Source organism: Podarcis muralis, chromosome 3 (genome assembly GCF_964188315.1).
Source record: "Podarcis muralis chromosome 3, rPodMur119.hap1.1, whole genome shotgun sequence".
Lineage (NCBI taxonomy): Eukaryota > Metazoa > Chordata > Lepidosauria > Squamata > Lacertidae > Podarcis > Podarcis muralis.
In genome coordinates this window covers 102,540,718-102,684,896 of record NC_135657.1, presented here as the reverse complement: position 1 = coordinate 102,684,896, position 144,179 = coordinate 102,540,718, and the positions used below count along the sequence as shown (strand labels likewise).

General features: G+C 43.4%; 4 protein-coding genes and 1 long non-coding RNA gene across 7 annotated transcripts; 2 read left to right on the top strand and 3 right to left on the bottom strand.

Annotated features, from left to right (window-relative positions):
- The first annotated feature begins 53,711 nt into the window (after positions 1-53,711).
- On the top strand, positions 53,712-70,243 carry LOC114593282 (uncharacterized). Its single transcript, XM_028721657.2, is given in 24 exon segments — positions 53,712-53,866; positions 55,122-55,216; positions 55,310-55,377; positions 55,496-55,588; positions 56,550-56,677; positions 59,106-59,252; positions 59,709-59,780; positions 60,887-61,054; positions 61,150-61,246; positions 61,747-61,964; positions 62,992-63,145; positions 64,179-64,387; positions 64,902-65,019; positions 65,835-66,040; positions 67,065-67,182; positions 67,515-67,681; positions 67,772-67,872; positions 67,945-68,075; positions 68,172-68,222; positions 68,333-68,516; positions 68,601-68,721; positions 69,863-69,956; positions 70,139-70,224; positions 70,226-70,243. Coding segments are annotated over 23 exon segments (2,778 nt in total). The 5' UTR covers positions 53,712-53,866; positions 55,122-55,187.
- On the bottom strand, positions 57,843-77,688 carry TTC32 (tetratricopeptide repeat domain 32). 2 transcript variants are annotated; one of them, XM_077926406.1, is made up of 3 exons: positions 77,380-77,688; positions 76,452-76,606; positions 57,843-58,240 (listed from the first exon to the last, which is right to left on the bottom strand). In XM_077926406.1, exons 1-3 carry the CDS (start codon positions 77,517-77,519, stop codon positions 57,999-58,001), a joined length of 537 nt encoding a protein of 178 aa, XP_077782532.1. In that variant the 5' UTR covers positions 77,520-77,688; the 3' UTR covers positions 57,843-57,998. The 2 variants fall into 2 exon arrangements, with proteins under 2 accessions (XP_077782532.1, XP_028578141.2); XM_028722308.2 differs by lacking the exon at positions 57,843-58,240 and adding an exon at positions 73,062-73,780.
- A 6-nt stretch (positions 77,689-77,694) lies between these two features.
- On the top strand, positions 77,695-82,550 carry LOC144327309 (uncharacterized). 2 transcript variants are annotated; one of them, XR_013392373.1, is made up of 3 exons: positions 77,695-77,796; positions 80,624-80,859; positions 81,387-82,550. It is a non-coding gene; the product is annotated as an uncharacterized LOC144327309 (long non-coding RNA). The 2 variants fall into 2 exon arrangements; XR_013392372.1 differs by having other exon boundaries at positions 80,624-82,550.
- An 8,189-nt stretch (positions 82,551-90,739) lies between these two features.
- Positions 90,740-103,370, bottom strand: MATN3 (matrilin 3). The gene is made up of 9 exons (XM_077925343.1): positions 99,812-103,370; positions 99,260-99,267; positions 97,352-98,009; positions 97,027-97,156; positions 96,088-96,254; positions 95,321-95,450; positions 92,666-92,790; positions 92,441-92,575; positions 90,740-90,975 (listed from the first exon to the last, which is right to left on the bottom strand). The coding sequence occupies exons 1-9, from the start codon at positions 100,131-100,133 to the stop codon at positions 90,740-90,742; spliced, it is 1,911 nt and encodes a 636-aa protein (XP_077781469.1). The 5' UTR covers positions 100,134-103,370.
- A 147-nt stretch (positions 103,371-103,517) lies between these two features.
- Positions 103,518-121,742, bottom strand: LAPTM4A (lysosomal protein transmembrane 4 alpha). Its single transcript, XM_028722309.2, has 7 exons — positions 121,462-121,742; positions 110,991-111,111; positions 109,518-109,594; positions 109,305-109,427; positions 108,217-108,312; positions 106,680-106,778; positions 103,518-104,291 (listed from the first exon to the last, which is right to left on the bottom strand). Exons 1-7 carry the CDS (start codon positions 121,558-121,560, stop codon positions 104,217-104,219), a joined length of 690 nt encoding a protein of 229 aa, XP_028578142.1. The 5' UTR covers positions 121,561-121,742; the 3' UTR covers positions 103,518-104,216.
- Positions 121,743-144,179: the final 22,437 nt, after the last annotated feature.

The following is a 144,179-nucleotide window of genomic DNA, read 5'->3' as shown; positions in this document are numbered from 1 at the left end:
CTTAGCAGAGGGGTGGCATTGGGGAGTGGCACCAAAGAAAGTTGCTGGGGCCACAAAGGAAGAGACAGAGCTTGTTCTTGATATAGAAAAATAGGGTGGTTGGCTTTTGCTGCCCAACTCCCCAAAGGAATGAGTTCCCTAAGCCCATGAGATGAATGGATGGAGGCAGGATGCAGTGAAAGCAAGGCAGATCTTTATTTTTCCATTTTCTGTTCTCCTAGCAAGAAGGCAAGAGAACCCCAAACCAAGAAGAAATATCTCTTTTAAGGGTATAACACTCTCATTCTTGTTCAAGGCTTCTGGTGCTTTTTGATTTATCTGCAAGCTGTTCCTTCCTCCTGGGTTTCGTAAATTTGCTAAAACAATAGAACTAGAGCGGCTATTGTGATTGCCTGACCTTGAATGCAGTGAAGGAGATGTGATTTGTAGGAGCAGATCAGAGCTTTCCAAGCTGTGTGTCGCGACATGTTAGTGTGTCGGCTTCAGTGTGTAGATGTGTCACCAACATGAAAAGTTTGGAAAGCTTTCCAAAAGTTTGGAAAGCCCTCCAGATGTCTTGGGACTACGACTCCCATTATCCCTGACCACTGGTCCTGTTAGCTAGGAACGATGGGAGTTGTAGTCCCAAAACATCTGGAAGGCCGAGTTTGGGGATGCCTGATCTAGACGTTATGAGAAAAGCTTCTACGTCTTATTAACAGTGCCATAAGTATTCTTGTTTGCGTGCCAATGGAAATTGTTTTGAAGGGGGATGTAATCTAGGTCATCAACAGAGGTGCTGTTGCCCTCACTATTGATGGTTAAGAACGGGCTTCAAACAGAGTTTCTGAAAAGAGAAGAGATCTAATAGACAGGGTAGCCCTATATCAATTAGCATGGCTGGGGAAGACAGAAAAAGCCACAGCCAATATGAATAGATCAGCCTTCCCCAGGCTGGTGCACTCCAGATGTTATAGACTATAACTTCCATCATCCCTGATCACTGGCCATACTGTTTGGGGTTGATGGGAGTTGTAGTCCCAACAACTGGAAAGCACAAGGTTGGGGAAGGCTGAGGTAGATAATACTAGGCTAGACAGTCCCATGGCTTGAGAATACACTTATGGATAGCATGCCCTAAATCAAAATAAATCAGGATCTGGACTATGTTTATTCAATAGTACTTATTCTTCCAAGTGGACGTATCCAAAATCTAAAGTTATTTCTATACAATACTGTAACTCTATGCAACATGTGAATTCATGAATCTCTTCCAGAAATTAACATAATACCAAAGGGGATGTAGATGAGAATTAATGCTATAACAAAGGCCCATTAATCATTGCTTTCCATGAGCCAATTTAACTACAAAAGTTGATGCTGATAACATGACAGAAGTTAAACACAAAAACCTGCGAGAAGTATGTCAATAAATCCTTTGGAGGCTTTGGAGATTTTGCCCTTCATAAAATAAAAAGCTCTAGAAATTAAAAACAACAGCAAAAACGGTCTTACTTAGAGAAAACTATTTGTCAGCTTTTAGCAAGCAGAGTATTAGAAACAGAACATGAAAAAGAAAACAGGGCTTGAACCTAAGAGAACGGAACAGTGTTTGTTAGGGTCTGACGGGGATAGAAGTTGCGAAGAAAAGAAAAAGATTTTTCATTTCCAATGAAAGTCCAATGGCTGCAGATGAGAACTTATTCGCAAACTTTTGATGCTTCTTCCAAATAGACAAATTTAATAAGAAACACTTTTATCAGATGGAATCCATCCGTTCAACTCTCATCTTTAAAAGACTCCGTCAGACACAACAGAGAGTGGTAGTTTCACACTCCAGAGGATTATTATTTTTCCTGTAGAAGGGCCCAGGTTACATCTGAAAAGGTAAAGGACCCCTGGATGGTTAAATCCAGTCAAAGGCGACTATGGGGTTGTGGCGCTCATTTTGCTTTCAGGCTGAGGGAGCCGGCATTTGTCCACAGACAGCATTCCGGGCCATGTGGCCAGCATGACTAAACCGCTTCTGGTGCAACAGGACACTGTGATGGAAATCAGAGTACATGGAAATGCCGTTTACTGCAGTGATACCTATTTATCTACTTGCACTAGTGTGCTTTCGAACTGCTAGGTTGGCAGGAGCTGGGAGAGAGCAATGGGAGCTCACCCTGTTATGCAGATTCGAACTGTTGACCTTCCAATCGGCAAGCCCAAGAGGCTCAGTGGTTTAGACCACAGTGCCATGGTACCCCGGTCACAAGGAAGTGGCAAGGCAGGGCTTATGTGGGGATTGACTGAGCAACTAATCTCATCCTATTTCCGTCTCACTGGGGTTCAATCACAGATCCATTCCATTCTGTTTTGTGCAGACAAAAAGAACTGTAAGGACTTGTGAACATATTTTTATTTTTTATTTTTAAAATTTCTATACCACTTTATATTTTTAATATAAATATTTAATATTTTTTAAATATTTAATATAATTTAATATTTTTAATAAAAATCTCACAGCGGTTTAAGGTAAAGGGTAAAGGGACCCCTGACCATTAGGTCCAGTTGCAGATGACTCTGGGGTTGCAGCGCTCATCTCGCTTTATTGGCTGAGGGAGCCGGCGTACAGCTTCCGGGTCATGTGGCCAGCATGACTAAGCCACTTCTGGTGAACCAGAGCAGTGCACGGAAACACCATTTACCTTCCCGCCAGAGTGGTACCTATTTATCTGCTTGCACTTTGACGTGCTTCTGAACTGCTAGGTTGGCAGGAGCAGGGACCGAGCAACAGGAGCTCACTCTGTCATGGGGATTCGAACCGCCAACCTTCTGATTGGCAAGCCCTAGGCTCTGTGGTTTAACCCACAGCGCCACCCGCATCTGTAGGCGGCTTACAACATATTAAATCAATAAAACAATAGCCGGATGATGTTCCTCCTGCCTCATGAGGAGCCGCATGTTAAACAAAAGTGCACAAATTTCAATGCATTCATCCAAAAATACCACAGCATTTTGTAAGCGACTTTTATGCCCACTGAAACTGCATCGCAAAATCCAACGAAAGCATTATCCAACTGCGAACCGTGTTCTGATGCTCAGGATGATCCACCACTGAAATCACCTCAATTCCTCCCAAATCCCTAATTTTATTGTAACAAAGAAACAGAGATGTTCCTGGAGTCAAATAGGGCTTTGGAGTTGTTTTGGACACATTTCCATTTTGCAAGAACAATGTAAAATCTGGTGGGCTGAAAGGCTGGATACATATGCAAGAACAATAAAATAAAGTAAAATTACTAACATATCCTGAACCAAGAACCAGCCGTCTTGTCAGGAACATTAGTACACAGCGGAGAGGATACCCATAAAAGAGATCACACAGTCTTCCAGTTATTTCCCAGAGTAGAAATCATTGCCCAAGAGATGGCTGTCTCATGCCTTACTCACAACTGGCAAAAAGCCCTCATAACATATTCTTCATAGTCAAGCGATAAATTTCATGCCTCAAAACTGGCTGGTGCACTCACACAAAGAAAGTGTGTTTTCAAGAGCTGAGCTGTGCCTGAGAACTTAGGCTTTGCATCTTTTTTTCTGCTCTCTAGTACACAATGTATTGCAATATTTAAGGATCTGCATGGCTGTCCAGCTGTTTTCATTGTACAAGGATGTGGGAAGCTATAGGGAAAGCGGTAAAAAGAAGGTAACTGACCCACAATGAGAGGAACCTGCAATTGACTCCTCTTTCCAATATTCTAGGGAAGTTTGTAAAATGCATTGAACCCAAACAAAAGTTCATTTATTATTTTAAAAGATGTATAATCCACTGGCATTATGAAATATCGAAGCATGGTGCAAAAAAACAAAACTAAAGTATAAAATATACACTAAGAATAATAAAGTTAAAACAACAGTACAATAACAAAGGATGATCAGTGGACAATAATTTAAACTATCGGTCAGAAAAAGCTTGGGAAGCATAAATGCTCCTTATCCAAAGTGTTGCACATCTCCATTGTACTAATAGAACTATAGTGTTGGAAAGTACCCTGGCAGTCATCTTAGTCCTGCTCTGTGCTGAGTGCAGGATCCGCAATGCAGGATGCAACAACAACATCCCTGACAGATGACTGCCAAGCGTCTTCAACCAAAGGAGACCCCAGCACTTTGCAGCACAGACTGTTCTACTGCAAGGGGCTCCACTCTGGTGGGCAAACTTGGGCCCAGCAGCACACACAAGGGAACCAGCATATCCTTGCTGGCTGCAGCATGGTGTGGAGAGGCGTCACACAATTGAATGATGCCAGGACTAAGGTGCAAGGAGACCCATCACAGGGGAATGCGATGCTTGCGGTGGTGGTGGTGGTGGTAGCAAACAACCTTTCACAAGGCTGCACGTATGCATTCTTTTCATCTAGCTACCCTAATTTCTTAGCTGTTGTTTCCTGTAAACATTACACTCAAAGCGACGTGCCGGATAAAATCCACACAACCTAAGAAATCCAAAATAAAACCTGAAGACTTAAAAAAAATTAAAAGTCTGTTTCGGAACGTTGCTGTTCTTTGCATTTGGGAATTTAATTCACTTCATGTGCATGGTCTTAAAAATATAGCCACTCCCCATAATAACCACTTCTAGGATTGTAGCCAAAGGTCACTAGTTTCTCCAAACCACTTCCCTCACTTTAAATGTATTGGACTACTCTGGGAGGAACTATTTGAGCTGAAAATCCGTAGTTGTAAGCTCTGTACAAAATTGCACTATAGCTAATGCCATAATGGGATGTTTGTGCCAAGTCCGCTTTGGGTATGGGCTAGTTCTCCATTTGCTTAAAAGCCATCCATGCTCCTAGCTGTTATCAATTACCATTACATCAGTGATTCCTCCCCCCTCACTGCCCCCACGATAATAGTACCCCAATGTGATTTTTCCAAGAGAGAAAATAATATGTTGCAAATATCCTTTTGTTCAGCTTAATCAAGCGGTCATTAAAAACGACATCGCCGCACAAATGAAATAATGGAATGTTCCCATTCTCCCTGACACATTCGCATGGAGCCTGTCCAGTTGGCTATTCACCTTATTTTTAAGACAATGCCTATTACATGTTCAACTGAGCTCCAAGGTAAGCATCCCGACTCACTGCTAGAGTCGAAACAAAGCTTTTATTTACATTTGTCGGAACAAAGCTTGTTCTGCCATGAGGGGACCTTTATTGACTGCAGTGTTTTGTATGGTGACAACGTTGACATTCCTCCAACACCATCAAGGTGATTGTGGAGCACTGGGGTTTGCAATAACCTTTGCCCTCCTTCGCGATGGAAACCGAGATAGTGAAAGCCATGGCTGCTGGTAACCAAACAGTGCTGACCTGAATTAAATCACAGTGTGCTGCACTTCCAAACTGCTTTCACTCCCATTTTTCTCCTGTTTTAGTAGGTAGAGTTGTAAGTTCAGCCGGACATCACTTCATTAGAAACAGTTGCTACTGGCAGTTGCCATGGGGACTTCTAACGTGGTGCATAAGCAAACAGGCATGTAGAAAGGGAGAGTGGAAGGGTAGTCATCTCTAAAGCCACCTTGAGATAGTTTTGTTCCTTTTAGCATGTGGTAATAAGCTTCTTGTATTAGCATTGACCCGGGACGCAGGTGGCGCTGTGGGTTAAACCACAGAGCCTAGGACTTGCCAATCAGAACGTCAGCGGTTCAAATCCCCACAACGGGGTGAGCTCCCGTTGCTCGGTCCCAGCTCCTGCCAACCTAGCAGTTCGAAAGCATGTCAAAGTGCAAGTAGATAAATAGGTACCACTCTGGCGGGAAGGTAAACAGCGTTTCCGTGCGCTGCTCTGGTTCGCCAGAAGCGGCTTAGTCATGCTGGCCACATGACCCGGAAGCTGTACGCCGGCTCCCTCGGCCAATAAAGTGAGATGAGTGCCGCAACCCCAGAGTCAGCCACGGCTGGACCTAATGGTCAGGGGTCCCTTGATCTTTACCTATTAGCATTGAACCTTATAATATTGATTACAAACCAAAAGTACGCCATGAAATAATGCCTAGCATAACATGACTACTGTAATAATGGCCTCAGCCCTGTATACCTGAAGGCAAGTCTCTGTTAGGATATAGTTCTGTTCCACCTTAAAAGGGACAGGCATGACTGTTGTGTGTCGCATGCCTGTTTACATTTCCAGCACAGGCTTGCCGGGAACTTCCATTTGTATATTGCTTTTGCATTGCTGTTTGCTTGGAGACGAAGGGAAGCAGACATGGTTTCCTTTGTTCCTGAACTATGCTGAATAGAATGCTGTAAATACACATGTCTCTGTCTGCCACTTTCTTTGTGAGGATTTATTCACTCTGTTGATAAGAGCGTGCACAATTTCTAAACGTATCTGAGGCTTGTGTCACTGATAGATGCTGTACCGGGAACCGGTGTTCGTCCGGCTGCCGGCCGGTGGCTGGAGCCAGCTGGGGGCCTGCCAAATGCCCCCGTCTCCCTGGCAGCATCCCAACAGTCTCCACCCCCATTGTTCAGCCCAGACACTGAAAACCAGCACTGATGGCCTTCTGGCAGTTTCCTCATTGCGAGAATTGAGATTACAGGGAACCAGACAGAGGGCCTTCTCAGTAGTGGCACCCACTCTGTGGAACGCCCTCCCATCAGATGTCAAGGAGATAAACAGCTATGTGATTTTTAAAATATATCTGAAGGCAACCCTGTTCAGGGAAGTTTTTACTGTTTGCTGCTGTATTGTGTTTTTACTAATTTTTTGTTGGGAGCTGAACAAACTTGACCTTTGCCCAATGCATGGTACCACCCTCCCAGCCAGTGTTAACATGTGTAGAATCACCTCCAATGGTCTGCAGGCTTCTACCAATGCCTTTCTTCTTCATGGACTCTACAAGATTATTAGCAACAGCTGTTTTTTTCTTTCTTTCTTTGAATCTTTGTCCAGAGTGAAGAGATATCTTCCACCTGGCTCACTGCACACAGAATAATGCTTTTTTGTGTGGTGGTGCTGTGGGAGTGCTGATCTGAATTGTCTGCTTTCAGCATCTTCATGGCCATCAAAGAAGACACAGTCCATTTCACCCTTTCTGAGAAATATCATCAAATTCCTGATCCAGGGATTTCTTAACTTTTGTGACTCTCTTGACTTTATGGTCATCAGCTACAAGTCTCTTGCCTTCTCCAGTGATCAAGCCAGCATCCATAAAGGCATCAGGGATGGCAGCTATGGCACACAGGCCAACACCATGTCTGATGTTCCGCATAGCAACATTATATTTCTAATGTGCTATACTTTGTCTTTTCATTAAAAGAGGAAGACGCACCTGGTTTTCTTAATGTTAATCCATAACTTCCAACATTTCCATCTTGGGCATCAGCTACTTGTTCTTCATTTCCATCAGCAGAGAAAATTATTTCACTTTCTAGTATTGAAGCATCCCGCTTACTTCTTTGATTCTTTCATCTTCTTGCCACCTCCACTTTTTGGCTTGTCTGTTATGCTCAGGCAGATCTGGCAAGTGAATCTGATGTGGTCCAACAGAACCAGTCTTCTCTCTCTGACAAGTTCCTTCACAGCAACAACTTCCTACACATCTCTTTAGGGCATGCACAGTTAATGTGAGCTTCTTTTTTTGCAACCAGTATCTGCAGGACAGCCAAATTCAGAGCAAATTTCACACTTGCAGTTGAGGATGTCAAAAAGCTTGTCAAGTTTTGAAGAGAAAGCCTATTTGACATCTAGCTTTCCTCTACCAAGAGATATGTTTTTGGTCTGCTCCCAGCTTTCTTGGATCTTCTTCAAGATTGTGAATCTACAGTGGGACAAGAAATGAACCATTTGCTCGTTCCCAATTTTCAAGCACTTTGGGGTAAATGTCCTTTGCAAGACCGGCTGCTGGGTAGTTTCTGACATCCTTGCTACTTTGTTCACTTAGCCATAGTCCATACCTCAAAGCATCTTGCAGAGTCGGGAATTCAGAGAACAACAGCTCTCTGCCAGTTCCGATTACGTTGCTCATTTGCGTGAATGTTCCCCAGTCTTGTTCCCTGTTTAGAAGCCATTGTAGGTGAATTCCCATTGGTTAGGATGGTAGTAGTATTAACACTAACAGACAAGAAATTTGTAGCATGCTGATGAAGATTCTTCAACCTGTGAAAGGAAATACAGCTACATTAGTGAATTTTGTAATATACAATTTAATATGAAATATGTATAATATATAAACAATAAATAAAGATATTGATATGCAATATATAACTGCAAGTACCTGACAATCATTTCTAATGATTTTTATGCAATTTTACATGCATTTTTTCACAAACATTTTTTTAAATAAGACAAGTTTAAAATGATTGGAAATTCCACAAAGATGCAAAAGTTCAATATTTTTATGTAGTTATTTACCAAGCAAAGCTAAATTATATTAATTTAAGCAGAATATCATTTGAATTCCCCAAGTCATATTGCAACTTTTTAGCACCCCTCCTTTTTGGAATTGAAAGTACACCCTCATCATAGCAGCTCCCCACTGAAATCATGTTACTCCCAGTCTTAAAGGTCTCCCTTCCAGCATGTCAAGTATGCAGCTACTGGAAATGACAAGAAAATTGCCCTTTATTAAACAACTTGATTGTGTCCCTGTTAAGTTGATGCGAGTTCTGCCATTGATTTGAATTTAGGTTACAGCTTTTAATGTCATGCATGATCTGCACCCAGTCTAATGTATAAAGATGCCTTACTCTTCAGAATGGTATCAAGTATTTTCTTACACCAGTATTCACCCTTCTGTTGCTAATTTAACAGCTTGTGCTAAATTAAGGGTGTTTGTTTTTTTAATATGACAAAAGGCCTTCATTATTGGGGGATCAGTTCTCCATAATCATGAATAAAACTTTTATTCTGTGTGAATATGTGTGATGTTTCTAGACAGCAGCATTCATAATTAAAATTACTCTGCTAATCTTTATAAAAGCCACTCTCGGACTTCCCCCCATACATTGAAATTGTTCAGAATGTTGGTAGGAGGCCTGGAGCCAAGAAAAAAGGGCTCTAGACTGGTGTTTTCCAAAGTGGATGATACCACCCCCTGGGGTGCTGGAACCAAGCCAGAGGGGGAGGTTGTAGCTTCAGGTGCAACTGGTGGGGCACTGAATAAAAGTAAGGGACTAGTGGAAGTATAAAGAAAGAAGAGAAGATTAAGAAAATGTTGACAATTTTTTGTTGTGTAATGATGTTGACTGATGTAACATACAGTCGTAGAGATTTTTTTCCAAATAAACACACAAAATGCAAGTTATAACCGATAAGTAGTCAAGTTAGCTGACAGGTCTTAAGAAGGTAAATTTCCAGGGGGTACTGAGTAGTGGGGGGTTTTCTGAAAAGGGGGGGTAGGCCAAATAATTTTGGGAACCTCTGCTCTAGACCTTTCTGTAAGGTAAAAGGTAAAGGACCCCTGGACGGTTAAGTCCCGTCAAAGGTGATTATGGGGTTGTGGTGCTCATCTTGCTTTCAGGCCAAGGGAGCCGGTGTTTGTCCACAGACAGCTTTCCGGGTCATGTGGCCAGCATGACTGATGCAACGGGACACCGTGATGGAAACCAGAGCGCACAGAAATGCCATTTACCTTCCCGCCGCAGGGGTACCTATTTATCTACTTGCACTGGCATGCTTTCGAACTGCTAGGTTGGTAGGAGCTGGGACAGAGCAATGGGAGCTCGCCACCGTCACACAGATTCAAACCGCTGACCTTCCAATCAGCAAGCCCAAGAAGTTCAGTGTCCCAGACCTTTATGTAGCAACAACTTAACTAATATATATGCAGAGCTTAAGAACAGTCTTGAAAGATAATGCTGAAGGCCTCCCATTTCCCACAATGGCTACTCAAAAGTAAAGGGGAAGCCCATAACTTGAAGGCAGGAGGTCTCTCCAACTTTTCTTCCCCAGTCATTGGCATCCATCTGTTTCAAGAGACAATGGAATTCGCCTCTGGGGGTGAAGTCACACACTTATGGAAGCACAACTGTGGAACAGGCTCTCCCAAGAAGAACTCACTGCTACAACACAGTTTTTAACCTGTACATAAACAAAAATGAAGTGTGCTGAGAAATGCCTGTGCACAGGGTTCAAGCCACAGCTTTCAAGAAAGAATCTTTTCCATGCAAGGCCCTCTTCAGACATGATAACTTAATGACGTGCAAAGGGCAGAAGCAGAATTAAGTCAGAAAAGAGAGAAAGGCAAGTTCACTTTTTCACCTTTGTATTTGTGGAAGTGGTTCTCATCCATTTCTACATACAAAATGTAGTCAAAAACAGATGTGAGAAATTGAGTTTACAATGAGGCTATTGCTGGAAAGCAAGCTGCTGGTCAATTTGTTCTTGTTGACGTCTGATTAAAAGGCCCATGAAATATTTTCAAACTTAAATCACATCCAAACAAAGCGAACTGTTGATGAATGCCTATTAAGCATCATGAGATGCTCAGATACTACAATAATCGGGGCCATATAGAGATAAATAACTGCAGATATATGAGTCAAGTCCCCCAGCTGGCCTGTGTGAAAATGAATGAGAACCATATGCAGTGACACTTGGAAGAAAGCATACGGTTAAAAGGAAGTACTCTCAGATCTCATCTGATAAAGACAGGTTTGTGTTGCACTTGGCCGGCAGTGAAAGCAACTTGCACATGCCGCTTGTGTAATTAAAAGAAAATACCCATGAAAGCTAAACGCTCTTAATCAAATTTGAATCCCATTTATCTTGTATGATGTGTGAAGCCCACCATCCAAAATAAGCCTATTATGGGCAGTTTCCCATTTCTGCCCACATGCAGAACCTGTATTCAACCTGTTCTGCACAGTGTGGAAGCTGTGATCATGAAGCTGAATTTGAAGGGGTCGACACAAAGGTTATCTCTGAAGACCATCCCCCTTCGCAGTTGCTGGATTTATTCTGAGCTAAACTTTCCCCAGTCTTACTCATCCAGACATCTCTTCGGACCATCCCTAGAAAGAGACTACAAACATGATGCTTTGATCATAAACACTTCACTTAGAGTGTCCCAGCAATTCATGCAGCTTTCTTTCGATAGTGGGGTTGCATGTGAGCTTCTGTCAATTTCTTTTAGCAATGGGTCAAAGTTTAATTATTTCTGTGGCATCTAAAGTGATCATTGGTGAAAATGATCTATTAGAACGAAAGCAGCTCAAAGTTTAGCAGCAGTAATAACATAGGAAGCTACCTTAGCCCAGACTATTGGTCCATCTAACTCAGTCTTGTCTACATTGGCCTGAATTCTCCAGGGGACATTCCTAGCTCTTCTTGGAGATACTGGGGGTTGAATTTTGTATCTTCTTCGTGCAAATAGATGCTCTACCACTGAGCTACAGGCCTTCCCCTATAAGAAGGTACATAGAAGACTTAGAAGTGTGGGGAAGGATGAACTTATTATTGGGAAGAAAATTGGTAATTAAAATGAATGTATTGCTAAAAATGCTATTTTTATTTCAATCAGTACCCTTCATCAGCAATGCAGGACACTTCAAAGAATGGCAAAAGGATATTCCTAGATTTATCTGGCAGGGGAAGAAGCCAAGAATAAAATATAAATTACTGATAGATTCTAAAGACAGAGGCAGATTCTCCCTAAAAGATCTAAGACTATATTATGAGGCATCCTGTCTATGCTGGCTAAGGGAATGGATATTATTTTTAAAAAAACACTGATATGGTTGGCATGCATATTTGTGGTATGAGAAGGTTAAAGTGCATAGAGCTTTCCTAAATCACGTAGCAAGAAAATCGGTTTATGGAGTATGGGGGAAATGGATGGAAAACTCTGAGAATGGACGTGAAACAGTGAAGGCTTCATAAGCCTAAGCAATACTTTCCATATTCAGGAGCAAACAGCCATGATGTCAATCTAGTGATGCTCTCAATATGTTCAAGCCAAAAATATATCTATCCTTCCCCGGGATAAAGCACTGGAATGGGCAGGGAAGGCACCAATTTTCAGCAATACAAAGTTTCCAGTTGGTTGGTTCGCCATAATGTCACCAAGAAACCATCCTCTCCAATCTCAGAGCAGTTTTGTAGTTTAAAATAAAACGACGATGATGCACTAAATGAATGGATATGCACAACAGTGTCCACAACAAACTTTTTTAAAAAGAAAAACAATAAAAACTAACAACCCATATAAAACATGGGGCAGGGATAGAGCAAGACTGATGGCTGAGCCAACATCCAATTTGTTGGTATGCATGTCTGTCATTTCAGTAGCACAGCAACTCAGGGAGATTCCTTGAGCTTTTTTCCTATGGTATGTTTTTCTTCGCCCTTATTATTCTGTAGACAGAAATTCATGCTCATACATAATAAATTAGCAGAAATGTGAACTGTGGCCATGTTTTTCGACAAAGAGGAATGCTTTTGAATATAATGAATAGCTAGAAATAGCAGTCACTTACCATTTAGCCATAAACAACTGGATAGATTTCGAGGTACAGCTCACAATCCCTTACCGAAACAGTGTAGCTCATTTGATACTGCTTAGTGGATTGAGTAATTGCCATTTTGTTCAACTTATGCACACCCCAACACACAGGCAAAAGTATGCTAAACAATGTAAATTCAACCAGGGCAAGAATCTCAGCTGCATTGTAAAGCTGAACATTAACAGCAACTATCAAAACACTAAGTCACATTTATTGAACCCCTTCTCAAGATGTCTCGCGTTAATTTTACATTTAAGAGGGTTTGCCCAACACAGAATGTAATCTTTTACACTGGATCTGCTGCCAATGTCCTCTTACTTCAAATTCAAGCTCAGTTTGCTCTAAAAATTCTGGGTCGGTGCAAGGGAGGGGGCAAGTTTTCAATCCTCTCCCCTCTTTTTTTTTTTTTTTTTTTTTTTTTAGAAGCCACCATTCAGCAACGGAACAAGACAAAACCTGTTCAGTGAGTCACTAAAATGGAGCAGCACTCTGGACAAATCCCTGGAAAATACGCTGTTGGGAACATGCTTAAAAGGGAATGGCTAAGATGAGTTAATGTTCTACTTCTTTTCCAGCTCAAGCTGCCCAAGTGCCTGATCCTAATACCCTGAGTGTTTTGTAGAACTGACTTCCCAGCGGGTATGTTTGCTTAAATCACAACTGAATAGAAATCACGGCGAGTTACATTTGAACCAAGCAAGTTCTTTCACGAATACCTCCAACTTAATGAGATCTAATCTCAGGCCGTCAAAGGGAAAACGCATAAGCGTTTGCTCAGTTCTTTTGATAAAGTACACCTCTGGACTGAGCCAGATCCAGGGTCAAGCCATTAAGTCTAGACTTATCGTTTATCAGAGATTAAAGGTGTTTGGAAGCAAGCTGCTAAGACTGAGGCCAGCAGCAAAGCTCGATTATAAAACATATGGATCAAAATGGTTCTCAGGACCAGATTTGGACTGCTATATTGTTTCCTTGAAAGAATGTGTTGGCCTCTATGAATATGACTGGGGAGAAAAATCCCTTTGTCCAGCAAAATGTTCCCAAAAAGCTAAGCAAATGAAATATTAACTGCCAACAAGAAAGTACTGTTTGAAGAGGCTTGGGGCGGGGCGGGGGGGAAATCTGAGAAAGACAAGAAAAGACATGTTCTATAGCGCCATCCTTCAGCATAAAGCAGAAGACCAAAAATATAAGAAGATAGCAAACTATCAGATCATTGGCTCATCTAGATCAGTGTTTCCCAAACTTGGGTGTCCAGCTATTTTTGGACTACAACTGCCATCATCCATAGCTGGCAAGACCAGTGGTCGGGAATGATGGGAGTTGTAGTCCAAAAACAGCTGGAGGCCCACCTTTGAGAAACACTGGTCTATGTCAATATTGCCTACATCAGGAATAACCAACATGGTACGCCTTCCAGATGTTGTTGGACTACAATTCCCATCAGCCCCAGCTAGATGGCAAAGGGTCAGGGCTGACAGGAATTGTAGTCCCCCAACATCTGGAAGGTACCATGTTGGTACCATGCAGCCCTCGATCTGCACTGGCTACTTCTGGCTTCCCCTGGTATCTGCAAAGTTCTACCTGGAGATTGTCAGGGAATGGACCTAACATCTTTGGCATGTGTGCTCCACAACTGAGCTGCAATCCTTCCCCAAAGTATAGCCCTGAGGACTTGTCTACACAGAGACTTTCTGGTGCTCCTGGTTCAATTATATACCACACGCAGACAGAAATTTATGGAATGTTGTGGGAAAGGCAGCCTCTTCTTGGGAGTGTTAGACGTCTGTCCTGATGGATTCTGCAAACCCACGCTGGAACCATGAAGGGCTGCAAAGAGTAGGGAATGGGAGGGACAATTCCGTAGTAATGCACATCTTACAACGTTTCACACAAAAATACCAGAAACAACAAATGGGGAATCCTCATTTGAAGACATTAGGTTGCAGGAGAGACATTAGTTCTCATGATTACAAATAGTTATCACTGAAGGTATCTGACTTGCTTTCTTTCCCATATTATAGACATGGACAAGTCCAAGCAAATATGTGTAATGTTTAATGACATTCTTTTAATGTCACTGGAATAAAGCTTTTCTCATGCCTCTGTACAAGACACCTGGAGAGGGGCCTAGATCTTTTCAGCAGAGCTCCTCCCAGAAAAGACCAGAAACAAAACAAGTTCACATACACACATGCAGGCAGAGAGACAAATAAGAGGCATTTGCATTATGCTGTGTGCTGGTTCTTGACACTGGCCACAGAAAATATTAACCAGTTTCCTAACAATGTATTCAAATAGATGTGTGTGGAAGAAGCTTTGGTGTACAAATACACAACTTGCTCGTGCAATCTATTGTACAGTACTGTACAATAGCACACTAGCATGTGGTTGTTGTTGTTTAGTCGTTTAGTCGTGTCTGACTCTTCGTGACCCCATGGACCAGAGCACGCCAGGCACTCCTGTCTTCCACTACCTCCCACAGTTTGGTCAAATTCATGCTGGTAGCTGCGAGAACACTGTCCAACTATCTCATCCTCTGTCATCCCCTTCTCCTTGTACCCTCAATCTTTCCCAGCATCAGGGTCTTTTCCAGGGAGTCTTCTCTTCTCATGATGTAGCCAAAGTATTGGAGCCTCAGCTTCAGGATCTGTCCTTCCAGTGAGCACTCAGGGCTGATTTCCTTCAGAATGGAGAGGTTTGATCTTCTTGCAGTCCATGGGACTCTCAAGAGTCTCCTCCAGCACCATAATTCAAAAGCATCAATTCTTCGGCGATCAGCCATCTTTATGATTCAGTTCTCACTTCCATACATCACTTCCATACAGCATGTGGTAACTGCAGTACAGTGGTACCTCGGGTTAAGTACTTAATTCGTTCCGGAGGTCTGTTCTTAACCTGAAACGGTTCTTAACCTGAAGCACCACTTTAGCTAATGGGGCCTCCTGCTGCCACTGTGCCGCTGAAGCACGATTTCTGTTCTCATCCTGAAGCAAAGTTCTTAACCTGAAGCACTATTTCTGGGTTAGCAGAGTCTGTAACCTGAAGCGTATGTAACCTGAAGCGTATGTAACCCGAGGTACCACTGTAATTGTTGCCCCAGAATCTCCATTCTGAGAAGGTGGCATTGAGGGCACTGAGTTGTCTTCCATCACACTGATCTCGGGCTTTCAAGCAGTAGAATTTGAAGCTAAGCAAGGAAAAAGGCACACAGTTCATCAGGGACCTCCATACAGGCCATTGAGCTGCAGACCAAACTCCCAGAGAAATGCTGGCAGCTGCTATCATTGTTGTCGTTTCAAATCAGGCACAGAATGGATGACTTAAGGGAGTTTGTTCCCTATCTGTCCTTCTCCCGCCCCACTCCAGTGGAAGGTGTGATGCAAAAACAGGCTACAGTGATTGGCAGACAGCATAAAAGTCAAAAGTAATGTCCTGGATGCCTTCTGTGCCACTTGTAAGTGCTGACTGCATTTGCTCGGCATGTTTAGGCACCTGGCGGCCCCTCTCAAGCCAACCCAAATATTTCATCTAAAACTGAAATGAAATAGCAAACAGCCATCATTCACAGAAACGTTAATTTTGCCTGGGATTTCTTTGTACAGACAATCTAAAAACAAGTGATTTGAACATAGGTGCTTGCCGAGCACATTCCAGTTCCAGCAGATTCCAGGCTCTGCCGAGTGGAGTCTGGTGGAACTGTTGATGGAAACAATTTTCTGTATTAATTGGGGGCAACATGCGCCTGTTTTAGTTGGACATCCATGCAACCTTCGCTTGGGAGCAACGGATCGCTCCTCATCTGACGGAGCAGAGGCAAGCGTTCTCAGAAGTCAAACAGAACAGAACACGAGACTACCCCGGACTTAGAAAAATATACTCAGACCCTGGGCATTTCTGCATTTTGATTCCCATATCCACTCCAGCTATTCCCACAAAAGACAGCTAAGAGAGGATCTCCGACCCTTGGTGCTGGTGTGTTCTTCTTCCAATCAAATGGCTGCTGTCCAAATATTTATAGGAAATTGACTCTTAGCCCAGGCTTGGCAGCAGAGCCAAACTTCGTTGTCTGTGACAGGATTGGACAAAACCCAATCACTTAAGCATTTGATGATGGCATGTACAGACAGTGTGGTGCGCTCTTTGGAGCAGCTATGTTGAACCTTTAGCTCAGGGGTACATTTAGGCATAAGGGATGCAGGTGGTGCTGTGGGTTAAACCACAGAGCCTAGGACTTTCTGATCAGCAAGTCGGCGGTTCGAATTCCTGTGACGGGGTGAGCTCCCATTGCTCGGTCCCTGCTCCTGCCAACCTAGCAGTTCGAAAGCACGTCAAAGTACAAGTAGATAAATAGGTACCGCTCTGGCAGGAAGGTAAACGGCGTTTCCGTGTGCTGCTCTGGTTCGCAAGAAGCGGCTTAGTCATGCTGGCCACATGACCCGGAAGCTCTCCACATGACACCGGCTGGCCACATGACACCGGCTCCCTCAACCAATAAAGTGAGATGAGCGCCGCAACCCCAGAGTTGGCCACGACTGGACCTAATGTTCAGGGGTCCCTTTACCTTTACCTTACATTTAGGCATGGTTCAGCAGGAGCGTGCTGGGGTGATTGCCCTGGGTGCATTTTTCAGGGGGGGGGGGGTGAGCTGCTCACACTGCCGTCCCCGAGCCAGCCCTGTGCCACTTTGCGAGGCTGGGATCTGATCACAAAGTGGTGCAGGGCTCGCTCAGGGAGGGCGGCGTGAGAAGGATGCCACAGCCACCAAGGGGCTGGGATCGAAGGACTCATGGTTGCTGCATCCTTCTGTTGTTTGCTTGCAGGTCTGGATTTGGAACAGACCTCAATCCAAGGAAGGGATAGCATTTTTGGGCTGAGGGGTTGGTTTGAATGCCATTTTTTGGTCCACTCCAAAGCCTGGAGATTTACATCTGTAAGATTGGATTCTGTAGTAGAAGGAACTGTAGAGCTGGTTGAACCAGACTCTTTGAGAAGTTAATGATCCTAGCCAATATCTTCTTACACGACTAGAGAGCTGGCCAAAAAGCTTCCAGAATGCGGGAGGAGCCTTTTCCCTCACCTGGCTGAAAGCCATGTCATCCTAGGTGTAGGAAAACGATAGGTCAGGGGCCAGTCTGGTCTGCTCTCATCTAGAACTGGAAATTGGGAAGACACAGAGGTCTGATTTTCTCTCTGTGTGGAGTCCAAAACCATATATCACAAAGACATCACTGGCTCCCATGACCTCAATTCCAAGGAAGCCAAACCCAAGATATGTGTTGGCACTCCTGAAGTCTCTCACACGGTTTGGAGATTGAGGTGCATCTCAGAGTATGAACAATTTGTTTTTTGGTTTTTTTAAAATGATATAGTATGAACAATTTGTTGCTGTGAATAGTACATTCTTGGTGTCTACTCTGGAATTTGGCATTGACCATGACAGTTTGAATGATGCTTTTTGTCTCAACACCTGACAGCCAAGAGCAGACCCCTGCTCAGACTTGACAGGTACAAACAGAAAGGTGCAAATCCCATTGCTTAAAAGTAGATAACTGCTTGACCTGTCTAACGTTGCCATTGTTATTATGTGTGAAAAGTAGTCACAGCAAATCATCTTTTAAAATACCCGATTGTCTTCTGATATGTAATCTTGACTATGTCTGAAATGGGCCCCCTGTGTATTGATTCTGGTGTAGAGACATTTGGAAGAAGCTATTATGAAAAATCCAGCAACAGCTTAAATCGAGCACAACCTTCCTTAAGAAAATTTGGAAAAAGGAACTCCACATAGCATCAAGGAAAATGGGTGATTGTCAGCGAGAGACTTCATCTCTCTCTGCCCTCCCCTAATCTCTGGAAGGCAAGCCACAGCAAATTAATTTGCTGACAGAAAGGAAAGTGAAGCCTTTAAGATGTGGTGTTGGTGATGACTCGTAAGCATCTCCTGGATAGAAAGGACAACAGATGCTTGTGTTAGAAATGTTATTGGAGAGAAGCAGGGTCTGCTGTCAGAAATCAAGAGACATAAATACATAATCTCGGAGTGCATCAGACATCCAGATGGAAAGAATATTAAGAAATTATAAGTGATGGACTAGTGAAGGGTCATTGTAGGAAAATCAGTAAGGAAATGTGCTAGCATGGGTGGCAATCAAAAGGGGGGGCAGAGCCCCATTTAGATACAATGGTTGCAATAAATGGATCCCTGTAGTTACTTGATAGAAAGACACTTTTTCACGTACAAATAGTCATCGTAAACTGGAAATTAACCTGAGGCTACACTCCTAAGCATGGATACTAGAAAGACAACACTATCAAAATCAACAGGACTCACTTCAGAGTAATTTTGTTTAGGACAGCAGTGCTAAAGTGAAATATAACACTATTTGTTTCAGAAATCAAATTTTCTTACTTCTTTTACAGTGGTACCAGGGGTTAAGAACTTAATTCGTTCTGGAGGTCCGTTCTTAACCTGAAACTGTTCTTAACCTGAGGTACCAACTTAGCTAATGGGGCCTCCTGCCGCTGCTGTGCCGCCACCACACAATTTCTGTTCTCATCCTCAAGCAAAGTTCTTAACCTGAGGTACTATTTCTGGGTTAGCGGAGTCCGTAACCTGAAGCGTCTGTAACTCGAGGTACCACTGTACTTCGTTACCCCCTGTTAATGTGTGTGTGCTCATTCTAAGACATTTAAAGAAGCATTATGTGATGCAGTCGAGCAAAAAACCAAGAAACAATAGGATGAAACCCCAGAAATACAAAACAGAAAAAGCACCCTGCACAATGCATGAATTTCCCTTCTTTTCCCCAAAAGGAGTATGCAGCGGGAGGTTCCGAGGGGAAGGAGTAACGGGGTTGCTTTTGCAAAGCCATGGGCAAAATATTCAAAGCAGGCAACATTACACAAAATGCACAACAAATGTAAACAAATGTGTGGTCCTTTTGATATGTAAGAGCAGTGAACAAATTGGGTAAGTAAGGAAGCATGGAGGGCTACAGTGCATAACATGGATTTGGAAAATGTGGATTTTGCCATATAGGGGGTTGGTATTAACATGTAATTAGTGACTATTCAGTAATGAGATGTGTATTTATTGCTCAATATAGATAGAAATAGATAAAGGAATGTGTGTATTAGGCATCATGATTAAATGGAATGTGTGTTTCTAACTCTAGAAGAAGGAATTTAATAATTTATTGATAAAGGCCCAGTCTTCGAATGATGGCGGGAAAGAATGATGCAGTGCTATTGCATCATGGAACAAAAAAGCTCATTAATAGAAAGATGTGGGACTTAAAGCAAGAAATTGATAATTAAAATTGGAGGGGTGTCATACTGGAGGCTGAATTCAACTGTGGCAGAACAGCTACGAATTTCCTTAGGGACACAGTGTGTGCAAACATGTGTCCCAAAATTATTGTCTGTTAAGGAAAAGTCATCTTTCTTCAAACTAATTTCAAATCAACATATATTGATGTTCAAATTCCAGAGGAAAGAAGCAATTGGTCCTTAAGTATCAACTGGAATACTCTGTTTCCATCTGATGATCCAGTGAGGACATTTTACCTATTATTTATTGCTGTTTACCTCACAAGTCCAACTTTTTCTTTATGACACTGAGGACAGCTTTATATTTTGTTGCTGGACATACTCTCTCAGTCTCTTATCTGCAGCATCACATGTTTTTCAACCGCTTTTAGTCGTGTTCAAGTCATGGAAAAAGCTGCAGAGATCGGCCACTAAGGCCATTTCCTCATATGGTCAAAGGGTTCCACCTAATGTTCACAGATATGTACTGACTCTTGTAGCACCTTCAATGAATGGGATAAGGATTTATTAGCCACGAAAATCCAATTTCTCGCTCCCTGGAAATTACACACTTGGTCACTCACCACCAGAGTTTTCACTTAGGATGGAAATATATATGAGTCAAGGTGAGAGGAAATTGTAGCAACGTTCTAACAAGCTGGTTTCCAACCTGCCAGTGTTGTATGCTTCCTTTCTGATTATTGGGAGAGGGCTGTGGTCTTATTTTAGCTTGGAAAGGAAATAATACTTCTGGTTAAGAAGTACAAGCCATCCCCACCCCCCAAAAAGGCCTCACACTTGCTTGAGAAAGGTAGACATATGTACAGGGAGAACTAGAGTTAGAATTGCATGTAAAGTTTCACAGATATGAAACAAGTGTCCTTGTATGCTATAGTCACTCCCACCCCAAATTATAGCATGCTTTAAGTTGGCTTTCCCCAACCTCGTGTGCACCAAATGTTGTTCGACTGCAACATCCCTGACCATTGGTCATGCTGGCTGGGGCTGATGGGAGTTGGAGTCCAATAACATCTTGAGTGAACAAGGCTGGGGAAATCAGCTCTTAAATTTTATGGAAAAGGACTTACCCATCTGTAACTATATGAAAGACGGCTGCCCAACTGGATAGCTCAGCTGGTTAGAGTATGGTGCAGATAATGCCAGTGTTGCAGGTTCGATCCTCATATGGCACATCTGCATATTCCTGCAGTGCAAGGGGGTTGGAGTAGGAGCTCCTCATGGTCCCTTCCAACTCCACAACTCTCCTGGACCAAAGCCGCCTAGTGGGATTCATTGCTAACCGAGATTTTGAACCCAGATATCCCCTATACTCAAGGTAGTCAACATGGTACACTCCAGATGTTGTGGGCTTCGTCAGACCCAATATGGCCACTGTCCAGGGATGGTGGATGTTGTATTGTGTTCTGGTGCCAGAGACCAAAGGGAAGGCAGGTCAGGCATTGCAGGACCATGGATAGCTCCCAGTTAGCAACTGGGGCAGAGCCACGCCATGCATTCAAAGCACATGGATTTCCCCTCCCAAACCATCATGGGAACTGTAGCTTCCCTTTCACAGAACTAGAGTTCCTAGCACCCTAAACAAATGACAGTTCCCAGGATTCTCGAGTGAAGCCATATGCTTTAAATGTGTGGTGTGGCTTTGCTCCACCAGACGTTGAGAGCAGACTGAGGCCTTTTAAGCCTCCAGACTACCTCTTCTAGCTGCCACCCCCTTATGAAGAACTTCAAATCTTAATGGGACAACCCTCTAGCTGGAAGATGGACACTCATGCTCCATTCTATAGCCTCCTGCACACCCTGCACTGCTGGACCAGTGGGGTACCGTGGGGATATGTGAGGGTCCTGGATCTGGCCCTACAGGCCCTGGTAGTAGAAGGATGAAGAAGAAGAAGAAGAAGAAGAAGAAGAAGAAGAAGAAGAAGAAGAAGAAGAAGAAGAAGAAGAAGAAGAAGAAGAGTAGTAGTAGTAGTAGTAGTAGTAGTTTGAATTTGATATCCCGTCTTTCACTCCCCTTCAGGAGTCTCAAAGCGGCTAACATTCTCCTTTCCCTTCCTCCCCCACAGCAAACACTCTGTGAGGTGAGTGGGGCTGAGAGACCAGAGAAGTGTGACTGGCCCAAGGTCACCCAGCAGCTGCATGTGGAGGAGCAGCAGAGACGCGAACCCGGTTCCCCAGATTACGAGACTACCGCTCTTAACCACTACACCACACTGGATCTCTTCTGTGGGCTCCTGCCTGACACCTTCAGCCACAGGCATCTTCTGATCTCCAGCAGCCAACTCAGAGTCCTGAGCTTTTTCCAGCTCCTTAGCTGGTGCCTCGGCAGCCATCACCTTTGTGTCACCATTGCTGAAGAATTCAGGGTTATAATCCCACGATAACTGGAGGGTAGCACATTGGCTATACTGGCCCTACACTCGCTCCACCATTTGATACAGTTACACTGTGCATAGTTTCCCATTCTCCAGCTTCTTCAGTCTCTCTGCCCATGACACTGTGTGTATCTGGGTGGTTGCTGCTGCTGCTGCTGCTTAACAACAATAAGTGTTCCCCACATGAGTTAGAAGTCGGTGGTTTTTCCTCAACATATTTGTTAACACAGAGAAGATGGAGATGGTTGCCAAGTGTCTGTAGATAAAGCATCTAACTAGAGATAAGTGGGGGTAGGGGCACAGAACCATGTCAGTTTGAAAGGAGACTGGTCAGAGACAAAGACTCCTAACTTCGTCACTTTTTCCTTCACACTTTGACAAATTTTCATTGCGTAACGGGAAAATACAACAGTAACCAGGATGAAGGCAGCGGAGGACCTGCCATTTTTCATTCTGCCTAGCTGCATTGACTGAATTAAGATCCAACTGTTCTCACTGAGGTTGGCGTGTCCTTGACATGCTTGGACTCTTTGATCTGTTGTGGGAAACATGGTGAATTTGAAGATGTCAAATTCCCTGACATCCATTATCTTCCGTTTTCCTTTTCCTAGTATGGGTGTGGAGAAGAGGCAAACAGGAGGCAGGGAAGGCTAAGGTGAGCTGGTGCTGAGGAAAGCTAAATTGACATCATTGAGGTAGGCTGTGTGTTGATGCCAGTTTCCCAAATTGAAAGTGTTAGTGTCTAAAAATTCCAATTATCTAATGCTACGCAGGTGGCGCTGTGGGTTAAACCACAAAGCCTAGGACTTGCCGATCAGAAGGTCAGTGGTTCGAATCCCTGTGATGGGGTGAGCTCCCGTTGCTCGGTCCCTGCTCCTGCCAAACTAGCAGTTTGAAAGCACCTCAAAGTGCAAGTAGATAAATAGGTACCGTTCTGGCGGGAAGGTAAACGGCGTTTCCGTGTGCTGCTCTGGTTCGCCAGAAGCGGCTGACCACATGACCCGGAAGCTGTACGCCAGCTCCCTCAGCCAATAAAGCGAGATGAGCGCCGCAACCCGAGAGTCGGTCATGACTGGACCTAATGGCCAGGAGTCCCTTTACCTTACTCACCCATCTAACTACATCCCAGAAGGATGGAGCTGAGGGCCAAACTGCTGTTGCATCTACTTCATAGCTTTCATATTGAGCGCAAACTCTTTTCTCAACACAAAAAAAGCCAGTCTAAGAGGCATAATCTGAATTAAGATACTAGTGTAGGAGGGGGAGCCCTGATACAGCCTCAGTCCACATCAGGGACCCTCTGCTCACAAATTGCATTGTAAGAAAGCTACCACTGAAGTGAACAAGAGGTTTATTCCTTTGCAAATTGCAAAACTAGGGTGGCTCAATACAAGTCAGAACCATTATGTTGAGCCAAGGGTTAAAGCCCTCCTATCTTTCATGCTAGAATACTGGTCCAGATGATGGAGCCTCTCTGAGGGCAAAAATGGGGGGTGAGGCTGTGACTGGATAGCTCAGTCGGTACAGCATGAGATTCTTAATCTCATGGTTGTGGGCTCAAGCCCCAAACTGGGTCAAAAAGGTTCATAAATAGATAGATGATAGATAGATAGATGATAGATAGATAGATAGATAGATAGATGATAGATAGATAGATAGATAGATAGATGATAGATAGATAGATAGATAGATAGATAGATAGATAGATAGATGATAGATAGATAGATAGATAGATAGATAGATAGATAGATAGATAGATAGATGATAGATAGATAATACCTATACCCCGCCTATCCGGCTGGACTGCCCCAGGCACTCTGGGCAGGCCCCAACCCATATAAAAACATAATAAAACATCAAATATTAAAAACTTCCTGATACAGGGCTGCCTTCAGATGTCTTCTAAAAGCAAATGCTGTCTGATGGATCTTCTATGTGACCAAGCTGAGGCCTACACATAAATGCTAAATCATACCAAACAGAATCCATAACTCACATTGGATTCTTTATGAGTTGAGTTCCAAACCTATTCCCTCCCCAGCTCTCTGACCCAACAAAATGTCAGCAGATCCGAAGGGGTGGGGGAAGCCATGAAGGTTTATTTTTACGAGAATAATGCGATGACACATTTTTCGGCAACTTATAGCAAATTGTCAAGTTGTACTTGGACGAGCCAAATATTTTTGGATAATTTCTGTAATAAAAATATGAAAGCTGCAAGATTCGGACAGGCTGGCTTTTATTAGATTGGCACTCCAAGAATAATAGCGGTTTATGTGAATTCAACACACACACACAAACTGGGAGGGCGAGCAGAGTAGCTTGGTATTGTTGACAAAATCCATTAGAGCTACGTTTGTATTTAAAATCACACATATTCCTATAAAATTTGCCCTAAAAATCCACGCACCCTGCTTATGAATCAATAACCTAAAAAAATTAACCTCTCTTTTCAAGAACAGCAATTTATTTTTCACTATGTGTTAATGATGATTTGCAACCTGCATTTAGTATACACTTCAGAAGATTTACAAGTAATTTAAATTGCATTCAGTTCAATGTTTTAACTACTCTTCCTTCAAGTGAAACAAAGCAAGAAATGATATAATAGTCATGCATGTTGCTATGTGGTGGAATTATTGAAAAAGAAACAGGACTTTGCATCTACAGTGGTACCTCGGGTTAAGTACTTAATTCGTTCTGGAGGTCCGTTCTTAACCTGAAACTGTTCTTAACCTGAAACACCACTTTAGCTAATGGGGCCTCCCGCTGCTGCCGTGCCACTGGAGCACAATTTCTGTTCTCATCCTGAAGCAAAGTTCTTAACCCGAGGTACTATTTCTAGGTTAGCGGAGTCTGTAACCTGAAGCGTATGTAACCTGAAGCATATGTAACCCGAGGTACCACTGTATTCACTCACTGTCTATGGATCAATCCACACCGGTCAGCAAAATCCTGACTTAACATTGTCCATGCTTGTGAACTTTCTATTTTGCCCAGGAACTGTCTCTAGAAAACCTGTGTTTGCCCACAGGTTGGGTTGTGCTTAGTCCAGTTTTTTCTGTGAGTTTCTGCCTTCCAGGACTTATTTCCCCCTCTTCCCTCCCTGTTCTTATAGGGGTTGCTAAGGGCACTCTGGGCTTCTGGGCTTGTTGGTCCTTCCTTATCCTCCATTTTCTGGAAATGTTGGGTCCTTTCATTTTTTAGACAACAGGTTTTGTGATTATGCAGAGAGATGTGATACAATCAGAATACAGACATAAGTGGGGGTTGTTGGGTTTTTTTTTTGAGAGTGTCATTTGGAAAATGAGAGGGAAGTCCAGCCAGGCAATAATTGGAAGTGTGCTGTTTTGCAATCAGGAACTCCAATGAAAAACTTACCCTGGGGAGTGGGGTCATGGAAAGAAAGTGGGGTGGGAGGAGACCACCCTTCCCTGCAGATCTGTGGAAGCTTCAAAGAGAGCTGTTCACGATCCCTTCCAAAAACTGGTTTATCAAGAGGGCCAGTTCTCTCTTTGGATTTTCCACACATCTGGCCAGACTGGATTGTCACAAGAAACCTATGGCACAGCCATGGAACAGCATGAAATGCTCTTGGATATAGGGTGGGGTGGGGGAGATTACTCAGTGCACAAACCGATCAAAATAAAGATCAAGCAAAACTATGGAAGGCCCGTAGGAGACTGTGTTCATAAGTCACATAAATTAGCAAGAGATCTAACCATCTGGCTTGGAGCATTTCATCTGTTTCCTTCTGCTCTGTGACCTTTGAAAGATAATCTCCCATATTGTCCCCATGCTTCAAATGTCATCTAGAATCTAGGATCAGTTAATCCATGGGCGGTGCTTTCTTTTTGGTGGTTCACATTCTGCAGAATAGCCTCTCCAAAAATGCCTGTCTTGCATGATCTTTAGGTGCCTTTGACAAGCCAGTAAAGACCTTTCTTCGATTCCCCCCTCCTCCCCCCCCCAAAGAAAGCATCTTGCTCACTTTTACTGCTGCAGCAACTATTTTCCACCCCCACTACATAATGGTTTATTAGTGCTTATGAAACAATTTTATCCTGTTTCATTAACTAGGAAAAGCTGTGTGCATCACCTTCAACTAATACTAAAGAAGTGGCTAACAGGTAGGTAAAGGTAAAGGACCCCTAGACGGTTAAGTCCAGTCAAAGGCGACTCTGGGGTGCGGCACTCATTTTGCTTCAAGCTAAGGGAGCCGCCGTTTGTCCACAGACAGCTTTCTGGGTCATGTGGCCAGCATGACTAAACCACTACTGGCACATGGAGGACCGTGACAAGTGCCAGAGCGCCACAGTGGTACCTATTTATCTACTTGGTTGTCAAACATTTCGGAAGCCGAATGGCTTTCCGGAACAGTTTATGTTCGACAACCAAGGTTTGACTGCACATGTTTTTTAATAAATCAGAATAAACTATTTTAATAGCATAATCATATACAGTGGTACCTCGGGTTACAGACGCTTCAGGTTACAGACGCTTCAGGTTAGACTCCACTAACCCAGAAATAGTACCTCAGGTTAAGAACTTTGCTTCGCATGGTGGCAGCACGGTGGCAGTGGGAGGCCCCATTAGCTAAAGTGGTACCTCAGGTTAAGAACAATTTCAGGTTAAGAACGGACCTCCAGAAAGAATTAAGTTCTTAACCCGAGGTACCACTGTACATGTCTGTTCAGAAGTAGGTCTCTTGGAGACTTATTCCCAGGAAAGCATGTTTAGAACTGTACCCTCTATCTAAATGTGGCAAAACTATCTCCTCCTATGGCATGAGAGTTAGGAATTTGGACAAATCCTATGCACTAAAAGTCGCAACACATCTTTGGAACTTCAGTCCTTTGTGGATCTCAAAAAATTGACACTGTCACTTCATTGCCCCCAAAGTAGCATACGAGCAAGAGAGACCCCCTACAAGATCACTGAGTTGTCATATTCCCACTGGTTCAAGGCTGCCATAGCAGCAGCCATACTGATAGGAGACTATCCTTTTCCTAGACTCTTATCAGTTTCATCTGGAATAATCTCAGAGGGCCCACACGACCCCTGAGAGGTCAAGAGCATTGACGAGTCCGTTTCCAATCAGCTCATATCTGTTGTCACATCTTGGCCATGTGACCTCACCCTCTTTTCCTCTGCACAAACATTTTAGAGTTGATTAATGGGAGCGATTTCATGACAAAAGTAGCGGACTCCACAAATGCTGGAGATGCTGTAGTAAATCTAACCCTCCGTAATCCAATATCCTACAAGGCCGCATACAGAGCACTTGTTCTATAGAAACAAATATTTCATCCCAGATGTTGTTTATAGATGGGAGGCGGAGGGAGCCTGTGAGTGGCAGAGATGCTTAAAAGGAAAAGAAAACTCCGGATTCCCAATAACTCTCAGGTCTCCAGGAGAACCGGCTGCCAAAAGTCTGTCTTATCAATGTCGGAAAGCCAAGGAAGCTTACTCCTACCTGTCACTGTCTTTTACCAATCAAAAGCAGTTATGCTTTGGCTGGATTAAGGAAAAGCTGCACATAAACCCCCAGGAGACAGGCTATCAAATAAACCTTTAGACAGCATGGAGACGGCCATGGCAGATTTGATACAAAAGGCAGATCCATGCAACGTGTATGTTTGTGCGCGTAACAATTCATGCAAACTAATCATGCCTTGACACAGCAGTAGACAATCACAATGTGGATTTTTCACTCAAGGGAGCAGGCGTGCCCAAAAGTGACCTCTCCGCCTGCGGAACCGGTCTCCACATATTGCTCTAGTTAACATCCATTGTTCCCCTTCCACAAATTTCTTTTTTAAAAATTGTTGACACCGCCTATTTGTACAACTGATCGCCGAAGAATTGATGCTTTTGAATTATGGTGCTGGAGGAGATTCTTGAGAGTCCCATGGACTGCAAGAAGATCAAACCGATCCATTCTTAAGGAAATCAGCCCTGAGTGCTCGCTGGAAGGACAGATCCTGAAGCTAAGGCTCCAATACTTTCGCCACCTCATGAGAAGAGAAGACCCTGATGTTGGGAAAGATGGAGGGCACAAGGAGAAGGGGATGACAGAGGATGAGATGGTTGGACAGTGTTCTCGAAGCTACCAGCATGAGTTTGACCAAATTGTGGGAGGCAGTGGAAGACAGGAGTGCCTGGCGTGCTCTGGTCCATGGGGTCACGAAGAGTCAGACACAACTAAACAACAACAACAACAAATTTGTACAACATCAGGCCAAAACCCATCTTGTCCAACTGTTGCCAAACAGATGCTTATGGAAAACCTGCAAGCAAGACCTAAGTGGAGGAACACTCTACCCCCACTTTGGAAACCCAGCTACTGGTATTCAGAGGCATATTGCCACTTGCAGTGGAGGAAATACATAACCATCACAACTAGAAGCCATTGATAGTCTTATTCCCCATGATTTTGTATACTCATCCATCTACAGGTATAGAGGTTTGGCAGAAAGATAGGAGTGTCTTTCCTTTTGCAGAGTCTGGGTTGTAGACCCTGGGTTGCAGAACCAGTAGGTCCCATCTGTTTGGACATTCATGAAACACCGGAGGTCTTTTCAGCGGCCAGAACCATATTTTAAAACGAGTTGAAGGTGGTATGGCAGAAGCAGCACTGGCCATGAGGACCACTGCCCATGGAGTACAAAGGATTGCATTACTTTGCCCCAAACTGGTCTTTGTAGGTTTTTGAAGTGTTTCAAAGAAAACCCTGCAGAACCTATAACAGAAGCTGGGGTATGGCTGGACACCAAAAACCATAAGGCCCATTTCACAGCACTTTCAGCTCTCGGTAAAATCCATTATCCACCCCCAGTTTGGGCCAAGGGGGAAATGAATTGGACTGCCATAGATTCCCATCCTTAGCAGAACCTTCAAAATGCATAGTGAAAAAGCTACTACCTACTACAGGCTTAGGGACGCAGGTGGCGCTGTGGGTTAAACCACAGAGCCTAGGACTTGCTGATCAGAAGGTTTGAATCCCTGCAACGGGGTGAGCTCCCATTGCTCGGTCCCTGCTCCTGGTCACCTAGCAGTTCGAAAGCACATCAAAGTGCAAGTAGATAAATAGGTACCGCTCCGGCGGGAAGGTAAACAGCATTTCCGTGTGCTGCTCAGGTTTGCCAGAAGTGGCTTAGTCATGCTGGCCACATGACCCGGAAGCTGTACGCCAGCTCCCTCGGCCAATAAAGCGAGATGAGCGCCGCAACCCCAGAGTTGGCCACGACTGGACCTAATGGTCAGGGGTCCCTTTACCTTTTTATTACAGGCTTGGCCAATCTGGTGCCTCCCAGATGTTTTGCATGAGGAGCTCACAGGAGCTGCTTAAGTATGATGTGCCCACGAATCATGTAACTCTCCAAATGATGTCTCAGCACTTAAGCTGGAACAGGGACATCAGAGAGTGTTTTGGTTGCCCAGTTATTGGATCTTTGCCCCTGTGGCATGCCAAACCTGTGAGCTGTAACCAATAAACTTTTGGCCTCGTTAATCTCACATTAGCCTCATTGCCTATCTATTGGCTCCCATGCAACACACCCTGACTGCACATGGGTCCACAACAAGAATTTCTGTAACTCTAAAATTGTAATTTAAAGAGCACTAAAAGAAAAGCTACATTGACCAAAACATGCCTAATTTGAAAATGGCACGCTTCCATTGTTGCTGTAATAGTAGCCGTTGTACGTAACTCCCTAATAATTGTATCAGAAGCTGAACAAAGCAATTAAAAAGAGGAAGAAGAAAAAACACTCAGCCTGCATCTCACAATTTAACAAAAGATGACAGGACAGGAAAGAGACAAGAGACCAGAAAATGCAGATATTCAGCCATAGGAAGGCAACATAAATTGTTAGCTGGTGAAAGTAAAGTTCCTGGAGAGACCAATAGGAAAAAAATGAACTTGGGTTTGGAGCTTTTTCTTTTAAAGACATAGATATAGAAAGTGAAACAGTTAAGTCTGAAGACCTGAAATTAAACCTTGACAGCTAAAGCTAAAGCTTTTTCCCCCCAGAGTTGAAAGTGGCATTATCCAAGATTCAGTTCTTATGCCCCACTTTTATCCCTGGCCAAACAGATGCTGCACTTTTTTATATTACTTAAAAAACCTCTAAAAGCAGAGACAACAGCAGAACAGAGGGTAAATGTGTGCCCCATCAGCAATATTGACTTTATCATAGGACTTGTCTATATCAAGTCAAACTGTCACAACATTCCTAAGGGGTACATTTCAGGTTAAAAGTGGTTCTGGGTTATCACATGGTGAAAAGACCCTAATAAAGATAACAAAATAGAGAAAGTTGACAGAGCTAAACTTTTAAATTCCAAAATTACCTGGGTCAATACAACTTTGCAACTCAACACACACAGAATGCATAATCCACTTTCACTCTGTTTGAAGGACATATATTAATTATCTGGTCTTTTTTTAAAAAAAAAAGTTGAGACATAAATAATTTTCTGACTTGAGCAACATGAAAACTTAAGTGAGGCTTAGTCGTTTTAACAGAATTCCTGAACCAAGTCATTATCAAACCTGCAGCTTTACTTCTTATATCGGCTGTAGACATCACTATTTTGTTTGGGCTTTATTTGCCAGGACATTTCCAGGCAGACAATAAAGGCAAGCGATGGGATTAGTCTCCTAAAACTGGCAATGTCACACCAGTAGGGTTGCCATATTTCAAAACGTATCAGAATCAGAAGAAGCATTATTTGCATCAGCCACTAGCCAAAATGGATAGAGGTAAAAAAACTTAACTATACAACAAAGGGGAGATTATCCTCTAAGTGCAAGGAAGCATTTGGAACACAGGATGAAACGGGGGGGGGGGGGATTCCTTAGGAACAGCTTCTGTAGATCTAAGGTGAGCACCTGTCCAAATCTGAGCCCTATATAATAACTGTGCTGGGGGTTTAGCTTTAAATACTTCAAGTGCTGACAATATGTGATTGCCACCTTTCATATGGAAAAAGCGTGTCAGAATTTTGGTGCTTTGAGACGCTTTTTCCTTTGCATATTTCTGATGTGCTCCCCATGAGCCTGTTGACTGAAAAAATAAGACCGAGGTAGTTAAAGACCCTAACATGTTCGATCAACTAATTATTCATATACCAGCTATGGGCCCTATATTTCAAACAACCCAAAATTGTTGAGCTTTTTTTTTTTAGGAAACCCGAAAGATTTTGATGCCAAAATAATTTTTCAGTTGACTTGCCTAAGATCCACTACCTTTCAGAAATTTCCCCTGGACGTCAATTCCACTGTTGAAATCCTAGTAATGTCTGGGAAAATCCGGACGTATGGCAGTTCTACACACTAGCCCAGGCTTCCTCAAACTCGGCCCTCAAGATGTTTTGGCCTACAACTCCCATGATCCTTAGCTAGCAGGACCAGTGGTCAGGGTTGATGTGAATCGTAGTCTCAAAACATCTGGAGGGCCAAGGTTGAGGAAGCCTGCATTAGCCTCTTCTCCCTTCACCCCCTCCCCATTCTACTTTTTGGAGAAGGACCACAGACGTTTTGAGAAATCCATATCCCCAGTTCAAGACCTGTCGATGTGGGGTTCATTGTTTGCATGGCTGAAACCTTTATTCACCTCCCTGGGTTATACAAATCTGTGTTCTGAAAACCCTGTCAGAATAGTTACATAATCCATGCCAGATTGTCGAAGGGAGGAATTCAGCCAAGTGCAGCAATGGCCCAACTCTCCCAACGCGGTGAAGCTCTCCAAGTAATGAATTCAATCCATACCGAGTTGATCATCAGTGGCTTTTGGGGAAAGTATGTCACACAAGAGGCATCTCTGGATCTTTGTTCCTTAAAAACACTCTGCACACGAATATGCTGCTGCCGTCACAGCCTGGTGATCTGTTCCTGGAAGTTAGAGAATTTCAATTTGCCTCTGCCCCTTGACAATAAAGATTATCGTATCGTATTGAACACCACTAGCTGGCCTTAGAATTTTTGGGCCGAGTTGACTTACACTTGCAGGTTACCTCCATGAAGCTGGTAGGTAAAATGGCTTCAGGAATGGAAGAGCAGGGAGAGGAAAGAATCTGCTTCCTCCCTCTTCTTCACCAACTAAATTATTGTGGTTCCTTATATCCTTGTATGATGTGCTACATAGTGATGATCAGTTGATACCCAAAAAGCACGTGCTGAACCTGAGGTTCCTTCAGCAAGGGGCAGAGGCAAATTGAAATTGTCATTGTCCCATACAGAACAACGAAACTGAAAATCTACACCAGACATTCAGAAACCAACAAGCCTGCCATCCCAGCTACCCCAGCCTGGTTAGCCCCCTAAAAAATCTGATACCCCATAATTAAATACAATATACTCCTATAGAGACTACCTTACGCTGTGTTTAAAACCAAAATCGCATTTGAATAGAAACTGTTTCTCAGGTGGCTAGTCCTAGTCTTTATAACCCTGTACCTTCTTCCAGAAGGCAAAAGCTGAAAGAGATCATTTCTGGGTTGCGCACTATCCTGCACTATCTCTGCAGCTTTCTTATGGCACCTGGAAGCATAGATTTGATCCAAGGTAGGGAAAGTGCACCCAATTATTCTCTCCGCAGTCTTTACAACCCTTTACAAATTAAACTAGTTTATCCGGCCAGGGGGGCACATTAGGAAACATAAGAAACTGTCATGGACACTCAGGGCTATTTTTCTAGAAAAAGAGGTGCTGGAACTCAACACGAATGCTCTCTTATAATAGCAATGGCTCCCACCTGAGAGGTGCCAGAACTAAGCTCCAGTGAGTTCCAGCTGAAAAAAGAGCCATGTGGACATCACAGAAAACCCATTTCACAGAAGAAGAAAAACTGATGATGCTCAGAAGTCCTCCCCAAACAGGTGAAGCACCACCCAAAAAACCAGCTAGAGACCCAAAAAGGCAGGCAACTTGGCCAAACAACTGAAGAGAGTCCAAAACCTTCAATTTGTTTGTTGTTGTTTGTTTAAGTACAAAATTTATGTTTTATATAAAGGCAGGCATACATACACTCATGGGGTCTGAACAGGCAGTAACTTACCAGGAAGAAGTACTTGGGGGTATGGCGGGTAGAAAAAGAAGAAGAAGAGTTTGGATTTGATATCCCTTTTTATCACTACCCTAAGGAGTCTAACAATCTCCTTTCCCTTCCTCCCCCACAACAAACACTCTGTGGGGTGAGTGAGGCTGAGAGACTTCAGAGAAGTGTGACTAGCCCAAGGTCACCCAGCAGCTGCATGTGGAGGAGCGGAGACGTGAACCTGGTTCACCAGATTACGAGACTACCGCTCTTAACCACTACACCACACTGGCTCAGCAGCTGTGAAAAGGGAAAACTCCATGGTAGAGATCATTAGCAAGAGAATAAAACTGCCTACATTGTAATGCCATTATACAAATCTATGGTGCAAATGCTTTGAAATGCTGTGTACAGTTTTGATTGCCTCACCTTAGAAAGGATCTTGTAGAGTTGGGGCAGGTTCAGAAAAGGTCAACCAAAATGATCAAGGGAATGGAACAATTCCCCTGTGAGAAGAGGTCGCTGCCTTTGGGACTTTTTATTTTAGAGAAAAGGTGAGTAAGAGAAGCGTATAATTGTCTGTGGCATAGAGAAAGTGGATAGCAAAAACGTTTTTCTGCCTCTCTCATAACACTAGAATTTGTAGACATGCAACGATGCCGAATGTCAGAGGGTCCATGTCAGAGAAAAGTACTTGATTTATAAAGGCTACTGGCCATGATGATTATGTTCTGCCTCTGTGGCTTTCCCAGCAGGTTCTCCGTTCTGTCAGGGGGTTTTCCTGATTCAACTAAGGAAAGAGGACCTGAATAATAAGAGAAATATGGTCCTTAATATGTGTGTTTTTCCCCTAGACTCAAGACACTATTTTAAACAGAGTTTGCACATACATAGTTCCCACTGCTGAACAAGGAGGGTGCTGTTGTTTGTGTGTGCATGAGGCTTTGTCAAAGCTGCGCTGCAAACAGCTCTCAGAGGTAAGCCAGGGAGATGGAGCCAAAGCCAAGTTGAACCGAAACATAGCGTGCTCAGGCGATGTCCAGCCCAAACAGGAATCCTATTAAAGCCCTTCTTGTTCAGGAATGCCCAATGACTGGCTTAGATGGGCAGGGCAAGCCAAGCCAGATGATCTTTCAGGGCCAGGAATTTGTACCAAATTTCAATCAGCTTGGAGCACCTTTCTGGGCACTGAATGTGCGCTCTTGTGCTCTGGACTGGCTCCATCCACCCTTGCCTGAGCAACAAGGTCATCCTGATATATTGGCAGTTCAGCAACTATAACACACAAAACAACACCCCCTGCCCAGAAGTTCCTGGTTGTAGGCACAGCAGCTCCTGATAGCCTCTTTCCCCTTCCAGCAATGGGGAAGCTCCCTTGTGAAACACAAAACATGCTGAGCAAAACATGCTACCCCCTCTGAGTGTTTGAGTTCTTATACTTCTGTTTGGCTAGGGTGTATTTTCTTTTATTTTGGGCAAGAGCAAACTGCTCTCTTCGATATCAGACAGTTGTTTCTAAGATAGCCATTCCCTGCCCTGTTGTCAGGGTTCAGACCTGGAACCTGAGGCCTCTTCAGAGGAGAAAAACAGGAGAAGGACCTCCAGCCGACCCCAACACAACAGCGCTGAGGAGCCTCCATACCCAGACATTCCAACTGCAGAACAAATTGTCTTCCAGTCCAGTTGCCTGGGTTCATGGCTGGTTCTCAAAATCCCTCCCTCCTCAACCCTGAGGCCAGAGGAGAGGAGGCAACAGGGCAGAGCAGGAGCTCAAGAACCACCAGCAAAGTGCCCAGCTAGCTTACACACAGGTCAACTTGACTGGAGGGGAAAACACTCATGTAAACACCTGCCTGGATCAGAGCATGGTAGAGAACCAGGAAGCAGTGGAGCCTCCAGTTTCTGTGTAAGATCTCTGTCCGGCCTACCTGGCAGCAAGTCAGTATGGCAAGTCCAAAGCTCAAAGTCCAGGGGTCTATCCACACAAGCAAAGTCCAAAGGTCAGGAAATGAGGTTCAGGATCAATCCAAAGTCCAGTAGTCAGCATACAGTCCAAAGTTAAATCCAAAACACAGTCCCATGAAGGTCCAGGGACATTGAAGTCAAGGTCCATCAACATGACCTTGAGTGAGCAGACACAGTGCCTCAGCTCTGTTGCCCTTTTACACTTTGCATGCTGATTGCAGCATCTGGGCTTCATGAGGCATGTGCCCCTCACCTGCTCCAAGTCTCCTCCAACTGAGGAATCACACACCTCCTCCCAGAGCTATTGAGTCCCACTTGGCCAGCTAGGGAGCTAGGCTGTGGGCGTTGGCCTGCCTCTGCCTCCTGGAGTGTCCCGCTGCTGCTCCCCATGTCTCAGAGCCCACCGTGTTCATGGACATAGGCTCTGGTGATGGGTCCTGCTGCTCTGATTTTTGCTCACCGACCCCTATCCCCTCATCATCCTCAGCCACCCTGTGAGTATTTCCTACAGAGAGCCAGTGTGGTGTAGTGGTTAAAAGCGGTAGACTCGTAATCTGGTGAACCAGGTTCACTTCCACGCTCCTCCACATGCAGCTACTGGGTGACCTTGGGCTAGTCACACTTCTCTGAAGTCTCTCAGCCTCACTCACCTCACAGAGTGCTTGTTGTGGGGGAGGAAGGGAAAGGAGAATGTTAGCCACTTTGAGGCTCCTTTGGGTGGTGATAAAGCGGGATATCAAATCCAAACTCTTCTACACCAACTTTTCCTTCCCCATCCCCAGTGTTTCCAAGTCCCGGCTACTTCCCTAGCTGGGATCCTCTTTCTCCTCTTCCTCCTCCCTGTTGTCCTGCCCAGTTCAGTCTCAGTCTGAACATCATCACTGCTTGGTGTAAGAGCTCCAGTGCCTGAACTGGTTGAAAGAGCACCTGCATAATGAATATACTCAGGACCTGCATAGAGAACTCAGAAAAACTCATTTCACACACATCTGTCCTTGTGAAGTTTTCATCCTCTCTTAGACATAGATCAGGTCATTGAAATATCCAGAATGTAATACTCATAGGCAAGCCCAAAGGCCAGCACCCCCTCCCCTCTGCAGGCCTCCCTGCCTTTTCGGGCAACCTTCCCCAAGAGTTAAGTGGGCTTTTTTTACATGAAAAACAGCTCCCTCCATCTGCTCCAATTCTGAATCATGGATATCTTAGGTAACGTCTCTTTCAGCACGATGAAGTGGCTGGGGCTTTGGTGGCCCCCAGAGACATTACATCGTCATAAATAAGGGGATTTATTTACAGATATAAATCAAGGCACAGGGTTTGAAACACACCATGGGGAAAAGGGGGAAAAGGGGAGCGCAATCAAGAGATGGGCCAAAACCTCCGCAAAAATAACTCTTCCCAAACATAGCGAACATTGTTTCAGGCTCACATTGGACCTGTCCCCAACATCTGAGCTTCTTTCATGACTCATTTCCCACAGATTGGCAAGTAACAGTTTCCTCCAACAACTGGCTGACAAACATGGCTAAAACTGAGCAGATGTACTTTGATTGACTGAGTTGCTTTGGTTCTGAGGGGAGGGGGGGTGCCGCTCCTCAAAGGCTACTGTGCATCAAACGTTTCGTGGCTGAGAAAACAAACCCTTCTCTTCTTTTCAACCAGATGTGAGTACGTTGCTCAATTCTACACATACCAGAACAACACTGAGAAATAACTGCAGGAGAAACATCTGGTCAGAATATCGCTCTCCAGATTGTCGTGTTTTGCTTGGGGAGACATACCTGCAAGTCTCTGAGAAGTCCTAGGCTCTTTTTGAGAGCTGGCCAAAGGTTTCCCCATAGAGGAGTCTTCTGCCATTGAAAGGGCTCTAGAATTGTGCCTCTTTTCTTCCATGGGGTAGGGGGAAATGGAAAAATTAACAAACAAGTTCCTTTCAGAAATGGTCAAAAGAAGAACTCTATGCAGTGGTACCTCAGGTTACAGACGCTTCAGGTTGTAGACGCTTCAGGTTACAGACTCCGCAAACTCAGAAATAGCACAGTATCTATTCGAACATTTGGAGGGCATATGGTATATTGTATGTGTCAGTTAAGATGAATGTGCTGATATTTATTGTGTTGTGAATGAGAGACTTTTTGGTTTGGTTTGGTTGTTTTCCCCTTTTGGGTGTTGTGTTTTTTCTTTAATAAACTTGCAATTTAAAATAAATAAATCAATAAATCATAAATGCTCACTCCAATCTAACAAGTGTTTCAGTTTCTCCTAGTGTGCATTTCCTCATGGAGGCTGAAAAATGGCTGGGGCAGGGGCTCCCAAACTGTTGTTCACATGCTTCATTCAAGTGTTTTGCAGCATTTCCTTGAATTTGTCATTGAAGATAGGAGATGCCAAATCCTTTGCACTAGATATTTGTATTGCTTTCAACTGTATATTTGTTGCTTCCTTTACTTTTTTGCACTGCATTTGACTAGATTACAATTTGAATTCTATGGAATTCAAATTGCAATGCAATAAAATACCCCCTGTAAGAAATAAAAGAAGCAATTAAGGTAAAGGTAAAGGGGCCCCTGACCGTTAGGTCCAGTCGTGGCCGACTCTGGGGTTGCGGCACTCATCTCGCTTTATTTAATTTTTTTTAAAGAAATTTTTATTAATTTTCCATAAATAGAAAAAACACAACAAAAACATAAACAAACATAAAATGGACCTCCCCATACCACCCCTTTTCTGCATCCTTATTTCAATTTTTTCCAGCAACCCTTTAGTCATCAACTTATTTTACTCATTTCATAGATTTAACTTCCTTAACTTATTAATAACAGCTGTAGTTCTTTGTCTCTTATCTCCCTGACCTCCTAGTTTTCATCCAAATTACAACAATTTTTAAGATATGTTTTAAATTTATTCCAATCTTCCTCCACTGCCTCCTTCCCCCGGACTCATCTCGCTTTATTGGCCAAGGAAGCCAGTGTCCAGCTTCCGGGTCATGTGGCCAGCATGACTAAGCCACTTCTGGCGAACCAGAGCTGTGCCCGGAAACACCGTTTACCTTCCCGCTGGAGCGGTACCTATTTATCTACTTGCACTGGCATGCTTTCAAACTGCTAGGTTGGCAGGAGCAGAGACCAAGCAACAGGAGCTCACCCCGTCATGGGGATTCGAACCACCGACCTTCTGATCAGTAAGTCCTAGGCTCTGTGGTTTAACCCACAGCGCCATCCATGTCCCTTAAAAAAAAGAAGCAATTAAAATGCAATTTTAAAAATCTAACACAGAGCATTACAACAGGCAGGAAAAATAAATTTTTACGTGGCCTGCCAAGACCCACAGCATTTTTTGAGTTGTCTGGGGGATGGGATTGGGAACCCCTGGCCAAGAGTACTCCTAGCCTTACACCCAGCCCAGTTCTTTTCTGACCATTTTTCAGCTGTGTGGCCAACACTATGTCCCATATAGAAGCAATAGAAATTCCCTTCACAGTACAGGTAAGCTGGAGATATACCGTATGTAGTAGGTTTAAGTGGATGGAGGGAGAGGAGGAGGAGAGGCTACCTTTGCCAAGGCCCAGCCCTGCATGATATGCCATCTATGAGGGGATGTGGGTGGTGCTGTGGTCTAAACCACTGAGCCTCTTGGGCTTGCCAATCGGAAGGTAGGCAGTTCGAATCCACGTGACAGAGGTAAGCTCCCATTGCTCTGTGCCAGCTCCCGCCAACCTAGCAGTTCGAAAGCACACCAGTGCAAGTAGATAAATAGGTCCCACTATGGCGGGAAGATAAACAGTGTTTCTGTGCACTCTGGTTTCCATCATGGTTGCACCAGAAGTGGTTTAGTCATGCTGGCCACGTGAGCCGGAAAGCTGCCTGTGGACAAACGTCGGCTCCCTCGACCTGAAAAGCGAGATGAGCACCACAACCCCATAGTCACCTTTGACTGTACTTAACTGTCCAGTGGTCCTTTACCTTTACCTTTTGCCTGCCATCTCTGAGGGGCAGGCAGAGGACTGGGTCACCCTGGGTGAGAAGAAAGAGGAAGCAGAGCACAAGGAGTTTTGATTTAATTTTTTAAAAAAATACTTGTTCATCAGTGTCTAATCTTGCCCTAATCATGCTCCTTTCTAAAAATTTCTTTATTGGTGTGTATTTTTCTTTTCTTTTAATCAACCAAAGAATAAAATAAACTCAATTTGGGATTAAGGTGTTTTCTCCAGATGATGGAAGGCATGTTGGTGGAGCAGTGGGGGCACTCGCCGTTCTTCTGGTAGGAAAGGGGGGCAAAAAAAAGATGAGGGAGTTTGAGGAGGGTCAGTGAAATATACTTGGAGTCGAGACTGGATTTCATGCTCTTTATTCAGCTCATAGTGGTGAGGAGGAATGGAAGTTCCCCCACAATACCTGCTTTATATACATTATTTACACAATGGGCTGCATGTGATTGGCTAATTCCGGGATTCTACTGTAGGCCAATCAGGTTGTGGATTCACTTCCACCTGGAGCTGGATTGGGTGGCTCCTGCGGACCAATCAATACTGCTGCATTGTTCTAGAACCAATCAGACTGCTACATTTAGGATCCTATTGTTCTAGGACCATCAGACTGCTGCATTTTGGATCCTATTCAACTCAGTACATAACAGTCAGGTGGGAAGGGAATGTAAAATATCCCTATTTTCCTCTGAGGACCGTCGGAGGGCAGGCTTCTGAAATGCGACTTAGAGAAGCCCCCAGCAAAAGCTGTGAATCGTGGACTTTTATTTGCCCATGAGACAACTGCCACTGATGGCTGGCTGGCTGGCTGAGAACTGCGGTTTTCCTGGTGCTGACACACTTTCTCGATGGATGCGAAGCTTTTCCAAACCTCAGGCTTTTGAAACTAGATACTGGCAGCCCTGCTCAGAACAATGATTTCATCCAGATACACACAAAGCCAAAGAACACAAGCCTGTGCCCCTCTGATGTTTATTTTAAAATAATTATTGCATGTTCTCTCTTGCTTTGGAGAGCGCAGAAATATCGTGCTAGGCGTGATTCAGTTCAGAAGGACCGCAGATGGCTGCCGTGAGGGAAACCCGGGGACAGAATCCTGAACTGAGGTATCCATGCAGAAACAGAGACTCAGCAACATAGGTAAACTACCTTATACCAAGTCAGAGTATTAGTTCACCCAGTTCAATGCATTGATTGGACATGGCTCTCCTGGGTTTCAGACGCAAGTCTATCCCAGCCCTATCTGCAGTTGCCAGGGGTTGAACCAAAGACCTTTTGCAGCAAATCACATGCTGTACCCTGACCTTTGGTCCTTCCCTGCAACAAATCCAACGCTGCTTTCAAGGACAGGACTTGTTTTCTTCTCACATCATTTGGGTCCTTAAGTGCAATTTTTTTCCCCTGGGGCGGAAAATTCTATCAGGCGCAATTTCCGCTCTCGAAATTACCAAACCCTCTTTGGCCTCAATTCAGTAGCCTCCTGCAGGGGTGGGTAGATTTTACACTGACGACAGCAACACTACAGAAGGGTAAATAGCCAATTAACTTTTGAAGGATGGGGGAAGAGACAGGCCTTCCCACCTGCAATGTTTATTTTGCACGTCCCACACTTGCAATTCAAAATGCATAAATGGTTGCCTCCATTCGAAAGTGGCCTTCTAGCCCGCATTAACTTTCAGATGGTGGAACACCTATTACACATTCAAAAACACAGGCCATAAAGAAAGCAAACCTGCTAAGAACTGGACAGAGAAGAACAGAATGCAGTAGAAGACTGAGGGAGGGCTGGCTGTGAAGGGGGGATTAACCCCTATCAGACTGGAGATTTTTTAATTTTCTTTCTGCAACTGGGCTTGTTTTAGAGCATGGGTAGGCAAACTAAGGCCCAGGGGCCGGATCCAGCCCAATTGCCTTCTAAATCCGGCCCGCAGACAGTCTGGGAATCAGCGTGTTTTTACATAAGTAGAATGTGCGCTTTTATTTAAAATGCATCTCTGGGTTATTTGTGGGACCTGCCTGGTGTTTTTACATGAGTAGAATGTGTCCTTTGATTTAAAATGCATCTCTGGGTTATTTGTGGGGCATAGGAATTCATTCATTATTATTTTTTTCAAAATATAGTCCAGCCCCCCACAAATATGGCAACCCTAAGTTAGGGTTCCAAGCAGACCTTTGCAAACAGGCATCTAGACCTCTGTAAGAAAATGTGTTTTCGGGAGAAGATTGGGCAAAGAGAAGAAGTGGGTAAGGACTGAGCACCACTTCCCTCCGCTAAACTGCCCCATTTTGACCCTATTGTTATTCATTTAATAATGAGGCATTGAGGGAAGATCTAGTAACCTCCTTAGCATCTCCCCATCGCTCACAAGTTGTGTTAATCTTTAACGCTAGCGTATGTCGTGGGAAGGGGTGGGGGCAGCGGGAGACCCTTGCATGCTGCCAAGTCAGCCTGAACCTAATTTGTGGGCATCTTCTAATGGAAATAGACCATATAAAATGTATACAAATTCGCCGTTTGTAGTCTGGGGTCAAATAGACAGTTTAACTTAGAAATAATTACAAGCAAAGTGTCCCCCGCGAGCTGCCAGGCAGACACGATGATTGCCCAGACTTTCATTAAGAAAAGAAACCCAACCAGAAAAAGGGGGGTGGGGTGGGGAAGGTTCCAGGCATTCTTTAACTCTATCGAGTTTGTCAGCACACTGCAGCTGATGACAATGTATCTGCCTGCGGATGCCAAAATAAGATGTTGAAATTTTTGTGATGCCTGTATTGCATTTAAAAAAAAAAAAATGTTTTTTTAATCCCAAGCGGAGTGTGCTGTTGCCAGGACTTGGATCCAGCCAAAAAGCAATTGTTGTTCAAGAGTGTTGCCTTCCCCGCCCCCTTTCAAAAGCCCATCACAACACTTGACCCCGTTTCCCTCCAAAATCCCTGTTCCTTTCTTCAGTTTCACCAGTGAAGAGTTACAGAGAAGAACAGTCTTGTAGCAGCTGTTTCCAGTGGACTTTGATCAAGCGATGCCGTAACCCCTAAAGGGAGGCATGCTTAATTTAAAAGGTATTCTTGGTGCTATTCCCGTGGAACAGACATACGTGTGTCCTGGACAACATTCATAACCCCCCCCCCCCACCTCTCTCTCTCTCTCTCTCTCTCTCTCTCTCTCTCTCTCTCTCTCTCTCTGCCATGTAACTACCATACAGTATTTCCCCTGCAAGCTGAGGGCTTTTGTTCAAGGGACATTTGTTATAATGAACCTCCTCGGCTTATGATACAGGGGGCACCTGTGTCTAAGCATCACTGAAGACTTGGTTTTTCCATCTTGTTGTTTAGTCGTTTAGTCATGTCCGACTCTTCGTGACCCCATGGACCAGAGCACGCCAGGCACTCCTGTCTTCCACTGACTCCTGCAGTTTGGTCAGACTCATGTTTGTACCTTCAACAACACTGTCCAACCATCTCGTCCTCTGTCGTCCCCTTCTCCTTGTGCCCTCCATCTTTCCCAGCATCAGGGTCTTTTCCAGGGAGTCTTCTCTTCTCATGAGGTGGCCAAAGTATTGGAGCCTCAGCTTCACCATCTGTCCTTCCAGTGAGCACTCAGGGCTGATTTCCTTAAGAATGGATAGGTTTGATCTTACTAGTTTTTAGTTAGTTTGATCTTAGTAGTTTTTAGTTAGACTAAATTTCTTACTAGTTTTTAGTTAGACTAAATTTCTGTGAAATTGCAGACGAAGGTTGAGAAATATCAACTTGCGTGGGACTTAATTTCAGATTAAACACCTATAGGCTTGCACCGTACGCAGGCCCCAGGCAGGAATTTTTCCACTTGGCAAATTGGCACTGGCCATTGGGTTTTCTCCCCTTGGGCCCAATCCATAAAACAGCCCAGAGAGAAATGGCAAGACAAATGGAGGCTGCTGCTCATTTTCCTAACTCCTGTCACTGTTCCCTCGCATAGACGAGACAACTGAACAGGCCAAGGCAGAAAGGAGAGTTAAAAGCAGATGGCTCCAGCAGTTGGCAATGGTTCCTGCTGCTGTGCAGGCCTTGACATTTGCCCGCTGATGCTGATTCCCAAAACTGGGCCTGATTACTTAAGGATATAGCTTGAAAAGGCCACTCATGATCAAAAGTAAGAATAAATGTCCATGACCTAAGGTTTCCTCAGACTTTCCTTCACATCCGTCTAGGAACACCAATGAACGCTTGACAGATTTCCTGTTCCTCATTGTTTCCAGGGCTGAATCCATACTGCATAGAAACTCTGCAAAAAACCAAAACTTTGACATTCATTTTCATTCCAATACGCCACTTTCTTGGAAAATATTTATCTTTGCATCTTACTAAATTATTGGGTAGGAGTCTATTAACATCACCGTGAAATATGCAAAAGCATAATCGTGTTTGAACTTGCGCATATGGATGCTAGCCAAAGGGAAATTATAAAACATTTCTATATTCATATTCGCTTCTTTTCTGATTTTATCCTTAATTACTTCTAATTTCAAAGGTTCTGGTTCCTTTGCTTTCTTCACTAATACTTGCTGCTGAACACTTTGTACGAATTATGCCACAGGAGACTGAGGTGTGGAGCAAATTGTACAACACTGATCCCTTTGGTTTCTGTTCTCTGCTTCTTTCATGTACATTTTTGAAGCAATAGGGAGCCAAGTATACCACAAACAAACCACAAGTATACTACATAGAACACCTCACAAGCACACTAACTGCAGCCTTTCTTTGTCCCACTGAAGGTGCCAATTCTCTCAAATAAAGTTTACAGACATGGGCTGATTTTTAGAGGTCCATGGCATCCATTTCCATTCAGGACTTATTGCCCTGTAGGAATGCAACTGACTAACATTACCAGATTTAAAAAATAAAAAATAAATGAGCGAGGACTTCCATTAAGAGGTTTAGTTTCAGTTGTTACCACAATCAAATTTCATTATGGTTTTTTGTGTTTTTTTAAAAGGTTTTTGGACAGCTCCTTTGACAGACAACAGGGGTTAGTTTACACAGCCACTTGTATCCTTGATTTCCTTTATGGTGAACTGGGCAATGATGGTGTTTTTTCATTTCATTAGACCAGCAGTGTATCAACATTTTTAGCTGAAGTGAAACTTTATAAGTCTTTCAGTATGTACTAGCCATTCGCACGCAATCATTATTACCCATTTGATTTGTCCTTTGCTTTCTGATGGCAGCCTGAAAAGGGCACTACGCTCAAATATATTTGGATTAAACAATGTGTATTATTGTCCTTGGCCACATTCCTGATACTCAAGGTGTTTATCCACAGGATCGCATTCCACTGAAATCAGAGGAATGATGACTTCCATTGCTTTTCTTTAAATGGACGCGTAAGCACTTGCTACACCAAACCCCATTGCTACATTAAACACTGTGTTTGGGTTGTTGTTCCTTTCAAAATGGGGAGGAATGAATATTCTCTCCCTTTTTTAAAAAAAAAGGTGGACTGCCCACCAGTAGCATGGGGGGGCAGTACAATGACCATTTCACCATTTCAGATTAGTACATCAGTCATTTATCTTCATAGGGATGCGGGTGGTGCTGTGGGTTAAACCACAGAGCCTAGGACTTGCCAATCAGAAGGTCGGCGGTTCGAATCCCCACAACGGGGTGAGCTCCCGTTGCTCAGTCCCTGCTCCTGCCAACCTAGCAGTTCGAAAGCACGTCAAAGTGCAAGTAGATAAATAGGTACCGCTCCAGCGGGAAGGTAAACAGCGTTTCCGTGCGCTGCTCTGGTTCACCAGAAGCGGTTTAGTCATGCTGGCCACATGACCCAGAAGCTGTACACCGGCTCCCTCGGCCAATAAAGCGAGATGAGTGCTGCAACCCCAGAGTCGGCCACGACTGGACCTAATGGTCAGGGGTCCCTTTACCTTTACATTTGCAGGACGAAGGTTTGTTCACTCATTGTGGAACATAGGATCCAATTCCCAAGGGCTGAGATCCCTTTGTGCCCCCCCCATAAAATATTTGAGGAGGCAGGGGGGCCCCCAAAGTTGATGGGCATTGCCATTCAAATGGTGTGCATGTGCTGTGTCATGTGATCAGCTTACCTGTCCCGCCCCCCATATTTTATTCAAGTCGGCATCCCTGTTATGGAAAATATACACTGCAACCTCTATAGGTTTTTCCATATGTGCCATCAATGTTCAATGGTCCTTTTTCTTAAAATCCTAGAGGCGGGGTGAGGGAGAACTTCTCCACTCCAACTATTGCAATTGCGAAAGTAACAGCACTAACATTACATCTGTTTTCTAGAAGAGAGACTTGAGGGGGTGGGCAAAAGGGGGGGAAGTTGGCATCAATGTCCTGTTTCCTCGGCCACTAATGGCTACTTGTTTGAAGAAAATGAAATGAAATGAAAAGGCACTGCTTCTAGGATGCTGATTTTTTTAATGGACATTTTAAATGAATTATCTTGATTGATCTGCTTGTCAAGATAATTAGATAAATTATTCCTTCAATCTACATTTACAAACTCAGTCCAACAGGTACAGAAAATTATCCAGACTAAGAAGTTAAAGGACTCTGATGTAAATCAACAATGAGATTAGTGTTCCTATCGCTCGCTCTTTCCCCGACATACTGGACAACAGAATAAATAAGCTTATGTTTCAGCTTCCTTTGCGTTTCGCTTTGAGTTCCCCCATTTCAGCTCTGTTTAAATGTAAAAGCATTTGAATGACGAGCACTGTAGTTTTCTAAAGAGCGTTCGTGAGAAGATCGCGAAGTATTTCCAGATCTTAGGCGCCAGTACTTGGCAAACTTGCTCGGGTAAGAGAAAAGGTCTACTTTAAGGCGGGAAAATATCGAAGGGTTGTTTTTAAGTAACATGGATGTACATAAAAAAAAAAAAAAGAACAGTGCATTGTTGTAATTGTTTATTTCCAGGAGATTAAAAATGTATGCGCCAGGCTTGTAAAGATAAAAAAACAAACTTTGCCTTAGACAGTTAAAGCATTTGTCCCACACTATTTTCATTGGGAGTGTTAAAGCATATGCCTAGATCTCTCCCACTTGTATACGTGGGATTCACAAGGGCTTAAATACAACTAGATCGCGCCTTTATTATGCATCTGCATTTCATCCAAATATTACAACATGTCCTTCAAACAGTATTTTTTTAAAAAAACTTTTCTTTAATTTGATTGATTGATTGATTGATTGAATGAATGAATTTATATCCTGCCCTACACCTGGAGGTCTCAGGGCGGTTCACAGAACAAAAATCAAAATATAAAACCACAATATAGATAATCAAAATAAAAACAACAACTCAATAACACCCTCTCTCCAAAAAGAGAGAGAGAGAACCACATTTTAAATGGGCATAGGATATCAATTGGATCAACCAAAGGCCTGGTTAAAAAGGCACATTTTTGCCTGGCACCTAAAGGTGTATAATGAAGGCGCCAGGCGAACTTCCCTGGGGAGAGCATTCCACAGATGGGGAGCCACTGCAGAGAAGGCCCGTTCTCATGTTGCCACCCTCTGGACCTCTCGAGGAGGAGGCACATGAAGAAGGGCCTCAGAAGATGATCTCAGGGTCTGAGCAGGCTCATATGGAAAGAGGCGGTCCTTGAGGTATTGCGGTCCTGAGCCATTTGTTTATTTATTTAGGGTTTATTTATTTAGTTACTAAATTTATATTCTGCTTTAGCTGAGATTCCTGCATTGCAGGGGGTTGGACTAGATGACCCTTGGCATCCCTTTCAACTGTACAATTCCTCCCAGATGAGCCCAGGGTTGCAGTCAAGACTTGATGGGTGGCATTCCGCTTTGTCTCATCCCTTGTTGCCCGCCCCACCCCAAAACAGACTGCTCCAGAAGATCCCACAACCTTCTGTGCCATTGAGGGTGAAGTCAAGCTGTTGGATGGTTGCAGCACCTTCTGTGGCTGTAGAGACCGATATGGGAGAGACATGATTTGTTGCAGCTGGGGGAGATAAAAAGTGTGTAAAATAGTACAGTGGTACCTTGGGTTACAGACGCTTCTGGTTACAGACTCCGCTAACCCAGAAATAGTACCTCGGGTTAAGAACTTTGCTTCAGGATGAGAACAGAAATTGCACAGCGGCAGCGTGGCGGCAGCGGGAGGCCCCATTAGCTAAAGTGGTGCTTCAGGTTAAGAACAGTTTCAGGTTAAGAACGGACCTCCAGAACGAATTAAGTTCTTAACCCAAGGTACCACTGTACACTTGATAAAATCAACAGCCTACTTTCCCTACTGTGCATATACTACCTACATAGTTTAAGCATGAACACCAAGTGGAGATTGTGCTAGTGACCATTGTGCAGTGAAGGTAGCTTTCCCAACAGGGAAAAGAAAAACTAGGACAGGTAGAAGGAGTGGGGCAGCTGGTTGGCAGGCAGTCTTGAAGCAGCAGCACAGTCCCTTTTTCTCCCTGAATGCTGAAACAAATCTATGAAGACAGAAATATCTCCCTTCTATGAAGTCACTGGCTAAAGATTTCTCTTGAATCGCAAGGAGACCAAAGAACAAAAACCCAAGATACATCACAAGAGCCCTGGCTGATAAGATGTTCCTTGGCTGTTGTTGTCTTATGGACACATAAAACTTATCTAACCTGGGTAAGGCGCACCACAGTAACAGGGAAAGGCTTGAGAAGGGAGTGAGGAAAAACTCAGTTTGGCGATGAGGAATCACTGGCAGACCACATGGATGACTCGGGGAGATATTTATCTTTTGGTGTTTTGGTGTTTTACGTTAGTCGGTCCAAGATCCTTTTACATTTTGCGCGCAATTGTGGCAAAGCGTAGTAGGAGAAGGCAGCTTATAAATGTTTCAAGGTTTGGAACCGAAATCAGAGGATAATGACAAGCAAGTTTCCTAACTGAGCACTGCAGATTATTTGCCATCATACTTAATCCACTTTGTGTTTCCTTTCATGTGCTCCTTCATGCCAAAGGCTAGCAGCGACCAAGAGCATTCGAACAGTGGAGGTTTTGTCTCTGAGCTCGGGCAACAAGTCTACGATAGTTTTCCTCTCATAGTTTTTTTTTCTCCTTTTGTGATGGATGTGGTGATTCTGAAAGGTGAGCACTTGGAAAACAATACGGGCTGTTTTAGTCAGCTCAGGTTCGCAGGCCAGCAAGCAAACTGACCAAATTTTTAAAAATAATACAGTGATCTAGTTCTGTAGAAATTTGTTAAGCCTGCTTCTCTCTTTCCTGGGATATGGCACACACAGTGAGCAGAGAGGGTGAAATGCTGTTCAGTCTTTGCAGCATGAAAATGGGCTTCTACTACCCATCATGCAGATTTGAAAATAAGGGACCAGCAGCCTCGAAAATAAGGGATCAGCAGCCAAAATAAGGGATTTTCCAAGCACAGGTATGTTCGACTTCTGAGCCCCTCCAAGCCAAAGGCAGAAAGCCCAGCCAGCAGCCAAACGAAGCCTCAAGCTCTGGTTCCCACAGCGCAGCAACCCGGCAAAGGGGATGCGGCAAGGAAAACCACTGTCACCTCTCCTCTGGGAAGCACTGAGCAAAGGCGAATCCCCAGGCAATGCGGCCGATTTGATTGGCACAAGGCATGCAAGCTCCACCCCCCAGTAGTTCTTAGACTCCTTATTGGGTGAGCAACGGAGCCAAGCAACACAGTTGGAGCCTCCCTCCTCCCTGGCCAGCAGGGAGGGAGGGAGGGGAGCTGCTTCCTTTGAAACCCGGGAAATTTAAGGGACATCATCAATAAGGGACAGCAGCTGGACACGGCGCTGGGATAAGGAACTTTCCCGCCAAATAAGGGATGGTTGACAGCTATGCAGACAGGTGACCTTTGACATTGGAGTCAGTGAAGCGTTGGGGGGGGGGGAGACCCTGTATGGCCTCCCCATGGTGAGCAAAATGCAAAGAGCCAAGCTTGTGCATTTTTTCAAAGAGGGAATTTAGATAGGTGCAGGCTTATTGCCTACACAGAGCTAGAGAATGAGGAGAGACAATCAGGAGTTGCACCTTTTCTAAACATCTATTAAAAATTACAAGAACTCTGCCTCCATTGTGTCTGATCAATTGAGTTAGATCTAATCAGAAGGGCAGACTTCACGTGTCCCTCTTTTCCAGGGACAATGCCAGATTTACAGAAGCCGTCCTGGTTTCTGATTTGATCCCAGAATGCCCCGCTTTTCCTTAGAATTTGGATTTGATATCCCGCTTTATCACTACCCTGTGGAGTCTCAAAGCGGCTCAGAATCTCCTTTCCCTTCCTCCCCCACAACAAACACTCTGTGAGGTGAGTAGGACTGAGAGACTTCAGAGAAATGTGACTAGCCCAAGGTCACCCAGCAGCTGCATGTGGAGGAGCGGGGAAGCGAACCTAGTTCACCAGATTACGAGTCCACTGCTCTTCACCACTATGCCACACTGGTCGCTATTTTCATTGGAGAAATGTTGGAGGTTATGGCATTGTCTGATCCCTGAGCTAAGGAGATAAGTAACTATACAACCTTTAGAAGACATCTGAAGGCAGCCCTGTATAGTTTTATGATGTTTTTATATATGTTGGAAGCCACTCAGAGTGGCTGGGGCAACCCAGTCAGTTGGGTGGCATAGGAGCGAACTCCTAGGGGCTGTGGGGCTTTAGCCCCCAGAATGAAATATTTGAGGGGGCTGCCCCCCAAGTTGATGGACATTCCCATTCCCATGATGTGTGTGCACTGCATCATGGGATCGATTATGCAGGTCGGGACTTACCTGGTCCCCCACAATATTTTATTCAAGTTGGCACCCCAATGGATGGGTATAAAGAAATGCTGAAGGGTATGGAAGTGTGGTCAGATATAGTTATCAGATCCCCACTGGAAAATATTAGGTGGCAGTGAAAGATAACCAATGAGCTCCATGCAGTGTGAACTCAGCAACTAAGTATGTATGATTGACAGCATGCACGTTCACATGCTGACTCTTCTTCCCATTTTCTCCACTTTCATTGCCACACTTCCATGCTGAGAATGAAATACCTGCCAGCAGTGTGGAATATTCCCTTGATTAATTGCATAACACTTTTTTGAGGGGGAGGAAGCAAAGCTGAACAAACTTGAGATTTCTTGAACTGACCAGAAGCACTCGTAGAACTATTCCCCTATGAAGCAAATGAGAACATGGATGAACTACAGTGGTACCTCGGGTTACAGACACTTCAGGTTACAGACTCCGCTAACCCAGAAATAGTACCTCAGATTAAGAACTTTGCTTCAGGATGAGAACAGAAACCGTGTGGCTGCAGCGGTGTGGCGGCAGAAGGAGGCCCCATTAGCTAAAGTGGTACCTCAGGTTAAGAACAGTTTCAGGTTAAGAACGGACCTCCAGAATGAATTAAGTTCTTAACCCGAGGTACCACTGTATTCATATTTGAAAAGGCATTGTTTCAAAAAAGGAGAGCATACGCTTTATAACAGGGCTTTAATTCATTTTGCTGATTGGCACCTAATGAGAAAGTGACCCATGCTGCAGCAGCATACATTGTGGGTGCAGCTAACATTAATAATAATTATAATTATTATTATAATAATTTATTATTTATACCCCCCCAAATGGCTGGGTTTCCCCAGCCACTCTGGGCGGCTCCCAACAGGATATTAAAAACAAGTTAAAACCTTAAAAAGCTTCCCAATAGAAGGGTTGCCTTCAGATGTCTTCTAAGAATCAGATAGTTGTTTATTTCCTTGACATCTGATGGGAGGGCATTCCACAGGGCGCGTGCCACTACTGAAAAGGCCCTCTGTCTGGTTCCCTGTAACCTCACTTCCTGCAGTGAGGGAACTGCCAGAAGGCCCTCGGAGCTGGACCTCAGTGTCTGGGCTGAATGATGTAGGTGGAGGCACTCCTTCAGGTCTACTGGGCTGAGGCCATTTAGGGCTTTAAAGGTCAGCACCAACACTTTGAAACGTACTGGGAGCCAATTAATTAAGAATTGTGAAATAACACACTATTAGACTGTACAGGTGATCATTCTAACTGCCTGCCTTAATGTGCTTGCGTTGCATTGTGTTAGTGGACTTTGCTGTTGTGGATATTATGCATTTTTAAAATCATTTAAACTGCTGTGGATATTTTTGGCATAACGTAAATATGTGTGCTTTTCTCTGCAATAACAATGTACTGGAATAGTGGGTGGGTGTGCAATGGCAACAGCTTTATATTCACTCCCTCTCACACTGTTTCTCTCAAACACCTCACCCTCGGCTAAAACCAAAACCGTACACAGATTTCAACTGCATACAAATTCACAGCCTCCTTCATGCATAGGACACCAGTAATTGCCAACAGAAAATGTACTGCATTAAAGCAACAATCCTGCACACACTTACTTGGAGAGTAAGCCCCCAGAAATGCAGCGGGACTTGTTTCCAGTTTGAAGGAGCACAAAACACAGGAACAAGCTTTGTGCCTTGAATGAATGTACATTAGCTAAAGTGGTGCTTCAGGTTAAGAACAGTTTCAGGTTAAGAACGAACCTCCAGAACGAATTAAGTACTTAACCCGAGGTACCACTGTATCGCAACACTTTTTTGTTTCATTTTCACTTTTTTTCAAAGTTTAAGCTGCATGTATTCAGGTTGCACCTCACCCCAAAAGAAATAAAAGAAAGAAAAGATAGCTCAGCAATAAAGAAAGGCCAAGAAAAATAACCCACTCACCCTGACCTGCCGAATGTTTCCCAAGAGTCGCTCTTAAACAGGTCAGAATGTCTGTCTCTGGTACATTATTATCCTAACCTTAAGCCTGAACATTCCATGAATTAAGGCGAGTTTCACCCCCATGTTGCTTTAAAAACTTACCTCCGTTCAAAAGATAACCCTGACTTGCATTCTTCCAAGTTCAGGTTTATTTAAACCGAGACTCACTTGTCTCCAGTTATGACAAGAAGGTGCACGTGCGAGAGAAAATTGCTTGCCTCAAATGTGGAGAAGGGAGACATCCCGTGGAGATGAACCGCAATGCAGTCCGAGGGTGAATGAGCTGCCTTTGTGGGAAATGATAGGGTGTCAGTGTTGTGTGACTTTCCCTTTACACCGGCTTGGAAGGTAGACAGTAAAAAGTGTAGCATTCCTCAAGCGCTTTCTCACACATAGGCTGAGTAGAGGCAAAAGAGGGCTTCTGTACTTTTAATTGTTATCATATGGGAAGGGGAATTTCATTGAGGCCCAAAGGCATATCTTCTTGTTGTTGTTTAGTCGTTTAGTCATGTCCGACTCTTCGTGACCCCATGGACCAGAGCACGCCAGGCACTCCTGTCTTTCACTGCCTCCCACAATTTGGTCAAACTCATGCTGGTAGCTTCGAGAACACTATCCAACCATCTCGTCCTCTGTCATCCCCTTCTCCTTGTGCCCTCCATCTTTCCCAACATCAGGGTCTTTTCCAGGGAGTCTTCTCTTCTCATGAGGTGGCCAAAGTACTGGAGCCTCAGCTTCACGACCATTTATTTATTTTCCTCACAGGAGCTAACCAGAAGCCAATGTAAAGGCCACAAACAGACATGAGCACAATAGCCGTCTTTCACTCATGGTCTCTGACAAACTCCACCTGTTGAAATAACCTCAATTATTAAACACACAGGATCCCTGACTGCCTTTGCTCACTCTACAGCTGTGCTCCTCCTCACACTTACCTGGGAGTAAGCCCCACAGAAGATGTCAGGGCTTAATTCTGAGTAGACCCTGATAGAATTGCACTGCAAGTGTGAATTTACAATGATACATTTGCGGCGCAGGCCGTCCCCACAGCTCGGATTTGAACCCATTGCCTAAGAGGTTTTCCCACGAGCATTCATGAAACTCATAAAAATGAGCAGAGTTTCAACTCCGGAGCCAACATGTGATCACACAGCCATCTGCCATACAGTACTTACTTTGTATTCACACAACCTCCAAGATTCAAATAACCAAAGTTTTGTAGAAGATCTTAGCTTTGGTGTTTAACTTTAACCACAAGGTTATTCTAGCTGGTTCAAATGACTGTAGGGAACATCTATACGGACCATTACTCATCCAACAAATATTGTTTTTGTAATCCTGACGTTTTTATTTGTCACTTTTAGGCAATAAAATGCATACTTCTGCCAGTTATTTGACATTACACTGGCTTTGGACAATTGCCTTTCCCACATATTAATAGTAACTCATTATGGACACAGGACTGGTATTTAGTTAGAGCAGGCCAGCTTTTCTACAGAAAAGAAAAGAAAAGAAAAGAATGAAATAACTACTATTTCATATTGCAAAAAAAAAGAAACAGATGTTTTAAATTTCCATACAGGGAAAAACACACAAAGTTCTATTGTTTAGGAAAGTGATCACAAACATGAAAGATTAAAAAACAAAACACCAAGTGGTTTTGGTGTTGTCGTATTATTTTTTTAAAAAAAATACCTAATCATATAGCTTCATTTATCTGTACCTTTTCCTCTCTGCAAACACAGGCCTATAAATAGCGTAATTCTACATTAGGGCAAAGGTCCTGAAGCACCTCATTGCAACACGTTAGCATTTGAAATAATACAGCCAGTTCAGAAGGAAATAAACTTGCACAAGGACGATCCAGGTGGCAAAAAGCTACCCATAAATATCCCAGATCAAAACATGCGTACTGAGAAGGAAAGTTTCCGGCTTCAACAGGAGTAGCCGCTACTCCTGGCAGGTATGCTTAGTAATGCAACGTTGCAGTGGGAACTTAAGAATGCAGAATTAAGGTTCATTCAATTTCGTTTACTTCCAAATAAAACTGCAATCCTATGCATGTTTACCTGGGAGTAGGGTTGCCACCTTTGTTCTGGCAAAATACAGGACCGAGTGGGGAGGTTGCAGGGGGTGTTTTAAGAAATAAATAAATCTAGTGCTAAATTGTCTTCAAAGCAATCCATTACATTTTATTGCAGCCTAACGGGATGGCTCCTCTGGAAATTGACACACAGAGAGACATGAATTTGTAAATCTGTCTGTGCTTGGCTTAAATACATGACCTTTCAAACACCCTTTTGAGCACATGCATTTGGAGCGGATCTCTAACATGGGAGAGAGAGAAGACCTGAAATACAAGACAAAACTGTATCAATAGTACAGGACATCACATTTTACATTGAAACACGGGACAATCCTGTATTATGCAGGACAGGTGGCAACAAGTTCAGTTGAAATCAGTTGGACTTACTTCAGAGTAAATATGAAGCAGTCAGGCTGGTTAGGACTGCAGTTTGCAGCTTCGTGTGTTTATTGGGAAGCAAATCCTATTAACAAATCAGAAATGTGATAGCACAGGGGAATGGCAAAGTTAGGCTAAGCCACATGGCTGGAGGCTGCAGCTGACCACTTCTCTGAAGAATGATTAGCTTTTAAACTGCTGATCATCGGAAACCAGCCACACACTAGCCCAGTGGCGGCCAAACTCGGCCCTCCAGGTGTTTTGGGACTACAACTCCCATCATCCCTAGCTAACAGGACCAGTGGTCAGGGATGATGGGAATTGTAGTCCTAAAACATCTGGAGGGCTGAGTTTAGCCACCACTGCACTAACCCAAAATATTTTGTCCTGTACCTTTAACAATGGGGACTTAGCAGGTGGCTTTTTCTGTGGCAAGGAAGGGAAAGTGTTGGGGACAGCTATCAGAATCACAGGGGTGAGGCAGCCTCAATAATCATCCCAGATCTTGAATAGATTTACTCAAAAGTAAATCTCATTGAGTTCAATTGATTTTAGGTCCCGGGTTTTGCTCCAAAAGGCTCCCATGGGATTGCATACAGATCGACATCATCCCTTCTGGTGATTAACAATTGCTGCTGGAGCACCTGCCCCTAATTTAGTGAAATTGTGGGACAGTTTTTCTTTATAAAGGGGACCCAATTGGATTCCACCATTTAGAATATGTCTGTTTTGTTTGTGGTCTGTGTTGTGTCAGTGAGGATCTATCCTATAAAAAGAACTGGATGAACTTCGACTATTTGGACTACACTCCTTTGGAAACATGAAGAACGCAGAAAAACTGCTTTGCAGGTAAAGTGCTTTGAGAGAGGGCCCCTCCTCTCACACTTACTCAGTTTTGTCTGATCTATTTGCATGGTTAATTCCTCTCTCTCTTGTTTATAGAATATTACTGCTGTTTCTCTGGTTCCAGTCTGGAGTAGGGAGGAGTGGACCAGCATTTGCTCCTCCAGGTTGGATAAAAGACTCAATTGCTTCCTGCCCTCTAGGGGAACTCTAAAAATTGTGTATCTTCGCGTTGTGTGATTACTGTATTATTATTGTAACTGTAAAACCTTTAATACCTTTTAGGTTTTATAGAAAGCACCTGTTCCTCCAGTATGTTTTGGGTGAAGCTGGATAAGTCCTTTCTTCAGGACAAATTCTTCACAGTAGAAATAATTGGTGAGCTGTAATCCATGGGGAAAGATAAAGAGGGTATCACTTCATGCTTGCAGCCTTACTCCTAAGTGTACATGTTCCTTTGGGAGTATCATTCAATTATATCGGGGTTTCCCAAACTTGGTTTTTTGGACTACAACTCCCATCATCCCTAGATAGCAGGACCAGTGGTCAAGGATGATGGGATTTGTAGTCCAAAAACAGCTGGGGGCTCAAGCTTGGGGAAACCCTTGATTCTATCAATGGGGCTTACTTGGAAGCAAGTGTGGCCCAATTAAGCTGTTTACAAGAGGACGTAGGTTTTTCTCAGTGAGAATTGAGTAGCTCTAACCTGAAAAGTTCATTTACCATCTATGTTTACATGTATTCCTTGAGTTTCTTGCAGAGATCTAATAAATCACTGGGGGAAGCCATGAAGTAAGGAGTTTCTGAAGGGCAAATGTTTAATGGCCAGATTGGGTTTCTGGGTAATCTTGTTTGTGAAAAACTGTTCCTGCTGTGGGTAGGAAGACTGAACTGAAAACTACAAGCCCTTCAGTTGCATTAAAATAACACTTGAGCAAGTGTTTAAAGGATGGGTGTGTCTGTCTGTTAACCAAGTTTGTTAGTGTCCATCTTCATGACATAGTTTTCCTTGAAAGCGAGATGGATGGATTCATAATCCCATTTCCAAACACTGCTTATTCAAGCCTTGCAATGACAAAAGTATGCTAAATTGAAATTATAATCTGTCTTAAACCAATACCTTCTTTTTTAAAACACACACACACATACAACCCAGAGGACATGTGCCATGAACACTGCAGTTGAAGGCTATTTTTTAGCAATTAACTATGTTGTTGGGATAAACAGTTGGCTCCAAACGCCACTGAAAATCTCTAAAGATGGTAGTATATTCTTAATTGTGATGGCTTGTTTGACCAGAATAAACTAGCAGCTAACACTCTGTTGTGTGTGTCTCTAGATCCCTCTGGTGTCTCGGTTTTGCTTGACGAGGAGCTAGAAGCTCGCTGTGGCTATGTCCTGTCAAATGATGTGTGGGGTAATACCATATTCCGGGCTTCTTTTCTTGGCTGTCATGTTATAAATGAGGTGAGGCCAACTAATGCTCTGATTCTATACTCTCAATATCAGCAGTGCAGGAAAGGTTAATGTGCAGTATTACTGTTCGGTGCACCCTACCAGAATGAAACAAAACATTTGATCTGTGAAACTTCTGAGAATTGTGGCAGGGACTCCTGACTTTGAAAGCTCCCCTCATTCAGTCTAATCTTTGGTTTTACATTGAGGTAGCTGCTTTTGAGTCTTGCAACGCTAGGATCCCTAGCTCAAAGGAGGATGGATGGTAGAGAAAGGGAAGAAGAGGCTGGATTTGATTTTCCAGAGATGCTGGATTTCCCCTTAGCCAACTGGGGACCTTCTGGATGAACACTGAGCATTTATCTTGATTTATGTGAACAAAGTTTACATGTAAGCTTAGACATAATTCAGCAGTGCATTCATCCTGATTTGCCTGTAGAGCGTTCTTCCTGTTACTCATTTGTTCATCTGACTTTCTTCAATGCATTCCTATGTCCCTTCCTGACTTCAGAAAGCCTGCTTAAATTTATTTTTTGCTGCACTAGTTACAGAACACTCTAAAGGTAAAGGGACCCCTGACCATTAGGTCCAGTCGTGGCCGACTCTGGGGTTGCGGCGCTCATCTCGCTTTATTGGCTGAGGGAGCCTGCATACAGCTTCCGGGTCATGTGACCAGCATGACTAAGCCACTTCTGGCGAACCAGAGCAATGCACGGAAACGCCATTTACCTTCCCGCCGGAGCGGTACCTATTTATCTACTTGCACTTTGACGTGCTTTTGAACTGCTAGGTTGGCAGGAGCGGGGACCGAGCAACGGGAGCTCACCCCATCGCGGGGATTCGAACCGCCAACCTTCTGATCGGCAAGTCCTAGGCTCTGTGGTTTAACCCACAGCACCACCTGCGTCCCTATCCGCCCAAACATTGCAGTCACTAAGTAATGAGTACACCACCTGTGCTTTTTTCCCTCCTTTTTGCCTGCCCTCTGTGTACGTATTATGCTAAAAAACACCAGATGCACTTCCAGGCTTCCACACTTTGCAAAAATCTCTCGCGCATTTGAGGAGATGCTGACACAGGAGTGCAACATCATATCCCATTGCAAAGAAAGTGGATACCTTGCAATAAATTAGCAATGGTGCTCTTGCAAAACAAATCTGCTCCCCCATGCAAAAAATAATGATAAAACGTTTTAGTTTATTGAGGCAAGAAAGGTGACAGAAAACTACCGTGGAATGTGCAGGATAACAGCCACGCTTTATAATCTCCATGCAGTTGCTCAAATATTTTTTATCTGGAAGCCACCCAGTTTTGGATCACACAATGACAAATGTCATGAGATGGGCAAGAGTCTTTCTCTTCCTGGATACCCAGGGAAGCAACTAGTACTGAGTGAAAACATGATTGCCTTCTTTGTGAACCCCAGTCCTCCACACTTCCTATAGATAAATCCAGATGGTAATTTTGAAGTTGCATGTGCAGAAAAACAGAATAAATCATTCTTCTTTTCATACAATTTAGTGCTGGGCCCAATGTTGTCAAAATGGCGCCATTCAAGCAGGTGAGGAAAATCAGCTGAAAATGAAAAGGAAAAAAAATCAGGCAAAATAAACCTAAAGAGGGGTACCCCCAAACCATGAGGACTAAGTGAGCTCAGCAAACATATAATTTTGAAAAGGGAGAAGTGTGAAGATAGATATGAAATGGAGTATCCAGGAAAAGAGCCATCAATGATGTGCTTGACTACTGAATAGGAATGCTCCATACTTCAGGATTTTGTAACAAGGAACTATTTGTTATAGGTGTTCTGCTGCCCAAGCATGCTAACCCACACACATTTGTGTTTTGACTGTCAAGAGAAATGTGTGATGGGGGAAGCTGGGACTATTATTATTATTATTATTATTATTATTATTATTATTTTATTTATTTATACATACATACATACATACATACATACCATGCCCATCTGACTGGGTTTCCCCAGCCACCCTGGGCGGCTTCCAACAAAATATTAAAAATACAATAAAACGTCAGACATTTTAAAAATATCCTAATGAAAGGCCATAGATGCGGAGGCAATGAGAAAACAACTCTGGGATAATGTACGCTAGCATTAAATTAAGTTATTTTAAGGAACCAGCTATGTCAGATTCTGTGTGAAAAGCTCTGGGTTGGGTTTTGCAAGAGAACAGCAGCAGCAGCAGAATCTGCTCAAGGTGATGCTCAGTGACAAATCTACAGAAGCTCAGTGCTCTCCTCAGATATTATCCCCTCCTTGAAGATGTAAACTACAATGGCACAACTGATAGTAAATGCAGCAAACTTGTATAGATCCTCACCCTGGCTTTATTAAGCACTTTGGTGTGTGGGGGGGGAATGCATCTCTGTCACTAAATTCAGTGTTTTCTTCCCAAACCAATATCCCAAATGATTGCAGATGGATGAAAAGTTCTCTCTTACTTTAAACATCAGAGTGTCATTATTCCAAGACCTGAGGGCAGCTACAACCTACCAACACCCTATGCGCTGCTCCTACCCCACGTGGGCTCCAAGGGAAATTCTGTGTGAAGAGAATTACATGGAGGTAAGAAGTGGGTCGATGTGCTTCATAAGAATGAGTTGGTATAAAAATGATAAGAATATAAGAGCATTTAGCTAAAAGATTATCAAAATAAGACAAAAATTAAGCAGAAGTATCAAATATTTAAAGAAGCAGAAAGGGAAGCTGAGGGAAGTTGCAGGGTAAGGGGGAGGGGTTTTTTCTCTCTTATATGATGTGTTGAATATTAAATTGTAAAATCTAATTTAAAAATTATAGATAGATAGATAGATAGATAGATAGATAGATAGATAGATAGAGTTGTGCTACCAATGATCCTGCCATGTGCAGGATGTGAGCAGCCTTCCTCCTTTGCACAACAAATAAAAACATTGGAAACTTAAGTTCTCTAAAATAAGGAAACTGGTAGGAGGGAACCAAACAAATTTGGACCTCATAACCTGTTGCACATTTTATAAATAAGTATAATCTCGTTTCAAGGTATCAGTGAAGACCGATGTCCCTGTGATTTCGGATTATGAGACTGCAGAATGGATGTCTGCATTGCCTGAGGTAAGAGGGGGAAAGTATATGATACGCTGGTTTTTGTAAGTTTTATTACCTACCTTTCATGGTAAACACTTTAGAGTTGACTTATGGCAATTCAAAAACAGAAAAACTTAAATTTAAATCCAATGAAATATCAGTTGAAATCTCTCTGCCCCTTTCTCCCTCTGAAAGAAATGGTTTGGAATAAGCTGTCCATCCTATGTATATACAGTAGTACCTTGGGTTACATACGCTTCAGGTTACATACGCTTCAGGTTACAGACTCCGCTAACCCAGAAATAGTACCTCGGCTTAAGAACTTTGCTTCAGGATGAGAACAGAAATCGTGCTCCAGCGATGCAGCGGCAGCAGGAGGCCCTATTAGCTAAAGTGGTGCTTCAGGTTAAGAATAGTTTCAGTTTAAGAACGGACCTCTGGAACGAATTAAGTACTTAACCCGAGGTACCACTGTATAATGGAATGCAGAGCCAAGTGCAGTCGTTATTTCTGGTCCACCAAAGGAACTTGAAGTAGTGGTTTTGGATTTTTTAATTTATTAAAAAGGGAAGGGGAGCTGTTAAAACTTCATCCTCACAACCGTAAGGTAAGTTAGACTGAGATAGAATTACTGGTTCAAAGTCACCTAGTGAGGTAGCAGGTATTCAAACCCAAGTTTCACTGGGCAACATCTAGTATTTTGTCTGCTACGACAAATCACATCAATTCTGGTCATGGCATAGTTTCTCCAAAACCTCAAAGTGCCCACTGAGAGGAATATCTCCATTCTGCATGGTGGATCTGCAGCCATAACTAGATAGCAGCCCCCCTTTTATGTTCCTAGCTTACAAAAATCTACGGCACTTCAAACCCACTGACAAAAAAGTACCCATCACACTTTACTAATATAGAAATAGTTGGGTATTCCTCTGGAATATATCTAGTTCATGAATGCCGGTGGATTTTATGGCTGGTTGAAGATTTGTACTGAAGTCTAGATCTTGCATAACATTCTTTAAAAGCTTGTAATGAAATTGAAAAATTGCTCATTTTTGTTCTGAAGCATAAGCCGCTTGAAAATGCTTATCAGCCTAATACACTCCCCCTCCCTTTTTTTTTTTTTTTTTTTTTAGGCACGAAAAGTTCTGTATCAGATATGGCAGCTGATATTCTATTCTCCTTCGGGGAGAAAGAAAACATTGGTGAGTGACGCTGACAAGCTTGGCTACAGTTTCAATAATACGCTGTCGAGAGTGTTCCTCAGGTCTCCCTACTCCACAAATGAAACAGAACATTCAGTGGTGAGTTAATCCTACTAGGAAGAAGATGGCATTGCTCAGATTGGTCTCATATTCCAGCTGGACTAATAAAACTTTACCAAATGTTTTTTCAATAGGCTAATGGGGTCACTATGAGCACAATCAGCTCCACTTCCATGTACAGACAAAGATGGTTGCTTCTGTTGATTGACACCACAGTGTCATGCCCAGTTGGTGAGTACCTCCCTTCCCTTTCCCTAAAAAAGCATAGTTCATTCCTACAATCCAGTGTGACCTGATCCTTTCTGGGAAACTGTTTCCTTTATGACCCTTTTCATGAAGTCCCACGACACCTGGTCAAATGCTTTTTCCGCATCTCTTGATATTAAAGCAGCCTTTTTGTCTGAGCTTTCTTCTTGGTATTCTAGTAAATCTATTACATTCCTCATGTTGCTGTGTATGTATCTACCTGGCAGAATGCCAGTTTTCTGGGAAACTGTTACATGAATGTTAATACAAGCCAGGACCTACAGCAACTTGAGTTGTATGCCTACTGTGTTCATAAATAATAATAATAATAATAATGCATGTATTAGTACTAGGTCTTAAAATAAGATTTGGCCAGTTTGTGCATGGGTGGTGTTGCAAGGTGATTCACAAACATTAAAATGTTACCTCCTGGTGATCTTGCCTGTTTTTTGTCAAGCACTGATCTGAGTCTTACTAATCGGCAGATGGTACCAGCTTTACAGATGTTGCCATAGTATGGACTGTGCCAAGTATGGTCCCCCGATTGGTCCTTCAAGAACCCACCTTTACATCCCATAATATATCAATGGCAGTCAATGGGCAAAGAATAGAGAATCCTGAACATTTCGGTTATACGCTGGATCGTAACAACACACACATTGTAACTACTATCCCAATTGGAGCGTCTGGGGGCAGGTTAAAGGTAAATGTGATTTTTATAAAATCAAACAATATGGAAGCAGACTCAAGTTGGTATACAAAAAAAAATGCAAAGGAAGTTTCCATTAATTCAGTCAGCTGTTAGATCAGCACTGCAGCAAAGCAAAACCCAACTACTTATTTCCTTTGCATATAGATATTGCAATCAACCCAGCTGGCATAGGGTAGGCCTGTCTCCTGACTTGTTCTGCATATGTAGGTGAACTCTGAGGCCTCATGATATGGGTTTACAAACTAGAAAACTGTATAAACTCGCCCCATGAAACTTCTGCTTATGTACAACACTGTGATCTGCCTTTTGGGTCTCTGAAGAAATGAGGTCACTAAAACCTTGCAACAGAAAGATTAGTGTGTTCGTGTTGACTTCATATTGCCATTGAAGTGTTATGAAGCCTTAGATGGTTGAAATCATCATACCTGAGAAATCAAATAAGGGTGACATGAGTCCTCTTAAATATATCTATGCACCAAATCAGATTTTTATAAAGGTGTGCAAAGACATTCTTGATGGCTGCTTTTTAACTCTGGAGTGCCCTTCCTCTAGAGTTTTCTGAGCCTGCCTTCAGAAAGCAGTGTGATATACGGTATTTCTATTCAGAATAGCTTTTGACAGTATCATGTACTGTCAATCTATCCAGAACCCTCTGGATGGGGCAAGCTTTGAAGTCAATAAATATAAAATGTTAAACTTCTGTTATTCGGGACATTGATAGATGCATTTAAGCACTGCAGAACAGAATGTGGGAAGATACAAACCCTGTATGTTTTGAGTTCAGGGGCATATAACTACTTAACTGTACAGGTGGTTTTCACTGCTGTTCGTCTAAATCAGGCATGGCCAAACTTAGCCCTCCAGATGATTTGGGACTACAGTTCCCATCATTCCTGACCACTGGTCCTGTTAACTAGGGATAATGGGAGTTGTAGTCCCAAAACATCTGGAGGGTCAAGTTTGGCCATGCCCGGTCTAAATGAATCTACTTTCCTTAACACTTTTTTCCCTCTTGTAGAGCACTGTATCCAATGGTGTCTATGGGGCAGTATATAGCATTGACTTATTATTGGAGCATACCTGGACAGATACAGATTGGCACTTGACCAAGTACACTGTGATTAAGCAAATCACCACACCCTTCATGCCTAGAATACCAAGAGTAGTCAATAGTAAGTGGGGCTAAGATGCATCTACTTTTCAGTTATATGTAAAACATAGGATTGCTGCTGGGTCGTTGTACAAAGCTGTGCCTTATTGATAAAGTATTTTGCTTTTGTTTTTGTATTAAGAGATGAATGTACTTTCATTAGTTCCTCTGCTGGGGTTTTTTTAAGTAAAATCTTAATTTACCATTTGGGATCTAATCCCCTAGTCCTGGGTCCTAATATTAACTCAAAGATGGTATGTGGAAGCATGTAAATGCATGGCTTGTAGCTTTTTTGTCTCAAAGGTGAAGAAAACAATTCTGCAGTAAACGGTCTTGTTGGAGGGAGAAGACTAAGATCCCAATTTCTTATTGAACAAGTTTATTTTGTTGGTTCCTTTGCAAAATAGATCCAACAACACACCCCCTGGGCAGAATATAGATCCTTAAAGAAGACCCTTTCTTCTGCATGGAAAGATTTTGGGAGTCAGTTTACTAAACCTACCAGTTATTACCTGTGGATACCAGTTGACTTCCATCATCTAGTTACAAAAAACATGTAGATCAGTTTACAGAAACTTGAATTCTCTCTCTCCCCCCCCCCCCAGTCACATTCTTAAATGAGAGTAAACTAGTGGTAAATTCTCCTGAGAGTTTATTTTCAAAGTGGAGACCACAGGAAACAAACTGTGTTCTAATATTCTAGTTGCAGGTAGGTAGCTGTGTTGGTCTGCCATAGTCAAAACAAAATTAAAAAACTCCTTCCAGTAGCACCTTAGAGACCAACTGTTATTGGTATGAGCTTTCATGTGCATGTATCTGAAGAAGTGTGCATGCACACGAAAGCTCATACCAATAACAAACTTATTTGGTCTCTAAGGTGCTACTGGAGTTTTTCTATAGTGTTCTAATGCACTGTTCTTAAAACTTTGAGTCCTCGGATATTCTTGGACTAAAATTCCCATGATCTCCAACAAACACCTGGGTGCCTTAGGCTGAAGAACACTGTTCTAATATTCATGCCTTCCCAGTGACAAAATGCTTTTGTCTTAACACAGACACTGTTCCAGAAACACGACTCTTTGATGTAACCTTGGGAGTCTTCCTTCATGATGTCATTCTGGTAGCACTTAAAATAGGAGAGGAACATCTATCCCGTAAGGAAGCACAGCAAAGGGGTTACAAGATCTCTGACATTCACTTCCCCAATGGAACAATAGGCTTTCAACTGGTAGTACCTTTTGACGATCCCAACATCTTAAGAGAGGTAAGGCAGCTGGGCATGATATCTCACTGGGGCAAGCATTGTACACACATAATGGTTGAGCTACTGGTAGGTTGGATACAAAAGCTATTTGAGTCTTTATACATGCATTTTCTTGATCCCGGAATTAGACACTAACGCTAACCATACTAATGTGCATATAATTAACTTGATCTTGGCAAATATGCATGTTTTTCCCTGCATTGACCACTCAAAGTATTGAGAGTGTTGGGAAACTTTTGCCTCAATAAGTTTGATCTTGTGCTTTCTAGCATCTTATGGTAAAATATTGTTGGGAAGTGGTGTTGAAAGCTAATATGAAGGTACATGTGGGAGAAGTTCATACCTAGAATATGGCAGTGGGGAGAAAACATCTGTGCAGCACTAGAGATCTTTCTATTGTCGTCCTTCCAAAGTGATTTTGGCATAATGTGACTATTGCCCTGAAAATCCGTTCTGATTAAGCTAATGCAGTCAAATTCTCTCTCTTTGTGGGTTTTACAAAACTTGTTTAAAGTATGTGAACAAAAACGAAACCAAGTATCACCTTCATGTGAACTACACTCTGAATGTGGGACCTCAGCTGAAGTTGTATCACCACCCTGCCGACATAGAATGCATAATTGCAGATGTTGGTAAGTTGTTTTGTCTAAACTGACAAAGTTATAACTCCTGAATGGCTTGTTTAAGTTGCATGCACGATAGCTAGACAATTCCTATTGTATCCTCTAGAAATATAAACCACTGGGAGCAATGAAATCTGTGTGAAACTGAGTAGATGAGCCAGTAAACTGTCTGGATAGATTTTCTTTCTTTGCTTTTTAAGAGTTTAAAACTCTCATAGCATGTCCTAAAGAGGTCTCGTTATCCAAAGGAGAGGCAAATATTTGCAATACGTAACCCCAAACTGTATGATAGCAGTCTTCTTTAGGACTCTGGGTTCCACCATCAATGCTAATTTGAAACAAAGAATCTACTTCTACTTTTCTTTTCTTTTCTCTCACTCCATGACTCCTCCATTTTTATTTTTATATACATTATTTAATCACATTTTTTTTTAGTGTAAACCATCTAGGGCACAAGCCAAATTTGACTATGTACCACCAGTTGGAAGACCAAGTATGCAGATAAACTGTGGGAAATCTGTGGCCTTCCAGATGTTGAGGGACTTCAACTCTATTGGCTGTGCTGGCTGGGGCCAAAGGGAGTTGGGGGTCCCAATAGCATCTGAAGGACACCAGGTTACCCATCCCTGATATTGATCATTTTTGTATTTGCAACCAAATGGAGAACAGTTACCCAACAGAGAAGCGGTTTCCGGTGTCCCTACCTGTTAGGCATTTCACTGTTAAGCCACTTCTGTCAGAAGCCTCATGAGGTGCTATCTTTTCATATAGCTTTTTTCAGAAAAAACAACAACATTCACTTAACAACTTTTTTTCCTTTACAGAACTACCAGAAGGCATTGGGTTCTGCGACAAAGAGAATATGTATTTAGCTGTTCCGATTGCAGGCCTATACAAATATTGGAGCCTATATGTAGGCAGTAAGCCACTAAGTCAAGCCACTGCCCTCGCAGATGGGTATTTTGTTACTACAAATGATACTCATCTAATATTGCAAGTGCCACTCTTTGCTGTTGGGATTATTTATGAGGTATACAACATGAAGGCCTTGGCGCCTAAAGCTTCCTTATCTCACTTGATGGAAAAAGCAGTGATATAACTAAATGTGATATTCTAGGGATGGGGAGCCAGCAGAACTCCAGATGTTGCAAGTTCTATCAGACCCCAACTAGCAGGGTTAATAGAGATGATAGGGAGCTGTAATCCAAAATCACCTGAAGGTCCACAGGTTCCCCATAGGTTTTTCTTCTGCAAGGATATGTGTTGAAGTATGGATGCCAAGGGAGGGTGGACCGTGCCTCAGATGATAGCAGGGGTGGGCCATGCACAGGTTCTAGGTATGGAGGAAGGGGTATTCACAGGACTGTGTAAGCTAGGGCAATTATCCTTTCAAAGCAATCCTAGTTGATTAGTGTGGTGTTTGTATGGAGCCCCTAGTCGTCTCATGGACTATTGACCCGTACACCACTAATCCGCTGCCACCAACCAGGTCCTCCCTGGTAAATCACTTAGTCTCAGTCAGCTTCTCAAGTTAACAAAGAAGAGTGTAGTTTATTGCAGACACAAACAAACTTTAACTGCATTCCAAACATTGTTACTCCTTACCTTTTTAGTCTTATTTTATCCTGCCTCTCTCTCTTCTACCTCCCCTCACACAAGAACCCACTGCACTAACTGTCTCTATTTCCAACTGCCTGCCAACTGCTTTTCCAACTGCCTTTCCCAACCAACCAACCAACCAACCCACTAAAACCAACCAACTACCCACCAACAACTAACTCAAACCTCAGGCTCATCCCATTTATAAACAAGTAGGCTCCGCCTCCGACTTTCCTATTGGTCTACATTTTAACCCTTTCCCCCCCCCCCCCCTGTACAGACATTTTCTAAACGAACAGGCAAACACCACAGTTAGTCATATGGGTTTTAACTGATGATGGGCTTTTAATTTATTTTGGTTGATGAGATGATGGCTCAAATGCATAATTTTTAACTAATGCTAGAACATATAAATGAAGTTATCCTTATAGATACATTTCTTATCATGTTTAAAGGAAGTGTCATTTGAGAGAATTCGAGCCAGGTTTGATCTTCTTCTGAAGAAAACAAGCACTATGGAGACTTTGGATATCTTCTCTGTTAGATGCAATTTTCACTCTTCACAATTCATAGGTGAGCTATATTCCAGTCCAGTTTATCACTAAAACAATGTGGAGATGTCTTATGATCTTTTTTTAAAAAAGTTTTTTATTTATACTTTTCAAATTTATACATTTCACATTCCAAAATTTGACTTTCTTGCAGTTCCTTAAATTTATTTTTTAGTATCTTCTGGAGATCCAAATTCATTTAACTTGTTCATTTAATTATGTACTGTAAATATATACTCTCATAAAAGTGCAGGTTATTACAATAATCCTGCTAATGTTTTTATCTGTTTACATTTTATCTGTAAATATTCAATGATTCTTATGATCTGATTTATTGTCATGGGCTTTTCTTAGTGTGCTACCCTAATGGAACAGTAACCGTTTCTGCTCTCATGAAGACTGTGCCATCCATTGACATGGGCAAAACTAGGCTGAAGGACAGCACATGTAGGCCTAAGGAGTTTACAAAGGAACAAGTCTTCTTCCAGTTTCATGTTTCTACTTGTGGCACTTCACTAAGGGTTAGTCCTTGGGCGAAGGGTGTGGAGAACAGAAGGGGAAAAGCGTGCTCTTTCCAAGCATGATGAACCTGAAATATTTTTCCCCGACAGTTTGAAGGTGATCACCTTATTTATGAAAATGAATTATTATTTGAAAAAGAGACTCTTCCAGCACAGGGACCACCAACTATCACAAGAGATCCAGCATACAGGTAGGAGTTACTTTTTTAAAAAAGGTGAAACCAGCACTGCTCTAGTATCTAAGAAATGTCCCTCTGTTGCAGGCTGACTATCTTATGCTACTACCCAATCAAAGAAACACTCATGCAAAGTGCTGTGATCTATGGCTCCTCCTCCTCTTCTAGAACTCTTCCTACTGGCTATGGCACAATGATGACTAGGACAAATGTAGCAGGTAAGCAATCTTGTAAAATGCAAAAACCAGGAAGTATGTAACTTCATTGTGTGTGTGTGTAAGAGAATAATTATTAAATACTTTCTTCTCCTATAGGCCCTAGAAGAGCAAGGCAAGTTCTACATATCACCTCAAGCATCTTCAAAGGTAACGTTTTCCTAAAGGGAGAAGGAGAGCTATACTAGAACTAAAACTGAATATATCAATTGCTTTAAAAATAATGATCTCCTTCTCTTTATTGCTCTTGCTGTTGGCAGATGAATCTTTCACAGAAACCTATGGGCAGCATTCGGTAGCTCTCAAATACTCAAGGGAACCTGTTTATCTTGAAGTCGAACTAAAAGACGAAGCTCCTGGTGTTGAACTGTTATTGGATAACTGCTGGGTGGCTGGGTCTGAAGAGTTTGGCGCCATTCCCCAATGGAGCATCATTGAAGATGGGCAAGTGGCTCTAAACAACTGTTCTATAACCGTATTGATCAAGCTTCGTGGACTAATGACTCTTATGTCTCCTCTCTCAAACAGATGCGAGAGCAAAGACAGTGGATCTGTGAGCTTCAGCCCAGTTACTAAAAGTGACAGAGTGAAATATCCCAATCACTTCAAAAGGCTGAGAATACAGATGCAGACTCTTCCTCTGAGAAAGGTACAATCCAAGTGAAACAGACAGGACTAGAAAATATTCATTGTGCAACTTTCATAGTTGAGGCAATCGGTTCAGTTTTACTTGAGCATGACTAATTAAGAAGAAGAGGAGGAAGAGTTTGGATTTGATGTGCCGCTTTATCACTACCCGAAGGAGTCTCAAAGCAGCTAACATTCTCCTTTCCCTTCCTCCCCCACAACAAACACTCTGTGAGGTGAGTGGGGCTGAGAGACTTCAGAGAAGTGTGACTAGCCCAAGGTTGCCCAGCAGCTGCATGTGGAGGAGCAGGGAAGAGAACCCGGTTCACCAGATTATGAGTCTACGCTCTTAACCACTTAATTACGTACTGTGCATTCCCAATCAAATGTCCCACCCTGCATTTTCAAATATATTGGGTGGGAAGTGCAGTACTTAATTTTAGTTTCTTTGGGATTCCATTCTATATGGCAAAAGCCGCTTAAGCCAAACTCCTACTGAAGTTCAGTAAAATCAGAAATGGCACACAAAGGGCCAGTGCAAATGATGTCGTGCAGGGGAAACAGAATAAGCAGCCCTAGAGTATCGGCACAAACATCTGACATCATCCCTCTTTGCTAGTGAACACTGATGGGAGGTCTGTGTAGGTCTTTTTCTCTTAAAGTTCTGAATGGCATAGATCTGGCCTGCACAAGTTGTGATCCATCAGGTCAAATGCAGAAAACTCAATCATTTTAATGGTTCCCTACTTCCTTGCCTTGGAATGCAAGAGGGGCTGTGTTGGTTAGGCTTGATCGGTGCTTTTATCGAGTGAGTACCTTCTCACACACAAAAATAGTTTTGATGCATCAGTTACACAGGACTGCCCTATACTGTTGTCATCCGAGCACTGGTCAGAAGTGTGTCACTTTTAAGCAACTTTTTAAATGCTGGCACTTAACATATTGCTATTTGAAACAAAAATGTAAAATCCCACTACAACAAAGCTAGCATCTTTTCATAAAGCTTTTTTTTTAAAAAAAGTTCAATTAAGGGATCCTCTCCATAGAAATAAGGCTTGTTGAATGAGAGCACTTGGGTACATTTTCAGCTGTAGGACTTATTCTTGCAATTTTCTAAGCCCGTCTGAAATAAGGGTCCTTTAATTTCTCTCTTCCCCTTCTAGGTATACTTCCACTGTACTGTAAAAGTCAGCACCTGCCTTCATCTGCCTGGTAATGGTCTTCCAGAAGGACAATGTTTACAAGGAAGGAAGCTTGGTAGGTGCACCACTGAAAACTCGGGAGATGCTGGCCATTAACCAGCTGGTGAACTTTCAATATATTGTAAGGTTACTTGTCTTACCCATAATTTCAGTGTACTGTTGTTGTTAAAGAATTTTGGGGGGGGGGTCACCAGCTCTTTTCAAACTTCCTGGTAAATTTGCACCCATTAATTCCAGGAACAATTGACTACACTTGCCATACGTCAGATCAGCGTTCTGAAATCCACGGTTACGCAGTGGCTGGACCAGTCTTGGTTATTCACTCCTGAACAAATTAAGTAGTCGGACATGCAGATATATAAGGTATGTTTGGGGAATTTCAATAAATATACAGAAGAAGTTACTTTTTTATATAGAATTGTGCATCTATCAGTATTGCTGATTGCCTGTGGCAATCTAGGGCAGTGTTTCCCAACCTTGTGCCTCCAGCTGTTTTTGGACTACAATTCCCATCATCCCTTGCCACTGGTCTTGCTAGTCAGGGATGATGGGAGTTGTAGTTCAAAAACAGCTGGAGGCACAAGGTTGGGAAACACTGATCTAGGGTTCTCCAACCTACCTTTCGTAGACCTACCTTGAAATGCTGATTGAACCTGGATCGCTTCTGCATTGCAAAGCATAAATTCTACTCAGCTTTAGGTCCCAGCCTTAAAGCAAGATGGTATCTGTGTATGGAGGACGAAATAATGCCTTCGGTCTTAAGCTCAATAACCTAGGCCACAATTGGTGCTGCAATATATATGCAGTTAGGTTCTGCTGATGACAAATAGATTTAACCTGTCTGCACTTCATTGGTGGCAGATTTAAGCATGTCTAATTCTACATGGTGTTGGAGGAGACTCTTGAGAGTCCCATGGACTGCAAGAAGATCAAACCTCTCCATTCTTAAGGAAATCAGCCCTGAGTGCTCACTGGAAGGACAGATTGTGAAGCTCATGAGAAGAGAAGACTCCCTGGAAAAGACCCTGATGTTGGGAAAGATGGAGGGCACAAGGAGAAGGGGACGACAGAGGACGAGATGGTTGGACAGTGTTCTCGAAGCTACCAGCATGAGTTTGACCAAACTGCGGGAGGCAGTGGTAGACAGGAGTGCCTGGCGTGCTCTGGTCCATGGGGTCACGAAGAGTCGGACATGACTAAACAACAACAAATTCTACACTGAATTTTGGGCAGAGTCTTTCTCCCAGACTCTGAAACCATAAAAATGAACCCAGTAATCACAGACCCGCAAGGCTGGTGTGGAGACGAGGACACTTTGCCTATCAATCCTGTTCTTGATCCTGCCACAGGCATAGGCAACACTCCAAGACAATGGCCCACCATCTGGATCCAGAAACCTTTTGACAAATTTAGCAGCTTGATGTAGCCACACCTGCTGAATGAGAAGTTTGACTTAACTTTCACAAGCCGTTGACTGCTGATTATTCTAGTACCAAGGATCTAAAAGTTCCTCCTTTCTCCAAAACAAACATACAAACCGAAAACACCTACCTGGTACAAAACCCATGCTTATTTGCTGAATTCTAGGACAAGGGCAAGTCTGTGTGTGGTCTATGTATGTAGTGGGCACCCACATGTGTAAGGGGACAAACTGAAAATTATTTTTCTTTTCCAGATATAGCTACACAACCCTACTTGCTATGGCTGGCCTTTGGATTCGGTGCATTACCTGGGACTGATTTAAAATGTACATATTGGCTTCCTATGGCAACACTTCATAAATAAAAATCTGGAGGTGCAAAATGTGAGTTGATCTTATTTTAGGACTGAATTTGCTACTTCGACAAAAGCATTTTGAATAATTTTGAATTTTGGGGGGAGCCAAGAGGCCTGTGGGGTGCAGTTACAAACCCCAGATATTCAGTGCTGGATTGGTGAGGGGGTCAAGACCCTTGTTTGCCAAAGGATACAGTCGTACCTTGGTTGACGAACGCCTTGCAGCCAATCAGAAGCTGTGCCTTGGTTTCTGAATGTTTTGGACATCGAATGGACTTCATGCTAATCTATCACCTTCTTGCATAGTCTTAGTTACAAGGATATAATGAGAACTTTGACTTATAATGCTTTAAGTGTCTTACAGTAGAAAGAATCAAACTGCCTCATTCTGCAGGACAAATTCATTTGTTCTTGGAGGCAAAATCACATTATTTTGTATCTACTCAATTGTACTAGACAGCTTGGCAAATATCCAGGGTTAGCTAGTAAAACATTTTGCAACAACCCATGCCTTTGCCATTTCAAGCAACACCAATGTAACTTTATTCCCCATTTTGTAAGGCCAAGAGTTGAATAGCTGGCTGTCAAGCAACAGCCTACTTTAGACCTCCTGCCAGGTGTGCATGTGGGCCAAACTACCTCATAGAATAAAACAAAGCCTTATGTAATGCAGTGAACCACTTCTAGACAACTATAGTAGAATCACCAGACAAAAGTGTGGCCATTGTTTGACATTAATGGCGCAGATCTTATAGGAAGTGATGCATCCCAATTTAGAAGAAACGTGAGAAGTGCATAAAAATAATCTGCATCATTGTTCTGGACATTCTAAGGCTTTTCTTACAATATAACCAAAGGCTTCCCATAAACTGTCCATGTCTGAAGACATTCTAGCCAAGGGAGAGTCCACCAAACCTACAAATCAGCAGCTGCCCATCTGCTAAATTTACAGGCCCCCAGGACTGTGAAAGGCACTGCCAGAATTGCTTCATGCATTTGTCATATAGTGCTGGAAGGCTGTAAACCTGCATGCTGACCTATTTTTCTATAGAATCTCTATAGCTTATTGTCTCTCTGAAGCTCAGCAGGCTCTTTTCCGTTGGAAATATATTATTAAAATGTAGGGTTGTTTTTTTTGTTTCACAGTCTCTCTACTAATCAGTCTATGAAGGCTTTACACAATGATTATTAAACCTGCTTGTAAGAGCCAATGTGACTTGGTTGTCACATTTGTCTAATGTCATACGTGTGGCAGGTTGTTTCATACTATGCCAAATCCTTAAATAAGTGAATGTGGCCCCTGAAGGAATTTAAGGCTTGTCTTGAGAAAGACAAAATGTTACCCACCCTTGGTTCCAATATCTACAATGAACAGAACCCGAGGCAAGGTTAATACAGTACTTTTTAAAAATAATCTGCTCTGTCATTAGAAAACATCCACAGTACAAACAGGTTACACTTCAAATTAACTGACTTTAAATTTAACAAATTAACATAGTGGAGTGGGGTGGGGAAAATATGTGTGGGGACGCGGGTGGCGCTGTGGGTAAAAGCCTCAGCGCCTAGGGCTTGCCGATCGAAAGGTGGGCGGTTCAAATGCGCGGCGGGGTGCGCTCCCGCTGCTCGGTCCCAGCGCCTGCCAACCTAGCAGTTCGAAAGCACCCCCAGGTGCAAGTAGATAAATAGGGACCGCTTACTAGCGGGAAGGTAAACGGCGTTTCCGTGTGCTGCGCTGGCTTGCCAGATGCAGCTTTGTCACGCTGGCCACGTGACCCGGAAGTGTCTCTGGACAGCGCTGGCCCCCGGCCTCTTGAGTGAGATGGGCGCACAACCCCAGAGTCTGTCAAGACTGGCCCGTACGGGCAGGGGTACCTTTACCTTTATTACCAGGTAATCCAAGGCAGAGAAAATATGTGTGTGCCTATTACCAGGTAATCCAATCTCAAGTTCGTCCAGGTTCATCTGGAGTAGAATTTCAAGAGTTTCTTTTTAGCTTTTCTTCTTTATCAAGAATAGTCTGCTTTAAACTCAGAGAAGCATCTTCAAACTTAGGGTTTAGCTCCAAGACCTTGTTGAAATCCTTCATGGCTTCATCAAAGAAACCTGTCTCAAAAAAGAAATGAAAAAGATGCCTTTGTCTTACTCTGCATATGACTATTGTACTATTTTTCTGTATCTCTTCTATCAATACAGTAGATTTAATCTTGTTGCCCTGCAGAAACTGCAACTCCTTACTTTCATTGTCTCTCTCAGAACCTCCCACAAAACCCAAATTTGTTGAGTTGCCCTAACAAATTTCATAAATGAATAATAATTATTTGCACCCTTTTATGTTTTCCAAGGGGGACACGGGTGGCGCTGTGGGTAAAAGCCTCAGCGCCTAGGACTTGCCGATTGTCAGGTTGGCGGTTCGAATCCCCGCGGCGGGGTGCACTCCCGTTGCTCGGTCCCAGCGCCTGCCAACCTAGCAGTTCGAAAGCACCCCCAGGTGCAAGTAGATAAATAGGGACCGCTTACTGGCGGGAAGGTAAACGGCGTTTCCGTGTGCTGCACTGGCTCGCCAGATGCAGCTTTGTCATGCTGGCCACGTGACCCGGAAGTGTCTCCGGACAGCGCTGGCCCCCGGCCTCTTAAGTGAGATGGGCGCACAACCCTAGAGTCGGACACGACTGGCCTGTACGGGCAGGGGTACCTTTACCTTATGTTTTCCAAAGATGCAAAAAGTGCACACCAGATACTATTCCTTGGTATAGTGTAATGATTAATATAGTGAATAATAAACTCTGAACTAATTTGTTTGTATGTCTGTGTGACTGAGGCTTCAGTCATCTGGCTGCATGAGTAGACAGAATTACAATGTAGAATATAGAATCTATTACAAAGCAGTTAAGTCCCCCCTTGCCTCTGAGGCCATTATTTCAGTGCACTGTTCCTTTGCCTACAGTGGGTGTTTTCACCTCATATATTAGTTAGCAATACTAATCCTAATTCATAGGCCCAATAAGACAAAGCAATGGGTATTACAGTGCAATTGTGTAGACTTGTGTTTAGGAACTATCCAAATGCTTGAGTAAACCATTTGCATGTACAGTAGAAGTATACCAGGTTGAGCAGGAGATTAAGCAAGGTTTCAGTCACTGCCATCATACTTGGAACTGATCTATTTCGGATACATTAGTTTGAATCTTCTTCATAAAACTTTATCTAATAAATCAGAGCAAACAAGTAAAAGGGCAGAATCTTCAAACAGGAAACAAAGCAGCTTTTACAAAGTCAACACACATTATGGACACTGTGCCCTTTCAGATAGTGGGTCGTTGTGTTCTAGGGTCAAACATTGCACAAACACTTTATTTTTACAGTACTGCATTTCTAAAGTGGAATCTTTTGGGAATATGGTGTTATGTAAACCCAAGGGAAATCACGAAATGTGCTGCTACAGTTTTGCATTACCTTTTTATTCCATTTGTTAAAGGGGATGTGTTGGCATTCAGAAGTGGGGCTTACTCTGTGTTCTGCTGAAATCTGGGTTTCCTCAGTGGAAGGACTGATAATGGCAACAAGGTTTCTGGAAAGACTGCTCACCTACACTAGCAATAAGCCATGGGTCGGCAAACTAAGGGCCACGGGCCGGATCACGCCCAATTGCCTTCTAAATCCGGCCCACGGAAGGTCAGGGAATCGCCGCATGGATCGCCAGCGCACGTGTTCTTTCCCTCCTCCTTCCCTCACACAGCGGCAGCAGTGCCTCCTCCCTCCCTCCTCCTGGCTTCTCCCTGCCCTGCCTAGAGGAGGAAGGGGGCTGGGCTTTATTGGTGCCAGCCCCTCTCCAGAGCCCTTTCGCACACCGCTCATCATCCCCCCTCCGCCAGCCCCTGCTGCTCGCAAGCTCGTAAGCAGCCACCGGGGCTCGTTCGGTGCTGTGGAGAAAGGAGGGGAGAGTCGGGAGGTGGCTTACCTGAGTAGAATGTGTCCTTTTATTTAAAATGCATCTCTGGGTTATTTGTAGGGCCTGCCTAGTGCTCTTGCATAGAATGTTGTGTCCTTTTACTTAAATTGCACTACAAATACAATATGTGCAGTGTGCACAGGAATTCGTTCATATATTTTTTTTCAAAATATAGTCCAGCCCCCCCACAATGTCTGAGGGACAGTGGACCGGCCCCCTGCTGAAAAAGTTTGAGGACCCCTAATAAGCCCTGGCAGTGCACAACCACAGGAGAGCACTGGGTTTATGCTAGGGCAAGGAGCAGAAAGTAGATACCTCTCAAATGTTTAGCAGCAGCAGAACCTCTGATTATACTGTTGAATATAAGGAAGCTGGGGCTAATCAGAAGTTCATCTCAAAACTAATTCCTGCACATAGAATTATTTAATTTTAAGTTAGAATTAGCCTCTATTCTGTGGATCTTGGGATTGATCCTGCAAGCCTGAAGTCTGCCCTGTTTAGGGAAATTTTTAATATTTGATGTTTTATTGTTTTTAGTCTGTTGGGAGCCGCCCAGGGTGGCTGGGGAAACCCAGCTGGATGGGCGGGGTATAAATAATAAATTATAGTGATGATGATGATGATAGGGTGCAGCCTCACTTCATACAAGTGAAGCCTAAGAGGCCTGATGAGCACTGATGTGAACACAAGAATCTGCCTCAGAATCTTGCTAGACAGGGGTTCCTCAACAAAGTAGAAAAGGTTCCCAGAAGGTAGAATGTTGCCAATTGAATTAGGACAAATAAATGCATTTAAATATCCAATAATGAAAGCTTACTTCCATACCTAGCCTATATAATATTAATCCTCGGTTATAGTATGGGACTTCAAATTCAGGCCAGGCTTCTATAGCTGATGTATAATCCTCCATTGCTTCATAGAAGTCAACTCTCAAATACTTGATCTGTCCCCTGTTGTTAAATGCTGTTGCCAGATCATGACTGATGAAAAGAAAGGGAAGAGAGTTATTGTCACCTACAAAGAATTGTGATGCCTAAACATAAAATGACACAGAAAATCTGTCAAGATTATAAAAAATTAAGACACGGCTGAAATAAAGTGAATTTTAAAAATTAGGTGAATAAAACAAAACAAAAAATTTGCTTAAAATCCATACTTTGGAACTACAGGAAGAAGATGCACACAGTAGTCACAAATCTGTTGCAACATCATAAGCAACAACCCAGGGGTAATCCTGTGCATGTTTACTCAGTACAGTGAGGCTTGCCTTTGAAGTAAAAGTACACAGAATTGCAGCCTTGGGATTGCTTGCAAAACCACTTCCTGTGTAAATGACACGGCGGTCTGTTTCCCAAATCCTCATGTCCTTGCATTTAAATCCCACCCTTTACTCAAAGGATTGTAATGTGACATCAGTAGTCTTCCCCCCTCCTCATTTTATCCTCCACATCAACCCTGGGAGGTAGGTCTACGAAGCAGTAGTGACTGTCCCAAGGTCACCTAGTGGCCCAGATTTGAATCCTGCCATCCCAGATCACGCAGTCTGGTACTCTATCCACTACACCACACTGCCTCCCCTTCCTTCTCTCCTACTCTTTTAAAAGGGAAAACGAGGGGAAGGGGCTGTGAAGTTCATTACTGCTGCACAGACGTTGAAGGATTTTGGATGAGGGGGAGAGAGAAAATACGTAACAGCTTCCCTGCGAAACACACACACGATATTAATCTCGTCTATTGGAACGGGACTTCCCACCTGCTGGCGCATGCGCAGTACTCGATGTAGCTGCTGTACAGCTCTTCCGCCCTTTCGTACCGTTGCTCCCGAAACGCTGCGTGCGCATCACGCAGGACGTTCAGCGCAGGCGCAGACTCAGCTGTCGAGCCTCGGTCCATTATTATTATTATTTTAACGGCCGCTGTTCGGATGTGAGTTCGGTTCCCAACGCGCAGCTCTCCCTCCCAACCCGCCACAAAATATCTACCGTGGGAACAAAGCCCACTTCCCTCCCTCGCGCGTGCGCGCCCGCCCGCTCGCGCCCAACTGTCCTTCGTGGCAGCTGTTGGGGCTGAGGCAGCGTCGCGCGACTCTCCTGCCGTGACGTCATCGGAAAGGCCCCAACCATAGATCTATTCAAGAAACGAAGACTGCCGAACGTTTCGGAGCTTCCGGGTTAGTTTGAGATATTCGCTCCGATGGCAGCTAAACGGAGCACATGCGGTTTTTAATGGGTATGGGCTACGGAATCTTACGGGGAATAATTATTATTATTTTAAATAATGCTAATAGTATTTATGGCAGTGTGTGTGTGTATATATCTAATATATATCTAATTATATATATATATATCTAATTAGATATGTTGTTGTTGTTGTTGCTTAGTCGTTTAGTCGTGTCCGACTCTTCGTGACCCCATGGACCAGAGCACGCCAGGCACCTCTGTCCTCCACTACCTCCCGCAGTTTGGTCAAACTCATGCTGGTAACCTCGAAAACACTATCCAACCACCTTGTCCTCTGTCGTTCCCTTCTCCTTGTGCCCTCCATCTTTCCCAGCATCAGTGTCTTCTCCAGGGAGTCTTCTCTTCTCATGAGGTGGCCAAAGTACTGGAGCCTCAGCTTCACAATCTGTCCTTCCAGTGAGCACTCAGGGCTGATTTCCTTAAGAATGGATGCGTTTGATCTTCTTGCCGTCCATGGGACTCTCAAGAGTCTCCTCCAGCACCATAATTCAAAAGCATCAATTCTTCGGCGATCAGCCTTCTTTATGGTCCAGCTCTCACTTCCATACATCACTACTGGGAAAACCATGGCTTTAACTATACGGACCTTTGTTGGCAAGGTGACATCTCTACTTCTCAAGATGCTGTCTAGGCCTGTCATTGCCCTTCTCCCAAGAAGCAGGTGTCTTTTAATTTCGTGGCTGCTGTCACCATCTGCAGTGATCATGGAGCCCAAGAAAGTAAAATCTCTCACTGCCTCCATTTCTTCCCCTTCTATTTGCCAGGAGGTGATGGGACCAGTGGCCATGATCTTCGTTTTTTGGATGTTGAGCTTCAGACCATATTTTGCGCTCTCCTCTTTCACCCTCATTAAAAGGTTCTTTAATTCCTCCTCACTTTCTGCCATCAAGGTTGTGTCATCTGCATATCTGAGGTTGTTGATATTAATTATATATATATATATATATATATATATATATATATAATTATGCAGGTTTTGGTGTCCTCGGGTGTCTTCCCGTGTAAAAGTTGGGGTGTCTAGGCGACGTTTCGACGAGGTCTCACTCGTCATCTTCAGGCTGGTGCTTTCGGCTTCTTGTTACTGGAACAGTATACTGCATATATATATGCAGGTTTTGGTGTCCTCGGGTGTCTTCCCGTGTAAAAGATGGGGGGGCTCTGTTCCAGTAACAAGAAGCCGAAAGCACCAGCCTGAAGATGACGAGTGAGACCTCGTCGAAACGTCGCCTAGACACCCCATCTTTTACACGGGAAGACACCCGAGGACACCAAAACCTGCATTCCTGTACCCGTGAAAATCTACGAAAGCAAATATCTCACCTCTACGGGGAGGAAACCTTCCAGCTGACAAGAACCTACGAGAAACTAGAAATCCGAAGAGCCACCATCTTATGTGATCTCTTGTTCCTACGCAACTGCCGAGATTTATAGGAACTCAAACACTGAGATCCTGCTCTGTTCCAGTAACAAGAAGCCGAAAGCACCAGCCTGAAGATGACGAGTGAGACCTCGTCGAAACGTCGCCTAGACACCCCATCTTTTACACGGGAAGACACCCGAGGACACCAAAACCTGCATTCCTGTACCCGTGAAAATCTACGAAAGCAAATATCTCACCTCTACGGGGAGGAAACCTTCCAGCTGACAAGAACCTACGAGAAACTAGAAATCCGAAGAGCCACCATCTTATGTGATCTCTTGTTCCTACGCAACTGCCGAGATTTATAGGAACTCAAACACTGAGATCCTGCTCTGTTCCAGTAACAAGAAGCCGAAAGCACCAGCCTGAAGATGACGAGTGAGACCTCGTCGAAACGTCGCCTAGACACCCCATCTTTTACACGGGAAGACACCCGAGGACACCAAAACCTGCATTCCTGTACCCGTGAAAATCTACGAAAGCATATATATATATATATATATATATATATATATATATATCTCGAACATTATATATGCAAATAAAAATACAGTGGTACCTTGGTTTACAAACTTAATCCGTTCCGGAAGTCCGTTCTTAAACCAAAGCGTTCTTAAACCAAGGCGCGCTTTCCCATAGCAGCGGGGGACTCAATTTAAAAATGGAACAAAACTCAACAGGAAGCGAAACATGTTCTGCTTCCAAGGCAAAGTTCCCTCTGTCACGGATGCTATAGCTGAGATTCTTTCATTGCAGGGGGTTGGACTAGATGACCCTCGGGGTCCCTTCCAACTCTCACATCATAAAACTCTAAATTTTAAAAGGCAAAAATTTGGAAGGGACCCTGAGCAATGCCTTCCAACATTTTCTCCGATGAAAATAGGGACGTCCCATTATCCATAAGGATAATTTTACTATTTCTACCCCACCCATGTAACTGGGCTGCCCAACACATATAAAAAACATAATTAAACATTTTAAAAAAAACCATCCGCCTTCAGACGGCTTGTGGGGTTGGATAACTCTGTACCCTCCAACATTTTTCTAATTAAAATAGGGACATCCTAAGGAAAAGCGGGATGTCCTGGGGTCAAATCAGAAACCGGGATGGCTTCTCAAAATCAGGGACGTCCCTGGAAAATAGGAGGGTCCTGCAATGCAGGAATCGTAGCAAAAGAATCTCTGATATATGGCCATTGAACCTCTGTTTAGAAACATCCAATAAATGAGTCCATCCCATTCCAAGACATTTCCACATTTCCGCTGTCCAAAAGCTCTTACCCTTAGAAAAGTTTTTTCTCGTGTTTAGTCGGAATCTCCTTCTTTCATTCCATCAGTTCAGGTCCTACCCTCTAGATCAGAAAAGTTCTCTCCATCTTCAATGTGACAGCCCTTCGGATATTTGAAGATCACTATCATCACCTCTCAAGTCTTCTCTTCTCCAGGCTTAGCAATGCCTGACTCCCTCATCCATTCCTCAGGTGGCTTGGTTGCCACACCTTTAACATCTTGGTCACCCTCTCCTTACCACAATCTGGACAGGGGCACTACACATACACAAATAAGCTTACAGGTGCGTATTCTCGCCCGAGTTGAAAATTGAATGTGCAAAATGCATCCTCTGTATGTAGTTCTCACATGCAGCCTTTAAAAAATCGCTAATATTCTGCTGATCGGCGCTTGGGCAGAGCGTGGATTCAGCCTTCACCTGATTTTAAGGTGTTTTAGCTTTGGAAAAAAACCACTCCATGTGCTACTGATCTGTTTGAGCATGGGTTGCCATCACAAATTCTTTCCTTCCAACGTTTTTGGAAACTTCTTTGGCCCAGTATATAGTGTCCATACAAAAGAAGAAGAAGGAAGGCCTTGTGAAGTAGAGAGGGACTTCAAGAAACCAGAGAAAGTCAGGACAAGCATTCATTTTGTTTGTGTTATGTCTCAGACCTTGTTTATGTTAAGTAAGTGTCCTGCCAGATTTGAAGAAAAGATTCAGATCATTTCAGTTGCAGGAATGGATGAGTCATTAAATTGCTTATTTTGTTGTTGTTTCTGAGTTCATTCCGTCCTCTAACCACCTTAATGGGTTTCTAAACTTTTCAGACCATATCTATCAAGTGTGTAAAAAGCAAAAAGTGTAAAAAGCAGAGACATCACCTTGCCAACAAAGGTCCGTATAGTTAAAGCCATGGTTTTACCAGTAGTGATGTATGGAAGTGAGAGCTGGACCATAAAGGCTGATCGCCGAAGAATTGATGCTTTGGAATTATGGTGCTGGAGGAGACTCTTGAGAGTCCCATGGACTGCAAGAAGAACAAACCTATCCATTCTGAAGGAAATCAACCCTGAGTGCTCACTGGAAGGACAGATCGTGAAGCTGAGGCTCCAATACTTTGGCCACCTCATGAGAAGAGAAGGCTCCCTGGAAAAGACCCTGATGTTGGGAAAGATGGAGGGCACAAGGAGAAGGGGACGACAGAGGACGAGATGGTTGGACAGCGTTCTCGAAGCTACCAGCATGAGTTTGACCAAACTGCGGGAGGCGGTGGAAGACAGGAGTGCCTGGCGTGCTCTGGTCCATGGGGTCACGAAGAGTCGGACATGACTGCACGACAAAACAACAACAAAAATCAAGTGTTTAGAATCCCAGAACTAATACCATATGACAGGAAAGACATGTTAGAAGGTTCCTTTCTCTCCAACTAAACACACTGAAGCAGCATAATTTTTGCAGAAGAACCCCAAAACTCAACATTATAGTGTTGTGAGGGTTGTTTAATGCAGGGCTGTATGCTTGAGTCGTTTCTGTTTCCTGGGTCCAGCCAAGAATCAGTTGCTGAAATAGCCATGCTATCTTCCTGGTGAGGTAATGGCCCTTGTATGTGTTGTTAAGGTAACAAAGGAAATGGCTCTGTGCCAGAGGACAAATGTGTGGTGCTCCCTTGCCTCAACTGGTTGGTAGTTTTCGAAAGACAAAAGCCAGAGTTGGAGGTGTGTGTGAGAGCTAGAAGCAGGCAGCAGGCTGAAGCATGTAAGGGAGAGACATGCTTGATTTCTAAGGAAATCCAAGGCTGTGGCTATGGAAGAAGCAAGGCCTTCTTGAGGGGTTAATGCTGTGACTTGTAAGCTCAGGTTGAATATCTGTGTAAGCGCCTGGAACCCCTGAAATCTCACACAGCTCTGAGATTGGGATGGCACGCAACAACAGAATTGATCTTTGTTTAGGGTTGCCATGTTTCAAAAAGTAAAAACCAGGACACCCTGAAAGTTGTTGAGTTTGATTTACAAAAACACCAAAAAAAAAACAAAAAACTTATACAAGCATATGAACAACTTGCATGTAAACACAGACGCCATGGACAAATTCAATGATTTTTGGAATCCATTCTTACAAATACTGTAATAGGTTAAAATCTGGTGAAGTGCAATAACAACCTTGTAAAATATAGTTTTGGTTTTTCCCCTCACCCCTCTATTTTCCGTTCTATGCGGGTTTTGTTTCTCTTTTTCTCTTTTTTATTTACATCTCACCATGTTCAGTGCACATATAATTATGTACTTTTTGAACTTTCAGTAAAGATGTTAAAAAACAAAAATGCCAAAAAAAGCCCACAATTTTTCGCCACATCTCGGAAATCCCCCCGTACGTCATTTCTGCCTTTGAAATCCTGGTAATGTCCGGACGTATGGCAGCCCTACCTTTGTGCATGAAAACAAACCAGCCGTTCTAATCAAAGCTCTGGTTACAGCTGTGAGTCATAACACTATCTGTTAAACTACCCCAGTTTACTACTTCACTAAACTGTGATTTGGATCCTGGCTAAGGCTACAGTATACACTTAACTGGAGTATGTTTCATTGAACTCAGTGGAGCTTACTTCTGAGAAGGCATTCCTACAGGTATGTGATGATTGCACTGTAAGTCTGTTGCATGTAGATTCCATTGAACGCTGTAGGGCAAATTTATCATCACTTAGTTCTCATTGAAAACAGTGAGGCTTAAGTGCAACTAACTTACAGTGCTATCCTTCAGATGCCCAAAAGAACAATCTTTTAAGTTCAGTGGGCTGTCAGTCAAGCTGCAGCAGAATCAGCCAATGTGGATCCTAGACACCATTGAGGCTGCAGCATTCAGAACCAATTGAAGTTTCTGAACTGTCTTCCAGGGACATGGAGTGAAATGATTCTATATTGAGTTAAATTTGCATGTGGGAAAGGGAAATTAACCCTTCAAGTAAGATAGCGAGATTGCAAATCCTATTAGTGCTGCTGAGTTTATTAATCATGTCACCAGTGGCTGTGCAGTTTTGAAATCCAATTATTGGCCCATTCACGAGTTTCCTTTGTTGTTTCTATAGGAACATATTTCAACCAGGATTTTTTCTCTCTGCAGAATTATCTTCTATAACCTAAGGGCCACAAGAGAAGCCTCAAATACACATTAGGTCATGCCGGCAAACAGGGTTTGCAAAATGACTCTAAGAATACCCAAAACAAAGCCGTAAATTATTCTGAAAATCTGAACAAATGTGAGCCTTTAAAAAAAAAATAACCTCTCAGTCCTACCTCACAGAACTTTGGTCTGACTACCAACTTTTTGTTTACTATGGCAGTGACACGTTTACTCTGAGCAATGGACCATTGCATAAGTTTCCAGACCTGGTTTGAAACTTGCTTTTTTCTTTTCTTTTCAAAGAGTGTATACACAACAGTCCTAGCCAAAAACCCAAATGGGTATGGCCTTGGAAATGAAAAGTAAAACCAAATAAAACCACTCTTCTGAGTTGACGTGGCTTTGATAGATAGTGTTGATGTCTTCTCTGGAGGCAGATGAGACCAATAGTGCGTCCAACAGTCAATAAGGTGTTTTTTTCTGCATGTTCTGTAGGGGGGGGGGGTGACGGGCCGATTGCTCGTTAACCTGGGAAGGTAGCCCATCTAGGAGAAGGAAAACTCTTATCCTAAACCTCTGCTGCCTTGTGGAACATCTTTGGGAGAGAAAAGGGCTAAGGGGTAAACCCTACACAAATTCGGAGTGGAGTCCCTAAGACAGTAGGATGTCATCCTGTACTACTACTCCTGGCTCAGACGCAGGTGGCGCTGTGGTCTAAACCTCTTGGGCTTTCTGATAGCAAGGTCAAATACGCACAACAGGGTGAGCTCCCATTGCTCTGTCCCAGCTCCTGCCAACTTAGCAGTTTGAAAGCACGCTAACGCAAGTAGATAAATAGGTATCGCTGCGGCAAGAAGGTAAATGACATTTCCATGTGCTCTGGTTTCCGTCACAGTGTTCCGTTGCTCCAGAAGCAGTTAAGTCATGTTAGCCACATGACCTGGAAAGCTGTGTGTGGACAAATGATGGCTCCCTCAACCTAAAGCAAGATGAGCGCCGCAACCCCATAGTTGCCTTTGACTGGACTTAACCATACAGGGGTCCCCCACAGCTAAGCTGATGCCAGACGTATTGCTCTGCTTTCCTTTGGACCACATCAGCAAGGCCAAGAGCAGGGTCTTATCATCTGGGGAGTCCAGGACCTCCATACACACTGCCCAGACTTGTGCCCCAGGAAGGTCACTACAGTCATACCTCTTGTTACGTTAGCTTCAGGTTACGTCTTTTCAGGTTGCGTCCCATGGTGACCCAGAAGTACTGGAAAGGGTTACTTCTAGGTTTCACTGCTCGCGCATGTGCAGACACGAAAAACGATGTCATGCGCATGCGCAGAAGCGGAGAATTGCGACCCGTGCGTGTGCAGACGCGGGTTGCATTTATTTCAGGTTGAAAACAGGGCTCTGGAACGGATCCTGTTCGCAACCGGAGGTATCACTGTATATAATAATAATAATTGTCTGTTATAAAATGCTGTTATTTGACAAATTGGATTCCTTGTTCTCTGAAACCATATAAATGTTTTTATCTAAATAATCAAAATTGGGATAAGTTAAAACACACACACACAGAGAGAGAGAGAGAGAGAGAGAGAGAGAGAGAGAGAGAGAGAGAGAGAGATGCAGAGCAAAACCACTAATATGTTTGTGATAGTAGTTAATAAAGTATCTCTCAAGTTGTGAGTATTTGATTCATCCAAAGGTGATCTCAGGCAGTTTTATCTTGGAAACAGCAACCCTGGGTAGCTTTCATCAAAGACTGGCAGAATAAAGTATTGATTGAAATTGCAGCTTACCCAGGTGGCTTTGGGCATCATTCAAAAGGCATATCATTCATCTACATTGTAGACTCTGAATGAAAACAAGGAAGTGTTGATGGGTGACCAGGAAGATTGGATTTTGAAGCAGGAGAAACAGGGCCATGTTGGAAAGAGTAAAAACAATTTAGAGCAAGGAGGCACACATTGCAAAACAAGATAGTCCTAACCTCTGATCAAAGTATTGTGCAAGATAAAGAACATATGAGGACTAGCCAGAAGAAGACTGACCAATCTAGTTCAGCATCCTTTTTCCACAGACACCAGTGGGGAGCCTGAGAACAGGATCTGACCACAACAGCACTCTGGTGATTCCCGGTAACTGGGATTCAGAGTCCTACTGCCTCCAACGCTGGAGGGGAGAACATGGTCTCTGATAGCATTTCTCCTGCATGAATTTGTCTAACCCTCTTTTAAAGCCATTCGGGTTTTGCTATGAAAATCGATAGCCCTCTTCAGCAGAGCCGGATTTAGGTCTGATGAGGCCCTAAGCTACTGAAGGTAAGAGGGCCCTTTATATTTCTAGCTGTCCTTTGTCAACAACGAATTGTCTCTGTTTTTTGTGTTGAATATATGCTATATGGTAATTGATGGACCTAAAAACGTAAAGGGACCCCTGACCATTAGGTCCAGTCGTGACCGACTCTGGGGTTGCGGCGCTCATCTCGCTTTATTGGCCGAGGGAGACGGCATACAGCTTCCGGGTCATGTGGCCAGCATGACTAAGCCACTTCTGGCGAACCAGAGCAGCACACTGAAATACCGTTTACCTTCCCGTCAGAGCGGTACCTATTTATCTACTTGCACTTTGATGTGCTTTTGAACTGCTAGGTTGGCAGGAGCAGGGACCGAGCAACGGGAGCTCACCCCGTCACGGGGATACAAACCGCCAACCTTCTGATCGGCAAGTCCTAGGCTCTGTGGTTTAACCCACAGCGCCACCCGCGGATGGACCTACTAGGTATCTAAAGCCATTTGCACATAAGAAAATATGTATTTTATCTTATATTTTAGAAACGTACATCCAGTTCTTTTTTCCTTTAAGTTTTTTTTTTTTGCCCCCAAGAGAGTGGGGTCCTAAGCTATAGCTTGTTTAGCTTATATGTAAAACCGGCACTGCTCTTCAGGTGTGCATCGGGGAGGAAAAACATGCTTAGAATGGGGCTGTACTTCTGGTCCCGTACCTGAAGTCACAAGGCATCCCTCTGATGTCCACGGCTAATATGTGAACAATCGGAGTAGGAATCATCAGCACCATGCAATACTGAGAGTGGGGCCAGAGGCACCAGCCCCATTCTTCCAGTGATTCCCCTTCATGCCATGCACAGGTGAAGGGGGCTGATAGATGTGCATTTAGCAAGCAGCCTCGACCATCCCTATTATTTTGTGCCTTAGGTGCATTCCACGACAGCGAAGATAAAGAGCCAAAACCTTTAAATTCAGCTAACCTTATATTCCCTCCGAAAAAGTACTGTGGGCCTTTTCCCACCACTTAGGAAAAAATGAGAAAATCAGGGGAGGATCTTAAATTATTACAGAGCGAGGCAGAACAACAACTGGAAAAATATGTGAATCAGAATCAGGTATTTCAAAGCCTTTTTTTAAAAAAATAATAATAGCCAGACCTTTGCATAAAATTGGCAGGCGATCTGTGACAGGAATTTGACGGGATACCCACAAGACAAAAACATTAATTATTTTGCTGTGTTTATGAAAAGTGATGTTTGTTAAGTCTGAACTAGTGAGGCTACAGAAACCTTTGGTGATTAAAAAATGCAAATAGTCCTAGTCTCAGATATTTACCATTCTTTGAAGGTGGTGGATATTTGCCGTCTAGTATTTTTAACAGATGACACATGGAAGTTAGCCACTGTGAATAGGGTGAGTTTGGCTTATTATACATTTTATATTATATGTGATCATCTATTAGCAGAAAACACTGAATGCACATGTGGAATCATGAAATTCAGTGAATGCACTTGGTTGATTTATTTCTTAAATGATATTCATATATTAAATATAAACATAACTTAACATTTAGGTGTGGCAGATTAAATAGGGTCACTGGTATTCCATGACAGGATATACACATAAAAAAATGGAATATACTGACCGACAGTGGAGTTCTCAATGCAAGGAGAAAGCTACGCGGAGGCAGCCAAGTATTTTAAGGATAAATTGCTCTAGTTCCATGTTGAGGAAAGTTGTTCTCGAAGGTGCTACTGGAAGGAATTTTTTTTACTGTGGTACCTCGGATTACATACGCTTCAGGTTACAGACTCTGCTAACCCAGAAATAGTGCTTCAGGTTAAGAACTTTGCTTCAAGATAAGAACAAATTGTGCTCTGGCGGCGTGGCAGCAGCAGGAGGCCCCATTAGCTAAAGTGGTGCTTCAGGTTAAGAACAGACCTCTGAACGAATTAAGTACTTAACCCAAGGTACCACTGTATTTTGTTTCGAGGAAAGTTTGGTTCTCTCTCCCCACCTTTCCACACAAATGTGTCACCTGTTCTTTTATCATGGCTTTCATTTCCATCCATCCCTTCTGAAGTGTGGGCAACCTTCCTACCTTCAAAAATGAGGAACCATTTCCTGGGGTGATCGTCTCCAAAAACAAAAGGTTTGCCCACCCCCCATAAAGAGCTCCCTTAAAGGTTGGCTTTTGGAAGGTAGTATTGGGGGCTGCGGGTGGCGCTGTGGGTTAAACCACAGAGCCTAGGACTTGCCGATCAGAAGGCTGGCGGTTCGAATCCCCGTGACGGGGTGAGCTCCCGTTGCTCGGTCCCAGCTCCTGTCCACCTAGCAGTTCAAAAGCACGTCAAAGTTCAAGTAGATAAATAGGTACGGCTCCGGCGGGAAGGTAAATGGTGTTTCCGTGCACTGCTCCAGTTCGCCAGAAGCGGCTTAGTCATGCTGGCCACATGACCCGGAAGCTGTACGCCGGCTCCCTCGGCCAATAAAGCGCGATGAGCGCTGCAACCCCAGAGTTGGCCACGACTGGACCTATTGGTCAGGGGTCCCTTTACCTTATTGGGGGCTGCTGAGAATGGAGAGGGACAAAGCGAGAAATGGGGTGAAGGAGAGCTCAGCTGTATGACCAGTTATGACTTGGTTGTCCAGGTGCAAATTCTGTGCCTGCCCACCCAGAGGCTGGAGTTACTACTCCCCATGTTTATTTTATCTAATACAAGTCCTGAACATCTTTTGCAGCTGTGTGAGAGGATTATTATTATTATTTTTTACAGGTTTAACCTCCCTTCTTCAGTGCCTCTCTCTGTGTTGACATTAAGTATCCAAAAATCAGAGACACAGAGCCTCTATTAGGAACGCTCTAGTCTACTTCCTCTCTTGCTTCAGTTTATATCTGTGCAATTCATTTTCCTCACCTGAGGGTATGAACATATATTCACACACAGTTAGGTTTGCCATACGTCTGGAATTTCCTAGACATCTCCAGGATTTAATTCCGGCAGGGAGTTTGGAAAATCGGCAAAATATCTAGGAGGATGTTGCCTGAAAAAAGCTAAATGACTTTTGTGTCCTGACTCTTACTTCTAGAAATATGGCAACCCTAACTTAGTGAACAATAAGCAGTGCATTTATTTATTTTAAGGACCTGTAATAGAGAATAAGGGACAACTATATTAAGATAAGGGATGTGGGTGGCGCTGTGGATAAAAGCCTCAGCACCTAGGGCTTGCCGATCGAAAAGTCGGTGGTTCGAATCCCCGCAGCGGGGTGCGCTCCCGTTGTTCGGTCCCGGCGCCTGCCAACCTAGCAGTTCGAAAGCACCCCCGGGTGCAAGTAGATAAATAGGGACCGCTTACTAGCGGGAAGGTAAACGGCGTTTCCGTGTGCAGCTCTGGCTCACCAGAGCAGCGATGTCACACTGGCCACGTGACCTGGAAGTGTCTCCGGACAGTGCTGGCCCCCGGCCTCTTGAGTGAGATGGGCGCACAACCCTAGAGTCGGTCACGACTGGCCCGTACGGGCAGGGGTACCTTTACCTTTATATTAAGATAAGGGACGTGGGTGGCGCTGTGGGTAAAACCTCAATGCCTAGAGCTTGCCGATCGTATGGTTGGCGGTTCGAATCCCCGCGGCGGGGTGAGCTCCCGTCGTCCGGTCCCAGCTCCTGCCCACCTAGCAGTTCGAAAGCACCCCTAAGTGCAAGTAGATAAATAGGTACCGCTTTATAGCGGGAAGGTAAACGGCGTTTCCGTGTGCGGCACTGATGCTGGCTCGCCAGTGCAGCTTAGTCACGCTGGCCACGTGACCCGGAAGTGTCTTCGGACGGCGCCGGCTCCCGGCCTCTTGAGCGAGATGAGCGCGCAACCCTAGAGTCAGTCACGACTGGCCCATACGGACAGGGGTACCTTTACCTTTATATTAAGATAAGAACTCTCGTTGAATCAATGAACCATGGGCTAAGTCGCTTTCACAGTGACAAACAAATTTCCTGTTTTTTAATGTATTGTATAGATTCTCACAGAGCTACATAGAAAAGAAAAGAAAACATTTCGAGAGTATGCTGATCTTTATTAAAATTAAAGTTTGCAAGATGTAAATTACATTAACATGTGCCATAGGGCGGCAAATAATGTTAAGGGCTTTTAACCTTCCGCTGTACATTGTGTTTCATCCACATAATAGTGATATTTGAGCCAGTCCATTCTGCTGATATATTTTGAGTCCTTCTGGATTAAAAAATTGGGTTTAAAGGGACCTGAATGTCATTTAGAGCGGCTTGTCCCACTGGACATATATGTCTCTAAAGGCAAAGAAATATCATTTAAATGGAAATCAGAGATAGAAGATAGCATTTATAGTCTACTTTGCCAGATGCAGAAAAGTTTTTACAATGCACCATACCAGCCACAACTATTTAGATGGCTTTATCTGTACCTATAAATGGTTGGATATGAGAGGGGCAGTTTTAGTTTTAACCACCGCATTCAAATATAGTTGTAGAAATATGTACTGCACAGTGCATACAACTATAAAAACAACATTGATTTTTATGCAGAATGAACTTTCTTTGATTAGACACAATTATGTGCATTACACAAGTGACATCACTACACACATTTGCACATTTTTTTTTTTAACCACAAAGCAACTCCTTTGAAAGAAAAGCTTGCAAAGTGCAATAGGCAGGAATTGTTTTTAATTGCAGCAGGTTCTTCAGCTCTAGACATGCTCTGCTCCATACTGGTATGCTTCTAATTTCTTGGACAGATCATCTAGTGGTCAACCGTTAAGGAACATATCACATGGTTGCAGATCAGATTTCGCAGAGACGTTTGCCACACGAGGAAGCACGCGAAACAGCAATGTATCCACCACTGAAAAGATCTCAAAAGAAAGGATATGTTTTGTAGATATTGCCTCAAGGTATGAAGTGGCCAGCTTGTGAAATTTAGCAAGTGATTCACATTTACAGGCCTCTTCCGTTGTCGTAGGAGGAAGACGGCTTCTTGCTATTCCTGAGGAGAAAATGAACCATATGCTTTTGGTTATCTTCGTATTAACAATATTTGTTACCCACTCTTCATTGCCACGGGACGCAGGTGGCACTTTGGGTTAAACCACAGAGCCTAGGGCTTGCCGATCAGAAGGTCGGCGGTTCGAATCCCTACGACAGGGTGAGCTCCCGTTGCTCGGTCCCTGCTACTGCCAACCTAGCAGTTCGAAAGCACATCAAAATGCGAGTAGATTAATAGGTACCGCTCTGGTGGGAACGTAAACGGCGTTTCCGTGCGCTGCTCTGGTTCGCCAGAAGCGCCTTAGTCATGCTGGCCACATGACCCGGAAGCTGTACGCTGGCTCCCTCGGCCAATAAAGCGAGATGAGCGCCGCAACCCCAGAGTCGGTCACGACAGGACCTAATGGTCAGGGGTCCCTTTACCTTTTATTATTATTAGACCAGCATGGGTGGTGCTGTGGTCTAAACCCCAGAGCCTAGGGCTTGCCGATCAGAAGGTCAGCGGTTTGAATCCCCACGATGGGGTGAGCTCCTGTTGCTCAGTCCCTGCTCCTGCCAACCTAGCAGTTCGAAAGCACGTCAAAGTGCAAGTAGATAAATAGGTACCGCTCTGGTGGGAACGTAAATGGCGTTTCCGTGCACTGCTCTGGTTCGCCAGAAGCGCCTTAGTCATGCTGGCCACATGACCCGGAAGCTGTACGCTGGCTCCCTCGGCCAATAAAGCGAGATGAGCGCCGCAACCCCAGAGTCGGTCACAACTGAACCTAATGGTCAGGGGTCCCTTTACCTTCATTGCCACAGGCAATATCAGAGCAGGGTACAATAAATAAAACATTAGTATCTAAACCAATGGTTCCCAATTAGCTGAGTACTGCGGATGCCCTGTTTTTTAAAACGCTGAGTCATGGACCCCCTTACTTTTGAAAACGTTGATATCTCTGTGGTAGTTTTTGCTATGTGAATGGTGCCACTATGCCCTCCAGCATGTCCCAGTACAAAACTGGGATGTGTGTCTTCCAGGCCTCGCTCCCATGTGAGTCACATGACCCATGGGAGAGCACAGCTCCCCAAAATGGGAGAAAACCATTAAACATCTTCATGACAGAAGATATCATGACAGCATAGCTTTCCTCCTCAGGACATCTCTCTTCAAGGGTAAGCGTCGTCCTGTCATGCAGCTGTTATACACCACACGTTTAAAAATACATTTCCACACACCCCAAAGAATCCTGGGAACTGTAGTTTGTTCAGATGCTGTGTGGGGTGAACTACAGATCCCAGGATTCTTGAGGGGTGGGTGCCTTAGATGCATGGTACGTACACAGCCAAGCGGAGAGAAACCATTCTCAAGAAAAATGGCAGTAAGCCCACTAAGAATGCAGTTTCTCAACCAAACTGAAATATGTACTGGGGGGAAAGAAGCAACACTATGCTTTTCCTTCCTAATGTATCGGCCAGATTCTTACTTGAGCATGTTTTCTTATCTGCATTCAGGGTGAATCCTTCATAGCACTCACAACGATGGGAACTGCCACTGGGAACACAGATTTGTTGGCAGTCATGAGTTCCAGGCGCACAGACGTCCAAAGCTGAAGAATGAACTATTTTAAAAAAAGAGAGAATTGCGATAAATAGGCTTGCACCCTCCCTGTCTCATTAAATATATGTTGAATGAACTGCCATATCTTTACTTGAACAGGTCTTCTTGTCCGGATTCAAGGTGTGCCCTTCAAAGCAGTCGCAGTGCCAAGAGTCACCACTGGTGACACAGATCTGTTCGCAGTCATGGTCTCCAGTTGTGCAAACATCCTTTTCTCTAGCTAGGGAGGGAGTTGAGATATACTGTGTAACTTGGTCTTCACAAAGACACATTTACTTATTTAGCACATCCATATCCTGCCTTTCTATCAAGGGGGTTCAAAGTGGCATGACCTGGTACAACCATTATATATACATATATAGAGAGAAATTGGTTTATAAAGACTTTTGTAACTGGGGGAAAAGCAAGACACACTAATTGAAAAATGATTCAAATCACCCTCTTGACGTATTTAGAGAGAGCGGATGTGACATAATAGCTAGGTTTGTCACCTGAGACATGGGGAACTCTCCAACTCAAACTGTACTTTAGCCATGACATGGCAAGCTATAAATAAAGCTTTGGGAATGCTATTCTCTCAGAACCAGCCCTCCTTTACCAGCAATATGGGAATAAATAGTAATGACCTACCTTACAAGATAGTTTTGAAGAACAATAAGATTATTCAAATGCAAATAAGAAATCACATTGCTGAATATTTTTAAACCCAAAACCTCCCATCACGAAATGTGCTGGCTAATGAAGCTGCCAGATTCTTACGTGAGCAAGTCCTCTTGTCTTGATTCAAGACGTAGCCTTCAAAGCACTCACAATGCCAGGAGCCATCACTACTCACACAGATTTGCTCACAATTGTGAGTCCCAGGTACACAGCTCTCCCCACCTAGGACAGATAAGGAACTACATTAATAATTCAACACTAAACTATTTTTTTTTTAAAATGATAAAAAGAACCTCAGAAAATGTATTACGTGAAGGAGCCTCCAGATTCTTCCTTGAGCAAGTTCTTTTATCCAGATTCAAGGTGTACCCTTCATAACACTCACAATGCCAGGAGCCATTGCTACTCAAACAAATTTGCTCACAGTTGTGGGTTCCAGGTACACAGTTCTCTTCACCTAGGTTGGATAAGGAACTATATCAATAACTAAGTAATAATTTAAAAAACAACAAATCTCCTCATAAAATGTGTTACCTGAGGGAGCCTCCAACTCTTTCCTTGAGCAAGTTCTCCTGTCTGGATTCAGTGTGTACCCTTCATAGCACTCACAGCGCCAGGAACCGTCTGTACTCACACACAATTGCTCACAGTCGTGGCTTCCAGATACACAACCCTCTCCACCTAGGATGGATGTTAAGGAATTACATTAATAGTTGAATAATAAATGGAAAAATTACACAGAAAACAGAAGAAATCTCACAAAATGTGTTACCTGAAGAAGCTTCCAACTCCTTTCTTGAGCAAGTTAAATAATAGTTGAATAATAAATTGCTGAATTGCTTAGAAAACAAAATAAATTTCATGAAATGTGATACCTGAGGGAGCCTCCAACTCCTTCCTTGAGCAAGTTCTCCTGTCTGGATTCAGTGTGTACCCTTCATAGCACTCGCAGCGCCAGGAGCCATTGCTACTCACACACAATTGCTCACAGTCATGGCTTCCAGATGCACAACCTTCTCCAGCTAGGACAGAGAATAAGGAATTACATTAATAACTAAGTTATAAATTACTTTAAAAAACAACAACAAATCTCACAAAACATGTTACCTGAGGGAGCCTCCAACTCCTTCCTTGAGCAAGTTCTCCTGTCCGGATTCAAAGTGTACCCTTCATAGCATTCACAACGCCAGGAGCCATCTGTACTCACACACAATTGCTCACAGTCATGGCTTCCAGATGCACAACCCTCTCCACCTAGGGCAGATGTTAAGGTCTTACATTAATAACTGAATAATAAATGGATAAATTACTTAGAAAACAGAAGAAAATCTCACAAAATATGTTACCTGAGGGAACCTCCAATTCTTTCCATGAGCATGTTCTCTTATCTGGATTCAAGGTGTACCCTTCATAACATTCACAGCGCCAGGAGCCATCGCTACTCACACAAAGTTGCTCACAATTGTGGATCCCAGGCTCACAGGTCTGCCGACCTAGGAGAGGCATTAAGGAACTACATTAATAACGAAATAATAAATTGATAAAAAGCCAAATCTCCACAAAACATATGTTACCTGAGGGAACCCCAAACTCCTTCCTTGAGCAAGTTCTCTTGTCCGGATTCAAAATGTATCCTTCATAGCATTCACAACGCCAGGAGCCATCTGTACTCACACACAATTGCTCACAGTCATGGCTTCCAGATGCACAACGCTCTCCACCTAGGGCAGATGTTAAGGAATTACATTGCAGTTGTACCTTGGATCCCGAATGCCTTGATACTTGGACGTTTTGGCTCTCAAACAGCGCAAACCCGGAAGTGAGTGTTCCGGTTTGCGAACGTTCTCTGGAACTCGAACGTCCAACGGGGCTTCTGCAGCTTCGGATTGGCTACATAAGCTTCCTGCAGCCAATAGGAAACCATGCTTTGTTTTCTGAACTGAACGTTCTGGAAGTCGAACGGGCTTCCAGAACAGATTCCATTTGACTTCCAAGGTACGACTGTAATAGTTGAACCCTAAATGGATAAATTTCACAGAAAACAAAATAAATCTCACAAAATGTGTTACCTGAAGAAGCTTCCAACTCTTTTCTTGAGCAAGTTCTCTTATCTGGATTCAGTGTGTACCCTTCATAGCATTCGCAGTGCCAGGAGCCATCGCTACTCACACAAAGCTGCTCACAGTTGTGGGTCCCAGGCCCGCAGGTCTCCCGACCTAGGAGATATATTAAGGAATTACATTAATACCTAATTAATAAATTAGTAAACAACAAATCTTCTCTCAGCATGTGTTACCTGAAGGATCCTCCAGATCCTTCCTTGAGCAAGTTAATTAATAGTTGAATAATAAATTGCTAAATTGCTTAGAAAACAAAATAAATTTCATGAAATGTGATACCTGAGGGAGCCTCCAACTCCTTCCTTGAGCAAGTTCTCTTGTCTGGATTCAAGGTGTACCCTTCATAACATTCACAGCGCCAGGAGCCATCGCTACTCACACACAATTGCTCACAGTCGTGGCTTCCAGATGCACAACCCTCTCCACCTAGGATGGATTTTAAGGAATTACATTAATACAGTGGTACCTCGGGTTACATACGCTTCAGGTTACAGACTCTGCTAACCCAGAAATAGTACCTCGGGTTAAGACCTTTGCTTCAGAATGAGAACAGAAATCGCACGGCGGCAGCGGGAGGCCCCATTAGCTAAAGTTGTACCTCAGGTTAAAAACAGTTTCAGGTTAAGAACAGAGCTCCAGAACGAATTAAGTTCTTACCCAAGGTACCACTGTAGTTGAATAATAAATGGATAAATTACTTAGAAAACAGAAGAAATCTCACAAAATATGTTACCTGAAGAAGTTTCCAACTCTTTCCTTGAGCAAGTTCTCTTGTCTGGATTCAAGGTGTACCCTTCATAACATTCACAGTGCCAGGAGCCATCGCTACTCACACAAAGTTGCTCACAATTGTGGATCCCAGGCTCACAGGTCTCCCGACCTAGGAGAGGCATTAAGGAACTACATTAATAACGAAATAATAAATTGAAAAAAAGCCAAATCTCAACATAAAATGTGTTACCTGAGGGAACTTCCAGCTCCTTCCTTGAGCAAGTTCTCTTGTCCGCATTCAAAGTGTACCCTTCATAGCATTCACAACGCCAGGAGCCATCACTACTCACACACAATTGCTCACAGTCGTGGCTTCCAGATGCACAAGCTTCTCCAGCTAGGACAGATAATAAGGCATTACATTAACAACTAAATTATAAATTACTTTAAAAAAAAACAAATCTCCTCACAAAACATGTTACCTGAAGGTGCCTCCAACTCCTTTCTTGAGCAAGTTGTCTTGTCCGGATTCAAGGTGTACCCTTCATAACATTCACAGTGCCAGGAGCCATCGCTACTCACACAAAGTTGCTCACAATTGTGGATCCCAGGCTCACAGGTCTCCCGACCTAGGAGAGGCATTATGGAACTACTTTAATAACTAAATAATAAATCAATAAAAATCCTAATCTCATAAAATCTGTTACCTGAGGGAGCCTCCAACTCCTTCCTTGAGCAAGTTCTCCTGTCTGGATTCAAGGTGTACTCTTCATAGCACTCACAGCGCCAGGAACCGTCTGTACTCACACACAATTGCTCACAGTCGTGGCTTCCAGATACACAACCCTCTCCACCTAGGATGGATGTTAAGGAATTACATTAATAGTTGAATAATAAATGGAAAATTACTTAGAAAACAGAAGAAATCTCACAAAATGTGTTACCTGAAGAAGCTTCCAACTCCTTTCTTGAGCAAGTTCTCTTGTCCGGATTCAAGGTGTACCCTTCATAGCATTCACAGTGCCAGGAGCCATCGCTACTCACACAAAGTTGCTCACAATTGTGGGTCCCAAGGGCACAAACATCCACAGCTAGGGAAGGAGTGTACAGAAAAAATTATGTCTGATGGTGCCACAGAAAACATTTAATGTTTTCTGGTCAAATAACTTATTAAGCATTTCCTGGCTGAGATGGAGCTTCCTGCAGCCAGTGAGAAGCAATGGTTTTCAAACGTTTTGGAAGCTGAACGGACTTCAGGAATGGATTCTGTTCGACTTCCAAGGTACAATTGTATATCCTTATCCAAGCAGCATAAACTAAAGGGTGCAATCTCCATTTAGTGATTATCTTACCACAGAACGTTTTTCGAAATTTGGAAGCCAGCTTTTCTATCACACCATAGGTCTCCACATAAGAAACGTGCTCATTGACCGGCTCACTCACTATCAGCCGCAAGAACTCCATGTCCGCTCGGTCAACCCCAACGGCATAAATCTCGATTCCAGAGGCTCGAGCCTTGTAAGCCACCTCATGAACCTGATCCTGAGGTCGGCCATCGGTCACTATAATGACCACCTTAGGGACGTCATGGGAAGAGTCCCTTGCCCCTCCGTCTCTGGTGAAAACTTCGTTGATGGCTGTCTGGATGGCCAAGCCAGTCATAGTCCCCACAGATAATGGATGGATGTGATAGATGGCATTCTTCATGGAAGCTTTGTCAAAGTACTTCTGAAGATTAAATTCAATCTTGACTGTACTGGCATAGTTCACCACCGCCACACGAGTCGCTCTTTCCCCCACATCCAAGGCTTCAATCAGTTTGGCCAAGAAGGTTTTCACTTTTTCAAACTCCTGAGGCCGGACACTGCGGGAGCTGTCTATTATAAATGCAAGGTCTATGGGGCGACTCCGGCATATGCCCTCTGCAAGACAATTGAAGCACAATATTCCAAATTAAGTGGCTGGACTTAAAAGAGGCTTTAACAAACTACTCCTGATTTTTTCCTTTTACAAGTTGGACTCCAGTGTGGTACAAATGGAAAATCAAGAAATCTGCCTGCCTGGGATAGTAATGTGTAGCACAAAATGGTGCAGTTTTAGGCCTGCTCAAAAGTACATTTAAGAAGAATATAGAAGAGTTTAATAGGGCTTACTCCCCTCAGGTGAGTATAGATTTGCAGTCAAGACTTTAACGATTTTATCACTGTGAAAGTATTGAGAATATCAGTGCTATTTTTATTTTTTTAAAAATGATTTCTACACTAATGGTCATCACAACAGGCTTGACACAATTGGAATAGTGTGTTTTCAGATAAGTGCTTATTGTGGGATTGGAACTCCTCACACATGCAAGTTTTTTTGCGATGTCCTGCCACCCCAATTTAATATGAAGTTACCAATTCTGGAGAAAATCTGAAAGCAGGACACACGCACAAACATGTCGCCAATGACCCATTTGTGATATTTCAACAACTTCTTTGCAGTTTAAGCCCCTGTCTGGAGATTCAACCATGGTAGCAAGTCAGGGAGAATATTTAACACTTGTGCAACTTTTACAGCTTCTTCAAATTCCCTATCCTCTCTCCACCCCTACCCTGCCTGCCTTATTATGCTTATGCTTAGCCGCATGGTCTAACAAGCCTCTCTTGAGCTCCTATATACCACTGATTTGGGAACTTTCACCACTTTGCAAGTAAGACAAGTTATACTGCCTGTGCAACTTTTCCAAGGGATGTATGGAATAGCACATGGACCGGACCTTGGAAGGGTTCGTAAGTGAACCAATTTTTAACTCAACGAATGTGGGGTCTTCTTCTATGCTAGGGGAAGAGGGAAGTTTTGGAACTCACAAGGGCATAATTAAAAGTTCTAACAACCTATTTTTCAATGCATATTTATAATATATATATATTTATATTACTACTTGGCTTTTCTCTAAAGCACCCTGGTATCCTCCAGGTGCTTTGGGCAACAACTTCCATCATCATTTGTCAGGCTGGCTATGGGCTTGTTAGAGCTGTAGCCCACAACATCTCGGCTACAGCATTGAGAAAGCCTAGCCTAAAAGTTTCCCAATGTATCATCAGGAATTCTCATCAATCCAATATGGTTGTTGAGTGTTTATGATAGAATGCCTGCCATCATCACATCTCTTGTCAATAAAAAAAGATACACCAAAACAATTTGTGTCCCACCTGCAGACCTGCCAGAAAAAAGGAGATTGTGTTGGTCCTGAGTGGGGTAACTGTGCCCCTGAAGGACCAGGTGCGCAGCCTGGGAGTCATTTTGGACTCACAGCTGTCCATGGAGGCACGGGTCAATTCTGTGTCCAGGGCAGCTGTCTACCAGCTCCATCTGGTACACAGGCTGAGACCCTACCTGCCTGCAGACTGTCTCACTAGAGTGGTGCATGTTCTGGTTATCTCCTGCTTGGACTACTGCAATGTGCTCTATGTAGGGCTATCTTTGACCCAGAAACTACAACTAATCCAGAATGCGGCAGCTAGACTGGTGACTGGGAGCGGCCGCCGGGACCACATAACACCAGTCCTGAAAGACCTACATTGTCTCCCAGTACATTTCCGAGCACAATTCAGTGTTGGTGCTGACCTTTAAAGCCCTAAACGGCCTCAGCCCAGTATACCTGAAGGAGCATCTCCACCCCCATCGTTCAGCCCGGACACTGAGGTCCAGCTCCTATTATTATTATTATTATTATTATTATTATTATTATTATTATTATTTACTGAATATTTGGGAATGCAAGACATGGAGCATATAGCCAACACCTAGAAAATATGCCTGACCTTTAGCACCCTCTGCCAGACCCTCTGCCCATAGCACAGAAGCTAAATTACCTGTAGAGGAGACTGTTGAAGAACCCTTGATATCTCCGGAGTAGGGTTCATCAGCCCTTGCTGCAGCTTTTCCGCCAAATGTCTTGCCCTGCAGTGGAATGGAGCGCAAACCTACCCGAACTGAGCGCTTAGGAAACCTGTACCGGACCCCTAAAACTCCAGGCAGTAGTAAGAAAAGGCAAGCGCCAGGCGTCTTGAGTAGCCAGAGCATTTCAGCTGCTTTGGTTTGAACACCAGCTCCTCTACCTCACCGACACTGTCTGTGTGCTTTTCCTTGAGACAGGTTTCATTTTATTTTTTAAGTTCCTGGCCAGAGAGCAAGTGTGTGGCGGGCAAGGAGAAAGCACAGTCAGTTCACTCCACCCTTTCCCAGGCAGTTTCTTCCGTTGAGTCACCCAGTTGCCTTCTCAGTAATCGCAGTGTTAAAGACTCATCAGAAGGGGAAAATCAAAGCCAGGTACTTCACTTCATCAATCAAGTGCTTCAGCTGTCAGGATTTGGGGTGGCCAACTTCAACTTAGCAAGGGGATCAGGGCACAAAGGGAAGCCAGTATCCAAGAAAAACGCAGGACAGGGTAGGAAAAAAATGTATTTAATTCATTGGCACTAGCATCCGATTTAAATTCATAGGTGACAACCAGGAAAGTGAATTTATCTCCCTACCACCCCCTGTTCAAATATCTTTGGGAAAACTCATACATGCATCTCAAACTAACTTGAGAGATTTAAAGTGATCAGCTAATTGGAAAGTAAAAAAGTATCACCATTTTGGAAGAACCTAGGGAGCTGGCTTGAATTGTGCCAGAACACTAGTACATCTAAGCTCAGCAATGTCTAAACTACTCAAGCAATGTTTAAAGCAGCTCTCCAAGATTTTAGGCAAGGATCTGGAGATGTCAGGGCTTGAACCCGGGACTTTCTGCATCCTTCTGCCCGACGGCCCTTTTAGCAAAGTTCCCATACCTTCTCTGAACTCAACATGCCTGCTGCATGCTGAATATAGGTAAGTCACATTCAAGCAAATCAGTGTTTAGATAATGGCAATGAAGTTGCACATGTTCTCGGCACAGTGACAGAGAGCCAAGTCTTGGCTTGTTTACATGGATGGACCACCCTCGTATAAACTCCCAAGACGACCAATAGTCCACATTCAGAAATCCTGAGGATCCACGTCAGTGATACAAATGGAGCTGAAATCCTCCTGATTCCTAAAAATATAACCAGACTTCTCGCAAGCACAGGTATGTACATAAGAACAGAAAAGTATTCAAGAGGTGAGCCCATCATGACAGCATCAGAGGGCTATGCCATCATATCAGAGGGTTGCAGCCAACTACGTATTAACCAGAGTAGACACGCTAAAATCAATGGGCCTAAGTCATGTCCATTAATTTTAATGGGTCTGTTCTGGATAGCCTTTTAATTAAAGCCAGAAAAAATGAAACGTACAGCACAGTGCAATATCTACCCTGAAGACTGAGGTATCAGCCTGGGAGTCAATATGTTTAACAGCAGTTCTGAGATCTGAAGACCAACTGAACCCCTCCTTGTACCCGTTTTTAAAAAGTGTATGGGGAACACTGCAAAAGTAATGTTTATGCGGTATCTGCCATGGAGATTGAGATATTGCGGTTAAAGTTGATGTGCATATTCAGGACTGTGTTTTTACCTACCAAACCTGAACACCTTCTTGAAAGTAGATAGCACAAACAGAAAAGAATCTGTTTTGAAGACTGGGAGATCGCTGTGAACTATGTTTATAGCAGAATTCTGTATCTGAACTTCAGATACCCAGCCTGCACCTCACACCTGTTTTATGGTTATAGGAAAATAAAATATACATGCTGCAATGCCCTGCGGGCCAAATTAGACACTAGACAGATCTATATTGGGGATGGGATTCAGCTAAGGAGTCCCATCACCTGCATAAGGGCTTCTGTAACAGAGTCCCCCCCCCCAATCCCCAGACCTCCTGAAATTGGCTTGGGGGTAGGGGTTGGGAGAACCTCCATAATAGTATGTAGGGGGGAGGTAGGTAGGGTTGTCCTATCTAGCAAACCAAAATGCTTCCCTTAATGGAATGATCACCTTAGTGCAACATTGAATTCCTCCCAAGGTCTTCTTCAAAGCAGCTAAGGGATGTTGGATTGGGACCATAACAGCGAAGATTGGGCTTATCCCTCCTTCCATCCAGACCAGGCTTTGAGATGGACTTTTGTCAGCCACCCAGCTCTCTCCTGGGATCCTCTCCCAAAGGACAGTTGGTGGTGGGCGGGGAAAATCTCTGGAGTAGGCTCAGAGATAGTCTTTACCCATGTTCCCACTCTCTCCAAGGGTGGACAAGTCTATTGAAGGTGCTTCCCCAAGCATGCCCTAACATCTAGAGCAGGGACGACCAACTCCCAACAGACTGTCACAGTATGCTGTCTACTCACAGTATAAAAAACTGGAGATGATCTACCCATTGGCCAAAGTTCTTGAGCTTTTTTTAGGCTTTAGGTTTTAGGTCCCCCCCCCCCCGGGGGGGGGATCACTAAGGGGCCAAAGATCTACCAGGAACACCCTGCGATCTGCCAGTAGATCAGGCATGCCTTTTAACAATTCAACCCAAGCAGGAGACAGTCCTTATAACCCACCCCCCTCTTAAAGAATGGTGCCCACCTCACAATCCCAGCACAATCCCAGTTCATATGCAATTTTAATGTGACTAGAGAGACATAGGAAGCACATGCACAGACAGAATATATTTCAAAATTTACTTTTTCAGTCCAGGAGAAGGGAAACCCAACACCTTGACTTCAAAGTGTGTAAAGCAAGTATTGCTAAAATTAACAGTCCATGTTTTTAATACATAGTTAAAGCATATTCTGCAAAATATTACGTCTGCCATCACCCCACACCCAAATGTATTGCCGTATTGGGATGAATATAAGCCACACTTTCCCCCCAAATTCCAACTGTGAAAGGGCGGCTTAAATTTGTGACCTTACAAAAATTGGCTTTTACAATATCGCTGCTGAAACAAGACATACAGTAAAACAGAATGGGTGTGAGTGCCTGCGGAATTTTAAGGGAGCAGCTTATATTCAGGTATTGTCTTTTTTTCTCCCTCCCCCCTTGAATTTTAAAGATGCGGCTTATATTCGGGCCAATATGGTATTTAAAACTGCCTTGGTATCTCTATTTCTCTCTCTCTCTCTCTCTCTCTCTCTCTCACACACACACACACACACACACACACACACAGAGAGAGAGAGAGAGAGAGAGAGAGAGAGAGAGAGAGAGAGAGAATCCAAGCTATGCCTTCAGATAAACAGAACATGAGATACTACTGAACTCTCACAGTCTCCTAGGTCAACCCACAGTTAATAACATTTGTCCCTGGCTCCAATGATGACTGGCACAAAAGAAGAGAGATATGAAAGCAATTTCTTATACCAGCACAATGAAAAATGAATGTATATTCTCTGGTAATTAATTGTTTTTGCTTGAAGCTGCAGGACTGATTTCAAAGTATGAGTTTTATTTTAGCAGACAAAAAAAACCCCAAGAATTATTTTAATGAACACAACGAATGAAATCATACACCAATGGATTATTTTTTTAACAAGATTTTATTAAACATCATTTATAAACAAAGATGGAAATGCACACAGATTGGAAGCATGCAACTGACACAAATGTAATTTCTTGCTGCACTTTTGCTGCATTCACAGCATATAGGAAAAACTTCAAATTAGTGCCAGCTTTAGGCTTCCTGAACATACTGTTTCAAGGCATTGAATAACAATAAAGAAAGGTAAGAGAAAGTGCAAGTAAATATATATATATACATATGCATGTGTGTATATATATATATATATATCATATACCACATCTGAACTTCCCACTACAATATAAATGAAGAAGAAAAACACAAGCTGTTATCTTGCCAACTGATCAGATTGTCCTTCAGAACTAATCCGTATTTGTAAAATGCCTGATCATGTGAACACCTACGTCCGATACTAATCCTTATTTATCAAATTAAATGAAAATGTAAATGCATATGAATGAAGTTATATACAAATATAGAGGTACTTGCAGAATTAAACCCTAAGGCATAACTGTAAAATGATCAATGAAATTAAAAACTACTGGCAAAGGGATGATTTTCATATGGATTTTAGTAAGGTTATATCAAATGCCTCTCAACCATGTAGCTTTGCACCTAAAGCCCTGAATATTAAAGCAGTCTGGCAATATAAAAAAGTGAAGCTGGTACGGGTGTTCAACCACAAGTTTTCAGTTTTCTTCAGGCAGGTATGTAAGGAGGTGGAGGTTCCTTCTCTGGCATCTTTACAGCCATTTCATAGGTTGGCAGGACATACTATAGAAGGGAAACACAGATTTTAAATATACATATATATGAGGAAGTTGAGAAACCAATTTCAGATACTCTCGAGAAAGTTTCACTGCTATGTGTTTTTAATAATAATAATAATAAATTTTATTTATACCCCGCCCTCCTCAGCCAAGGCTGGGCTCAGGGCGGCTAACAAGCAATAATAAAAACAAGTTGAATGAATACAACTTAAAAACAAGATTAAAATACAACATTAAAACATTAAAATGCAGCCTCATCACAGGAGGAGAAAGGAAAAAAGAAAGAGGGGGAGGGAATCAAATTGACTCGAAGCCAAAGGGCCCTGGTCTCATGAGACAGAGCGTTCCATCAGGCCGGAGCCAGTGTTGAAAAAGCCCTGGCTCTAGCCGAGGCTAATCTAACTTCCTTAGGGCCCGGGACCTCTAGGGTGTTGCTATTTATGGACCTTAAGGTCCTCCGTGGGGCATACCGGGAGAGGTGGTCCCGTAGGTACGAGGGTCCTAGGCCGCGAAGGGCTTTAAAGGTCAAAACCAGCACCTTAAATCTGACCCTGTACTCCACCGGGAGCCAGTGCAGCTCCCATGGCAGAGACCCCGTGAGGAGCCTCGCTGCAGCATTCTGCACCAGCTGGAGTTTCTGGGACAGCTTCAAGGGCAGCCCCACGTAGAGCAAATTACAGTAGTCAAGCCTGGAGGTGACCGTCGCATGGATCACTGTGGCCAGGTCGGGGCAGGAAAGGTAAGGGACCAACTGCTTGATGCAGCGAAGGTGGAAAAATGTCGCCTTGGCTGTTGCTGTAACCTGCGCCTCCATAGAAAGGGAGGCGTCAAGGATTACACCCAAACTCTTAATGGAAGGCAATGGCCCTAATTGGGCCCCCGCAAGAGAAGGGAATTGGTCCCTCATCCCCCATACCATCCCGACCCAGCCAGAGGACCTCTGTCTTCGAAGGACAGGCCACAGAACAAAGTGGCTTATTGCTGAACAGTGTGTCAAGTTACCTGCAGCTAAGAGTTTGACAATAAATCCACGGATTCAGAATAACTTTACCCTTAACATAAACATTTTAGATGAAGCTATCACTTTGTGTCTCCTGGTCATGCCAGTACCTGGCTGGTGTTATGAGTGGACTTGCAAAGAACTCCTTCGCCCAATGTTGAAAGATTGCAAATTAGCATAAAATGAAAACAGCTCACATTTTGTGCTACTACTTTATCACAGAAATCAAAGAAAGGATGTTGCTTGGGGGTGACTACTCCACCTCAAGAGTGACAGCATAAATAATAGTTAAGAGAAAAATGTGATTTCGGAGGCATCCCTCCTGAAAAGTTCACTTTCCTTTAGAATCACACACTCACAAAGATAAATATTTCACTTCATGTAAGCATTTGTTGTTCTGTTATAGCATACATTGCAGCAGATGCTTACATAGGGAAACCCATTACAGCTATTGCAAGAATTGTACTGCTTTAATAGTAGGTACAGGTACAATTTGAAACAGCTACTAATTTAATCATTTGTCAGATGTATTCAGGCCATAAATGATGAGGGGAATTTTCAAACTTCTTAAGATTCCAGAAAAATTCCTTGATCTGGAGTTGCCCAAATCATGGCATAGCAAAACTCTGACCATGTGGGCTCCTGGATAGGAACCTGCAGCTGCTTTGCTGCTCACTGAAATACACTCTTCAAGCTCATGGGTAAAGTTCTCTCCACACTAACCACAAGCTGTAACCAAGACCACCACTTGGTTGAAATTCATGGTTTGCCTGCAGAAAGCTTAACCAGAAACACGTCTTTGAATAACACACTAAGTCAAGCCTTAGCTCAACTCAGCATGGTGTTGTAGCAAAAAGGTACAGCAGTTGCAATCTCCTTTCTGGGAGCTTGTATGTTTGCATAGTCCCAGGCTTGGCTAACCTGAATATGCAAACTAGGCCATTATATAACATTTGCCTAAATACACTGCTGTCAGTTTGATACCAAAGCTTGTAGCTATCAGATTTTTCATGTTGTTGCATTTTGCATCCAAACACTTATACTTGACAGAAGAATGCTAATTTGGCATTTGTAAAAAATGAAGTTGTTTCAAAGTATGGGTAGGCAAACTAAGGCCCGGAGGTCGGGTCTGGCCCAATTGCCTTCTAAATCCGGCCCATGGATGGTCCGGGAATCCGTGTTTTTACATGAGTAGAATGTGTGCTTTTATTTAAAATGCATCTCTGGGTTATTTGTGGGGCAAAGGAATTTATTCATATATACTTTTCAAAAAATAAATAAATTAAAAATTAAAAAGTTTGCTGACCCCCTGGCTCAAAGACATATAATGTCATCAGCCCTGTCACTCAAAATTACAACTAGCAGCTTATTTTGGTCTTGTCAACATTTTACCTGTGGAGGTGCTTCAAATGCAGGGTACACTGCGATCTCAGGCAAGTTTCTGTTGCAAATGTATTTATAGCAATTCCACACACAGTTAATTAGGTAGGCCTGCAAGGGGACAAACAATATTTTAAAATAATAAATAGCAGATTTGTAAATTACATTTCTAGGAAGACCATACATACATACATACATACATACATACATACATACCATTCAGCAGACATGCTATGTAAGCTTATTTAGTTGTTTATTCTAGCACAAAGTAAGTGCTATCATTTTCTAAGGAACTGAAGGCTGCTACAGCTAAAACTACAGCACAAACACCTTGTTGTCACAGAGCCAGCACTTCTAGTGCATCAAATTAAAATACCTTCATTTTAGCTGGATAGCATGCCAACATCAGCATAATGTATATGGAGAACAAAACAAAGCACAGAGGAATGTAAACTTCAGAACTGCAGGAGAGATGGAATTTAATTGTTTCAACAGTTCCTAACTGTGATTGTGTACCCTTTATGCTTAAAAAGACAGGTTCAGTGCACCAAACAGAAAACTTTTAGACTAGATTCTGAAACTGCTATGAAAGGAGCTAAAATTACCAAACTGAAGAAGTAAAGGGATGGTGTTGAGTGCATCCATTATCTCATGCCTCTCTGAGCGGAAAAGCTTCATGCAGCAGACCTCCACACCTGTCCCCAAGCTAATTTGTAGGCAGAAAATTAAAAAGACAGGCCAATAACCTGTCTGATGCATTCCACTGTCTAGAAAGTGTGGACCCTTTCCTGGATGATGGAACAAAGAGGAAAGCAGTATTAACTAGGTAACCTGGTGCTGCAAAGAGGCTGCCTTCTAATTGTTAGAAGTGGGTGGGAAATCTTTAGCCTGTATACTTAATTATGTCTTCCAGGTTCCTGAACTTAGTCCACCAGGGCATTTTGGCAAACTATACCTGCCTGCAGTATGACTATCACATAAAACCAGGCATGAAAATCGATTATCTCCAATCTAAGAACACAGTTTTATACTGTATGGATGCCATGTACTTGCAATGTATAATTCAGAAAAAAATATGAGTCTAAAACACCCTAAATGTTACTGTACTGGTCTGATTGGTAGTAATTTTGTCTTCTTTTTTAACTCTGACCTAGTACAACAGACTCTCTGCTTCACAAGGCCATACTCCATAAGCTGAAAAGTAAGAAGAATAGGGGCAGACCTCGCAAACTTGTTCTCACATTTAGTAAACATTGGGAGGGGGCAGGGCAGGGCAGAGCTTATTAGTTCCATCCCAATCACCTTTCAGTTTGTAGGGGTTGACCTTGTGAAGTGAGGAGTCCCTTGCACTCATCAAATGCACAGGGAACCTCAAGTACTTCAGAAAATTGTCTTTTAGCTAACAAGGGAATTAGCACACTAATCTCTACTTGCTATAAACCCTGTTTACTTAGCCATAAGTTAAACACTTGAAGAAGGCTATAGAGAAAATTCAGCAACAACACTAGTGTTCCCTAAAAGATGCAATGTATAGTATCCAAAAACTGACCTTCAAGATGATCACCAAGGCAAAAAACACCAGAACAGTGAACAGAAGACAGCTTGAATCGAGGGAAAGGAGGTCATCTTTGTACGGAAACTCTGGCTAGTGGAGGAAATAGAAAAGTTTTAAACATAGACCAGGGTAACGTTAATCAACAACTTCAAAAGCTATTTTTTGTACTTTAACTATGTTTCCTAAGCTCTAGTTTATTTGTAAAGAAAATTAGATGAAATGAAAACAGTTTCATAGAGTATCCATTTAGCTTGTGACAGATACACCTCTGCTTTGGAACCATAGAAGGCAGGCTCATACAAGTCTCCTGACGTATTTAAATATGACACAGATCCATTCTAGGAAGCAAGGAGGAAGTCATTGTGTTTCATTAGCATGGAATCCAAGGCCAACACACAAAGATTTTCCTCAAAAGTTTCAGAAGGGAGGAATGCACCAGTCATAACCAGAACAAGGATGTCAGATCTTGTTCTTTTAAAAATGAGTTTAAGTTATAATGACATTCAACCAAGCTGCAATTTTCATCCACTGAAATATAGCTAGTAAATATATTTTAACCAATCTGATATAAGGGAGAACAGCTGCTGTTAAACAAACAGATGTAGAAAATTTTTCTTTAGAAATACAGAAGTTAGGATCCAAACATACTGGGCATGTATGGAGGTCACTGTAAGAATGAGCCACAGCAAGCTACTCACTTATTTCCCTCTGCTCCTCTGATGCAGCCATGAGTTTGGAAGTTTTTGCTTCCAATGTTTATTAACCAGTTTAGCTTCAAATCTACATTGCAAACAAGCCAGCTTCATAACCCATGATCTAAAGCCAGCTTGTTTCAAACACACACAGTGTTAATTTCTATACTACAGGCTGGAGTAATTATAAATTAGACATGAAAGCTCCCAAACTGCTCATTGTGGCCAAGGGGGAGAAGGAGGGGGAGCCCAAGGCTCTCTGCAGCTCATTCTCACCATGCAAACTCGGCCTTTATCTGCATAACAAACTCTGACAAACCATCCCCTTCATCAGGGAAATAATTAATTTGTCTCCGTATCAGAATACAACATTTATATTTAGACACTTACCAGCTGATCCAGGTAGTCCTTTATTCTTGGTAAGTATGTCAAAGAACTTATAGCCACCAGACAGCTGAGAACAAAGTCGAAGAGCTGGTAACAGAAGAATGGAATCAGCCAGCCAACTCGATGCTAAAAGTGCAAAACAAGAAGAATTCATTAATTCTGAAGTGAATCGAATCGAGGAAAGTTTAGTGCTTAAAACCATTCATATATACTTACAGCAATAGCTCCATACACCATCATAGCACTTATTGTGAACATGAGGAGCGAGATAGCAAAGAGAACACATGCATTTTCTGGTGGGAGAAAAACACCAAGAGTCATTTTTAACAATAAAAGTACATCAAGGATTTATATTTGCTGAACATCCAATTAAGTACCTTGCAAAATGGACTGAAAACTAACACAAATGGCAAAAGCACCGTGCACTGGTTAACAGAAGAGTGCATCAGAATGTAGCAGAAGGAAGAAAAAAATTTGGAAATGTGATCAAAAGTATTGTAGGCCTCTCTAGTAACTGCTTTTTGAACCACTATTTTAAATATACAATATGATGAAGAATTTCTATCACATAAAGGGGATATTGCAGCACACTGACAATCTATCAGTATGTAGGCATAAAAGTTAATATAGAGGCATAATGGAGCCCACCTCTAAACTACCAGAACTCTCTACATCTTTGACAAATTATAACCCTCGTGAATTTTAGCCCACAATGAATTATTTTATCTATCTTAGGAAAGCTGGTTGCAAGGGGAGAAGCTAGTTTAACAATGCATATTCCTTAAGAATACTTCATTTTCTTTTTATGTTCTCTATAGTTTCACCGTTGTTAGACAGCTTTGCAATACTACTCTTCTGCTGAGCATCTCAATGTCACTTGGTAGGGAGGGAGCACCTTGACTTCTGCTACGGATTTTAGAGCAGCTGTCTTCAACCTTTTCAGACCCATGGCCCGCCTTTGACCCAAACATGCATTTGGAGACCCATTTCTTAATCTTTTACAATATATTTGCGTAGCGGCAGTGCTCTTGTTGTGACCCACCATGGATCAGGCCATGGTCCACTAGCGGGTCCGGACTCACCAGTTGAAGGCCAACTGAGTTTCAGTCAGCATTTCCTGCTTATCAATTTTTTTACCAAGTCAGCTTGACTCTACACAAATAGAGTAAGATACTGTTTCATATCACTTGAGATAGAAGGTAATTTGCCATGTTTTATTTGTCTTAAGAAAGTTGAAAAACAGTATGCTAGGCAACACTTAGTCACAAGCCTAATTCTTAGCTGAAAAAGGCAATAGTTAAGTTTTTTCTGCCTCCAACTGATGGAGTGTGTTGTTTTCTATACAGATCTTCCATAAACATCTTTCTATTCTAAGTTGAGAGGTCAGTGTGAACAGACCTCCTGTAAATACGACTTGCAGAGTGGTGAGGGATCTTCTAATCACTCATCTTCTCACCAAAGAGAAACATGGACATGTTTCCCCATGTTCTCTGGCATATGCAGAAAAGAGGAGAAATTACTGAAAGCCACAAATTATGGCTTGGCAAGCTAAGTGAAGTGTTTGATCCCTGATTAATGTACCTCACAAATGAATTTTAAAACACATTTTGATATGGAGTTATGTACTCTGAAAAACACACAACACACTATATCAAAGATCATTGCTCTCCAGAAAATATATATACCTACCAGCCACCCTCTCAGAGGGATAGTAGCTACCAATGATTTCAGATTGGATATCCACTGTTGGCACAGTATTAGGGTGAGTAACTTCAACAGTCAGCAAAATGCCCATCAACAGATTCACTACCTGCAAAACAAAACAAAACAAAAGCTACTACATGAGAACGGGGGAAAGCAAAATACTGCACTACAAACCACTTATATAGCAAAGCTTTCTCAGTATATTTACTCAAAACCCCAAAAAGTTCAACAAGGAATGCTCCCTAATAAGCACATTTGTGTCTGAAGTTTACACTTGTCATATCTGGTGAGGTTTCAGCGACTCTTTTCCCTGTCTAAAATCTGGCAGGTCTGATAAGCTGGGGGACAGAAGATACAAAAGTTACAAAACAGCAGACCGCCTGCTTACATTAGATAAGTTTCTTTCAACCATATTGAAGACATCAAAACAGCTCTAATTTGCCATTCAGAACTAGAACAGCCAGTAGTGAGTAGCGGACCCGCTTTTATCATTTTGTTGCACTTCCTGCTCCATGACACCCACAAGAAATCAAGCAAAGGGCTGCATTCAATTGGGCAGAGGCCACTGTTGGCCCTCACCTCACCTCAGTATTTACTCTGGTTTCCACTCCTTAACTTGTATCTATTTTTTTCCCTGTTTTCTACAACATACCGTATTTTTTGCCCCATTAGACGCACCGCCCCATAGGAGGCACCTAGTTTTTATGGGGGGGGGGGATAAAGAAAAAAAAATATTCCCCCCCCCCAGGCGCGGGGCTGGCGCGGGGGAAGCCCGAGCTTCCCCCGACCCCAGCCCCCAGAACAGCCTGCTATTCGCAAGCCTAGGGAGCCGCACCGTCTCCCCAGGCTTGCGGAGAGCTGCGTGGAGCCCGGGAGCGCTCTTCACCGCGCCCCAGGCTTCGGAATGCAGGCAGCTCTGCGCAACCCTTCGGAGCCCGGCGCGGCTTCGAGCCGGTCTCCCAAGGGTTGTGCAGAGCTTCCTGAAGCCTGGAGAGCGAGAGGGGTCAGTGCGCACCGACCCCTCTCGCTCTCCAGGCTTCAGCGAAAGCCTGCATTCGCCCCATAGGATGCACACACATTTCCCCTTCATTTTTGGAGGGGGGAAAGTGCGTCCTATAGGGCGAAAAATACGGTAAGCACTTAAGAAGCTCCACATTTTCAGCTTTGCATGTCAAGACTGCGGCTACCTGGAACAGGGTGAGCAAGCTTGAGATAGTTAAAGGGGGGGGAGAGAGCCAGTGTGGTGTAGTGGTTAAGAGCGGTAGTCTCAATCTGGGAAACCAGGTTCGTGTCTCCGCTCCTCCACATGCAGCTGCTGGGTGACCTTGGGCCAGTCACACTTCTTTGAAGTCTCTCAGCCCCACTCACCTCACAGAGTGTTTGTTGTGGGGGAGGAAGGGAAAGGAGAATGTTAGCTGCTATGAGACTCCTTAAAAGGGAGTGAAAGGCGGGATATCAAATCCAAACTCTTCTTCTTCTTCTTATTTAGGGCATGGAAGCCTCAGACTAAAAAAGAAAAGAAAATATGGTCTTCCTACTTCCACTTGTTCCTCCTGCACTGCAGGGAGTTGGACTAGATGACCCTTCGGACCCCTTCCAACTCTACAATTCTATGCTTCTTTCACCACGTCAACAAATGTGACCCATCCCCTTCTTTGGCATCATTTCTATGGGGCTGTGCCAGTCCTTGAGGTCTCTAAGGGACTTAACGAGGCTTTTAAAGGAAAGGAATGTAAAAGTAGAAAGGACAGAGGAGATTCAGAAGCTGCTGTTCCAGAATATGTTCTGCTGTCAAGCACAGCAGAGCCTGTGCTTTCTAGTTATCGATGAAGAGAGAGTTTTAAGTTTCACAGAGGATAAGATTACCTTCCAATGACTATTTGCCATGATGGCTATATACTACCCACCACTGTCAAGAGGCAGTATACCTCTGCACGCCAGTTGCTGGGAATCACAAGAGGGGAGTATGTTGTCAGTGTTTGAAATTAGTCAGGCTCCAGGCGCATTTTGCACCTGGCTATTGATTACTTGCGACCAAGTGAAGATGCCTGGGTGCAAGGGCGCATGACATCTCTACCATCATGAGGTACATGCCTGGGGATCACTGGATCTAGACTGTTTTCACACACTAAATGCACCATCATGTAGAATTCTATCAGTTATATTTTATCTGTACAACTGGAATGAATTTCTGGAACCAAATTGCTTTTTCTGTGCAGCCTGGGATCAAGGGACTTTTCTTCTTTAGGTTCTCAATGTTCTTAACCTAGCTCAATGTTTTCATCTGAACTAGCCAGATGTTTAACTGAGAATCAATCACAGTCAGTCAATCACTTGAAAAATGAGACTTTCAAGCAGTCTTACCCAAAAATGGCAACTAGACATTCCGTTTTGGCGACTGCAGCTCTGGTTTAAGGTGCCATTTAGTGTCTAACTTATATATCTGATTTTCTTACAATGTGTTGCACTCTGGTCCTGCTTGCAGGTTTTCTGTGAGCATCTTGTTAGGTACTGTAATAACAAAATACTGGACTAGACGTGAAACAAAGTGAAAGCAGAGAAATCTGGAGAGCAAACCACTGCCAGAAGGAAACTTGATGAGAAACTGTGTGACAGTCCCACAGATCAAGTTGTCATGCAAATCAGCCTTGCAGAGACAAGTGGCAAGGTTGCTAAGTTTGCTAAAAGGAACAACTTGTATGAGTAATAACACTTAATGAAGCACAAGAGACTCTTGTTACACGTAACTGAGCTATTAATATATATTGATGCTGTGATGAGACCTTTCTAACTCCTGAGAACTTTTATAAACATTAAGATAACAAGCTGTAGGTATAAAAGCCTGAGCTAAGGAAGGCAGGTGATACCACCTGTGTTGTACAAAAGAAACAAAATGTCCATACACTCCTACAGAAACACTGTGTTACCGACTTAAATGTTATATTTTAAGTCTGGTCCCCCAAAAGAAGCACTGGCCATAGTTCTGGTTATGGGGGCGGGGGGAAAACCAGTGCAACTCTCCAAAAAGTGTTTGAAACTCCCATTGTTCTAGGCACATTTTGTGACACAGAATTTCATTAGCACAAGCAGTTTCTGAGCTCTGGGCACAGTACTGAGCCTAAGATTTCAGATTAAAACTGCAGAGTGGAAGGAAAAGAGGACCTTTTTTCTGCCTCCCCACTTCCAGCTACTCTCTGAAGACTGGAGAAGAGACTCTCTTAAAATATTAGGGAGGTGAGCAAGGGAAGGACTAGGCTATGTGAAAAACGAACATAATATTTTTACCTGCAGCTCATTCATTTCCAGCTTTGTATTCTTGTTATAAAAAAGCACACCCAGACATTCCGTTGTTGTGCCCCTCACCTAGGTTTAAGGTGCCATTTAACTCCTAGCTTTCATATCTCAATTTCTAACACAGTCTCCAAAAACACCAAACTTTGGAACACTAAATTCAAGGCCATGGATTGAATTTAAGATGTGAAGATGCACTAGACACACCAAATGTTTTTAATCTCAGCAAGAAATATCTTCATCTTCCATGCCCCCTCCTGACACATTCCCTAAGGATTAACTGAAAACATCACCAACTTTTTGAGGTCTTTGGGCACATCAGCAAACTGGAGAAACTCATGGGCACCATATCACATTTTGCAACCAAGCAATATTGATGACATTAGAATGCCTGTATCAAGACTAATTTCAGACAGGGTGGGGATGTCCTGCAGGCAGAAAAGAAGACCCCTGAAAGCAAATGGGTGCCCATGGGCACTACACCGACAACCACAATGTAGAGTTTCTCTCTCTGTTGACTTCAGATCATATTTACATACAGGAGGCATTGAGTCAATTAAAATATTCACTTTGCAAAACTGCTAACGATTTTTAAACAATTTAAGGACCAGTATTTCCACCTCCTAAAAAACGTTCTGTAACATAAAAGGTCATGTTTTCCCACCTAAATGGCTGTTTCAACAAATTCTAATGCTGTCTTCAGTCTCCCAAACTGGTATTAAAAAATGTTTTCCCCATCTTATAATAAGTATCACCAATGCAACATATTTAGTTTAAAATGAAATCAGCAAGACCGACTCCCAAATAATAGAAGCCACACTGGGAAGCCTCTCTCAAGCTTTTTCAGTTTATTACAACAGTTAAGCAGCTTAGGTACAGCATTCTGTGTCTGACAATTGTGATACTATTATACCCTGTTCATCTCTCTTAATGATCACCATCAATGAATATTTTAGAAATACAAACTTCACGGGATTCTATTCACCAAAGTGGTATATGCAAGTGGGTTTTGTAACAGGAATTTACATTCACTGCAAAATGAGCTATATATCTAGGAAAGGCTGAATATGAACGTGGACAGTTGTAAAAATATAAAGAGCAATAATTTGGCTCCAAGTCTTCCTATCAGCCCAATGCAGTAGTAAAAAGCTTTACATTTACTTAAAATATTTCAAAGGATTTGGATGGTTTGACAAGCTACTCTTTCCACCTAAGAAAATATGAATATGGCATGTGTTTATTATATATAATAATAATAATAATAATAATAATAATAATAATAATAATAAATTTTATTTATATCCCGCCCTCCCCAGCCTTAGCCGGGCTCAGGGCGGCTAACAACAATAAAATGGTACAAAAATACAACATAAACAACACTCTAAAATCATTCATTCTAAAATTAATTAATTCAAGCCACTGGCAGCCATTGGGCCAGAGCTCCGCGAAGATTGCCGAAGGAGGGAGTCAGGCTGTGCCCTTGCCAAAGGCCTGGTGGAACAGCTCTGTCTTGCAGGCCCTGCGGAAAGATGTCAAGTCCCGCAGGGCCCTGGTCTCTTGTGACAGAGTGTTCCACCAGATCGGAGCCACAGCCGAAAAGGCCCTTTTCAGGGAGCATGAATTAAAAACTTAAACTGCACATACAAACCCCCAATGTGATTGTTTTAAAGTATTCTAGCTTAATATTGCTCACATACCAAATCTGAGAAAGCATACTATCAAGGAGGGGTGGAAATCAAATGGCAACAATTGAACAGAATTGAGAATTGAAACCACAACAGTTTCCTTTAAGTTTGCAAAAGAGGATTTTGTTTGGCTTATCTTAAGAGGTTTGTTATAATCCGCAACACAAACAGAAAACAAAAGTGCCTCATGAATAGACAGGCATTATGTAATAATTTGTGTTCCAAGCAGTCAGTGAACTTTTCCCTATTATAATCTTACCAAAGAACAGAGACTGAAATGCACTTTGCCTTGAATTTAATAAGTGTTTTTCTAGGTTAAAACAGGTTCACCGTACAAAAAAAGAGTTTATAGGAGCTGGTCAACTTACTGGTGAAATATGATCCAACACTGGTCAAGGGTTGCATCCAGTGCTACTCAAGTGGATTTCCACTTGAACAGTAGGACTTCCCCCTTCCCTTCCAGCTGTTCCAAAATCTGCCCATAATGGTCCTGACTGCAAGTGACAGAGAGGAAAGGGCAGTTCCACTGTGCACATGGAACCTTGTTGCACGAGCAAAACTGCAGTGTTACATACAACCCTCAGTTTTAAAAAGCATTTAGTTAGCACAACTACAATTAAAGTCTTATGCTAGTTATGAAAACTCAAGGTGTGGCCCAATCCTACACAGAAATCATATAATGTTCAACTTCTAAGTAAATGTGCATAGGATTGGATCCCTAGTTAATTGCAAGACTATTAAAATTCTAAAATCAGTACAATGTATATGCCTCATTAACAATGTTATGCATTATAGAAGTATGTGACTATATAACACGTGGAAAAGATATCTGGATAAAAATCTCTATAATTACATACCTCCCTCAACTGAGTATTGATCTGACTGATTCATCATGATTCCAACTTAAAACTACACTCTGTAGTTTTAAAGTAAACAAAAACAGCTGTAGGAAAGGTCGTGCAAATACAGTTTTGTTGAAAAGTGTTTGAAGATCTCAATAATATAATGTATCCACACACACTTGGTTACATTTTAAATTTTACTCGTACTGTAATGCAACCAATGTAAATTATGTGAATAAAAAGAGGTGGAATGCGAGCTCTGCCAAGATTGCCAAAGAGAACAAAGCTAGTTGCTGGTGGCTATAAACAGGATTTTGTTTAAGCCAAACATCAGATTAAAGGAAAATAACATTCCATGAAACTGCATATTTCAGGATGGCTGTGCCTATTTGCCTACAGGCACCCCGATCTGGACAGGGAGTATGACCTTTTGTCACATACAGTATTGAGAAAAATCCTTGCAATTCAAAGGATATCTGTAAGCAACATAGTAATTGGTCACGTAGGAAAGAGCTAAGGAGCTTGTGCGAGCTTTGAGGACACAGCTACTTTCTGGGGGGGGGGGGATCTCTGCAGCACTCCAAGGAGTCTCATCATCTTCCTGCTCTATCACCCACCTTCTCTGTACTATTATCTCTCCTTCCCCCTCCAATATCAGGATGCATTTAAGACAGAAGCTTCAAGTCAATGTATTTTTAATTTCCTTACTATAGTATCTAAAGTGTTAACTTCCCAAGTACTTTTCCCAGAATTTTCTCCAAAACCACCTAAGTCACACAAAAGCTATTTTTGAAAGAAGACATTTTGGATACACACTTTACTTAAAAGCCATTTCTTAGGCATTTAACACCATTTCTAATTTTGAAGTTTGTAGGTTCACAATGTCCTACTGACAATCAGCTATTGTCCTATTGACAATCAGAGAACACATTAAATATCCTACACAGTCCATAAGGCCACATACGGTTACAATATAAATACCAATAGTTCCCATTGTTTTAATTTAAGATGATCAACAAGCTGAAAAAAACTATCTCATAAATTTTCGTATGTTTGCTTTAGTTCATAGAATCTGAAGGAGCTGACATCTCCTTCCACAGAAGAACACACAACAGAACTGTAACTCTATCACACAAGCTTTGTTAGTGCTATGTTGCCATCCACCTGTCTCAAGACAATGCCAACATTCATGTCCCAAATTTCTATTGATTTCAACAGTGCATAGTTTTGTGTGCATAGGCTTAACTTTTACAGCCTATGGCAGAGGTGGCTGAGCTGTGGTGCTCCAGATGTCATAGAACTCCAACTACCATTAGCTCTAGCCAGCATGACCAAAGATAAATATTGTACCCCAGTAACACCTGAAGGCCAAACGTCAGCTAATCCTTGTTAATCTGAACCCTACTATGCCAGAACAACTACAGCAAACTTCAAACCTACAATGCAGCAGCCATGGTTGGTCAAAATGGATGAAATGTGCAACTGTCATTTCTGTGCAAGCTGCTTGAAAATGCTGCACCAGATTTCAGAATCATCTCCCCCCCCCCCATTATTTCTGTTATCTATTATCTATCCATCTCTGCTTCATGTGCTTTTATACCCAAGTAAAGGTCCCATTATCTTGGCCTACTGCCTTGGATTGGTAACTATAAACTTTATTCTAAAATGCAAAGATGTTAGGGAGCTAACAACTTTCACAACTAGATGGGCTGGGGGAAGTTGGGAGGAGACTATTTTAACAATATTACTTACTCCAGTGTTTATAAAACTTGGGTCCTCAGCTGTTGTTGGACTACAGTTCCCATCATCCCTAGCTAGCTTTTATTATTTTCTATTATATTACGTTCCTTTAAGAAGTTTCATTGTTTGAAAATTTCATAGCACTGTATATCCATAATCCAAATTTTTCATTTCAGTTACAATCCTGAGCCTATGGCTTTATTCCTCACTTAAGGGGGTTGCAAATTCAAACTCTGACTGAAAGATCTAATTAGTGTTGGTGCATTGGCCAGGAATTAGCCTGATCTGCACTGGTGTCCCCAAATTAACATTTTTTTCCACTTTTTTGTTGTCTGAGAGCTTGACAAGGGTGTACTCTCTTCAAGATGGGTCTTGTCAAAAGAAACACACTGTATAATCAAGTAGCAGGTTCTGAAAGCACCTACACTACAGCATAAGGGGAGGGGGTAGGGGTTTGCCCCTGCTGTAAAGCCTCAGAAAGCAGCAATATGACTATTTTCTGCTTCTTTAAAAAATCCTACCCATGCCAGGCTCAAGGGAGGGGCAAGGAATAGAAAGATTTAAAAAGTGACTCTCCAGTGTTAAGCACATTTATGAACCCTAGCTAATGAGATGCTATGCCGGAAACGCCTTCTGTAACTATTGCTGTGTGGGAAGTGTCCTATTGACCCAATATTCCCTCCCACCTAGTACAAAGATGCAATCTCTTCCTGCTGAAAGGAAGAGACAACACAAACAGCATCGTAAGGGTGACTGGTCACCCTCACCATGGAAAGGACAACTGACTGCATGCCAACACTTCCCTGAGTACCAGCAGCTGAAAACATCAAAAATAGAAAATCTTGTGAAGACAAGCAAGTGATACAAAGTGGTGTTGAAAACTCACGGAAGTCACACACCAACCGCCTCCATGCTAACATGTAGCGCAAGAGTTTGACCTACAAAAAACACTTGCTGCTAAGTGACTTCCCCACTTCCTTATAGAAGTGGAAACTAATGTTACATATATTATGAACTTTGTAGCAAGTTTCACAAGAAGCAGTGAATTAATTTCTATTTCAATTTAAATTGCGCTCACAACTACATCCTTGCAATTTGCTGTTTCAAAGCCACAATGCTATCTCAGTCAGCATTTTCTCCATAGCATGAAAGTTCCAATTGTCTGGTTTTATTAACTCTTTCAGTAACATCCTCTTATAATATATCCACTAGCATCTGAAAATAAAGCATAAACCCAGCTGTTGTTTGGAGTCTGGAAACTACAACAACAGACAAAATAAACTAGTAGTTAATTCATTCTGCCCATGGGATCTATATTTTAGGGGAAGGTGTACTATGAACCTTAAGAATTCTCGCCACTGTCATCAAAAACTGCAACTCCCAGAATTCTCTATGGAAGAGTGGTAATTTTAGAACTAGAAGATGACTGAATTTTATGAAAAATAGTTCTCAAGAGGAAATAGTAATTAAGCAGTATAGAAACTTATTTTTTTTAGTGTTTCTCCTCTCCTGTCCATCACTGCAGAAACTATAGGACCAGAAACAGACTGAGTAGTCAGTATGGAAAGGGAAGGGAGTAAGAACGAATGTTTAGCACTCACAACCCACTCTACTTTGTGCAATTGGCAAAAGGGGCATGTAGCAGGGAAGAATCCTAAGGAGAAACACAAACCAATTCTCACACACAAACCTTGGGAGGTCTCTTTCCGACACTACCTCCAGGAGTGTAAAGATTTCACAGGTGAGAGGGTGTCGGATTATTTATTTAATACATTTATATACCACCTTTCTCTTCCGAGGAGCTCAAGGTGGTGTACGCGGTTCTCCTTCTCCCCATTTCATCCTCACTAAACCCGGTGATCGGTTGAAAGAGATGGTAACTGGCCAAAGGTTAGCCAGTGAGCTTCCTGGCTGAGCAGGGATTCAAATCCTGGTCTCCCATGTCATGGTTCAACACTCTTAACCATTGCACACCACACTGGCTCTCACCTTGGATTAGGATCTGGGAGGTAAAGGTAAAGGGACCCTTAACCATTAGGTCAAGTCGTGACCAACTCTGGGGTTGCGGTGCTCATCTCGCTTTATTGGCCGAGGGAGCCGGCCTACAGCTTCCGGGTCATGTGGCCAGCATGACTAAGCCACTCCTGGCGAACCAGAGCAGCGCACGGAAACACTGTTTACCTTCCCGCCGGAGCAGTACCTATTTATCTACTTGCACTTTAACGTGTTTTCGAACTGTCAGGTTGGCAGGATCAGGGGCTGAGCAACGGGAGCTCACCCCGTCGCGGGGATTTGAACAGCCAACCTTCTGATCGGCAAGTCCTAGGCTCTGTGGTTTAACCCACAGCACCACCCGCGTCCCTTAGGATCTGGGAGACCAGAGTTCAAATCCTCACTCAGCAATGAAGCTCACTGGGGTGGCCTTTGGCCAGCCACGGTCTCTTAGGGCTAACACCAGGATAAAAAGGAGGAGAGCTACGTACAATACGTCACCCTGAGCTACTTGGCGGATAAACTGGGAACACACAACAACAAGTGCGCAGCTGCAGGGTTGCTTTCTAAAGCCTTTGCAATGCTGCAGCGAGGAAGTTAAGCCTTCGCAGGCAGCCATGCCTAAGGAAGACCAACCGCAGGCGGCCAATCCAGTCTCCTTCCGGGATGGCCGCTCTCCCAGGTCTTACGTATTTGCTGGCAAAGTTCTGAAAAACACTCCGGGTGGGCAACGCGCATGCGCGGCCGCTCCACGGGGCACGTCAGCGCCCGAGGAAAAAAGGGACGTTGTACAGCGGGATTGCGCGCACGCGCAATAAAGGCTCCCCATCACCCGGAACATCGCCTCACAACCCCTCCGAACGGACAAAAGCGGCCCTTTCCCCTTAACAGCGAGACCTTCCTTACCATGTACCAAGTGCCCAGGATGATAGTGCCGGTGCGGACATGGCAGCAGCCGCAGCAGCGGGTGCTGTAGAGCCGGTCGCGGGCCCGCTTGAACGTCATGGCGGTGTCGCTAATGGCGCCGGCCCGCTTCGCTCGCCTCGGAACGGAACGCTGGAGGCGCTGAGGGGGTCCCTTAAAAGCGTCCCTACGCGTCCGGATAAACCAATCAGGAAGCGGATCAGGAAGTGAAGGGCTTCCTTTATCAAGCTCGCAAGGCGGGACTACGGCGCGCTATTGGCAGGCGAGCCGGCCACTCACGAGGCCTCCGGCGGCTATGTAGCCCCGCCCACCGACGCCTCACTACAGTACAGTACTCGGGAGAAAGAGAGAGGCTGGGTCTCGTGGCCGCGGGGGGGGGGGGGAGGAGCGGGGGGCGGCTTATGCGATTGGTCGCGGCCGGGATGTGGGCAGGCGCGCGCTTCGGCCGTTGGCGCCGCGAGCCTGCTCGCGTTTACCTCAGAGTTAAGCCCCGCCCTTACGCTGTCAGTTGGATTAGTGGCGTCCGAGTGGAGGATGCTGAGAGGTTTGTGGCCTTGACGTGAAGAGAGGAATCTGCTTTCGATTCCCCAGGAGTTAGTCGCTTTGGGTTGCCCTGCGACTGACAAATCTAGTAAATAAATGAAATATAAAACAGCAAACCGTTAAAAGCACAAACAGACAGAGACGATAAAGCAGTTGGTTCCTTGCATTGAAGGGGGTTGGATTAGATGACCCGCCTTGGGACCCGACTGACATTCTTTGGGAAGTTTATTTCTTTATGGGCTCCATCCATCATCAATAACAGGGTGTGAGGCATAAGCGACTGCCTGTCCCTGTCCTCCATTTTTGGTACGAATATACACTAAGCGAGAAGGAGGCAGCAGGGAGAAACCTGTGTGCATCCTTCATAGTAAAGTGTTCTCAATCCTCTGCCCCCAACACACACAAAAAAAGTTAAAATACTACTAAAGTAGGATACTGGCAAAATTAGGCAATGCAGATGGAATGGGTGTGACGCTTGTTGGCGCAAGAAACCCACTTTCTCCCCCCAACCCTACAAAAAAAAAAAAGCCATTTGTATGTGTGCCTTTTTTGGGAAAGGAAACATGGAGAAATGCAGGGGGCCTAACATTTGCTTTCTATGTGATGTCGTATATAATCTTGCAGAGTGTATAAGTTCTGTGAAAACTTCATGCCAGCAGATCCTAGGGTGTCTGAAATTGTCTCCTAGGCACCACTGCAGGTGCCAGTGTCCTGCCTCCTTGCCACCCAGCCTACTCAACAAATTTATTAAGCAAGTGGCTAGCATAAGATTTCTAACTTTCATTGCTAGCTGCGCTTTGGTGACTTTTAACAGCAACCTGCAGTAAATGAAACTGCTTCCCTTTCCCCCACTGCTTGATCGCTAAGAATTCGGCTTGAAAAGTCTACATTTATTCAGCGATAACTCCCCTCCCAGGGAAATTTACATAAGCTTTTAAAACCATGCAGTTGCTTTTATACTCTAATCATACATTTTAAGACAGCTTCATCGAAACAGCTAAGTTTTTTCAAGAACGTTACATCAATGTGCCTACAATGTGGCACACAGAGAGACTGAAAGTTAACAAGAGACAATCCCTGAATCACAGTAGGCCAAAGTTTAATCGTGCAAGAGCGGCACGCAGGAAGCAAGGTCAATAAACAGTTCAAAGTCATAACATAAGGCGACAGGAAAACCAAAGTCCAAAAAACAGTCTGAAATCTAAAACAGGGTGGGGGTCAGGGAAAACTCAGTACCAGCAGTTTTTGATACAGATGAGGTACAAGTATGCAGATTTCGATAAAGGGGCCAAGGGTGCCAGCAGAAAATGGCTAACAAAAACAAACACAAATGTGAGTACTGTCTGTGTACTAAAGAGCTGATGCAAAGATAGTGTCATAGCATGCTTGGACTGGAACTGAAGGCTATTAGATCTGAGCCTTCAGAACACAGCTGCAAGTCATTCATTTTGCTTGCACATTTGATATACTAGCTTACTTGGAAGTATTCATCTACTCCTGATGAATCCTTCAGGCAGTCACTTTGGCATTTTGCAGCTATCTGAGCCAGCCCTTGCGCTCCTTAGGGGGTCAGCCTCTGCCTCTGTCCCTGACATGGGGGCAACTTGTGCTTTGAGGGGTAATGTTGAATTGTTGCTTCCCCTGAGGCTGCAGATCTCCTTCTTGTGCGCCTTCAACACAAGCTGCTCCTCTGTGGTATTTTACTCTGGGCACTCCAGGTCATCTTCCAAAGGGGATTCCTCTAGTGAGCATCTGCACCATATATTTAAAGGACATGGCTTCCCCCAAATAATCCTGAGAACTAGTATGTTAAGGATGCCAGGCTTGCAGCTCTATGATGGGGAAACCACAGCTCTTACGGGGAAGCCATGTGTTTTAAATGTGCATTGAGTCTGCTCACAATGTCACAAAGTACTCGCAAACCCAGAAAGGTAGCCTCTATCTGATAAGGAAAGTGCTACTTTGGCCTGGAGAGGCAAGGAGATCGTCTCTATTACATTACCTCTGGTATTGCACATTCAAACAAGATGAATTGCAACGCCTGTAAATCCACTTACTGCTGCCTCTGTCTCTTTTCACTTCTCAAATCTTTGCCATCCTCTCTTGTCGGTTACACATTAAACTAAAGAGCGTCACACTCCTCCTGGAAGGGCTAAGCCGAGATATGGTCACCTAAAATGTCACTGCTTTGTTGCCCCTCCCCACAATAACCAACCCCACTGAGTCAAGAGGAAATATTTATTCAGCTGAATATTAATTTCTACCTTCATTTGTTGTATCAGGAAAAGGCATGCTAACAGGGTTTGCACTCTCAGACTTGCACCTCTTTAAAGTAACTTTTAGTGCCAACATTTAGACTGTTACCCCCTTGAGGCAGGGGGCCTGTCCCTCTCTGGAAAAAGAAAAAAGCCATTTGTACGTATCTACAAATAAGTAGATAATTAATAGCAAAAAGTTAAACTAGCAGCCTGGGTGTTTTGATGGCCCAACTCCCCAAGTTTGTTACTGGACAGAGATGAATGAGCTGAGGCAGAATTCCAGTGAAAGCAAAGCTGATCTTTTATTATCTGTTGCAACAAAGTCCCTCCCCTCCCCCCCTCAGGAGGTGAAGGACCCAAAACAAAGAATAAACCTCTCTCTTGAAAGGTTTGCATTTTGGCATGGGGGAGGATATCCCCTTCTGCAGGGTCACTTGGGATATTTGTCATGGTTACATCAGATACCTTTTTACCTTTCTTTTTTTACATACTAAGTGAAGTCAGGCAGACTGGGGTGTCACATTCCTGAAGATCAGCACGCTTTCACACAGTTCCAGACAGACTTTACACAAAGTATTGACACTGGAAATAAGAGTTTCTTGGGGTAGTCTACGTGATAACAGCCGTGCTCAGCAGGATGCAGAGATTTCTTTTATGTAGGGTACCTGAGCAAACAGGGACAACCTTCTAGGGCTATTAACACAATAGTGTTTGCAGCTTCTGGGAGAGGAACTCCTTTAGGCACTTCCCTGATGGGTATCCTGCCTACATGACCCTAGGCTTTAGGGATTATGGAAGACCCAAAGTTCCCCACAATGCAATATCACACTCGCGCGCGCGCACACACACACACACACACACACACACACACACACACTAAGCTCAAGAATCATACATTTTACAAGCGATCTTATACATAGTTCCATAGAGAAATTTAGGTTTTCCTTGTTTTAACAGGCTAGAGTGAAAGTTTCTGGCTTAAAAGTTGAAGACAGATGAGAGCATATGTAGGTTGGTGCTTTGAGGTAACATGAGGATAAAAGGTAAAGGGACCCCTGACCATTAGGTCCAGTCATGACCGACACTGGGGTTGCGGTGCTCATCTCGCTTTATTGGCCGAGGGAGCCGGCGTACAGCTTCCAGGTCATGTGGCCAGCATGACTAAGCCGCTTCTGGCGAACCAGAGCAGCGCACGGAAACGCCGTTTACCTTCCCGCCGGAGCAGTACCTATTTATCTACTTGCACTTTGACGTGCTTTCAAACTGCTAGGTTGGCAGGAGCAGGGACTGAGCAACGGGAGCTCACCCCGACGCAGAGATTCGAACCGCTGACCTTCTGATCGGCAAGTCCTAGGCACTGTGGTTTAACCCACAGCGCCACCCGTGTCCCACAACACGATACTGTACATCTGTTTCATGTGCATCCTAGGGAATTGTGGCAGGGCCCACAACAGATGTATAGAGAAAGGAAAAGCAGGGTATGCAATGGGCATTTTTCTAGGAAAACTCACATCTCAGCTGCTTCATGAGTCAGGCATTTTACCAGCCTGTGTTTCAAAACTGTCCTGGGCTGATGCATAAATGCTTGGAAGTTAAAACACTTTCTTTTCATGTATTAAAGAGCTATACATCAAAATCGCCATGTAAGTGCTATTGCTTCTATTTTTTTTGCAGGGTCCCCCCCAAAACGTATAAAGTTAGCACGCTGACATTCAAAACCTCTGTAAATGAGATTTTGGTGTTTCACACTGTCATTTGTGACTTCTCTCCCCACTGTGGACAGACATACCTTTAAAGGTTTTTTTTGGTACATTTCCCCACAGTGAATGTTTTTCCTTGTTTGCAACTAGCAGTTGGCTGAGTCACTGGTAAGATCAAGCATTACTATTCCACAGGGTTCAGTTACAGAACTATGTGTTGAAATCCTGCTGAGATTTGGGTATTGGGAATAACTTTGCGACTCTGCTGAATGTATAAACACAAGGTAAAGGTAAAGGGACCCCTGACCGTTAGGTCCAGTCATGGCCGACTCTGGGGTTGCGGCGCTCATCTCGCTTTATTGGCCGAGGGAGCCGGCGTACAGCTTCCAGGTCATGTGGCCAGCATGACTAAGCCGCTTCTGGCGAACCAGAGCAGCACACAGAAACACCGTTTACCTTCCCGCCGGAGCGGTACCTATTCATCTACTTGCACTACGACGTGCTTTCGAACTGCTAGGTTGGCAGGAGCAGGGACCGAGCAATGGGAGCTCACCCCGTTGTAGGGATTCAAACCACCGACCTTCTGATCGGCAAGCCCTAGGCTCTGTGGTTTAACCCACAGCGCCACCCACGTCCCTAAGAGCAGTATCATACCCATATACTAAGTCCAATGCAACGGGAGCTCAACCCGTTGCAGGGATTCGAACTGCCAACCTTCTGATCAGCAAGTCCTAGGCTCTGTGGTTTAACCCACAGCGCCGCCCGCGTCCCTCTAAACACGACATAGTTCTCCGTTTAAAGAGCACATTATCACTGGAGGATGTGTGTTAGAGAGAGTGGGGTGCCTCTTCTCTGATACTGGGTGCTTATATGGCTAATTTGCTTAGTGAGAGAGGAAGAACTATTGTTTGTGGCTAAACTGGAATCTGGCATCTCAGAACCATCTCAGTGATTTTGCATTTATTTGATGGTATATGTAGTGTTGGAAGTAGGTCCATTGGTGCTTTATTATGGGAATAAGGAGGACAAAGGTTTTGAGAGAGGGGGGCAACTTACTACAGTGGCCTCCAAATGCACTAGTATCACTTCTGCATTCTAAATCTGTAAGGAGAAATGACGTATGTATAGAAGCAACACATATTTTGCCGACAGACTTAAATAACCTTTGAGCCGCTCACATGCTATTTATGTGAACATCTGCTTCTTGTTACTGTGGAAGAGAAACTCTTGTTAATATAAACTCACTTTCTGGCTAATGCAAGTTTTATGTTTGCATTGCAAACTGACTGAAACAAGAGCTGCTCCAAGCAACTCCCATATGCAAAAAAATGCCCTTTGATTAGTAGAAGCAACGTTCTCAAAGTTAAACGTGACTTGAGCATATGCATCTCTCTTTGCCACTACAAACAAAGCAATCACTTCTCTAATGACTCAGCAGGTTATCTCACAAGTTACCATCTGTTACTAGTTGTGGATTTTTAATGCTCCCTTCTTCCAGTGAGTCATGCTCCTCGTATCTTTTCTGTATCAAGAGCTATTTATATTTTGGATCTCCAACGGATCAGGGGGAAAAATGCTTTTACCAAGCATTTGATCTTCAGAAAATAAGCAGCTAAAGTTTTGCTCCCCATGGAGATGAATATTAACATGTGGTAATATCTGCACATATAGGTAGTTGCTACAGAAGATATAGTGGGAGGGGGGAAGAACTGTTAAAAAGATGACAACCTTATTTAAATTAGGACTGTTGTGAGCTTGGCTGTCTTTGATTACTGTGAATTGCCATATCCTCATCAAATTTATCAGGAAAACGCCGAGTGTTCAGGGATGTAACAAAAAGGATTTAAGATTCCTTAATGGTCTAGATTAGAACAGGCATAGGTACAAACTCGGCCCTCCAGATGTTTTGGGACTACAACTCCCATCATCCCTAGCTAACAGGCCAGTGGTCAAGGATGATGGGAATTGTAGTCTCAAAACATCTGGAGGGCCGAGTTTGTACCTATGCCTGGTCTAGAATCTGCCTCCAACGTAGAAAATCTGCTACCTTTTTAAGTTTTGGGGAAAGACTTAAGGCAGTTCCCATTTGAATTTAGACAGGCCGGTAATTAGCTTTTAGAGAGAGGGAGAGTGGAGCTCCTGCACCTTTAGTTGTGAAGAAGAAGGCATTTTAGTAAGATTAACTTCCTTCCCTCTCAACAACTAAAGATACAGAAGCCCAGTCTTCTTTTTCATCTGTCGACACAGAGAGAGAGAGTTAGATTGAAAGCAGATGAGACCCGTGATAGTTTTATCCTGTTGCTTGATAAGAATTTGAAGTAGAAGCAAAATAAAAAAATTCCTTCCAGTAGCACCTTAGAGACCAACTAAGTTTGTCATTGGTATAAGCTTTCATGTGCATGCACGCTTCTCCAGATACACTGAAACAGAAGTCACCAGACCCTTCTATATAGTGAGAGGGTGGGGAGGGGTATTACTCAGAAGGGTGGTGGGAATGGGTGATTGGCTGATAGGTGTGGTAAACCTGTTGACTGTTGATGACTGCAATTGGTCTTACAGGAAAAAGCAAGGGGTGAGATGGCTAAAAATAGCTTTATCGTGTATAATGAGAATCCAATGTCTCTATTCGAGGGACGCGGGTGGCGCTGTGGGTAAAAGCCTCAGCGCCTAGGGCTTGCTGATCGAAAGGTCGGCAGTTCGAATCCCCGCGGCGGGGTGCGCTCCCGTTGCTCGGTCCCAGCGCCTGCCAACCTAGCAGTTCGAAAGCACCTCCAGGTGCAAGTAGATAAATAGGGACCGCTTACTGGCGGGAAGGTAAACAGCGTTTCCGTGTGCTGCACTGGCTCGCCAGATGCAGCTTTGTCACGCTGGCCATGTGACCCGGAAGTGTCTCCGGACAGCGCTGGCCCCTGGCCTCTTAAGTGAGATGGGCGCACAACCCCAAAATCTGTCAAGATTGGCCCGTACGGGCAGGGGTACCTTTACCTTTTTAATGTCTCTATTCAGACCTGGTCTCTCCATGGTTTTAAGTTTGGTAATAAGTTGCAATTCAGCAACTTTTAAATATATATATATATATTTTAATTTTGTTTTGACTACGGCAGACCAGCATGACTACCTACCTGTAACTGAAGTAGAATTGTTAGTTTTCCTGCCTGTTTTAACAGCCGGCTTGCTTCCAATAGGTTCAGCTAGTTTATGTGTAAATAAATCTGATTATAGAAAAAAATATTGTTAGACGAAGGGCTGTAGCTTAGTAGAAAAGCATCCGTTTTGTAGTTCCATTCCTTGGCATCTCCAGATAGGGCTGGGAAAGATGTCTGCCAGAACCCTGGAGAGCCATTGCCAGTCACAATGGCAATGTAAAAAGTAAACAATACTTTTTTGAATAAAAAAAATATCTTTGAGTACAAAGATGGACAAGCTGGAATGGCAGTTATTGCTTTGGGATGGAAAGAAAAGGCCAAATGGAATATGGAAAAATGAAATGATTATGTGTTTGAATACGTACAATCAGAAATATTCACACAGATAGTGGCAGAGGAGAGATGGGGAAATAAATGCCAAAGAATCACAAATAAATGGGCATTTTACAGGAACTGGATAGAAGGAGGGGAAGCCAACCCTAACATACAAGCTCGAATGAACAGACTGTGTACATGGATAAAGATATGAAGAAGGAAGGCCTGACCGGGGGCGGGGAGGGCTGGAGTGGGGGAAAAAGAAAGAAAAGTAAACTGGATGGTATTTTGAATTGATTTTGGTATGTAAGCCTTTTTTTCCAGAAACCATATATATTAATGTTATGTAGTTAGACATTGTAGTATGAATGAATTTTGTTCTGTTTTCTTTGTTTTATAGAATATATATAATAATGTTATGTTACTAAGCAAATTTAATAAAACAGAAAAAAAAGAGTACAAAGATGGATACTTACATTGAGGAGGGGGAGAACAAATACATACCTAAAACAAGTGTTTTGTTTTGATACTGGTCATTGACCATAATAAAATGACTTGAAGTGGTTTAAAAAAGCTAACTTGGGGAGCAGGAACCTAGCTGTTATCTGCAATTAATGGAACAGGAATTGGGCAATGAAATACGTGCACAATAGAAAGGATGCTGGGAGGTACCCCTAGCTGTCAGGGGAGCAGCAACGTACCACCCGCTACTGTTTTAGATTAGTCCTAGCAAGCACCTTGCTCCTTGTGAACCTGATTAAGCCCTGCCTCCAGTTTACCCCTCCTAAGCATCACCCAGTTGCTTGAAGAATGTAGATTCTTAAAGGGCCATTCCTGGTCTAAAGACAGATGCTTCTCCTCCCTATGGTCTCCTGTCTGGTAGGCTCCCTGCACTGTTGAGCAGGTGTGGAACTGCGGGAGACCTGATTCCTCAGGGGGAGAGAGAGCTGAGGGCCCTTACTCTATCTCTGTTAGCTTATGTGAGCTCCAGTTTCTGACCACCAGCCTCAGACTCAGGTGAGGAGCTGGGTTCAGGCACATTCTCAACCTCAAATGCTGATTTTCCTCCTCTGGTTTGGAGGCCAGTTTCATGACAGTCAGGTATGCAGACCAAAAAGTTTCTCCTAATTAGTGATTTTCCAAGCCCTCCCACTTAGTTCCCAATGCCATTGCTGAGATCACAGATAAATTACTCCTGCGGCTGTCTCTTAATTGCATTTATAACCCTATCTTCTTTCCAATAACAACATAAATGCCAATTCTTCAATTACCTTATTGAACCAGTTGCTGTTGTTAACATAATCAAAGTACAATCTGCATAAATCTGAGGCTTGATAAGTATATTCAGTATTTCTGTCACCATGTCTGTTGATACCAAAGGAAAGTTTATACTGTAATAGGAGGTAGGTAGGTGAATAGAAAGCATAGCATAATGTCAATGGAAATGAAATATCTCTCTACACATCTATCAATTTAAGTTTATATAAACCTTTTAAAAATGTTGTTGGCAGAACCCCAGATATTGATTTGAGAGCAGATAAGATACATCTGCCCAGGAAATAGTGCATTTTTAAAAATTGATCTCATTCATCTACGATCCTACATTGACCGGTCTGCAGGAGGAGGACAAATTCTGAATCTGATTATAAATTACATGTGGAGTCTGCAGGCTGTAGCCCTATGCTCACTTACCAGGGAGCAGGCCCCACAGAACTCAATAGGACTTAATTCTGAGTAGACATATATAGGATTTCATTGTAAGGCTGCAATTCTAAACACACTAGGGGCAGTCTCACCATTGAACATGGTGAGAATTGTGTCTGAGGGCACTTTGAGATGACCTGCTTATTGAACATTGATCCTGATTTGTTAGCAGGAAACTCAGATGTTCTTGGCTATTTAATAAACATTCATTCTGATTTGTTTGTGGGGCGGTTAGTGGTCAGCAAACCTTTTCAGCAGGGGGCTGGTCCACTGTCCCTCAGACCTTGTGGGGGGCCAGACTAGATTTTTTTTTGGGGGGGGGGGGGAATGAACGAATTCCTATGCCCCACAAATAACCCAGAGATGCATTTTAAATAAAAGGGCACATTCTACTCATGTAAAAGCACGCTGATTCCCGGACAGTCCGCGAGCTGGATTTAGAAGGCGATTGGGCCAGATCCAGCTCCTGGGCCTTAGTTTGCCTACCCATGGTTAGAGAATATTGCAACCAAGCCAGTGTTGTCCCACACTTTCCAGTGCTGTTCCCCTGCACTTTCCCCACCACAAAAGTCCAATTTTGTTTTTTAAAATCAATTTTTATTGTTTTCTTTAAGTATTCTTTTTCCAACGATCCGTACCATCACAATATATTCCCTTTGACTCTGCCGAGTCTCGACTTCCCTCCCTCCCTTCAGTTGGTATATGTATCACATTCTTATCACGTATATTATCCTTATATCTCTACTATTTTACATTGAAGGTATTATTCCAGTCCTGCTAGTGTATTTAAGTTTTTACACTTCTCCTTTAAGTAGTCAAAGAATTTACTCCAATTGTTCTTGTATCTCTGGTCCTCTTGGTCCTCCCTGTCAATTTGGCAAGTTCTGCAAAATCTGTCATCTTCACCTGCCACTCCTGGATTGTTGGTATATATTGTATTTTCCATTTTGGGTCCAGTAGGGTTCTTGCAGCCAGTGGCGTAGCGTGGGGGGTGCAGGGGGGGCCGGCCGCACCGGGCGCAACATCTGGGGTTAGGGCAAATCCACGGGTTAGGGGGCGCAAATCCACAGGTTAGGGGACGCAAATCCACGGGTTAGGGGGCGCAAATTACTTGCCTTGCCCCGGGTGCTGACAACCCACGCTACGCCGCTGCTTGCAGCGGCTGTGGCATACATAAACAAAAGTCCACAAAAGTCCAATTTGGGGGGAAATTGGGCCCGATTTGCAGCATCTCCTAATCTATAATTGTTCACCCTGAATTTGCTGGTATGTAATTAGATCCCACCTATAGCAGAGAAGTGCCCTGAGTAACTATGCCCCAGAAATCCAGGAATTCAATGGGAGTTGGATACAACTAACTTTCTCTGAATGAAGGACGATAGTTTACTGGTGTTGAAGCACTTGCTGTTAATGTGGTATTCTCTTTGAAGGCAGGGGGGAAATGTCATTAACTGCAGAGTGTTATTCCTTTTGATGTTTTATATGTGCTTTAAAGTAAGTGCCAAGGTTTAGCTTCATATTTGCACAAATGGAATAGCGAAAGTTACTGCGTTGGAAAAATGTCTGTTAAAGGCTCTCTCACTTTAACAAAAGTGGTACCCCTGCCTCAAACGCACACATCATATGAAAAGTGAGCAAAAACTTCCTGGTTTTTGTTTGTGTGTGACAGTTACATTACTCTAATATTGACAATGTGTATTGTCACAATACTTAAATAAATTTTAAAAAACTGTCATAAAGAATCTGTTCAGGAAGCTAATGGATTTGATTTATGTGGAACAGCTAAATTCCTATCTTTGTGTGGACAGTGTAAAATTGTATAGCACTGGACTTAGGCTACATCCACACTAATACCTTAATTTTTTAATAGTATTTTTTATTTTATTTTCTGTTTTACAATTACAAATAAACATTTGGCAAACTTTAAAAATATCCAATGAATTCCCTTCTTCTCTTTCCATGGTTCATTTTACATATCATACATCCCTCCATATTTTGCTATAGCTATTCAAATCAATTTTCCACTTTACATCCATCAAAAATTATTCACTCCGTTGAATTTATCTGAATGCTGCCAGCGTTTGCGTTTGTGTACAGTTTGTGTACAGTTATTTTCCATATATTCAATGAATGTTTTCCAATCTTCTTTAAACGTACGTTCTTCTTGGTCTCTTGTTCTATATGTTAAATTGGAAAGGACACACTAATACCTTTAAAGCACATTTGAAACACAGTCTTTACCTCAAAGAATTCTGGGCAGCGTAGTTTATAAAGGATTGCTTGGAGTTATTACTCTGTGATGGGTAAACCACAGTGCCCAGAATTCTTTGAAGGAAAGAGAACGCTTTGAAATTGCTTAAAATGTAATAATAATAGTAATAATAATTTTTATTTATACCCCGCCCTCCCCAGCCAAGGCCGGGCTCAGGGCGGCTAACAAGCAATAATAAAAACAAGTTGAATGAATACAACTTAAAAACAAAATTAAAATACAACATTAAAATATTAAAATGTAGCCTCAAATGTATAGGGTGGAATTCAGTGGGATCACCCCACTTTTGTGTGGCCCGCATTTTGATAGTACAGTCGTACCTTGGAAGTTGAATGCCTTGCGAGACAAACGTTTTGGCTCCCAAATACAGCAAACCCAGAACTGATTGTTCCAGTTTGCGAACCTTCTTTGGAACCTGAACATCCATTTCGGCTTCTGACTGGCTGCAGGAGCTTCCTACAGCCAATTGGAAGCCGTGCCTTAGTTCCTGAACGTTTTGGAAGTCAAACGGACTTCCAGAACAGATTCCGTTCGACTTCCAAGGTACGACTGTATTGCATACCAATTAACCCCCCTACGTCTGAGAGCTTTCCACATTGTATGTGTGTATCACAGGTGCCATCTATGCGGGGCCGTGGGGTCCCAGGCACCCACAAATTTCCACTGAAGGAGGCCCCCCCAAAAAAACGTTTGATGTGGCTCCAAATGACTCTGCCGACCATTAATATGTGGCCCTGCAGATGCTTGATCCTTGGATGAAAAGAGTGTCTCCACTTCTTACGTACAGTGGTACCTCAGGTTAAGTACTTAATTCGTTCTGGAGGTCCGTTCTTAACCTGAAACTGTTCTTAACCTGAATCACCACTTTAGCTAATGGGGCCTCCTGCTGCTGCCGCGCCGCAGGAGCACAATTTCTGTTCTTATCCTGAAGCAAAGTTCTTAACCTGAAGCACTATTTCTGGGTTAGCAGAGTCTGTAACCTGAAGCGTATGTAACCTGAAGCGTATGTAACCCGAGGTACCACTGTAAAAAAATTTCCTCCCAGTAGCACCTTAGAGAACAACTTTCCTCAACATGGAACTAAAGCAATTTATCCCTGAAATACTTGGCTCCCTCCGCGCAGCTTTCTCTTTGCATGGAGAACTCCACTATCGGTCAGTATAGTAATTAAAGGTGGTCACATGAGAGTTTGAAGGTCCTAAATGATTTGGCGCAAATACCTGGAAGACAACCTCCTTACCTACAGACACTTTTGGGTTAAAATGTTAATATGGGCAGAAGGGGCCCTTTTAGTACTTCATAAGTACAGTGGTACCTCGGGTTAAGTACTTAATTCGTTCCGGAGGTCCGTTCTTAACCTGAAACTGTTCTTAACCTGAAGAACCGCTTTAGCTAATGGGGCCTCCTGCTGCCGCCGCACCGCCGGAGCACAATTTCTGTTCTCATCCTGAAGCAAAGTTCTTAACTGAAGGTACTATTTCTGGGTTAGCGGAGTCTGTAACCTGAAGAGTCTGTAACCCGAGGTACCACTGTATAGAGATTAGGCAGCTTTCAGCAATGGCTGGTGCCTGTTGGCACCAGCCAGGGCTTTTCTTCTAGAGAAAAAAGGGTGCTGGTGCTACATACCCTTGAGTACCTGCAGACAAAAAGCACTAGGACCAGTAGGGCAGAAGGCAGTAGAGCCCATGCCATCCCCTGGGTTGGCTTAAGTAAGAAAGTGAGGTGGGGGACAGCGGGTAGGTCGAGGTTGGTGGGACAGGGCCCCATACGCCCTAAGGGACTAGCTTTTGCTGGCAAATTCTCAAGACCAGTTATTCAACCTTTAGATGACATCTGGAGGCAGCCCTGTATAGGGAAGTTTTTTTGTTTGTTTATTGTTTAATGATTTATTATGTTTTTATATATGTTGAAAGCTGCACAGAGTTGTTGGGGGGTCAACCCAGTCAGATGTTGTTGTTATTGTTATTGAATAGGACATCCCTATTTTCATCACAGGGAGGGACACGGGTGGCGCTGTGGGTAAAACCTCAGTGCCTAGGACTTGCCGATCGTAAGGTCGGCGGTTCGAATCCCCGCGGTGGGGTGAGCTCCACGGGTGGCGCTGTGGGTAAAACCTCAGTGCCTAGGACTTGCCGATCGTAAGGTCGGCGGTTCGAATCCCCGCGGTGGGGTGAGCTCCCGTCTTTCGGTCCCAGCTCCTGCCCGCCTAGCAGTTTGAAAGCACCCCTAAGTGCAAGTAGATAAATAGGTACCGCTTTACAGCGGGAAGGTAAACGGCGTTTCTGTGTGCTGCGCTGGTGCTGGCTCGCCAGAGCAGCTTCATCACGCTGGCCACGTGTCCCGGAAGTGTCTGCAGACAGCGCTGGCTCCCGGCCTCTTAAGTGAGATGGACGCACAATCCTAGAGTCGGACACGACTGGCCTGTACGGGCAGGGGTACCTTTACCTTTATTTTCATCAGAGAAATGTTGGAAGGTATGGACTCACCTCCTGCCCCCATTTTCTTTTTAAAATGTAAATGGCCAAGAGACTTGAAAGAGTTTTCTTGAAGTAAAAGAAGAAGAAGAAGAAGAAGAAGAAGAAGAAGAAGAAGAAGAAGAAGAAGAAGAAGAAGGGTTCATGTTTACATCACTCTCTTTCCACCGTGCTTTATGTTCACTGCCTGCATCTGACATCTGTCTCCTCCTCCGCAAATCCTGGTGTTTCTTCTGTGTCTCCAACCCCACCATTCTGCTCACTTGGGATTCTCCAAGTTCTGCGCTTTCCTTTGGATTCAGCCCTACCGCTTAGAAAGCCCCGTTCTTACATATAATTAGCCGATTGCTATGTTGGTTCCATGCTGCCTTGTCAAGGCTTTTAGCTTGTTTTCCTTCCCCTTTCCAGTCGTACAAACGGAATAAAAGATTATACAAAGCCTCTGCGCAGTGTTGAAGGCAGGAGGATGAAAATCTCTGGAAGGTATCAGGGTTTACAAAGACTTCTGGTGGGGAGGAAAGTTCGCACACACACATTTTTATTTTTTCTAACCCCGATAGATGTACTATTTCTCTTACATATGCAGCAGATGGGCTGCAAAGAATCTCTGCTGCAATTGATCTCATTGTGTGGTGCAATCCTAGGCATGTTTTCTTAGAAGTCCCACTGCATTGTTTTGTTAAGGGAAAACTCCCATTGCGCACTATGGAGCCAGCTTCCAAATAAACCTAGTACGTTTCCCTTCCCATGACTAGATTTAATGGCTTGTTGTTGCTCATCTGCTACTGGTCTGTTTCCAGGTACAATTCAAAGTGCTGGTTGTGACCTATAAAGCCCTACATGGTGTAAGTCCACGCTATATGAAAGACCGTGGTGGAATCTACACACATGAAAATGCGTGAAAATGCTTTCACATTGTGAAAATGCTTTTTAAAAAATGTTTTGAAAAATACATTGAAATTTGCATAGCTCACTGTCGCCATCTAGTGTCACATTTGTTTGGCTCCTGTGCCACCTCTCCCTTTTCTTACATGGCCCTGAGAAGTTCAGAAGTTTTTGCCTCTGTTTTAGATTAATAGCAGCTACCAGGTTGTTAAAACTATAGTTCATGAAAACAAGACAGCTTCAAACCATATACAGTGGTACCTCAGGTTACATACGCTTCAGGTTACAGACTCCGCTAACCCAGAAATAGTGCTTCAGGTTAAGAACTTTGCTTCAGGATGAGAACAGAAATCATGCTCCGGCAGCGCGGCGACAGCGGGAGGCCCCATTAGCTAAAGTGGTGCTTCAGGTTAAGAACAGTTTCAGGTTAAGAACAGACCTCCGGAATGAATTAAGTACTTAACCCGAGGTACCACTGTACTGTATTATAAATCTGACTTGCTTTCTCTAAGCAAATTTGAGGGTTTGGATCCCGGCATTGCAGGGGTTGGACTGGATGACCCTTGGGGTCACTTCCAACTTTACAATTCTATGATTCTATAATGGCACTCTAAACTGCACTTAATCTAAGTGGAAGCTTTTGATTTTCTCCTCATGGACATGCCAGGGCAGAGGCGATAAGTGCATAAGGCTAGGCGGGGGAGGGGGAGGCTAAGGCTGTTCATGTAATGCTAAATGTAAACGCTGTGAGTGTATTTTATACTGACAGCCCTTAAAAGAGGGCTCTATTTTGCTTCCTAAGCTTTGCATATCCTCTAATCCTTATATGTGCATACAGCATCTAAGGGATTATTTTAAATGCACAGTCCACGGGAGAAAAATCTAAAACGCCACAATACTAGCTGAGCTAAATATAAAGGCTCCATTATTTTCTTCCAACATCCAACCAAGGAAGCATTATGAAAATTAAGTGCAACATTAGAGAAAGAGAGGGGGGGGGGACTGCCTTCATTTCCTGTTGCAATTAAGCAGTTTCTGCAGAGATAACAGCAACTGTCTATGAATGGACTGTTTCATTCAATCAAGATGTCAATGAAATGTAATGCTTCACCACTGGAACAGAACTGTAACTTCCTGTCCAGCTGGAAATCAATGAAAGGGAACTACATTAATAGAAGAAACCAAAGGCATAGATTCTGCCATTTATCATTATTAATTGTACTAATACCACTGCTATGCTACAAGGTCAGGTCACATAATCAAAGCAACTTTACAAACCTCTAGGTCATTTTTCATTGCAAGGTTTTGCCATCAGCATGGCAAGCAAATGACAGCTTGGGTTAGCCATACTTAACATGCAAAACCATGAGACATGTCCAATTTTCTAGAGCCTAAATTAGGGAGCTTTCAGATGGGAGTCTATTGTGGAATCAGTGCCACTCATGCACACAAGTTTTGTATTGTCATAATCAGCATGCTACATTTCATATTCATATGAATATATTTCAATCCAGATTTCTACTTTCTACAGAAAATCCAGTAAGCAAAGACAAGCCATTCTCCATCTGCTGTCACTGCACCCACATTCCATCAAACTTTGTCCATGGGTGTGGATGAACATTAAGGCTGACAAAATGGGAATGTGCAAATGTTGAATGTGCCTGTTGTGCTCATAGAAACATTGGATCTGTGCAACTTGTTTGCAGTGTGTGACCCTCACCTGAAAGCAGGCATGGGGCTCCCCCCCCTCAGATTAATGGCATCACAGATGCATGGAAAGCTAAGACAGGCAATCTGACATAAAATGCCTTTGCAAAAAAATACTTTTGTACTTCCTTATGTGAACCCAGGTAGTAATGGGACCGAGAGCTGGCCTTCTATCAGATCTATATCAATCCAATCAATCAATCAATCTTTATTATGGTCCTGAGACACAACAAACCATTACAAAGCAATGCACAATTCAGACAGCCTACCTCCAGGTTAAACAAGCATTTTGTTCAGACTTAAAGATGGGGACCATTGGTTCTTGCAACCACCGATAAAAACTTTGCCACTGCTAATGTTCTGCCTGCTGATAAGCTACTGATAATCGAGAACATTCTGTTTCCGAACAGCTTTGGTCATATCGATTGCCTGCAATCTTTATTCCGAAGCACTTGGTTTCCAAGTATTTCTTTATTGTAATTTCATGCATTCAGGTTTGAAATTAAGGAAAGGATTCTAATAAGCGGATGATGTTTTTCAACATGACATCTGCAGCAAATAAAACCGAGCTCGCTGATCAAATCAACCGCACAGTGATGACAGCATTCCTACTGTGTTGACAGAGCATGTAATTTGTCAATGTAAAGGGAGCAAGAAACATCAAAGGCCAGCAAGATTGGAACACAGTGATCTGATGGTGCTGATTGTGCATACATTGCTGAGTGCATGTTGGAGTCCCACAGGCGTGGCACTTTCAAGTAAACTTCAACAAACTTTAAATCTAGGGACCGAGGCAAATTTAGCATCACATTCAGCTTCATGTCAGGCCTTGAGTGGCTGCATCTTATAGAGTACAAAAATAGGCAATTAAGCTCTTTGTTGTTGTTGAGTCATTTAGTCGTGTCCGACTCTTCGTGACCCCATGGACCAGAGCATGCCAGGCACTCCTGTCTTCCACTGCCTCCCGCAGTTTAGTCAAACTCATGCTGGTTGCTTCAAGAACACTATTCAACCATCTCATCCTCTGTCGTCCCCTTCTCCTTGCACCCTCCATCTTTCCCAACATCAGGATCTGTCCTTCCAGTGAGCACTCAGGGCTGATTTCCTTAAGAATGGATAGGTTCGATCTTCTTGCAGTCCATGGGACTCTCCAGAGTCTTCTCCAGCACCATAATTCAAAAGCATCAATTCTTCGGCGATCAGCCTTCTTTATGGTCCAGCTCTCACTTCCATACATCACTACTGGGAAAACCATAGCTTTAACTATACAGACCTTTGTTGGCAAGGTGATGTCTCTGCTTTTTAAGATGCTGTCTAGGTTTAAGCTCTAAATCCTGTTAAAAACCAGAATATGGGAAAGCTGCAATACAAATAGACAAGTCTCCATGCCTTTTTCTCTAAAATGCCAAAAAAGGGCAAACTGATAGGTTCAACTATATCAAGTAAGAAAGCGTATGATAGTGTTGGGGGACTTCCTGTAACATTTTATTAATATCATTTACATCCCTCTTTCCTCCCTGTTTTATTGCAAAACAACCCTGTGAGGTAAGTTAAGTAGAGGAACGGTGTGTCCTGATCTTCTGGCCTACCTGGCCACAAGTCAGTGTGCCAAGTCCAAGTGCAAAATCCGAAGGTTGATCAGCACAAGCAAAAGTCCAGAGGTGAGGAAACGAGGTTCAGGGTCAACCCAAGTAGCCAAGTCCTGCAATCAAGATACAGCCCCACTTCAAACCTGAAGCACACTCCCATGGAGGTCTAGGAGCATCCAAGTCAAGGTGTCTCAACATGAACAGCTGAGTAGATGCAGCACTGTATCTCTGCTGCCCTTTTATACTATGTCTGCTGACTGCAGCATCTGGGAGTGATAAGCCATGGGGCTCTCACCTGCTGCCAGCCTCCTCCAGTTGAGGAATCATATACCTCCTCCCAGAGCTAGTGAACCCCACCTGGCCAGCTAGGGAGCTGGGCTGTGAGCCCTTGCTGTCAGGAGTTCAGCCTAACACACAAGTAGGACCCTGGTAGAGACACATGCCCGACTGGCATGTTCCCTCCCTCCTGGTCAATCATTCATGAGCTTCAAAAGCTTTCTTCAGCCCAAACATCACAGCGACCGATGTCAACAGACATCGGCACACTTAGGGATCTGCAGAGTATGCGCAGTTGCATAACAGACCTCAGCAACTCAGCACTTTGGCCAATCTACTTTATTTACATATAAACACACACGGAGCACTGCAACATGGCTCCCTCTCTCTCTAGCATCAGACAGCAAAGAGAAAAAGAACAAAGGACAATAGTCCCATTGCGCAGAACACAGTAACACAAGCATCCTGTCTCCGTCACTTCCCACTCTGTGGAGTCAAAACCTACACCGTCATGTGATAGACAAAAATCTCATGACTGCAATCATGGAGCAGGAATTCTAACACTTGCTTGCCTCAGCCTCCTGGAGTCCCCCACCCGCTGCTTCCTACACCTCAGAGCCCACTGTGTACGTGGAGACAGGGCCCCTCTGGCTCTGGTGATGGGGCCTGTTGCTCTGGTTCCTGTGCATTGACCCCCCCATTCCCTCATCTTCCTCTGTCACCCTGTGAGTACTTCCTACACCAACATCTCCTTCCCCATCCCCAGCTTGTCCTGGTGTTTCCCAGTGCCGGCTATACTCCTCTCCGGGAACTTCTTCCTACTTTTCCTTCTCCCTGTAGTCCTGCCAGTTCACGACACAGTGACTAGCTCAAGGTCATCCAATGAGCTTTGTGGCTGAATGGAGCTTTGAACCCAGGCTTCTTAGGCCTTAGTTTGAGATGCTAACCACTATACCACACTGGCTCTCTGGAGCGGTATGTCATCTTGAAAACCATGCAAAATCTACAGGCAGCCTCAAGGCCAAACTTGCTGAAAAGGAATGTCGTGCTAGAACGCTACGTTTTGCCCATCTCCTGTTGTACGTAGAACCGATAGAGAAGACTGCAGATAAATGCGCCTGTTTTCAGTTCAGGAAAATGTACACAGCTTGTCTCAGAGTGCTGGGTGCTGATGCAATGAGCAAATCAGACGCAACAAAGCTCAAGGATAAAAAGCTTGCCTCCATTTCTGGTGTCAAGTTCTGTTTCAAGGACAGGCTGTGCTTTTGATTGTATTGGGGAAGCATGTAGACAGCACTTTTAACCACGAAGCACCTCATCTTCCAGAAACATCTAGAACAGCAAGATGTGGCTCGTTACCTAGCGGCCAACCTGAAAGCAAACGCAACCTGGTTTGTCTTCAATGTAGCCTTCAAATATTTAGCCAGATTCCAAAGGAGCTATCCATCATCTATAGTCCTGAAATCACACCTAGAGGAGCTGGAAATGGAGATCATTATTCAAAAGCAAAATGTTTTAGCTACATAAGACATGGGTGGCACTGTGGCTTAACCACTGAGCCTCTTGGGCTTGCCGATCAGAAGGTCAGCGGTTCGAATCCGTGCGATGGGGTGAGCTCCCATCACTCTGTCCCAGTTCCTGCCAACCTAGCAGTTTGAAAGTATGCCAGTGCAAGTAGATAAATAGATACTGCTGTGGCATGAAGGTAACAGCGTTTCCGTGTGCTCTGGTTTCCATCACGTTGTTCCATTGCGCCAGAAGTGGTTTAGTCATGCTGGCCACATGACCCAGAAAGCTGTCTGTGGACAAATACCAGCTCCCTCATCCTGAAAGTGAGATGAGCACCGCACCCCGTAGTTGCCTTTGACTGGACTTAACCGTCCAGGGGTCCTTTACCTTTTTTTTTAAATACCCTTTTCCAATTGTCAGGGAGGGACAAGATTCAGTCCTCCATCTTGCAACCCTGCTGCTGCTACTGAAACTCTTTTATCCAGCATTAACAAAGGATGTGGCCATATCAATCTCTCCAAGTTTCCATCAAGAATCATCTTCCATATACGGTATTATTTGCTCTATAAGACTCACTTTTTCCCTCCTTAAAAGTAAGGGGAAATGTTTGCGCGTCTTATGGAGTGAATGCAGGCTGCACAGCTATCCCAGAAGCCAGAACAGCAAGAGGGATTGCTGCTTTCACTGTGCAGCGATCCCTCTTGCTGTTCTGGCTTCTGAGATTCAGAATATTTTTTTTCTTTTTTTCCTCCTCCAAAAACTAGGTGCGTCTTGTAGTCTGGTGCGTCTTATAGAGCGAAAAATATAGCAATAACTGTTTGTGCTTGTTAGGATTCTGCATTGGAGTATTGTTATTTTTTGTGTGCAGTGGTCACTGCCTTGAGCGCATGCCAATGGAAATCTAAAAAATATCTACCACAGAAGTTATTTTGACTTCTGCAAATCCCATTTTTTCATGTCCCTGGTCATAGAGGGAAGGAGAAGTTTAAGGATACTTACATGGATGTGATGAAGTGTTAATTGCCTCTTTTAAAGCCATCCAAGTTGGAAGCCATCGCTGTTGTTTAGCATTTCTATCTACAATTTCTAAACTACATGTTATCCACTTCTCAACTGCACACTTTTTTCCTAACAGCACATTTTGCGTCCCGTTGCACACTAAAACCTTGATAATCTGCTTGATTGTCTCAAAGCCCTAATAGATATTTTAAGTGGGGGTGCACTGAATATTTGTGTGTAAATATTTTTGGCCCCAAAGTAGTAAATTGGGCAGGGGGCATCCCCAACTCATTTATTTTGCTGTCTACAAAACGTAGATGCGGCGGGGTGCGCTCCCGTTGCTTGGTCCCAGCGCCTGCCAACCTAGCAGTTCGAAAGCACCCCCGGGTGCAAGTAGATAAATAGGGACCGCTTTCTAGCGGGAAGGTAAACAGCGTTTCCGTGTGCGGCTCTGGCTCGCCAGAGCAACGATGTCACACTGGCCACGTGACCCGGAAGTGTCTTCGGACAGCGCTGGCCCCCAGCCTCTTGAGTGAGATGGGCGCACAACCCCAGAGTCTGGCAAGACTGGCCCATACGGGCAGGGGTACCTTTACCTTTACAAAATGTAGATGCTCATTGCTTAATCAACAGCTGCTTCTGGGAGCTATAGTTTGCTAAGGGTGCCGGTAATTGTTAAAGGTAAAGGGACCCCTGACCATTAGGTCCAGTCGTGGCCGACTCTGGGGTTGCGGCGCTCATCTCACTTTATTGGCCGAGGGAGCCGCGTACAGCTTCCAGGTCATATGGCCAGCATGACTAAGCCGCTTCTGACGAACCAGAGCAGCGCACGGAAACCTATTTATCTACTTGCACTTTGATGTGCTTTCGAACTGCTAGGTTGGCAGGAGCAGGGACCGAGCAACGGGAGCTCACCCCATCGCAGGGATTCGAACCACCGACCTTCTGATCGGCAATTCCTAGGCTCTGTGGTTTAACCCACATAGGAGGCCCTTATTTCCCACACAAAACTACAGTTGCCCATGTTCCCTGTGAAAACGGCTTGAATGTGAAACCACTCTGGGAAATGTAGCTCTGGAAGGGAGACTGGGATGCTAACAACTGTCTTGCACCATTAACAAACTACAGCTCCCAGAATTTAAAGTGTTTGAAAAGTGGTACAACAGCATATTGAATGTATGGTGTGAGTGTGGCCTGCTTTCTTTCTTTCTTTCTTTCTTTCTTTCTTTCTTTCTTTCTTTCTTTCTTTCTTTCCTTCTTTCCTTCTTTCCTTCTTTCCTTCTTTCCTTCTTTCCTTCTTTCCTTCTTTCCTTCTTTTCAGAT

Bases quoted from the DNA above. Each gene is read 5' to 3' on its own strand.
- TTC32 (XM_077926406.1), bottom strand. From the start codon at position 77,519: ATGGACCGAGGCTCGACAGCTGAGTCTGCGCCTGCGCTGAACGTCCTG. The intron at 76,607-77,379 runs GTGGGAAGTCCC...TCTTTTCATCAG, and splicing joins TACTGCGCATGCGCCAGCAG to TCATGATCTGGCAACAGCAT. The intron at 58,241-76,451 runs GTATGGAAGTAA...TTTCATTTTCAG, and splicing joins ATTAATATTATATAGGCTAG to CTGATTTTCCTCACCTGCTT.
- MATN3 (XM_077925343.1), bottom strand. From the start codon at position 100,133: ATGCTCTGGCTACTCAAGACGCCTGGCGCTTGCCTTTTCTTACTACTG. The intron at 97,157-97,351 runs GTACCTTGGAAG...CTCCTTCCCTAG, and splicing joins TTGGATAAGGATATACAATT to CTGTGGATGTTTGTGCCCTT. The intron at 92,791-95,320 runs GTTGGAAGCTTC...CTCCCTAGCTAG, and splicing joins AGAACTTGCTCAAGAAAAGA to AGAAAAGGATGTTTGCACAA.
- LAPTM4A (XM_028722309.2), bottom strand. From the start codon at position 121,560: ATGACGTTCAAGCGGGCCCGCGACCGGCTCTACAGCACCCGCTGCTGC. The intron at 111,112-121,461 runs GTAAGGAAGGTC...TTTGTTTTGCAG, and splicing joins TCCTGGGCACTTGGTACATG to GTAGTGAATCTGTTGATGGG. The intron at 108,313-109,304 runs GTAAGTGTCTAA...TTCCTCCACTAG, and splicing joins AGGACTACCTGGATCAGCTG to CCAGAGTTTCCGTACAAAGA.